Source organism: Chelmon rostratus, chromosome 8 (genome assembly GCF_017976325.1).
Source record: "Chelmon rostratus isolate fCheRos1 chromosome 8, fCheRos1.pri, whole genome shotgun sequence".
In the NCBI taxonomy this organism is placed as follows: Eukaryota; Metazoa; Chordata; class Actinopteri; order Chaetodontiformes; family Chaetodontidae; genus Chelmon; species Chelmon rostratus.
This window is the reverse complement of record NC_055665.1, coordinates 6,979,068-7,100,963: the sequence shown is the minus strand read 5'-3', so window position 1 is coordinate 7,100,963 and position 121,896 is coordinate 6,979,068. Positions and strand designations below refer to the sequence as shown.

The window sequence follows — 121,896 nt, the reverse complement described above, 5'->3', positions numbered from 1 at the left end:
CCACGCTGAGTTGAGGGCGCTGAGGTTTTGGAAGGGGAGTGACGTGGTTGTGTGTTTTATGCAATGACTCAATGGCTCCTGGATAAATGCATATTCTTTTAGTTCACAGTGATGGGTTCGTAATTAAAGAATTTCATTTCCTCCTTCCTTTCCGTAGAGGGGAAGAGAGACAGGGAGGGGGAGGGCGGGGCTTTCGGGGACGTTCAGGGACAATTCCGGGTGGAGCTCGACCTTTACACCTTCAGGAGAAGAAAAGCGGAGAGGGAAACCCAAACGCATGCGCTGACACTCATCCCTGGGTGTAAAGCGGTCCCTCGCCCCTGTATGGCCCCCGGTCCTGCAAGAAAACAGAATGACCACAAGAAGAGGGGAGGGAGGAGGAGAAGGAGAAACGGTTAGACACACACAGGAAGCAATTAACACTGCTGGAAGTAAGGGGTCTGTTTGTGGCAGCTTGTATACATTTCAGAACATATTACAATTAATTAACCAAATTAATTCTGAAACCTTGGCTTAATTACTGCAAACAAGACATAGTCTGTGTTTCACAATTGTGTTCTGGTGTTTTTCTGAATTACAACTACATTTCCTATATTCCCACAGCTTCACTCTCATTGCACCATCTGAAGCCTTGTTTCTTTGTTATATGATGATCATATGATGATGAATGAGCATCTGGACCCCATTTAAGATCACTGTGTACTCAAAATGAACAAATATGGAAGGCTGTGACACGTGTCCAAGTCATTATGTAGTTACCATGTTATAGAGCTTCCTACTTTGACTCGTCAAACGCAGGTGAAACTTATAACATTAGCAATGGCTCTGTTCCATTTAGACGTGCCTTTAAGCCAAGCTGGCAAACCCACACACACCCTGGAGCTGGAGAACCTAAATGGAATGCACCTGCGATTGACAAGTCAAACTAAACACATTTCTTAATCCAGTAACATGTTAACATGGTTAAACTCACAATGACAAAGCTGTGAAATGCTGGTGTTAACATGTTGTGGACCTTCAGGGCCAAACTAACAACATTTATGATGGCTGTGCTCCATTTACATGTGTGAGAAATCTACATCAGTGAGCCGGCATGGACAATACGGGCACCCCAGAACTGGACCACCGACATGGAATACAACCCATTCGATTGTTTTCAGTGACGGGATGTCAGTTGAACGTCTCATGCAAACCAAATTGGCCGACAAAATCAAAACATTTCCACTTAGAGAAACGTGCTGCAGCTTCAGAAACAATTCCCGCTCAAAAGCACATGCGAAAATCCAAAAGCAACAACGAAAATGTGCTGCAAATGAATAATGAAATGTGCGGCAGAATGCCAACACGAATACATCAAACACGCTGCAAATACAGAAACAACACACAAACTCCAAAAACAAATGCAGGGGAAAAATGCAGCATATCCAGTGTTTGTTTCTTCATTGCGGCACGTTTCCACTGCTGTATTTGTTTGGGATTTGTTTTATGTGTTTTTGGATTGGCATTGTTTCTGGAGCTGCAGCAAGTTCCTCCTAATGGAAATGTTTTGGGCACGTTCGTCCTTCTCGGCCACCGCAGAAGGGCATTGCTATTTCAAGGAAATGTTCAGTAACTCGCTGCTGAAAACTCTCTCAGAAAACTTCAAATTGTACAGTATTTTTGTATAATGTGTGCGAGCTGCACGAACAACCCATCCATCCATCCATTATCTATACACCGCTGAATCCTTTGCAGGGTCACGGGGGGGCTGGAGCCTATCCCAGCCATCTCTCGGGCGAAGGCAGGGGACACCCTGGGCAGGTCGCCAGCCTACCACAGGGCTACGCACGAACAACCATCCTGGCTAACTGCAGAGGCTAAATTGAAATCAACTGAAGTCATGGGTGTAGTACGAAGTTATTTCTGTTGCTTTATTAATGACGACCCCAGGAGGACTAATAACCACTCTGTGGAAGCTAATAATAAATAAATGAAGAATAAACCTGTTTGACAAGTCTCAACGTCCAAGTCGAAGTCTATTAAATGATGTAATTCAGTATGTTAACTTGGCTAATCTCAAGTTTAACAAAGTCATTAAATGCTGTCGTGATAACCAGAGAATTGTTCAAGAAAGCAAAAAAAAAAAGCATGCTATTCAATATAACATTAAGAATATTGTATTTGGGACACAAAATGACACCATGATTGAAAGGACAATTGCAAGAAACCCTTATATACCCTCTCTCTCTCTCTCTGTCTCTCTCTCTCTCTCTCTCTCTTTTTTCCTGTTTATGTGCCATTAGGCAGTGTAGTAGGTTTCCAAACTCTAACCTGGTGGCTTATAATGTGACAATGTGGAGTGGAAGCTAGCACACGCTGCCAGTGGTCTCAGTAATTACCCTCATTGCTTTGGGGTAATTGCGGTAATGTGCCAATTTTGATGTGATAGTGGGTTGTTGATATTAAAATGCTACATGTAGCACCTTTAAAATGGTGAACAAAGAGGTACAAAAGCAGGGAAACAAAGTCATGGGAGGCAATGACGGCGAGGGACAGCCTATCAATGGAAATGCCACAAAAGTATCCGATTATGGTCCGATTTTCCGTGCCTGGTCCAGAACAAAAAGGGGTTTGTTGTGTTCTAATGATGGCAGGAGGAGATTAGGCAGGAAAGAGGAGGCAGAAGGACAAATGATGGAGAGATAGGCTGACAGAAGAGGCAGCGGTGTTGGAAAAAGAGAGCAGGAAGATGTATGCGTCTGACGGGGGAGTGAGTCATTGAAGGGAGACTGGCCGAGATAATGGGTAAAGGAATGAAAGAAGAAAGGGGATAGATGAAGGACTCACTTAAGATGGTAATGCCGAATGCACTAAAGGGGAGGAGGGAGGGTGACGGGAAATGGAAGGGTAGGAAATCGCTCATTGGGGACAGTTAATGTGAATTGGGCTTGGAGTGAAATGACAACTTCTTGCGTAACGGGACGGAGCGGAGCGACAGCCTGTGTGTGTGTGTGTGCGTGCAGGAGTGTGTACGAACGAGAGATGGAGGGTGAGAGCGTGAGCCAATGAGAGAGAGAGAGACGGTAATATAGGCAAGCAAAGCTTTAATGGGGCGGAGAATAACGAAAATGGGGAGAAGGAGGGAGGAGAGGGCTGAGAAAACGCTGCGCTTTGTGCAGAGTGGAAATGAGACGGGGCCGAGAGGGAAAACCAGTGCGTCAACGCATATGTGTCGTTTTGTGGAAGTGTGTCACGTCTGTTCATACTGCACGCTGATTGATAGTCGCATGAGATCGACGGGAGCGTGCCTTAGCATCCGTGAAAGCTCGGGTTTGCACACGTGTGCACGCTGTGCCACCGTGTGCGTGCACCTGCGTGTAGCTCCGTGCGATGACTTACGAAACAGCAGCATGCTGGCGTTGGAAGCCCCCAGACGGTTCGAGGCGAAGCAGGTGTAGTTGCCAAAGTGTTTCTCTGTCACGTTGGTGAACAGCAACAGCGAGCGCGTCTTCTCGTTCTTGATCCTCAGGGTGTTGTCACTCTCTACCGGCCTGGGTGGTGGTGGTGGTGGTGGCGTGGGGGAGCAAAAGCGAAGGAGGGAAGGAAGCAGAAAAGAGAAAAAGAGTGTGACAGAGAAGGAGAGATAACACAACATAACATCACACCTAGTGACGCATCCCGGCTGAGAGGCTTTTTTTCACCATCTCTCCAGAGACGAGCCTGCAACACAGTCCCCCCCTCTCCACACATCAGTTCTGTCTCACCTTGTACTAACAGTGAAATCTAACAGTCCATAAATAACAGAGACCTCCTGCTGGGGCCCATTATACTCTATTAACAGCTCTATCTGGCTGGCAAAAGCTTGTCTAAGTACTTCTGCGTCTTGCTTTGCCTGATGCCAAATCACCCTCACTCTCCTATGCTCTCTGGGACCTTTTACAAACTTGGAAGGACAGATTATGTGTAGGTAATAGAGAGCAAATAGGTTTCCAACAAGCTCATATTTCTCCAGGGACGGCGAAAAACATACATGATTATCTCAGACCAACGCCAGTGTCAGAGGTTAGGGGAATGGACGGCGGCCAAGACGTCGTCCGGAGTATGCCGGATGAATCTGAAAACGGCGTTTATGTGTGAAAATGAGCAGCTTTGTGAGGTTGTTTTTGTAAATATATCCGTCCACAATGAAATGCCAAAACAATAATCTCTATTTAGCCCTTTTTTAGTTGGCAAAAAAAAAATGATCTAAGAAGAGGGACGGATACAGCTGCTGGTAAACTGGTTAAATCTCTGTTCTGATGCCTCCATGTTTCCTGCTGTACGCTGTGTTTTAATATTTCTGAACTCGCAGATGAACTGCTCTCATTACTCAGACAACTGATTGGTATAAAGCAGTGATTTGTCTGAGGCTCATAAATGCTACATGTTAACCAGCAGCAATGTTATGCCGCCGCACTGAGACGCTGGACAATAAATGTCAACGTCACAAATCAAAAACACCAGTTAATGCCGACACCTACAGTATGTGATCGGCTTTACTGACATTTAAAATGAGCGTGCTGGAGGGGAAGTTCTTCCCTCCAGCGCTACAGCGGCCGACTGCGTCTGAGCGGGCTACGTCATTGTTTCCAAAGCTCAGTTTTCCACATCAGCACTGATATGCAAAGCCAGTGTTTTTGGATTATTCCACTCTGCAGAGCATTTTTAAAGCGTTGAGCGTTAAAAAGCATCTGTTTAGTGAGGCCCTGAGGAGAAAAACATGCAGCTTAGGTTGAGCTCGCTTACAAAACGAGCGCCAAACTCGAGCGGTCTCACCTGTGGTCGTCTCTGTACCACTCGAAGGCAGCCGGTGGGACCGCCATGGCTTCGCAGCGCAAGATGGCCGTCTTGCCCAAATGTGCTGGCATGTTCTTCATATCTGTGATCATGGGGGGGTCTGCCGGAGGAAACGAGGGAGGAAAGCATGAACAAACACAAGGCAGGAATTCAGCAATTAATATACGTCTGCCTTCAAGTCAATCGGGTCAGCCCAGGGTTGCAGACAAGGTTGAAAAACCCCCGAAGAGAGCAAAATTAAGATGTATGAATTCATACATAATAATGCATCTACAGTATCTACATATATATCATTAATACATCGGTGTGCTATAACATGGGAGGTCCAGTGTGGGTTGAATTATCACCTCTGGGCTGCTGTGTGGCGCAGGAAGCGATACTTACAGTTGACCGTGACTTTGACCTTGCGCTGATCGGGCGGAGCCACTCCATTGTTGGTGATGCATTCGTAGTCCTCGGCCTGCTGCCTCTTAATCTCCGTGATGTCCAGGAACTCCCCCTCACTCACCAACCCGTCTATCGACGTAAGGGAGAGGTCAAAGGTCACCATATATCAAATGCAAAGAGACTCGGGCTACTGATGTACGATTCAGCTGCAAATACTGACTCATGTTTGGCTTATTTTTAATCAAAATGTGCTGCTTGGGCAACAGAAAACAACAACTTAAAATGAACAAGAATACAAATACACACAAAAAAGGTGATATTGAATTATCGACAAGCCCTGATGACATAGCTGTAATCAAGAAAAACAGATTATGTTCCTCTCATTACCCAAACTGAGGGCCTGAAGCTGGTTTATTCAGTTAAATAATGTTTGTATGATGCAAAGTAAATAAACATGATTTGACAGCAGTGACACCATTACTTTTATAGTGTCAGGGGAAATCGTAAGCTTTCCTTGCAAGCGGCGGATACACCAGGGGGTGACGGCTTGTTCACTACATTACGTAGCGAGAAGAATATTTGGCTGTTATTTGATGTTGACAAACTCCCAGGTGCCCCCAAAACCAAATTAGTCAGTCTCGCGCTTTTCACTGTGTTTCCACAGGCGACAAACAGCCACAGAATCTCTTCAGAGGGGCGAGTCGAAGGGACGCGCTACGAGTTATTGCTCCTTCATGTGAGGGAATGGATGCTGGGGTTGTTATTGGATCGACGGTGGCGGCGAGAGAAAGAGAGCAGAGACGGAGGAAGAAGAATGAGAGCGAGAGCGTACCCCCCTCCTCCTCCCTGCGAGTCTTAGCAGCCAGCTGTCTCACAGCATCCAAAACCATTAGGCCCTTTTTTTTTTCCCTCCCCTTTACCCCATTAAAGAAGTCAGACAGTGGAACACGACATAATATATAATCTCACCACTAACAAGGAAATCCAGCTCTTAAATTGCAGCTCACTTTTCCCTTGCAAAGCCCCCACCCCGCACCCCCCAAACATACACACAACCACTATCAATCAGTGGACCTTTACTTCCCCTCGCAAACACATAAACGGCGCCCGAGCACGTTTGTGAGCAACACCGACACAAACACACACGCACACAAAAAAGACACTAAACGCCATGATTATTCCTGTCAGAGATTAGCGCGGCGGTTCTAATTGAAGATTATACTGGAGGATTATTAGTGCGGCTACTGAGCTGGAGACGATTATTTGCAGCTGCTGCGGCAGAGGCTGAGCAGCGAGCGACAGGCGCGGTGATGGCTGCTTGTGCCACCCGAGCGAGTGCGGGCGGGAGGACGCCGGGTGACGAGGCGGGGTGGGTGCAATGCTAGTCACTCATTCCATTAGTCTAATAAATACAGCTCTCTTGTGACATCTCTCTCGAGCAGGCAGGGCACCCAACTTTGCCAGAGGGGGGAAGCTGTGAAGGCATCGAGGGGGGGAATAGGGGGAGAAAAAGATAGTCTCAGACAACTAGCACTGGAGAAATTACACACACGCCTGTTACAGATGACTTCCAAGAAATAAAAAGGACAAAGAAAATAAAAAATGAGAGCAAGTGAGCACTAGAGAGCGCATTACAGATACAGAGAGCGGTAATTTGCGAGCAGGAGACTGAAAGAGATACACAGATATAAAGATAGAGGGAGAGGAGAGAAACAGCAACATGAAGAGAGGAACGGAGATAAGTCAAGTTCAGTTTTTGATGTGTGGTGGTTCTTTCATGGACTTTTCATCCCCAGGCGGCACCTATGTGTGATGTAATATGACAGTGCGAAGCAGCCCTCTCGCTCTGCCTTTCCTTCCCTCCTTCTTCATCCCTTGAGATCTCTGGACCGGCATCGCACACCTCTCTCCACTTTGGTGGGAGATCATATCTGACTGGAGCCGGCCCCTGGCACTCCTACAATGGCCTGTAAAATACAGCTCCATCAACCACTTACGGCTTTTGAAGGAGCCCGACTCCTGACCACCAGAGATAGTTGGATTGCACCTGAGAGGAGAGGGGGGGGGTGCATGAATAAGAGGAGGATGGGGATCAGGGGCTCTGACCTACCCCACGGTGAAACCGTGCTCTATTTTCCCGGCAGCACTTTGAGCCAGACTAGATCACCAGGGCACTTGATTTCTCAGCTCCTCTTATCCATTTCCATCACAAAAACTACCATCAAGGCTGATAGGTCTGATGTCGGGTTAAAACAGAAGAATGGACAGGCTGACAGGCTGCAAAACCTGTCATTTGGAAGAGGAAAGGGTTGAAATGTGGGTTAGTTGAGCTAAATGACGGTACAGTGGAAAAACCAGGAGGGCCACCGTGCCCTTACGATCCACACACGCTGAAAATTACTCCCTCTATCCAACCAGGTTACCCCACAGTCTTTCCTCAGATACATTTCCAGTTTCTACAATATGATCAACAAATTCCATGAAAGAAACAATGAATGGATCCTTCAAAAGCCTGATGTGTCTTAATCCTCTGAGCCACAGACCTCCATTAATATTCAAACATTATTACAACACGTCAGTGAGCCGCTCCGTTGCACCGGGTGGCACGCTCCTGCAGTACCATTACTCCTGTTTGAGTCATGTTAGGACAGTATTTAACCGATGTTTGTCAAGATTAATGTCTTCAGTTTGAGCACATGGGCTTGTGGCTGAGAGCCAGAGGGAGGGAAAACTGGAGAGACGGTCATTGGACTGATGGTTTTGTTCTTTTAAAGGGACAAAAATATAGACAATTCTCAGCCTAAATCGTTTTTTTGCTAAAGCAGCCCTTATGTTTGTTTGTTAAAGAGCTGCACACTGAGTGGGACATTTCACAGTCAAAAAATAAACTCATCAGCTCTCTGGCGACACCGTTTCTCCACCTGTTGACCGGATCCCTGCAGACTTTCCTGCCTTCTCCAATCATCCGATTTCCACACCCAACCAGCACACCTGCTATTCATTCTCTCATCCGGCCACACCTGTCCCTCATCAACCCCACTCAGTATATACACCCACACACAAACACTCGTCCTCTGCCACATTATCCGTGCTGCTGTAGTGGTCCAGCTTCTGGACCTTCCTGCTCATGTTTTCTGTTTTTTTTTTCCTGCCCGTCTCCTTATTGAGTTTGTTTTCCTCCACTGACTGCTCACCTGTGTCCAACCTCTGTCTTCCCCTTTTCAGTCCTACCTGCTCTGTTGCTTAGTTGAGCTTTTGGATCCACACAACACATACCAGTAATGTTGCACCTCCCAAACTACTGAACCAATCTCAAGAATCATAAACTGCCACATGTATGCATGCATCTCATCATATTGCTGGCTTCTTAGTGAAAAGCATGTTCCTCCTCCTCCTCCTCCTCCTCCTCCTCAGCACCACAATCATCCATTCATTCATGCACGCTTAGCCTGTGTGCCTCTGTGTGTTTTAACGGATGGGATGTCAAATGATAAGGCTCTGATGCGCTGCTGTATTTCACTGAATGAGACAGGACGCCTGTATGTCTCGGAGTGGGTCAACCGATTGGTGCCAGTGACAGTGAATGGGTGCGACAGATTGTATCTTTGCTCTGAAGATGAAGGAGGCGACGTCTGCAGACAGCAGTGCAGAGCGGCATCACTATCTGTCTGTGAGTAAGGATTCTGGTAACTATGTGGACAAGTTGCAAGGGGTCGCAGACTTTTCGCAGGTCTTTATTTCACCTCCGAAGTGGTGCACCTCTTCCTGACGCACGCACATTTTCCAACCAACCTCCATGTGCACTGTTCTCCTCACCACCACCCCCATCCCTGCAGTTTCTCTATGCAGTCTCTGAGTAATGGGGACAGATGGCTGGCAGCTTCTTGCTGTTTCTTTGGGCTCGTCCACTCCCCCTTCCTCCACCGCCCCTGGTCTCCTGCAACTGATGGCTCGGTTGCAGAGACTCCCACGGAATAGCAATGCGGCCCCTATCTCTTTCTCTCTCTCGACAAGCTGAGGGGTTATGGGGGGAGAGAGGTAGAGGAGGGGGTGGGAGGCGGTGTGAGATGGTGAGGGTGGTTAGAGAGGGAGGATTACTGCTGACAGAGGAGAAATGCTGTAGGCTTGCAAGTGAGGACAACTGCACAGAGTTTGTGATCTAAGGTTGTATGTGTGTGTTTGCTGCAGGTGTGCATCCATGCATGCTTTCCTCTTCTCCTCTCCTGCCTGTCCCTGCCTGAGGTGCTGTGCTGTGTGGGTTCACAAACACTGACTGTGCAGAGAAGGACACTGCATGCACAGCAGGCTAACCCAGGGACATACAAAGGAGAGACAAGGAGGAACAGACCTCTGAGCAAGCCCAAAGCTGTCTGTAAGTACAGCAGTACAGTATTCTGTAGGTTCTGCTTTTATTGGCCTAACAGTATAATTACATAATGTTGAGTAGCTGTTCACACTGACCTATTTATTACTGCTGTCTCTGTGCTGCATTTGATCGGTGTTGCTGCTGCTGTAGTCAAACTACAACTCAGCCAATACTATTGTGTGGAAATGCTTAAACCATGACTTTGGTGACACTGATACAATGCCAGCCTCACAAAGAGTCCATTATTTGACTTTCAAAACAATGAAGAGCATACAATAATAAACCTTGGTCTGTTAGAACTCTCAATGAAACTCATTTCCCATATTCACAAAAACATCAATCTAAGACACGTTGGCACCTTTTGGCACACACACACACGCGCGTCCTTGTCACACACAACAAACAAGATTCTGTGTTGATATTTCACCAAAGAGGTCACAGAGCTCCCGAGGTATGCGCGCAGTTCATCCCAATCAATAAACACAATGAAAACAACAGAAAGCAGATCACAGTACGCCTCCCTTATCAGCCGAAGCACCATGTCACACAGTGGAGATAATATAACCTGTCTCTGAAAACAAAGCAGCTTGCACGTCTATTCAGTGCTGATTTTTTGCTACATGCAGACTGAGTGTTGCACATGCAAAAACAAAAACAGCCAAACGCACAGGGACAACAAACCTTGTATTAGAACACTGCATAAGTCAAAAGAGACAAGCATTTTTGCTTAAACACCAACAATTACTGTAGTAAAATACACTCAGGTATACTGAGTCAGTGGTATATTCAGTGCATAGCAATTTTCTTTATGTGCCAACCAGATGACACAGTACTACCATTACAGTTCTAATAAACCATACAATCTCCAGAGGCCACGTAATGGTTATTTGCCTGACTTTGGACATTAGTGGTGACAAAAATGGGAACAGATAGGAAATAAATGCTGTGCTGATCGAATCATGTATTTGACTCCATCTATCAAGCTGTGCATCCTGACCACCCTGAACTAGTTCAGATTCCACACACCGACGGACGCTAAAAATAGCTGATTTAATGCCAAAAGTGGCTGTTAGCGTCAGCTGGCATTGTGATGCCGGTTGACAGGGTGGATGAAGACAGATGCTGATGATTACAGGTGGCGCGGTGGGGATAATTATGTATAATGTGTGGTTATTTGGGACAAAACATTGGGACATGGGGAAAATACGGGACTATGAATTTAAGATGGGGACAGACTAAACAGCTGGGTTTAAGAATGATGACACAGGAATGGGGGATAAAGAGGTGGACTTGAGATGAATGCTGATGAGCCTTTAGGATGGACGGGGAAAAAAAAAGACAGAACAGAGTTAGGGATGAATGTGAAGACGGGGAGATAAAGGTGAAGCTGTGAACGCGAGATCTCCAGATCTGAAGACAAGCAAACAAAAGGAGGCAGCTTACATTTCTGGTCTTTCCAGGTGACGGTGGGCTCGGGCCGACCCACTGCCAGACAGTACAGGTTTACATTCTCTCCTTCGTTCACCGACACGTTTTTTGAGATGTTGACGATTCTGGCCGGCACTGAAAAACAAGATCACTCTGTTAAAATATGACCTCAAAATTAATTTCATAAATTATTGATAGGGTATGGCCTTGCAGCCTATCATTAAGGTGTTGAATGTAGGATTCAAATGCCCGCACCTAAGATGGACAGGCAGTCAGTTGATTAATGATCTGTGCCTGAGTGCTTACTCAACTGTGCAACAATATGCTTGACCGGCGCTTAAAATGCACTGAATTCTAAATGGCTGCAAATGGGCATTAAAATCTCCTTCTCCTGACATCTAATCTAATTTGATCTTTAAAAAAGGACATTCATAGAGGTGGCAGTCATTATTTTCACGTCTGGTTCTGAAGTGAAGGACCACCCTCGAACATCGTTTTTGCCCCAAACTCACAAAGTGTTAGAGGACTATGCAAGTAGTTAGTTCGATAACAAGATGGCCCTTGAATTTAAATGGCCCATTATCATTGTTTTTAATGAACTTGGCCCCAAGATTGCTTTTTTTTTGTGAGAACATCTTCTGAGGATCCTATTTTTTTCTATCTTGCTGGAGTTGAATACTTGCAGCGATAAAGCACAGATTGGAGCGGCGGTGGAGCTGCTCCTGCTTGATGCACTGACTTGAGGGTGTAATTATTTTGTGTGATATCAAGCTAGGACTGAAATTGCAGGCAACTTGGAATTAGGTGTATATGGTCATCTGTGCCAAGCTTTGGACCCTGCAGACAAGAGTGTTTGTTTGGCTGCAGTGCGATGTGAAAACTCTGTTTGTAAGCGGCTAACATTGTCTCTGCCACCTGTGAGCAGAGAGCCAGGCCTTGTGTTTTCGTTCCAGCAGAATGTACCTAATATATCCTATTAAAAGTTTTCAGTTTCACCCTGCTGGTGGTGAATAACTGCAATCTGCACTCAACGCAGTCCAAAATATGCATAAAAATTAACACATGGGGGGGGGGGGTCCTACGCCAATTCATGGTGTCACTCGGGATCAGTCAGACTCTCACTCACTTAGCTGCTGACTTGATGACTGAGCCCCAGTCGTGGTCGTGGGCAGTCAGTTATTTAGCCAGCCAGCTCGGACAGCCCCCTTGTGTACCTCATCTCCTCCACAAGCATCCTCATCCATCTGATCTGCCTAACTTTCTGTTTATTAAGACAAGTAAGCCTAACTGGCCACACGGAAATGACAAATGAGCCAGGACTCTGCCTTCTTATTGCAACAGATTTCTGGTTATTTGTCACCTGCACCTTGCTGTACAAGACATACACGCACGCATGGACCAGCTGAGCTTTCAAGACGTAATCAAGCAATTACGTTTTGATCACCATAAATACCGACCGTCAATGCTCAAACATCATAAAAACATTAACTACTGAGTTGCCAATCAGAAACTTAAGCATACATTTAAGCATGACTGAATGAAAAAGGAACTTTGGAAAGTAACCATAGAAAATCTTAATCGCTTCCCCTGATGTCAAACCTCAATCACACCTAATAGACAGCACTACACTTGGGTGAATGACGAAATGCATAATTATGCCGTTTAGCAGATGTTTTTATCGAAAGCTGCCTACGGTACCATGGGTGCACAAGTATTTCTTTTGCATCCGCAGTGGCAATCAAATCTGCAGATTCTGGGTATATTAGGGAAATGAGCCAGCACTTACACCGGTTACAGTAAACACTTCAGAGTCACTTCAAGCAGATTCCTGTTCTGTCTCAACCCGTCTGCTTACCTTGAACAATGAGGTAGACGTGGGCGATGCGAGGCTTGTTATTGGCCTGGAAGGTGCAAGTGTAGGGTCCCTCGTCGGTGACTTGCACCTTGTCGATGTGGATGGAGAAGTCGCTGTTGTTGCTGTTGGCCAGCGTCACGCGCTTGTCCAGCGACCACTTGTCTGTCCCCGTGAAAAGGATGTTAGAGCGGTTCAGCCAGGCCTTGTGGGTCACCTCCTCGTCGATCCGACATCTGCGAGAGGACAGGAGGTGATCAACAGGTGAGAGGCCTGTTTGATGTTCTGTTTGGGGTGGATGCTAAACACTGCTGAGAGGTGTTGAGCGTCCATGAGCCACCAGAGGAGCTTCGGCGCAATAGATTGTACAAGTCTCTTGACCTTTATTGAAGGGAAGAGGTGCCATTCTGCCAAAAAATAGTCCCTTTTTCGGTCTTTTGACGAGTGCTGTTTAACACACACCGGACAACAATCTCCCATACATGTTCAGTAAGGTGGAAACATCTGCGTTTGTTGCCTGTCTCTACACTCAGTTATTCAGGTTTTTCATTTGTCACCAGTGGTGGACTGGCATACTGGGACAAATCCCGGCGGGCTGCCGCATCGGTGGGCCGGTGGGCCATCAAAGTTTTTACTGGCTGTCCGGCCCAGCCTCTCCTTAGCTCTGTGTGCCAGTCGGGGTGTGAAAAGCCATGTCTGAAATCAGTTGTGGAGAAGTCAGCAGCTTGGGAGCAAAGTATTGCATGACAGACAGTCGTTTATGATTATTCTCCTCTGTAGGTAAATGAATGCAGTCCAAGACACATACAATTCCAGTCCACAGGCATGTGAACTGGCTGCTCACCTAAACCCGGCTGCAAACTCATTATTAAAGTCAATGGCAATAAATGGAAAAATGTGGAAATAAGAGCAGATAGAGGAAAGTAAAATAATATAATGGTGTGGTCATTAAATCACAATTGTTCCAAAAAGATCTGACGTGCTTCAAAACAGGACCCATGTCCCCAAGGTGCTTCAGTTCTTGGCTTGGCCACTAGATGTCCTTACCCAGCTTTAACTAGCTTTGAGGACATGCCTCTGTAGTCCTCATGTTTAATTGATACGGCCTGGATAAATATCACTGTTGAGGTGGATCTTAGACCACCTGCCGAGTCAGTGGCAGTGACACCACAATGCATAAGAGCCACAGTGCAGGTAAGCTCGGAAGCCTTTAACAAATAGGCTACAAGGCCCTGGACTGACGCTCAGGTTGACACATGACCTCAGAGCCAAACCAGCAGCAGCTCAGGAAAATAAAGGAGAAGAAGAAAAAATCAATTATTTTGATTAAGATTTGTTTTGTGTGTGGTGGATTTAAATGAAGAGACAATATAGAAAGAAATCCCACCATAAAATTCATTATCTGTGTACAAACGCTCTATTAATCTATTTTTAAAATTAATCACTTCTGCACTGATGATGTTGCTACAGGACTGCAAGCCCAGAGGAAATGAGCACCATAATAGCATCAAATGTGCCTCTTCTTAATGGCCCGCATCAAAGCCAACACAACAGACTTGTCTCAAGCATAACACGAGTATTTGTGCCACTTGGGCAAAAGTGATTTTACATGAAAATGAAGTTTATTTATAAAGCTCTTTAGTCTTTTGTTTGTCAGTGTCGTGTGCAGACTAAACTTACACACACATCTGATTACAAAATATGCATCATATCTCTACTGATGAAACAATAAAGGCAGTTCTTTGCTCTGATATCCAACTTCCAGAATAACAGGAGCACTGTGGTTTAAAGCAGTCATTTCCAACCTGGGGTTGGGTCCCAAGGGGTTGCAGCAAAAACCTGCGGGGTCCTGAGATGGTTCAGGGCAAAGCAGGAAGACGTATTTTTGCCACAAGAAGGGTTTAGGAGAGGCATGCATGTAATGCAACGCCACTGCACAGCTTTACACATACCAGACTGCAATGGAATAAAAGGTGACATTGAAAGTGCAGGTTTTTGCCTCTCAGGTGCATTGAGTTTCCAGGTTTAGGTGTGAAAGTACGTAAACAAATTCGAGAAACTTGTCCACTACATCAATAAAACAGCTTCAGGCTACACGTCTTGATGACATTATAGATCAACAACCTGGTGCTTTGATTTCCAACTTTGACAGAGACTTGTTGATGTTAACAAATATCGACAGAACAGTGCTTGGCTTCTGAATAACATATTTGATTTCAGTGGAAGGCCCACTCCTCCTTCAAGGGAAAAAAGGGACTAAAAGAGGATTTTGTTCAGAGATCTGGAGAGGTGTGGGCTTAAAGGTGATGAAAATAATGTTGACTAGGATGTTTTTTTTTTTTTTTGCCCTGCTGAGCTTAGACAGCCAAGCCAGACCACATCCACACAAGGGGGGAAAAGCAAGTTGGCGTTTTTTTCTGCTTCGTTGTGGAAAGCTATGACTTCTACTTTTATCACTCACAGTTATTTAGTTGGACGCAGAGGAGGCCCCCCCACCAAACTGACCTGTGCCTCATCATTTTTACATCTAAGTAAAAGGAAAAGGTGATCCCAGACCGACTGGATGACACAAACGACATCTGGCAGGTATTATAATTCAATGAGCTATAGGTTTGCTGGAAAATATGGCACAATGTGGGAAGCGTAATTGAAGTTGTGTGACATAGAATTGGCAATTAAAATAGCATGACAGGTGGGGGGGAAAAGCAAACATGTTTTTCATGTAATTAGTAGGTGCAGGCAGGTGTAGGTTCAAGAGTTACCTCAAAGTGACGCTTTCTCCTTCCAGCACTGTAATGTTGTCCGGCAGGTGTCCGAATTCTGCTCCATGCACACTGGACCCTGCCAAGAAAAATGAGAGAAGAAACCAATGAGCATCCAGTAATGGTACCATACGCTCCGCTGGTGTTCATCAATCTCAGGTCAGGCGCTCGACGATCGACTACCTCGCCACATCAGGTTGGGCAGGGATGTGCTCTGCATCCTGCTTCCTTATTTCTGAAGGGAAAGTCGTAAATATACTAAACAAAAGAAGCACAACGTCTGCACTGACCCCCATACTTGAATAATGATTTGGTTTTACCCTGCATTCTGGTGGGGTGCGCGTTCATTGAACAGCGCTGATAATGAGCCAAGGGAAGAGGATTCACGCGGAGCTGCCGGAGCGTGAAATGAAGGGACAGCAACGGTAACAGAAGGGATGCTCATCCTGCCTACCAATACACACACACACACACACACACACTCGAAGAAGAGCACAAACACACAGAAGAACAGACACACATCCTGAGAGCCATTAGCTGAAGAGGAAATACGAACTTTGCATCTGTGCGATGTGGTTGAGATGCTCAGGCGAGAAACAAAAAAACAGTTCAGGAGTCATTTTTTGTGAACTTGCTTGGACCACAAACAAAGATAACCAAAGACCTTACACGCTGGCAGTGATATTGCCCACTGAGGCAGACCGCTCCCCACTAAGACACCTGGCTCTGTCCATCTAAACCCTTCCAAATCATAGCATGACACCAGATACCTCAGCTTGTGTCCTCCCCCTATCTCCGACAATCTCTTTCTCCCTCTGCCTGCAAGATGACCTCAATATCTCAGCCTGTGCCGTGGTCTAGCCTTGAGGTTTAATAAATGGTGACTTTATGAAACGAATCAGCTGCAGTGAGGAGCTAAGAAGCAGCCCAAGGTTTGTTAAATCGCCGCCAAAAGTCAAAGACATTTTAAGCAAGGCGAACAGGAATCGACAGATGAGACCCAAAATGACAGCAATGCACCTCTTAATGGACAGGAAGTGTGGGTTTTAAATGAGAGGAGAGTCTTTGTGGAATCATGGTTTGATTACAGGGAATAATGAGAGAGGCTTCAGAATTCTAATGAACGTCATGGATTGCTAATCAAAAGATTTTCAAACTGCATAGAGGAAAGTCCCGAGAAGTGCCAACTACACTAAATAATAATTTATCAGCTTTTAAATAAAGGCTAATTATGCCTTTTCTCCTTTTCTTTGTGTTTGTGAATGCAAGAGTGTGGTTTCTGTGTGGAATGTAGGCTATATTCCTGCTTATGTATTCATATTTTGAATGCGTGTATTATTGCATTTGTGCACCAGTGCATGTGTTGCTCGTGGCTGCGTATACAAGCAGTTACAGCATCTCGCCGTCTGTTGCTCACGGCCGTGAACGTGTACGTTTGTTTGCTGACATACCGGTGGAGAACAAGAAAAGAGGACAAACTAATGACGCCTCAAAAGAAAACTGGCCCTGAAAATCTCCCGCTAAAAGCTGTAATCGCATTAATGGGTGTTGCTGCTGCTGTGCTATCTAGGCCGGCCAAGGATCCCAGAACTGGCTCCATCTCCCTCTTTCTCTCTCTTTGAAAGCCTTGGAGGAGGGGCGTAGCACATTAGCCATTGTGTCCGATGTTCAAAAACTGTCACAAGCTTTCGTTTATCTGCGGTTTTTACCCCAGAGTAATGTTGCATAGCATCGCCGTGCTCATGCATCCTGTCTTAGACCCAGACAGTCCTCAGCTCAAGCCCTCAGCTGTTCCCTTTCAAGTGCTCTGTACTCTACACACTAGACTTTATTTAGGTTAATTCAATTCAGTTCCAGGGCTTGGGGCTTGGAGACGGGTGTGACATGCTGTCATAAATACACACTACCCCACATACGCAATTACAGACACACACGTAGAGAAAAGACGTTCCCTATCACATAATTTAACCACAGGGACACAAACGCCGCGCACACATTTTGATTGAATGAATGATGAATGCATACGCTGAATGCTCCAAACAACATTGCAAAGGTTACAAACCAGCGGGGAGCTATTCCCATTTCCCTTCTCAATTCCCATTTTCACAGCTCGATTGGCACCTCGCATTCTAAAACCTGTATCACCCTGCCTCCACTCCCAGGCGCCGCGCAACACGATAACCAGGTCAACACATTCAGCCCACACTTCCGACTCACGGGATCAATCACAGACGCCGGTTTACGCACACGTACGCAAACACGCTCATCGATGAGCCAAAACCAGCACAGATGAAGGTTTGTCTGACTTCACTGTGACAACAAACGCAGCACAGAATCACTCGGAAGACACAAATGTGACTTTATCTCGGCACACAATGTCGAAATGCACACAGAGAAACACGCACATATCTAGCATCTATGTACTCTCTGCGATTCATGCACATAAACACGACTCTGTAACTCTGACTGACCTCTGTTGCTCACTCTGAATGCTCAGTTTCCACTCAAAGTATAGCTTTGACCTTTGTGCAGGTTCACTAAAAGTGAAAACATGGTGGAAGTCAACAGGACGGGACAAGCATCTATATCTGACAGATCAGACAAAGTATGAGACAAACAGCTTTAGCTTCACACACAAAGCATGGCAAGCAATCATATTATTATTTAGATATGTATTTGCTGCTAATTGATAAGAATTGATTATCCTTTGACAGCATCATCTGATAACGATGATGAACATACGATGAATTACCTGATCTGATACAGCTGCTTTCATACTAGATGAGATTTTGAACCCAAAGTTTATGAGTATTGATATTCTGTTGTGAAAATGGCTAAATCAATCAAATTAAATAGAGTACATGGCGGTAGATGGTTGTTCTGGTTATTCTATGGGCTTCTACAGATAAAGCCATGTTAAGTGCACATCTGCTGCATCTCATTAACGGGACAGTGGGAGTGTTGGGTGTAAAATGTAAACATCATCTGGCTGAATGACAGCATGTGTCTCCCACCCTTTGATGTAATCCACATTATTTATCCCTTTCAGGCGATTAATTCAAATGTCGCCAGCCAAACACAGCAGACGTGATCAAACAGAACAATAATGAGTCCGGAGTGCAACCAGCAGCGTGCTGTTGCGTGGCCAAAGCAGAATCTTCAGCCATCACTTTATATTTCTGGGCAGCTTTTGGTTTTATTGATCCCCATCTCAAATTCTGCTTTTTCTCTGCTCCCCCCTGGGGACCAGCATGCAGGCCGAAGAACTGCACCCACCAGGAGGACTCAGGACTCTTGCCCATTGACACTCTAGAAAGAAGGGCGCTTGCCAACAGGGAAGCTTAAACCAGCGGCTACCCAGCAGACTCTAAATGCGCAAACGCACACGCATGCGAATCCCAGAAGAAAGCTTTTTGTCTGGGCTGCTTTGGTGCATTAGTAGAACAAAAATGAATTCGTTTGTGAGAGAGACAAACCCTGAGTTTATATAAAACACGGCTGGGCCGAGTATGAGCAGAGAAATGATAAATAATCATGTAGAGCAGTGCTGGTGGTGAACACTGCAGAGGCGCCTGGTGCTGGTGTGGACACGAGCATATTGAATTACCCTGCTCACTGTTGTCTGCAGCAGATACAGTCTGTCCTGGCAACTGGTATCTCTCGACCTTGCTGTGACCTGCTGTTTTGGCATGAAAACGGAACCCCCATCTCCATACCATGCATGCATACACACCCACACGCTTGCATGCTGTCGAAATACAGCCCGTCGGAGCCTTTGTCTGTGCGCCGCATTCAGCCTCGGGTCAATGACATTTTTAGGAGTATAAAAATTTATGGACATGCCTGAGGGATTACCCACAGGAAAGCACAGAGCTTGTAGACCATCAATTCACTTAAAAGCGCCCTGCAAATACAGAAATCTGTTTAGCTCATCTGTGGATAACACTTCATCCATTGCTGGCCCATAGGCAGACATTCATATAATTCCCTCCACTTGCGGACCGGTGCTTTTGTCTCTGTGCTCTTGTGCATTGTGTCTTTTGTCTGCAAAAGCGCTGCAAGCCTCTTGCTCAGTACTCACGAGACATCTATTATGTGATTTGTATTCTCTTGACTTTTACATGCGCCTGTTTGTAATTGCACTTGCTACCGGCAGACACTTGTGACTGGAGCTCTATTGAGCCGTACGACGTTAGCCTGCGTAGTCCTTGCAAGGCTGTCTTTGTACTGTTCATCTATTTCACATTGCCCTTGACGATCAAATAAACACAGAGAGGAGGGAAAGCTACTTCTGAAGGCATGATTGGCGTCAGGACGGATAACAGCAGAGGCTATAATGAAAGCCATAACAATAATCCGTTTTAACGGAGGCTGCCGCGGTTTGGAAATTGAAAGGAGAAGGAGAGAGGCATTGCACAAGGTTGGAAGGGGGAGGGGAAAAGAGATAGCCAGGGTTAGGTGAGGTCCTGGAGAGAAAAGTCATTGAGAAGGAAGAAAAGTTGTTCTGAAATATGTAATTACAGGATGTCGTGAGGAGCAGCGGTAGCATACAAGCAGTAGTACTGGGTGGTAATAACAATAGCGCTGGCGTGAACAGTAGCAGTACGAGTAGCATCAATATGAAGAGGAGAGAATGGTGTGAGGACACAGTCAGTGATGCTGGGGCAGAGAGCAAAGCAGAGGAAAGACACACCCGCATAATTAACACCGGCATGCTGCAGCCAATTAAATATTTACAGAGGCACTTCCCTCCGACACCTTGATGATGAAGAGCGGCAGCCCGAGGATTATCAGATGCCGGGTGCCTCAGGCGGGAGACAAGGGGTTGGGGGTGGGGGATTAAACATTAACCGGCACAGATATCCCTTTCTCTTCCTCGTCTGATCCCATTTACTCTGAGCGGCCCAAATCCAAGCTCATGTCCACCTCGCTCAAGCCCCATCTTCCTCCCCTTTCCCTCTTCTCCTTCACTCCGCTACTCATTCGGCCCCTCTGCTCCCTATCGATGAAATCCCCGACTCCTCCCGACCTCCCTCCACCCTCTGCACCACCTGTCAGGGACAGAGCAACAGGAGAGCAGGGTGAGAGATTGGACAAGGAGTGAGAAACCACCTGGACGCCTCGCTCAAACAGCACAACAAGATGGATATGCAGGTCGCCTGCGTCTCACAATTGCTGGTGAAGCAAAATGGATGTCAGCGGGATTCCGCTTGACAGGAAATCTAAGAAATGTCAGAGAAGTCACGGCGAATGAATTGTTTTGAGTCTGTCTGGTAATGTCATTTCCCCCCCTCTCAGGCCGAAGACGTTTTTGTCCTGTTGAGGAATGTGGTGGAATGACCACAATGAGTGTTTACATGACGGTGGCTTATAGCGACATTAGCTGCTCTGTTGAGCTCATTCGGAGGCCTCAGGAGGATTGGCTGGACTAGCTGCTCATCATTCAAGGTCATATATTTAGCTGGTCTAACCCCGTATTCCAACTATTCTGACACGCATAACTGCTAACACGGCTTGATCTCAGAGGCATGCCAAAACCATCAACATTTACAGAAAAGCAGGGCATCACCCTCGGGTGTCTACCAAAGATGTGACATCTGCCCCTTTTTATTGTACACATGCTGCATCCACAGTTCTGCCTCTGGTCGCTCTGCCCATCCCTCCCTCCCCTCCAGCATCTCTTCCTCTCCCTCCTTCCCTCCCTCCCACTCACTAATCCCTCTTCACACATCAATCAATAGAGCACTGCAGAGTGCACAGAGCCATACAGTACTCAATGCAGCAGTTGTACAACTTCAATGGGCAGCCACAGACCTTTACCATTGAATCGAGAGCGGGAGAAAAGCCGAGCGTGCTAAAACCAGGGACGAGCCCCACTCCGCTTTCTTTTACCCCCCATTTTCCTTGGACCGGAGCCTAAACCCCTTAGCACTGTTGAAATCAATACAGTAGTTAAACTGTTACTTCCTCTCCCAGTGAGTACACACACACGCCCGCCTTACACAAGGCCCTGTAGACTCCCCTAAATACACCCTGTGCACTGGTAATTTGACAGACTTGTGGGCAAGTGCTGTCACTGCTTTAAAAGCGAAGCTTTAAATACTGATTCACCCGAAGTAGCTCAGCATTTAATATCCTCTCACAATAACATTCTGTATAAGCAACAAAAACAGAAGAGAATAGGTCATCTATGAGCAGTATGGTGCCTTTCATGGCACTGAGGAAATCTGAGAGGTGAATCCACACTTTAGTGTTATATTATAGACTATGATAGATGGATGGGCTGAAATATTAGCAAAATATTATGTCTCAGTCTCATTGTATTCATGTCTATTATGCTGGACATTATATTTGAGAAAACCAGATCCCAAACACTGCTGTTACTCAGCATCACAATTTATTGGTCACACTTACGTTACGATCCCTTTTGACCATCAAAAATAAATTGTGATGATGAGCAAGAGCAGTGTGCAGGCGATTTTCTAACACACCTGCACACACACCTGAGAGAGCTGGATGTGCCAATATATCCTGCAATAAGAATCTGAATTATATCAAAGGTGGTCTGTAAAGTTTGTCATGACCCGTGCCTTGCACGCCGGTTTTTGTTTAGTTTCTCTTGTTGATTCTTGCCATTGCCTCATTTAGTTACTTTTGTCTCAGTCATGCCATGTTTTGTATTAGTCTCTATCCTTGCCATGTCTTGTTTGTATTTTGTTAAGCTTCCCATTGTGTCTTGTCTTTGCCTGGTTTTGGTTACTTCCTGTTTTATTTTGAAGGTTCATGTCATGTGTCTTTGGGTTGCTTTACTTCCTGTGTTTTCCCTCCCCTGTGATTGTCAGATTGTTTCCACCTGTGTCTCATTAGTGTTCCTCCCTAGTGTATTTAAGTCTGTGTCTTCCCTTTTGTCTTTGTCGGGTCGTCGTCAACACTACCTTGTCTATGTCTCTTGCCAAGCCCATGTATTCTTGTAGCCCATGATTCCTTGATTTAGCCCTAGCCTGTAAGTGAGTGTTCTTTGTTGTTTTTCTTCATGTCTGTGCCGTGGATTGTGTGATTGTCTCCTTGGTTTATCTCTGTCCTTTGTTTGCCACAATTCCCGTAAGTTTGTTTCTTGTCTTTGTTCCTGTTTAGGCCTTGTTTTATGTTAGTGCTCCACCATCCTTGTGTTGTCTGCGTTAGTTGAGTTTCCAACCCATAGTCCTTTCCTGATATTTGTTTGTAACCTTAATAATCTAGTTTCCATTTTCCTTTCATAGTTATAGCCTTGCCGATTTGTTTGCCTCTTGTAAGAGTGATTTTCTGTTTGACTACGTTTGTTATTTAGATTTTAGTTTCTCCATTTTCTAGGAAGATATTTTGAGTTAGTTTTTCATATCTAGTTCTTTCAGTTGGTCAGTTCCCTTTTTTTCATAGCCCTTTGTGCTTTCCTCCTTTCAGGAGCGTTTTTGGTTTTCTAGTTTTGTAGCCATAGTGTTTTAGTTTTGTCATGTTTCATGTATGTGTGTTCTTGCATTGTCTTAGTCATGCCATGTTTTATGTTAACATCAGTTGCTAGTCTCGTCTGTGTCCTAAGTGTCTTGTTCCAAGTTAGTTGTGTTTTCCCCGAGATTTGGTTTATGTTGAATTAGTTTTGTGTTTAATAAATTCATTTATTAATTGGAATCCATAGTTTACGTCCCCTTTGTTTGTCTGCATTTGGGTTCAACCCCTAGTTCCCCTCTTAGTTCCCCTCCTAGTTTCCCCTTAAGTCCCCACCTTCCTGACAAAGTTTTCATAAAAAAAGACGCAAAATGATGTTCACATGCAGTGCAATGTGTTGTGTGTATCCTTGAGGTCTAACCGGCTCATTGATTTAATTTCCTTCCACAGAGAACATTTGCAAAGACATTTATTTTATGTTTGAAGCCGGAATTGCAAAATTTCTCCTTCCCTGCCTTTTTCTGGTGCATTCCCGTGTTGCTTGCTGCCTCAGTCACTGGCTGTTGAATAGTGTAAAACCGTCTGCAGGAATGTGCATTGGGTCCACGAGCGCATATAGAAAACCACAAGATAAACACAACAGCGACCTGCTCTTCAAAACATCGCTCCATATCTCCAGCAGTGGTGGAAAAACTCCACAGGGTACCATATTTATGTCATGAATACGTATACATAACATGTGGCAATATGCAAGATCATGCAAATTGAATGAAAAGTTACAGCATTTGTAATTGACATGCTGGATCATTTGTCAGTGCCTTTAAAATCTGTTTCAGATCACTGTTATACAAATGAAACAGTTTTCTCATCTGAGACGTCTGCAAACAAAAACACTGGGAACAAACAGCAGTCTCCCGTGTCTACAACAACAACATCACCTGACTTCCTTCTTTGCACCTGATGAGCAAGAGCCATAATCCCTCAGGCCACTAGAGGGCTACGTCATTTGATGGAAACTTAATTACTTTTCAGGATTCATTGAAACGGTGCTGTCATTTTTCTTGGGGGGACTCTCACGAAATCACACATGTTGAATGTGTTGAATATAACGAACTGTGTTCTTGTGTTTTGCATGACATCAGACTCATATGCAAAACAAACACTTAATGAGGATTTGCTTGGAATCACTGCTTCGCACAACAGAGTTGATAAACCATAATACTGAACTCTTACACATCCTGATACAGTAATGTCAAAATATGTAAGTAAATAACAAAGGTGTAATAAAACCATGAATATGTTCTGGTGTTCCATATTTTTGCTGTTTGGAGCTCTGTCAGATGCTGTGAGACTGAATATTTCCAGCCATGCAGTTAGGCTTTCAGCACAGTGGTGAGGCTTACCCTATAGTTTACACTTGAGCCTCTAAGAGGCTACAATAAAAACAGCAATTACCAGGCGATAGTGACAGGAGACAAAGGAGTGTAATAGCATGGGAGCAGTTATTTTCGATAGGACCATTGGCTGTAAAGTGGAGTCAAAAAGAATGAGGCATCAAAAAGTCAGAGTGTTGGGCAGTATGTGTGTGAAATGGATGACCAGGCAATACAAGCTGCCAATGCTCATTTATGACGCACTTGAAAAGTAGGACTAATGAGAAAAACAGAGTTTGACGAGAGCTTGAGAATTACTTCCATCATTGTTAATCTGGACATTAACTTATACCGAAAGAGCTGAAATCATGCAATTTCCATTCAGCGAATTCTGAACAAAATCTCGAGTGGAGCTGAATAAAAAGATCTTATTCTGCTTTTGTTTCAATTTTTTGCACGCATAAGCCTTTACGGCACCACCACTGACTTAGCTTATTAATCCCCCCCCCCCCCCCCCCCCCCCCATTCATTTCATACTGATAATGACATGTTTCTGTGAAAAAATATGCAATATACTCAAACAGAGTAATAAGACCAGTTAATTGTGATGACTGAATGGAGGGCAATTAGCCGCTGTCTGAAGCCGCCATAGTAATGAGCAATCTAAAATAAGTCATTCTTTGTCTGTGCCTTTTGCAAACAGCAAAACAAGGGGGAACAACATTTTGGCTACAGGCGAACAGCAGCATTTTCACATCAACACACTCAATCTAAATGAATGCACAAATAAATGAGAGTACTGCTGGAACGCGGTGGTTTGAGGTGCACCTGGGTTACATCAAAGCACATGTGTGTCGACGGATTCACGCGTGTTTATATCCTGGCGCGTGTCTGAGTGAGCATTTTTAAAAGAGCGTGTTGGACCAGGCCGCATGCATGTGTGTTTGTTTATACGTGAGTGGGCTGACGTGCTGTAAAGAAACCGCTGGGCTGCCTGTCCAGGGGTCTCGCAACTTGCACCGCAGGGGGTGGTAAGAGAGTGAGGATGAAAGGAGGAGATCCATGCGGGGAGGGAAAAGAGTCGCGGGCGGGAGGAGGGAGAAGGTGAGGGCCAGAGCCCAGGAGTAAGGTGCTGTCAGGATAATTCACGGCACCAGTACTTGCTGCGAAGAACAAAACAGAACTACCTGAGGGAACAGAAACCAGCTAACACCTGCTTAGGAGGGAGCTCCTAAGGGATGAAATGGGAGAAGGAGGGGGGGGGGGGGGAAGGAGTGAGGCATAGTGCAGTGCACCAAGATGCTGGCAAGTACAGAACTGAAGTAAGCATCCGCGTGTGTGTGTGTGTGTGCGAGAGAGAGAGAATGAATGTGCATATGTGTATTTGCAAGTTTGTGCAAATCCGTTTGCTGCGTGCGAGCATGTGTGTGTGTGTGTGTGTGTGTGTGTGTGCGTGTGGGTGTTAAGTGTGTTTTCCTGCATGTGTTTGCACACTTCCGTCTGTTTGTGTGCAGTTGGATTCTGCCTGGCTGTGCCCACAGCCATCCTTACAGCTGTGGATGGGCTTCATTTGCATTCTGAATCGCGGCAGCTCTTGCCATTGTTGCTCCACTGCTGTGACTCGCCATCGCTAGCTCCTGCGCACATAGCCGCCGTGCCAGTTGTGTTTGGCTACAGCTGTGCCGGAGAGCTTGTGGCAGACATTCAAACCGCCACCGCGAGCTCGGGCCCTGGCCTGTAAGTTGGAGAAGGTTTGGTTGACGTCATTTTCTTTTGTGATCCACCTGCTTCTCTAGGCTAGGTTGTACTGTCCTTCAACAAATCTTGGAGCTCCCTTCTCTTTTCTCTCTGCATCCCTGTATCTCACCAGATGGAAGCCGGATGACATCCTGGCTAGCTTTTGGCGCCGCCGGCGTGCTGCCGCTGCTCGATTGCAGTAAAGCCCCTACCCATTCCCTCGACAGCCTGATAGTCTTGCTTACATGCTCCCTGGTTGCTCTCTTCATCTTGTGGAGCAAAGATTAAGTTAAAAATATACCCGACTTTGGACACAAGTCTCCTTTCTTTTCCACCCTCCAGCCCCTTCTTTCAGCCTGGGTGATGACATGCTTTTGGTATTTCTTTGGAGAGGCCGGTGCATTAGAAAAGAGCAATCGATAGAGAGCCCATTTAATCTTTGCAGCTGAGCAGAGCTGAGAGGAGTCTCGTGTATGACACGCTGAAAAAAATACAGAGATTCGAGAAAAGAGAGATGAGAAGAGAGGTAAAGGTGAATTAATGTGTCATAGTCTGTTTGAGGAGGAAACAAGCATGCAACCAGTTACTTGAGGCAAAGCTAAACTGTGCATTTATGTCAGCCCTAGTGGACTGAGCCACTGATGAATCTGCTGGCTCATGGTGCAGATGAAGCTGTTTTACCAAAGCCGGAGGCTATCGAGGAATATGAGGAAATCAGGGGCGTAACTAAAGCTGTGACAGAAGTAATGTGTAATTAAATACAATGCCACTGGCTAATTTGCCTTTCATTTATCTCCACACATCAGTTCCTTGTGTGTTTTCTTATTGTGTTTTCTTGCAGAAAGGATTGTATAACTCCGACTGTAGAGGTTATTAATCTTTCAGTGCACTGTTACGAACATAAACAAATTCCTAAGTCACCATAAGTTATTAGAGGGCCGTCTCCTTGGAGCTGTTTGAATTGGATTAATGCTCCTTCATGTGGAGCACTGAAAATGATCTCTGGCTCCCCTCTCCCTCATGTGTGCATGAGCTGCAAAAACAATTTTACTGCTGTGCCACAAGCACACACAAGCATGCAAAGACTGCAGACATTCCTAATGCATATGTACACACCCACCCCTAAACAGAATAGCAGGTACATACGCACATGCACATACATTCTCACTTGCTCTGTCACAAGTCATAACTGTGGATTAAAAAACAAAACAAAACAAAAAAAACCCTGCAGAATAATTTATTTTTCAAGTTTTGTACACTGCATGCAATACGCCACAGAACAAAGGGTCATCAAAACGTCGCCTCTTCCTGAGACATTAATTGAAGTATTAATAATAAAACATGCTGCAAAGATGTACTGCAAATGTCAAAGCCTGAGCAAAAATGTATGTGTGTTGCAATGAATCTTGCTCAGGTGAAGGCTTATTCTCAAATGAAAGGAATATTTCCTCCCAAAATGCTCCAAAACTGAAACTTTATGCAGTGAAAACAGAAGTATCATCCTGTTAAGCTGCGTGCTGATGTAGCAAAACAGTTTTTATCCAGTCTGTTTAGTCTAAAACACGCTAAAGACTCTCAGACAGCTTCTTTAATTTACATGTCAATCATGATTACTATTCAGCAAGTGAACAAGTGAATGTGTCATAGTGAGATCGCTTTTTAACACATCATTTCTAACCTCTTTATAAGCTGTCTCATTATCTTTACTCACTCCGTACTTCATCGGCACCGACTCCATCTGCAAATGACCCGACAAAACATTATCCAGATGTTTATTCCCTACATTTGCACAACAGTCTGGAGTAAAGGATTAAAATCAACCCCCTGAGATATAAGTTAACCTCCAGCAAGACGTGATTGTGCCTGCCTCAGTACATTCAGAGCCTGATTGAGAGGAAACTTTCTGAACAAAGACAAGATGATGGAGATGATTAGTTGAATATTTTCAAGGAAAGATCCACCCTCGGATTCTTTTACACTGTTATATAACTTATCATCAGTCTGTGATGTTCACAATGTTCCAGGAGTTATTTTGTGGCGGTGACGTGATTTACTTTTTTTTGGTTTACCCACTTTGCCTCGTCTACCTTTATCAGAGCTGACGGTTCCAACGATTGCACTGTTAGAGCAAGACAGTGAGATGTCAGATCGAGAAAATATTACGTGTGTCTTTGAAACATGACAGTTCTTACACCTGCTTTGCATTTTGTTCTACTGAGGCTACAGTCAGCTCAGGAAAATTGGCATCTCAGTCTAGTCTATGCTGATTTTTCGGCACAAAAAAAAATGTTGCACTGAAATCAAAATTACCGATTTTGCACAGTACAAAGATTAAAAAAAAAACTGCCCTGCTAACCAACTTGTGTGATGTCACATCGTCTACATTAGGCTGGTTATCTGAGCGAGTGACAAAACAAGACGATAAGAAAAGAGGCTGACGGGAAAATGAAATAAGAAAGGGAAAAGAGTCAAAGCAGTGGCTTGTTCCTGACCTCACACCTCCAGCTTAATGCTTTACCTCCTGCGGCAGTTCTCCTCTGTACTTTTATCACGGAGACTTTTTCTCAGTTTAAGCCCTTTATGCACTGAGCTGGACACATTGTCAGAATATAAATTAATCTGGATGTTTTTCTACTCTGTTTTCGCCTATGTAGCTCTCTATAATTATCCGACTGGTTCTTTTACTCTTTGTGTGCACGGCTGTCAATCTCTACGCCGTTTGGAACTGCTGCCTGTAGTATTCCTATAATATTTGGATTATATTTCTATGAACATTCAGTAGCATCTGTGTTGCAAATACACTCCCAGACCCACGGGAGTCTGGGTAACCCTAACCCTCTCAGTGGGCCATCCCCCTGTTAAAGATGAACAACGTTTCATTTGCCAAACACATCAGTTTGTCTTCCCTCTGGTTGCATTAAAAGTGAAACCACACTGTTTGAAAACATGCACAAGTATGCAAGCTGAGCAACCAAAGGGGCTTTTGTCTGATTCATTTTTACTTATCATGCAAAGACTATTTCTTCACTGCGGTACATAAACATTACTGCTTCTTCAGGATGATGACTGTTTGCATGTAGCTTAGCCTCAGCCTTTTAGCACGGTATCATATGTGGCCATCAAGTGTATAGTTACGAACCCTTTAACCAGGTTCTGAAGTCTGTTGCAGACAGTGAATTCAGTTCATGGAGCTATTAAATGCTTCATTTGATTGATGTATTCACATATAAGGACAATGCACGTTAATCAACATTTCTGTAAACGGGCCAGTGTTAGCCAGCTGGCTAATTTACAGCTGCAGTCTTTTGGCCAGATGTTTTGAAACCAGTGAGGTGATGGGTGAAATTTAAAGTTAGCCGAATTAGCTCGCCAGCTACACCTGTGCATGATTTCAGATTCGGGCCCACAGAATCAACGATCGCAGGGTCGAAATGAAGTGAATAAAAATAAAAAAACAAATCCTCATCTCAGTTCCTTCCTCCCAAATACGTTCCTCACCCTCTCTTCCCACCTGCCTCTCCATTGGCCATCGTCTTTCATCACCCTTTCCCCCTCTCCTCTCCACACCTCCCTGCTTTCTTATCTTCTCACCTCCTCGCTCCTCTCCTCTCCCCTGCCACGCCGCAGCTGATCTTCGCCACCTTCTAATTCAGCAGCTTATCTGAGCATACAAGTTCCACAAAGCTGTATGATCCCTGTCACCTTGCAGCCCTCGTGGGAATCATGAGTCAGTGCTGCGGATAGATGACAGCGTAAGAGCTGGTTGGAGGGGATGAAGGAAGGCGGGAGGTTGAGGGGGTGACAGAGGGAGAGGCGGAGGGGGAGGAAGTGCTGTCGGGGAATGTTGAGAAAGCAAGAGAATGAGGAGGAGAAAAGGAAATGCAATGAAGTGCAGAAAAGAGGGCAAAGATAATAGAAATCTGAAGGGTCACTAATGCAATAATGGCTGTGAGAGGGAAGCGAAAGATATCCTGTTAGATGGGCAGGATAAATCCATCTACCTGGTGAGTTTTCGGGTTCAGGACCTTTGCAGCGTTTAATCTGCTCTCCTACGCTTCCTGTCACCTATCACTGCAGATTATGTCAAATAAAGCAGAAATGCCGTGAAGTAATTTAAAACAGAGGCGAGAAACAAAGGTAATGGATAGAAATTTAAAAAAAAAGGATGTGAGGAAAGAGAGTGAGAGACGGAGCTTCCCAGATAAAGACGGCGACAGACAGATTGTCGCAGAGATTTAGTACAGATGTGTCACACAAATCCTGATCTTTAGTCAGACTCTGACAGGCACAAAGAACATCTTGCTGCCACACAGAGGCCCCCCGTTAGTCCTCCTCCTCCTCTTCCTCATCAGCTCCCCTCTTTTCGTGCTTGTCTATCCGTTGTCACTTCCCCTCTGCCTCCTTTCTCCATTTGCTCCACTCCATTCCTCCCGTTTTTCTCCTTTGCTCTCTGCATCATCTCTCCCTTCCCTCGTCTTCTTGACTCGAGTTCCACGCTCTCGGCCCGTCTCTTTCCTCCTGCTCCTTCCGCTACCCTTTCACATGCTTTTGAGAGAGATGTTTCATTAAAAAGCTGCCGCTCCGTCCACTACTGCCCTGTCGGTCCTCACTCATTCTCTCCCTGTGTGTCTCTCTCTTGGTGGATTCTTGCTCCTCATCCCCCTCGCTTCTCTCCACAAATGAATTTTGGGCACTTTGCAGCCGCAGATGGTGCAGCAGGCAGCCGCTGGTGGAGCGGGCCCTGGCTTAACAAAGACAGGGAGAAAGAAAGACAGAGTGCTGCAGTGATAGGCCGTCTGCCATCACCTTTTTTAAAAGGAGTGTACAGGAGAAACCCTCACATGCTGCATGGAGATACTGACATGCACACTTCAGCCATTGAGCACATCTACTCTCTTTAATGTCTTTCCCCTTGTAGCTCTTTTCTCCACCACTCTGTCACCACCCGTCCTTTTCTCTTTCTCTTTTTTTCTCAGTGGCTCTGGTTAATTGCAAATCCTTGTTTCTTTCTGGCAAGCTCGAAACCTTGCCTTTAGGCAAGGAAAACAACTTCGAGTCGTGTATTTTCCCCTCCATCCTTTCAACCAGCACCACACCCTTATCTATTTTTTCAACTCTCACACCTTGCATGATTCAATGCTTAATTAATTCTGCCCTTGGTATCTTGGAGAGCCTAAAAAGGCATCTAAGAGTGGGTGTAGGCACTATGAATGGAGGTGTGGTGGAGGTGGTGGAGGAAGGAAATACATGCAAGGTTCTTTGAATTTCCTTTTTATTAAAATGAATTGTACTTGTACAATATTGTCATGGCTGGTATTATACTTGTATTCTTCTGTAACAACTGGGACTGGCTGTCAACCTACAGGTCAGACCTCTCCACAGGGTCGCAGAAACAGTTTGGATGCACAAAATCACATATTTCTTGTTGTTTTATGTTTAGAAACTGGATGATTTCACCCTTTCAGGCCTCTTACAACTAAATTAAACACACTGAGAAGGAAAACTCAATCTTTGTTGTAACGAATGTCATGCTATAAGGGTCTGCAAGCAGACATTGCCTCATTTTAAGGGGAACGAATGTTAAAAGGAAGGGAGCCACTAATCTTAACCACATGATCTGGGGGTAAAAGTGACAGTGAGCGCGCCCAGATTCACATTTTGTGTCAGCTCTATTTCCAAATTTCAAAATCTCAGGTCTTAACTTGAGAGCAATGTTATCATTTCTGATAGGAAGAGGTGCCCAAGCTGCAGGAATGATTCCTAATAAACTAAAATGATGCTAAATGGGACATTCCCAGCAGCTTGCTGTTCAGTTCAGGTGTAATCGCCGGGTGAGCATGTTTGGTTACCTTCGCCCTGCCGGCAGCTCGAACATCATACTGTAAATACAGACAATACTGTAAATACAGGGACATCAGAGAGAAGACTGTGGACTCAGTGTATCTTGTGTGGTCGCCCATATATGGTCAGCACATCCTGAGGTACCACTGAATGATTTATGAATTCTGGGAGATTGAACAAGCTCAAATGGTACTGCTCTACATTATTCTATGCTAGCCTCTATAGGGAGCTATGTATAGTACCAATGGGTTAATTGTGCTAACTCAAGGGCGCCCCAACTGTGGTGCCTTTGAGAGATGTACCGTTATACATTTAAGGCCTAGTAATCCCAAAGCCGCCCCAAACCTTTCCTCTCCCCGTTTCTCCCTCTTTCTCATGCCTCTCTCCCCTCTGCAAACAAACTGCCTCGTCATCATCATCATCTCCCTTGACAACGCTGGCTGCTTTCAGTGCCCCAGGTGAAAGCTGTTCTCCCATGCAGAGGTCAGAAGTTCAAGTCCTCCATCTACTCCCAAACTTTTTGGGAACGTGTGCAACATCACCTTGCTGTGTTTTTGTACTCTTGACATTTTAGACAAAGTACTTGTGATGAAAAAGGGAGGGAATAAAAATGCTGGACTCAGGGGTTTTCTGGATGTTCAGAGAAATAACACAGAGTATTGATGTAGACTTGAAGTTATATCTGTTCTCCCTGGTGTTACATGATTTTCTGTGTGGCTGTTGCACTCCGTTTAAAATCACACCTTCTCTGGAGGTGTAATGGCTGGGTTGCATGCTGAAACATTAACAAAAGCATTACATAACAAGGTTTTTCATTTATTTTTTAACAGTCTTGCATGTTTTTGCACACCTTTTAGGAAAACAGAGCATTTATTGTGCTGCTCCCTTTAATCACCATTTCAAAGAAAGAAAGCAGTGGGCGACGTGGACACAATCTTCTATCAAATTATATGTCATTTTATATCATGATAGTGATACATCATGTGAAAGGAGAATGAGATGAAGGAGATAAGAGACAGAAGACAATTAAATAGGAGCAAGGAGTGTATAACCAACAAAATCAAAGCATGAAATCAAGAGCAAGTGAAAGAAATCAAATGGGCTTTAAAAGATGTGCACTGGTTTGGCTTCTTTGAGATCTACAAGACAAATGTGTGTTTTGGGCTAATCGACTGAATTAAATGCGAAAGAAATCATTTTGCGGTCTAATTTAACAAAGACAATTTTCATTATTGATCACTCTGTCATTTTCCCAAACAAAAATTAAATCATTTAGTCCATAAAATGTCAGAAAATAAATGAAAATCACAATTTCCCACAGCCCAAGGTCTTCAAAATGCTTGTTTTGTCCAACGACCCAAAAGAACCCCCAACAACATTCACTTTAGAGTCATTTTCAAACAAAGAAAGGCAGCAAATCCTCACACTGGAAAAGCTGAAACCAGAGATTTTCCTGATAAATGAGTTAAACAATTAATCAGTCAAGCTGCAACTGCACAAAAGGCACTGGTGCTCACTGATTTGCAGCATTGCTCCAAAAACAAACACTGACATTAAAGAAATAATTACTTTTCTAACCAGCTGACCAGCCTTCAACCCTTAACTTAACTTAACTCTTCTTCATCCGATTGCGAAAGCAGACGATTCTTCATCTGTGCTCATATTAAAGCATCACACTCCTCACTTGCTCACACACTCCTTGTCCTTCCTTCTATCCCTCTCCCAGAGGAATAAACAAACCACAAGACAAGTTTGCTCCAACTTCTTTTTTTTTTCAATTCATCTCATCATTGCTCTTCCCTTCCCTGTTTCTCCCTCTGTCGTTTTCTCATTCTCCATCATTCCCTGAGGTAGGCGGCAGTGCGGGGGAAACTGACAGTCATCATTGCATCGTTTGTCGGCACGGCTGCTAATCTGCATGGCGTTAATAATTGATTGAAGCCTGCAACTACAGATCTATGATGGACTCTCTCCCCCTCCGTCTCTCTCTCTCATTCGTTCCATCTTTTCTCCTCCATCTCTAAATATACTCCCACCTCACTTCCCCCATGCTATCAAAATGCATTTTTCTAGCGTTTCTCTTCATTCTCTCTCTTGATGAATCTACTGAACCATCCTAATTCTTTTCTCACACTCTCAGTCTCTCTCATACATACGCAAACACACTCTGTGCCCTCCTCAGCCTCACTGTGAAACCTTTACATCTCTGTCTCAGCTCTTCATCCACCTGTTCAGTTCTTCAGATGAGCCTTTTCAGGTTGTTCAGCTGTCTGTGCTGTGTGAGGTGGCTCTATGTATCCCTTCTCCAACAAACAACGACTGAACAATGCCGTGTCAATGCCTCGCCACCTGTCCTACTGTAGGCAGCACCACATTAGGCACACACACACACACGCACACGCACACCCACGCACACACTCATTTTTTACTTGACAACATAATCCTGCCATGCTGCTGTCTGTGATTTATGAGACCCAGTTAAAAGGATGTGAGGGTTCTCTCTTCCCTTCACCTCTCTCTCTCTCTCTTTCTCGCTCTTTCTTTATATCTACAAGGTGTGTGTGTTGTGAAGGAGGGGGTGCATCTATATGAGGCACGGGGCGAATCAAGTCACTTCAGTCCTCCTGTGATTCCTAACCACAAGCTCTTGCACCAGAGCACTGCAGTGCTCATCACTCACCTGCCCAGTATGCGTATGCACAGACATACACACCAACACAAAAGCATGTGGTCTGAAAAAAAAAATACACATGCACCTACACACGGAGATAATAATACACACGCATGCACGCATGCACACACACACACACACGTGCGCACAGGCTGGCCTGCTGTTTCTTAGATACAAAGGTTTGCTACCTACGGATGTAAGTCTGGATTACCAACCAGGCAATCTGGCCTGGAGTAACGAAGACCTCAACAGCCCGAAAGACCTCAAGTTCACCGTGTGGCAGTTACTTTGTGTAAAAACTGCATATAAATTGAATTGTGAATAGTATGAAAGTAGTGTGAAAGTATAAGGGCCTTAATGGAGCTCCTACATTTTAGTCCTTAGTATTTATTGGCCCACTAAATGAATTTTAAAACTTAAATTACTATGTAGTTTGCAGATTCAGATAATAATACAGCATTTAATGAACAAATAAAATATGACGCATTATTAAAGGTTAAGATAAGATATTGATCCCTGGGGGAAATCTGCAAACTGGCCAGCAGTATATAAAATAATTAAAATCAGCTCCACCTTTAGCAGCTGCAGCATTTTAGTGATGTGCACGGTGATGCATCAGTAGTTAGAATAACAGGAGACAATGTATGATTCTGAAATGGGCCATACTGCATAATTAGCGTTTCTACCTAAGTACACGATCTGAGTAGTTCTCGCACCGCTGTTGGCAAACACAAATAAATTTGTATGTTTTTGTTGTTGTACCGACACTCAGGTACTTAAAGGTAATGGGATGCATATTAAATGGGAGGACATATTGGGGGCTCAATAGCTCATGTGTCCCCCGGGGCCCCCTCACAGGTTTAATGTGGCCCTGGTTTAGCTTTTTGCTATGCCATACACATGCATGTTCTTTCCTGTTGCAGTATTTCACAATTGCACAATCAATCTCATCTTTCCGTGTAGATGCAGTCGACACACACAGGTTTGCTGCTCTCACAAACACATCTCTACCCTGCAGACATATAAATTTATAACGTCTTAAGGCAGCCATCCATAGCAACAGACACACATTTAGAGGAATCCATAAGCAGCACGAGACCGTGTGTGTGTGTGTGTGTGTGTGTGTGTGTGTGCATGTGTGAGTGTTGGGGGTGTTGTGTGGATGGGGGCTTGGCTGGGGCCGTGGTTTTGGCAACAGCCAATCTGCCCAGACTGTTAGTCACGACGCTGTGACACCCCTAGCTCCCAGGCACTGCACGGGTCATTAAGGAGCAGCAGCACAGCCGGAGGATGACCACACACACACACACACACATACATACACACAAAGGCACACTGACACACAAGCACAAAAACAAAAAAAATGTTGTGTTTGTGTGACACCAGGGTGGTTTAAGGGGACTGAAAGATAGATGCAGCACATGGGACACACATACATGCAAACACGAACATGCTGCTACCGCTACCTTCCACAGGGGGAGCTAGTGTGGCATGAGCCAGCCAAGTGGGAATCATCTATTCAATTACTTAATTAAATCCAGAACCCCCAAGGGCCGAGCAGACTCGGGAGGAGGCTAATTGAGAGGATGGGATCCTTGCCGCAACCCCAGTGTTGCTCTGCATCCTGACCCTTGTCACTGCATGTTACTGAGGCCAAGCGGGACAGCATGTGGACAGAGCCCGAGATATGATCTCCAGGCAGGACAGAGTCAGAGCGAGACGGGTCAGAGCTGGATGAATCAATGAGATAAGTGGATTAGAGTTGATTTCTGCTTCCATGGACTTAACTTTGAACCTGAGGTGGGGTAGCAACGGGATAGATAATCGTAAATAGTTGGTGTGGCAATAGATCTCCATTTAGACCCCCAGAGAGTGGTTGTTTACCATTTGCAAGGGGAAAAACATTTTTATGATCCCCCTTTTGGACGTTAATTGTGCTGATCTATAGGTGTAATAAAAGAAGCTGAGAAATAATCAGTGTCCCAGGGAGTGTTGAGTGGTTTCTCGGCCACCAAAGTGGGATGCTCCCCACCCGGAGGGGAAAGTTGTTTCTGTTAAGCGCAATGAAGGAGGAGGGAAAAAGTTAAATGGCTTTTAATTAAATTTTAATCAAGAGATAATTTTCGCTTCACCAAACCAGTTAGGAGGAAGGGATAGAGCTGAGTAGAAGGTGAAAGAAGGAGCGCCATGGCCATGATGGATTGGATGTTTAAGCCCTGCAGAGAGCCCATCACTGGCATCTTGTTAAAATTTAATCGATCAGTCGAGTCTCAATGAAGCTGCCAGATCTTAAAAAAGATGAAGCTGCTATGAAGGTGAAATTCTTCAGCTGGGTTGTCCCGACTCATCTCAGCCTGGTCTCTGAGACAAGAAAGTCTCAAGGGGCAAACGTGTTGCCTATATTGTCGCTTTAACATCATGTCAAAGTGAGACAGATCTTTGTAAAAATTCTTATACGCTGAAAATGAATACAATTAGTGTTTAAGTCCTCTGGAACATTATCGTTGGTAATGCCACCAACTGCTGAACAGCCACCAAAGATGACCCGACCTTTACGCAAAGCCTGGTGCTCAATACAACTTTATTACGTTATTGACTTGACTGGCTTAGCAGAGCCGGTGCTGCACAGTAGACATTTCATTCTGAATGTCAGACTGCTGATGTCATAGTTACCCAGGAAGCTGGACCCATCTTCACAAAACCATAGAGCCGTGTAATCATCTAAACCCCTCAACTCCCCCTCGCTTAGCTCCACTCTCTGCTCTTTATGAGATGCTCGGTGGCACGGGCAGCCTGCATTCTGGCCCCAGAGCCTGACCACAACATTGCATTCTCCTCCCTGACGCACTGCAATATAAAAAAACATAACCAGTAATCACATTATGATATTCACGCAGCATCTGCGTGACTTACAGGAGGAGCGGTCCGGCTGCGAGCGGGATGTTGCATTGGATTACATTTCAGATCAGTGTTTCTTGCCGTTACAGCTGGCTATTACTATTATCACTTTCCTTGCGAGGCAGGATGGGAGCACAGTGGCACATGAAGTGAAAATGTCACGGGGGTTTTAGTGGGTGGGAAGAGGTTTGGAGGGGGGAATGCGGTAAGAGGCTCTGGTGCACAGGGCAGAGTGTGTTTCTGACATGGTGTGTGACGAGGGGCATCGCGCCGACCCCTGCTCATGAATAAGACATGGGCTGAGAGGGCTGCCGGGGCGCCCGCTGTCCATTTGCCATTTGCACGCTTGGCCAAAGCCATGGAGGATGACTGGTGAGGGAGTGCTGCATGGAGTCGCTTTAGGAATACAGCCTGGAGATACAGAGTACACAGAGGAGACTGCTGCATGCAGCTGTGCCATTTGTGGATTGAGGTTTTGAGGTCTACTACACTACCATAATTAATGACTGGCTTGCCTGATTATATGGGCATGAACAGCATGTCAATTTGATTGTGTTTTTAACGGAAAGCATGTGGGATTTTGATTTGTACATCTTTGGGTCTCCACATCACTCTCCTCCTGTATTGGCATCATATAGGAAAACAATGGCAAATGCTTCCTATTTCTGTTCAGTGCGTGTCAAGCATATGACACGAGTCTCAGAGACACATAATAAAAGCAGAGAAATGGCTGCAGGGGGAGATTTAGCAATGCAGTGCAGTACATCTTCAGTGCTTACTTTGGACACAGATATTTGCCTTTATCATTTCCGAAGTTGGCCTCGAGCTCACAAATTGATGTCCTTTAACGATTTCCAATAACAACCACCATCTCATGGTCACAGCATTTGCAAGTTTAATATAAAGGAAGACCGCTGAAAATTGCATGGAAATCTGAATGTTGAGGTTGCTTTCTGAATTAAATAGAAACCAAATCATTATCGCTATTTTGTTCCTTAAGCTCGGTCTGGCAAACAAGAAATGGTTAACGACTTTCATCCGAAATGCATCCGACCCATCCCCCCATGGGAGGTCAAGCTAACATCGATCCACCACCGTCCTCCCCGTCTTTCTTCTTTTTCTTCTCCTTTTCCACCCGACCAAGGCAGATGGGAATCAATAGAAAATCAAGGAAACCGCTGGAAAATAAGTTGGTCGTGAAATGCTCCAGACTGAACTTTTACTTCAAAAGGAACTTCTGAAACAGGGAGAGAGACAGAGGCACCAGTTGTGAGAACTTTGAAGCCCGGGCCTTGTGGATGTGAAGCAGCAAATTGAGGTGAAGAGTCAGAGGGAGGATGCTGGCTGCTCAGATAGAGGATAAGAGGTCAAAAACACCAGAGATGAATGGGACAAATAAGTGTTGTGCTGTTAACACAAGCTGACACCTGTACAAAGAGGCTAAGCCTTGTTCAACATGGCTGCTTTTGACTACACTCTGGACAAAGGCTTGTCAATGGGGTCTGAGGCTTGTCAGCTGGCTGTTTGGACAAGAGAATAATAACTCCAAACACAGCACTCGTTATGCCTCTTCAGTCTTTTTCTTGGTGCTCTGATTGGAGTCTGTTCAATCCTCCTGTATAACAGCGTGAAACCTGCCCGCTCTCCTCAAGGCTTGCTCAAATGTAAACAACTCTAACTGGCTGACACAGCCTTTAACCTCCAAGCCCATGGGTCTCCTCAAGCTTTTAATATACCTTTCAATTGAGAAATGTGTATTTCAGGAGGCAGCAGGATAGTGCACAGGAGCTGTTAACCACTGACCTTGTGGCTCACAGTGCCTGTTAGCAGAGTGGCATGTCTAAACCAACTACACTAGGCCAAACAAATTAGGCAATAAACAAGGCAAAGGACTGGAGGCACCCAGCTGAAAGCTCCAGCCACAACAGCTTCAGTTGGGCATTCAATTTTCCATCGCTACCACGCCCACACCCCAGCGGAGAGGCTCGAAAAGCAGCTGGGTCCCCATACTAAAATATCTCTTATGTAATGAAGTGAAATAGAGGGGAAGACTATTTGTAGGGAAGCCCAGGATTGATTGGGACTGTCTAGACAAACCTGTGGAAAAGAACTACCACAGTCTACAATCAAACAGCCAGCTTTTTAACCCATATACACGAAGAAGAAAAACAAGTTCAGCTCAGTGTGTAAACAGCTAAGCAAAAAAAAAAAAAAAGCAACTTCAGTCTAGATATGGGAAATACTGCTCTTGCGTACAATAGGAAGACATGACTAAATGACAGAGATATCCATTAGCAAGCAGTAGGCATTCATTATGCAACACGTATTTAATGAGATCACACTACATGGCTGATGCACGCTCGAGGAAGAGGATTCAGAGTAGAAGAAAATGGGTGTTCATATCAGAGAGACTTTAATTAGAGCTGAAGTGTAAAACATCTATAAGACCAGGAACCTCGTTCAGCGGGGACTTGGGTTGGACAGGCTCCGTAGCGGAGGAAAGAAACGAAAAAACATCAACAAACAATGAGGTGGGAAAAGAAGAAACTCGGGTGATTATTGCCAACAAGTTGGAGAAGGGTAAACAGTTGTTGGAGGATTGATGGAGTAGGTGGAGGTGTAAGACAATAAAGGGTACTAGCCCTGTAGGAGGGAGAACTTTGGCACAGTGGGTAATTAAAGCTGATAAAAGCAGACTTGTCTTTCCTCTTGTGCGGGACATAATGGAAGGAGGAAGTGGACGTGAATAGATTGAGGCGCGGAGGCACTCAGGTGGGGTGTGGGGACAGGTGGCAGGGTTGGTGATGTGGTGTGGTAATTGGTTGGCAGGCAGCTACGCTGAGCCAATTTCTGCGCTCTGTGGCAGTTTGGCGCATGTGTGAGTGTGTGAGTGTGCTGCAAAGGAGAGAGAGAATTGATCATCAGATTTGTTCATTCCTGTGGAAAGGCTGGAGGCAGGACAGGGTACCAGGGGTCAGAGGAAGTGGGCTCGTCTAAGTCCAATCAAGGGAGAACAAAGGTAAACAAGGGAGACATGGAGCAGGAGAGAGAGAAAACGTGGAAGAGGGAGTGTGGAGATGAAACACAGGGAGGGAAACAAGCCAAAAGAACATAGAGGGAAAGCAAAACACTGACTCATGGGAGGATTAGGAGCCGAACGCAGTGGAGGAAAAATAAGAAAAACTCATTTACACAAGCCGGTCGGAGGCATCTTCAAAGTTTTGGAGTCGATCACAGAATTTCAAGTTAGTCAGCCAGATTCCAGCTAACTCACTCCAAATACTGGTCCACCGAGAGCAAGACATCTCTTTCCATTCAGGGGGCTCAGACAACGGAGGTGCCTGACGCAGTTGCGAAAATTGTACGTCCAAGTACAATTCACTCCAATCTCTCCTGTCCGAATGATAACTCTAAATAGCGCAGGGCTGCTTTGATATTTTTCACGGGAATGGCAGGAAGGTTGTCGAGATTTTTTCCCTCCTCCCAGAAGGGCTGAGGAATTGTAGTGCTGTAGCAGAGCTTGCTGCGTGATGAAGATTGAAGTGTAAGTCCATGATGAAAAAAGCTTTTCTCCCTCCTAACCCTGGCCACATGTCTCTGCAGTCCTCGCTCAATCTGCAATGCTTACATAAACTGTCAGAGAGAAGCACTATCAAGTATCCCAAATGTCTACCTTTGTTGCAAGTGCAATGTTTGAGTTCAACCTTCATAAATATCGTCACTTCCCACCTACACACTCAACACTTCAGCTGAATGATAAGTGTGCGAGCCTGCAAACCCATCGGGATCAAGTGGGAGGGAAATTCTGTGAATGAAGTGTCTTTAAACATATGTGCATGTCTTGCTTTAATGTAAAAACTGCATTTTTGAAAGTCATGTGTGCTATGGGATTGCACTTGGATACGTCAATCACAGTCATTTTGAAGTGCGGGCTGAAAGAGAGCCGGAGAAAGAACGACACCACGATAGAAGTGAGGGTAAGGAGATGACAATGAGCGGAGAAAGGAACAAAAAGAGAGGAAGGTGAAAGAAAAAGACAATGTGAGTGCAAGGCAAAGCAACCAAGAGCAATGAAATGATAGAAAAGGAAAAGCTTAGATGTTTGTCGCAGTCACATTGCAAATCTCCTCAGAGAGGAAGTGAGGTGAAGGGAGAGGAGTGAATGGCGATGAAGAGCGATATTAATATTGCACTAAGTCAAGCAAGACTTAGGTGTGAGAATGGCCTCCAGTTTGTTCGCCAGCACTACTGCCAAGCTATCAGCCTGTCCCCATTGGGCAAATTCTCCACAACACAAACAGACACTCATATTCAGGGAAAGAAAAAAAAAAAACTTTTCTTGCGGCAGATAATCAAGCTGCAGTTGCATGGTGCTGCATTTGTAATATGCTTTTACATGCTTAGGGTTATAATTCCAGACTGAAGGATTCTCAAGCACTTACATGGCCTTGGTCACTCCGCTGTCAAGATTATAGGTGAGACATCGATAAATCTTCCATGAAACCAGCTCAAAAGTGAGCAGAGTGATTCGAAAAGGCCCGAGGGAGGAGGGAAAAGGACTTGCTGAGGAATTTCAATGGGAGAGAAACACAGAAAACAGACGCACGAAGAAATGAGCAGCAAGTCGTCTGTATCCAGGCACCCTTGACCTACATGTCAGGCCTTGAGGCTGAGCCACAAAGCCTTCGCCCCATTTGCATGGCAATGCATTTTGGCAGCAGATGCTCTGATGTCCATCAGGTCCCTCGATGAATTTAAACAAACTCGTTAAGCTGAATGAGGGGCACCAGCCAGCAAGCCGGCTAAACAGGCAGCACAAGAGAGATGGAATTTAAGGCTTGAAGGAAAGGAAGGGGGAATAATTGGCCACTGTTGAGACTGTACATTGAACTGGCAGGCAACTTCATTCCCGAATCCTCCCCCCACCCTGCAGCCGCCCTCTTGAACTCCAACTCTTCAACACCCCTACCCCTCCCATGACCACCAAGCCAGTCCTCCAACCATCCCCCCTGCCCGCCCCCCAGAGGCCGCTCATACTTCCTGTAAGTTTCCACTTTTCAGTGCCAGAAACTGGAGCCTGTTGCCATAGAAACAGCCTTGTATAGGAGGGGAAGGGGGGGGATCTCTGCCGCATTGCTTGACTTGGATGAGTGTTTTGTATGTGTGCGTGCGTGTGTCCATGTGTGTGTTTGTCTGATAGAGACCTTATGAATGAGTGTGTAATCAGACACTTGTGGAGAAAGGATGCTTTGTGTGTATGTGTGTGTGTGTGTGTGTGTGTGTGTGTGTGTGTACATGAGAGACAGAGACAGGAAGACGGACGGGAAGAGCAACAGAGTGCGCTTATTAATTATGATTCAATGTTCAATGTAAAGTCAAACCTCAACCGTCCATCATCCTACTTCACATGCTCTGTACGTCTGCGTGGTCATGTGCATTTATGGACATGCAAATGAGTCCTACCGATCCAATTTCCTGCCCATTAATGTATATCATTAATGTAAATGAGACATGTTTGATTGGTGATATCACTTACATTTGCTGCGTGCACGGCAGGCTCATTATGCACCGCAGTCTCTTGGCCGATCCCACAATTGCTGTGGTGGAACTGAATCGGTTGATTCCGAAGACCTTAACAGCCTTTACTGCTGGCAAGCCCCTTCCCCCCACTTCTCCGGCTCAGCCCCTCTGGTGACTGAGGTGACATATTGTATTAGACCATCAGAGGAAGGTTATGGAGTCTTGGTCTGCGCCCCCCATTCTCATTCAGGCCCAGCCTCGGCCTCCCTCGCCTCTCCAGCCGCTCAGGAGCCTGGCAGCCCCCATCCTCTATTGATCCCACAATCTCATCAAGCACGTTTCCTTGAAGATGCAATTTCCACCACATCAACACACAGGGCCGGAGCACTTTGTTCTAGCCGCGCCCGCCGTGTCATTGATCTAGTTCATCGCTTGCTCGCTGGCTCCCCGTCCTCTCCTCCCCGTTCCGCCATCATTGCACTGCTGCCAGCGTCACCTCCAGCTGCCAGCCTCCGCCCCACACACAAACAGACGCTCCCCACCCTCGGACGCCCCGCGAAACACACCTCTCCACCCTCCCTCCACCTCAGCGTACGTCCACCCGCTGTTCACTTTCCATCGCTGCCCGTGCTTTTGACTGAATGAGGTTCAGAGGAGCGGTGAACCATAGTGCACCCGCCGGCACGCACACACAACGCTTATAACCACACACAAAGCGCACATGCAAACACACACAGAGGCGCGCGCACAAAGCCAAGGCATATGCCCCCCATCAAAGCTGTGGCAGCCAGGCCATGAGGGACTCAATGGCGAGGTTGATGGTATCCTCATTCTGGACTCACACAGTGAAGTCACACTCAATCAAAGCTTTGAACACACACACACACACACACACACACACACACACACACATACACACCACTATGTATTTATACTGTACAGTAGACAGAACCACCAACATAAGCAGTCGTATGTATATTTGCTTTATATTTCACCCTCATTCCCTCTCATCACTCTTTGTTCACACACACTCTTTAGCACATAAAAATGTGCACAAAAATATCCACATACACACAAATACACACCTCATCTGCCGGGCTTCAGCGGTGAGGTCATGGCGGCCTAAATCTACACCTCGGGGCCTCCGAGACCGCATCCAATTCCTGCCTCCTCCTACTTCTCCTTTTTCTCCTCCCCCGCCCCCCTCTCGCTCCTCTGTAATCCGCTTCTATTTTTCTTTATGTAATCTTGTCGCAAAAGCGTTTCAGATATGACTAACACATCCTCCCGTCCATTCCCCTTTCCCTTTCTTCCACTCGTTTCTCGCCTTCTTTCTTTAATTACCGAGGCAATCATATTTACCAATTCCCTCCACTTGTTTATCCCTCCCCGCAACTGTTTGAATATTGAAATTGCAATATTTATTTGTCTTCTCTACTTACTTTCTTGGAGAAAAGGGAGAATGTAAGACTGAATCGTGGGGGATTTTAATTGAGTGGGTCAATGGCTTTAGGATGAATTATTAAATAAGCAGCAAACATCACTGCCATGCAGGCGGTGGCACTGGCAAAACTGTGATTAAAAACACCACATGCTTGTTCTGTCTCCTCCCTCTGCTCCTCGCCTTCCCTCCCTCCTACTTCTTCTCACCTCATCCCCCATATTGGATGTCAGAACTGTCTGTCACGCTTCTTTTTAGCAGGCAGACAAGACACAGACTTTGCTGCAAGTGGCCTTTGCGGCACTAATGTCAGGGTTTATTTTCCGGTGCCCACAATTATGCTGCTCGACATTTGATGACAGTGTCACCTTGAGTGATGCCGTGAAAACAGGGTGGGACAAACATGAAAGCAGGTGAGAACTCAAACAAACGCTGAATATTTTTAGGTACGCGCAAGACGTTTGGGTGCATTGCATGTCGTCCTGATTTACCTGCTGGCATCGGATGCCTCCTAACTGATGGCGCAAAACTCCGAACTAGACAACAGTGATCTAGCTTTTCCAACGCTCACATATCTACAGCTCTTATCGGCTCTGACAGTGTTTTTCCTGCAGAAACAAGTACAACGGGATCAATTATCACATCACTGTTTATGCACAGGAGGAATGGCAGTACAGTGAGAAATGCCTGCTGTGGTTTGAAAGACTGTGTACAGTGCATAAACTGGAAAATGGTCCATTTAAAGGGTAAATAAGATGACTGTTGCTTTGATGAACTGGAGTCACGGAGCAACAAGCTGTGTGAGAATCATCCGCCATGACGCACGCTACTAAGACCATCTTCAAAGACTGTCACCGTTGGCACATTTCGCAATCAGCACAGAACCCCTCCGCAAGCCGGCCTGATTACCCAGCAGGGGGTAATGACATTTCTGAGTGTAATTAATCACATGTCAACCGCCACTTTCCCTGTCGGACGGGAATCATGTGAGACATACGTACTAAGACCATTTCAAAAAAAGACACCTATTGACTGCTTTTCCCAGCTTGTGTCCCATTTACATCCAATTACCTGGTGGTGAAAATGACACACACAAGTGGGCTTTGTTTCCAGGAATTCATTGACCTTGTTTCTCCTTGCTTACGAAACAGAAATTAGAAAGCCTCCACTGTCTGACCAATCCCTCCAAGTGTCTGGTTGCTGTGCTCCTCTTGGTTTTAATCAGTAAAAGGATGGGACTTGCTGGCCTGTCTGAGGTAATCAACATCAGGGGCCATAAAGCGATGCTAATTGAATGGTCTCCTCATTGTAATGCACAGGGGGTATCTCTCCTCACTCCTTTCTCTCCCAATCCTCCTCTTTCGGATCTGACTATCCCATCCCTTTTTCCTCTTGTATGCCTCTCATACAAGTCCCTTGGAGACCCGCTATTGGCGCTGGCTTTTCCCACCGACAGCTCTAAGAAAACAGGCCTTGTTTGAAGTGGATGGAGGCGCTGCTGAGAGAGTTTAGCCCCTGTTTGGTTCCAAATTTAAGGGGAGGGGGGAGCTGAGGAGAGGGGAGGAATCGGAGAAAATGGCTTAAACATTCCGAGGAGCTCGACACAGGAAGCGAGGTGAATATGCTCATGTCAGTCGTTATGTATCAGACGTAAAGTTTTCCATGTGGTGGGTGAAAGAGACACAGCTTACTCAAGAGCTTGTATTGAATTTCACTTTTATTTGAAAGATTTATGAGCACGTCGGTTGCAGAGGTTGGTCACGTGAGGAATTCCACTTTGGCTTTGCTGGAACTACTAAAACTATTGACTGTTTTAAGTGTTCTTCCTTTGCAGCGGCCCCTCAGTCAGACCCACACTGTGAATACCCATAGCAACAAGCCAGGACCGTGACCGAGCACGTTGGCTAGAACAAAAGGCCACTGATTTTATATCCAGCTCTGCAGATGAAAGGAATTAGGGTTACATCACGTACCAGGGTATGATGGCACATCAGTGACTCACATCGAAGCAAATGTTGTGGGAGGATATGTTTTTTGTTCCAGACATCCTTCGACAAATTCATGCGGTTGCATAACAACTCCGCTTAACCTGAACAAATGGCGTTGCTCACACTTAGATCGCTGCCTCTTCCCCATATGGAGGCGATCCCCCATCGAGGCTCCTCCAGGCTGCCATGGCAGAGCGATGTCACATGGGAAGGCATGCATGCCACTTCCAGAACCAGAGGCGGCGTTCCCCAGCGACGGCTCCACAAAGCTGAACCATCGACACAGCACCTCCGGCGACAGAGCGGAAACCACACAGCAGAGAGACTGCCTGTGTGTGTGTGTGTGTGTGTGTGTGTGTGTGTCGCAGAGCGGCTCAGCAGGCACACCATAGCATGCTGCCGACAATTGATTTTCTTTAGTGTGTGCCCATTTTCACCTGGAAATGCAACAGAACTGTAATCATCCCCACGCTCCTCAACAACCCCTCCCTCCTCTTCCCCCGCTCACCACCACCACCCACCCTCCCGCCCCCCAGGCAGCTGCTGCTCAGGCTGCCATCTGGAGAGAGGCTGACCACCGCTTATCAGCCCCTGGCTCATCACACAGCTGGCACAGTGGCACAGAGAGAGAGAGGGAGAGAGAGGGAGAGCGGGCACAGAGACGAAAGAGAGGAGGAGTTAATGAAAGAGGGAAGGATGGTGACAGAGATGTGGAGAGACAAAGAAGGGAGAGGGGAAGATAAAGAGCAACAGATGAAGACAACAAACAACATAAAAATGGCACTAGGAGATAGAGGAGTGGTCAGACAATGTGACTGCCAAATCGGGAGATAAGCAAAGAGAGCGCGGGCCAAATGACAATGAGGGAAAATCGGAGGTGAAAGTGTGGGAAAGGGTAAAAAATAGAATAAAAGAGAATCAGACAGAGGAATCTCAGGGGTTTGGGGTGGGCAGTTGGAGCTGAACCAGTGTGCCTGTCCTTTATGCCTCATAAATTGTCTTTCAGGGCATCATTGTAGGGGTTATTGATCTGAAAAAGACAAACACACCCCCTCAGGTCTGGAGAGACGGTCGCTTCTTGCCTCCATTGATGATGTCGCCGTTCACTCAATCTTTCATTGCGATCCATTCGCCTCTCACCCAGAGAAGAGCGATCTTTACACACAGCCTGCACTGTTGGCCCCTTAGCGTCCTGGCCTACGCCCCCAGAAGTGCAAGGAGGGTGGGAGGCGCCAGGAAAAGCCTCATGGGTCTCCTCCTCTCCCCTACCTGTAATGAGACTTTGTGTTGCTGTGAGTCACTGTGTCAGTCAGCTAACCCGGTTGAGGCAGCGTGTCTGTCAGACAGCTACTGTGAATCAGGGAGTGTGTCATGTGGGTTAAATGGTACACAGTCCACTGTATATCTCCCCATCAGCTGTCACAAAGTGCCTGACATTGACGAAGATTAAATCAAAGCCCCCTGCTTTGCTTTTTTCCGCCTACATACCCCGGCCTTGTTTATGAATCTGAGGGCCTCTCTCTGTCGGAGGGTGGACGACGCTCGGAGCTGTGATTTCCCCGGTGGCTGGAAAACCTGCCTCCTGTTTGGCTCTGTTGTGTTCCTCCTCCTTGTTACCCAACACGTATTTACATCAAGGCGCTGTTGGAGTGCTTGCATAGCACATTGAGACCCAGTTTCTCTCCTGCAGGATTTCATGATGAGATCAGTGAGTAGGACTGGCGAGAAATTATGTGTTTCATATGCTCAGCCAGTCTTATTTCCATGATTCAATCGTCCAAGTTGGCTCTAAATTGGCCCTCTAGTGCCGGGATCTCCTACAGGGCCTGCAGCTGTGGGAGCATGTGGAGGCTCCGTGGGCGAGGGCATCTCATAGGAGAAGGTTAGCCAGCACCAGGTGTGGTCCGACTGCCTCCTGAGAGTGCAACTGGCTTGCTTATTTCCTCTGCACTCCCAGCCTTAATTACCAAATTCAACTGGTCATTTGGATAATAACTCACACTGGCTGTTTCTTTTAGTTTTTAAGACTTGAAGACATGTCCTAATGAGCCGATGATTAAACAGTACCTGAACTTGCATGCTCCCCAGAGAAGTGACATTATCTCTTCTCTTCGTTACACTAGATCAGCGAGATGCTGGTTGTCGCCGCCGGAGCTCGCTCCTGTCTTGGAGGCAGGGATAAAACCCACTTGGTGAGAGACAGGCATAGCAACCTGATTAAATCAGCAGATTTATTTTTCTGTGTTGGTCCCTGTTGTCTCTTTGTTCCAGTTTGCTTCCTTTCCAGAATGCTTCTGATGGAGAAGGGGGGGAACAAAAGGAGCGGCAGCAGTAGCTTTCTTCTTCTTCCCTCTAAAGAGATTATAAGTGCTTGTGAAATGACTTCAAGGAAAATCGCATGGAATTGTCTTTTTTCATTTCATATCAGCCCGCAACCATGAGCTTGAGACGGCTTCCGGGGAGACGAAATGGCTTCAGACTTCTTGCCACACGCAGAGTTGCAGCAGACAATGGACCAGCCTTGTTTTAAGCCTGTTCCCCCAGCCACCGTAACCATCTGGATGGTCTAATAGCTTGTTAGCCTGAATCCAGTGGACCAGTCAGCGGGCTGGTGTAGTGAGCAGAGTTGGCTGGCAAAGGCTAAAGGTCAGAATGTTGGATGGGGCTGATCCGCCAGGCATCCACAGAGATGATTTATAGTGATCCCTTTAATTAGTCCATTCAAGCGTGTTACCAAAGCTGCCATGCAGGGCATAGCTGACTTATCACACATGCGCTGGACAGGCAACACCAATCAACTGCAGGCCTGGATTTAGATATGTAAGGGTGCTGTCGTGCTTCATTGTGATTCCTTTCTTTAACGCTGTTTGTGCCCTCATTTTCTCCTTGCAGTCAAATATGGCTGGGGACAGGCGGCGCCCTGTTGCCAGAAGCTAGCATTAGCCTGGGTCTAAAGCTCATCCATCAAAGCTGGTGTTTCGTGATGCTCCCTGCCTCTGAGGCTACCTGCTTCCCGGCCGATCAGTCCGCTAAGCCCCCACCGCCATCCAAACGCTCTCCCCTTGTGAATTGCTTCTTCAATCCAAAGTGACTGATCCAATTCCACATGTGATAAAAATTCTGGTTCTGTATCGATGTGTGGGCTGTACTTGCTCAAATCTTTGAAAGTCAATTGTATCGCTTACTCCCCATTCCCTTTGTCCCGCGACACTCATTTCTGCTCGGTGGAAGTTCTAATGAGTTTTTGGCACAGCTCGGGCTGATGCAGGAGGCGCTGATATTGGAGGAGACTTTGATGCCAGGTGGTGAATTGCTCTGCGGAAAAAAAATACTTGGATATAGTTGTCCTCAGTAGAATGCTATCCAGCTGCATCAACAAATGAAATTTAATGACTTACTGTCTATTTTAGGGTTTTAATTAATCTAGCCTGCGAAATAGCTCAAACATAAGGTTGTGTGCGCCATTAAAAGAATAGCATTTGAGTTGTGTCCAGGTGATTCCTTTCGTATGAAATGACAAGAAAAGGCATTTTTTGGTTTGATCCGGGAATCGTAGCAAAATATTTCGTGACCTCATTTAAGAAGGATGGCAAACAGTTTGAAGATTAAATGATCAGATCAAGCAAATTAGCAATGGCGCATTTTTTGAGGACTGGCATCGGGAAAAATCATTTCATTGTGTTAATTTTTTGCAGAAAAAGAGCAGAATGTAGACATGTGTTTCATTAATTCAGTAATCATGAATCAAAGTTATTGATACTGTGATATTGGTGACTATTACAGAGGATAATTACCACTTGTGTGTAATTATTAGCCAATTTGTATGAAAATGAATGAACACTGTTGCTCTGATAAGCTCCGCCATAGTTATATGGATAATGGGGATTTCCTGTGCTGCAAAGAAATACATTAGCTTGGACATAAATCTTTGCACAACAATCCTTTTTGTGTGCAGATGAACTCTTGTCAGAATGAGGAAAAAGGGGATATTGCTAATTATAGTTATTAAATGCATGCCTGTGAGTATCAGCTTGCTAGGAGGCAACCGTGATGGGTTTAGTGACTTATATAGAGGAACCACTTGATTTGCTAATTATCTGAACAGCAAGGGCCACTTGTACCGCTTCCTGAAAACACAAGTGCTGCGGTTGTGTTCGTCACTGTGGAAAGAGGTCCTGAGCTGGCTTTTAGTGTCGGGTCAAGTCACACTTGTAAACTTTTTAATGTCATTCAGATGGGTATATCAACCCTCATTTCCATTTGATTGAGGCATAAAAATGCATGGTGGCCTGCCGCTCAGTGTGAGGATATGAAAAAAAAATAAAAAATACTGTCAACATGAGCGACAGCCGGCAAGCCTGAGCCGACGCATGATTGCACTCCACAAATCACCTTCTGGGGAAAGGGTCAAATGAGACTGAAATCCTGACAGGATTCTTGAAGTCGACGGGCTCGTAACTCATAACTAAGTATAATTTAAGGAAGACAACAAGGGCTGCAGCTGAAAATAGCAGCTAATGAAACAGGCCCTGGAGTTGTGTTGCAGAGGGAGTGACAAAGTGATGTTAACGTGATGGTACATTTGATGGGACGAGAGTTAAAACAGAAAGCAAGTAGGAGGAAAATGCCACTCACGTTCCGTGCCTTTCTCTCTCTGTCTTACTGTCTTTCTCACACACACGCACGCACACAAACACACTGGCACACACACCACAAACACATATTGTCCAAGTCAAGCAAAGCAGTCCCAGTGTTGCCCTGGGTGCCGCCCATCAGGGACAATTAAACCCAGTGATCTGTGACCTCCTTGCCACTCCACGTCACTGGTTGCCTTTTCAGAGATACACAGAGACTCTCGGGCTCCCTGACTTTCACTGGGGGCTAGAGTCAAGTCAAGTGAAGAAATCATAAATATCTGCTCTGGCTCATGCGGTGTGTTTTCTTCCTCTAGCTTTCTCACTCATTGTCTCTTCACCTTCCCCCTCATAGCCTTGCAAATGAATTTCAATGTCAAAACTGTTCACCTCTTTTAGTGCAAGAACATAATTTAAAATGCAGCAGGACAAAAAAAAAAAAAAGAGTGATTTTTATGAGCATGTATCTCTGTAATTGGAAGTCCGGGCAGAAATGAGCATGAGAGCTGCTGAGCAGAACGTGGAGAAGAGGAGCAGTGATTCTGGGTGACAGTGATGAAGAAATGTTGCTGCCATTAGATCATCTAACAGTAGTGGATGTTTTTCTGTTGTTCTTTTTCTGCTGTCCATCATTCCCACCGTCACCCTAAATGCAGCACCCCGACATGCATGCGAATTGGCTAATTTGTTGCCGGTTCTTTTTTCCCCCCAGACTCATTTGTAAGGCCTGGCGTCTGCCGAACACGAGCTGGATGCACACCAGCAGGTTCACAGTCAATTAAACAAAACACAATGCTACGGTGATGAATAGAAAGCAAATGGATTTGACGATAATTTGTGCCCTTGTAACACCATTTGTGAAACTTTGCTTCTGAAGAGACCTACTATGATGCTGTTATCACCACGGAGAGAGAGAGAGAGAGGCGGAAAGAGAAAGGAAAGGACAGATCCCATGGTGCTGCTAGCATCAGCATTCAACTTGTATAACAGCCAGCTAGTTATGAAAAGCCTGGGCGTGTGTGGGTGTTCTGCTTTTAGTCAAGTGCAAACATTTTAGCCTTAAGAGGGAGTCCACTGCCAATATGAATGCACCATCAACACCCACGCCATTTCCACTAACTCAAGCACACACCTCATGCACATGAAGAGTGCAAACACGCACACAAAACAAGCCGTCCGCATGCATTTACTCATGCGTAAACTCCCCTACGCCGTCACATTCATTCTCACATGTCTCTGCGTTGTACCAACATGCAAACGTACCAATACGCCCATCAGGGTAACTAGTGTGTTACGTCACAGCTTACAGTGCAGAGCATAGACGGAAACATAAATTATGGAATAATGGATAAATAAATCATTTTTCACCACTGAGGCCCATTTCATCACCACAAACCAGACAAACCTTGCATCAGACCATGTTGTTTGAAAATCGATGCTCGATTTCTAAAACTTTTCAGTTCAGAATTAAAAAAAAAAAAGAAACCTCTCGTACCATATGAGCCAAGTGTGATTAATAAAGGGCTAAATGTAACTGCTGCACTACTTGGTTGAGGTTAAGAGAAGACAGGTTGCCATTTGAACAAACGACCAGTTGTTTTTCTGACGAGGACGGTCTTGACACCCTGGCAGGTCTGAGGGGCCTAACATGCCTGGCGGTCCTTGGGCATTCATCATTTTTAAGTCAGCTTCTTTGGATTATAAAAAAAAAAAAAGAAATGTTGAGCTTAACCCGAAATATAACCTCTGAGATTTTTAATAAACTCTCCTGCTCCGAGAGTCTTCTCGAGTCCTTCCCAGTCACCGCTCCAGGAGGCTCCGTCAATCAACATAAATCTCCTTCAATCAGAAATGTTTGCAGCTCTCTGCCGGCCCAGTTATATGAGCAACAAGGAAAATATTCTGCAGCTTGTGCCTTTCTCATTCAGCCAAGAACATGTAAATCTTTTATCTTTTTTTTTTTTTTGGGGGGGGGGGGGGGGGGGGCACCATGTGATAAATGTAATTCACAAATTTGATGAGTCAATTTAAACGCAGAGGACAGGATGGAAGCGTTGTTTCACGCTCCAAACTGTGTAGCTGACAACGGCATCATGCACAGGTCACTTGCAATATGTACGACAACGAAAGAAATTTCTAGCATATTGCTCGGTAATGAGGGTGATAGTGATTCTGGGCTGTCATGTGTGCACTCCGCGGGTCCCCATCTGTAGCAGGGAAGGTCACCGCGACATGGCGGCAGAAGCGGCAAAACCTCTCACCCCGTCTCAGTGATGAGGGGGCGATGCGCCTGCTTCCCATTACAGATCACCTCCTCACTGATTAATTAGGCTCATTCTGCTAATTGAAAGTCACCCCTCACCCACTGTTCTGCTGTGAGATTGAGGGCAGGCTGAGAGATTGCGATTGTCCCACTCTGGAATGGCGAGCCACTGAACTGCCACACTTTATTAAATCAACCAGCGACCGCCGCATTTTTCTCACGGCGCTCCCGCCTGTTACCTCCCCTGCGTGTCTGTCATTGGTCCGGACGACTCCCCCTCTTTTACCGTTCGTAGAGGCCTCCGATGAATGACAGCCAACCCACACCGGCTGCCCTGGGAGCAATGGGCGTAATAAGCCAATTAACTAATTAAGACCTCGTTTGGAGGCCTAACGAGGAACACGGACACTCATTTGTGTAAATAAACAGGGATTTTTTTTTGACTGCATTTGGAGAGCTCAAATGCGTGTGTTCTTGCGCAGAGGTCAATAAATAAAAAACAAAATAACAGACAGTGTACACAGGTTCCTGCCAATAGACGCCTCCTCTTGTATGCATGAAGCGAAGAAGCAGAGACAGTGCAATATGGTGATTCATTTATTCTAATGATACTGCTGACATCAGCCAAGCAAAGGAGCGGATCAGATCTGTCTTATCACAGTAGGGAGAAGGGAAGCTCTTAGCCTTCTGACTGTCAACTCATTGGCAGCCGCTGCATCGTAATAGCGTGGCTGCATACCAAACTGTAAACAGACGCGAGCCGAATGGTTACTGATTCTCCTGTCGTCCAGTATCAATCTACATCAGAAGACATGACACCCATTAATCTTGCAGCTTGGCGCAGGCTTTGATGAAAAGGCTCTATAAATTAGGACTCTATGATGGAAAACTGAATGTGTAATGTGCTCCCGCCTTGTTTAGTGGACAGTGAATATGCAGTAGATTAAATCAGAGGGCCTTTATATTAATGCTCAAAAACAGGCTAGGGCAGCCATCATCAGGGTCATTGAGAATCCTGTTACAAAATCCAATACAATTACTGATGGCTGAAAAATGAAGTATATTGACTAGCCAATCAGCAAAATTAGTAAGTCCCTTCAGAAATGCATATATCACACCTTCCCTCTAGCCGAGAGATAAAACGTTAGGGCACATGTGCACACAGTGTGCACAGCAGTAGGTTAGCTCCCGCTGTATCTTTCATGAAAAAGAAATTTTGCGCTTTCTCTTTGAAATCCTTGATCTGTTAATATTTGAAGAGTTCTATTCCAAAGCGTTATCCATTTTGAATGAGCAAATAATTATCTGAAACCTATTATTAAATCTCTCCAAAATAAAAAGGGTACAGTGTTTTTAAGGTGTTTTCGTCTTCAAAAGGACCTTGATTTGTTTCAACAAATATATGAGGTGAGGTCTTTTTCTCCTAATGACAGATGTCGCTTTTGTAGCGAGCATGTTAACTGATTTTATGAACTTGAGTATTTTTGTAACTGACTTGAATGATGTGACGCCTGGAAGGCACCGGGTGATGAGAGAAGATGGGATAAGGTAATTGGCACATGACACGACTTATTCAGGCTGAAATATTTCATTGGTGGTGCAGAAACAGCGTGTGGTGTGCAGGCCTCTAATTGCAGAAAAAAAAAGGAGAGACTCATTTGAAGACAGGCACACAATGAGCAGTCCAGCCTGCCCCATAAAGCTGAAATACAGACATCAGGCTCAAGACCCCAACATGTGTGTTATTAAGTGTCTGGTGTAAATCTTAATGCCACAGATTCAACCTTGGCAACCACAGAGACTCTGATCAAGTCTGTGGCTAATCCCCTATGACTGAGCCTCCAATATGGGCTGCAAACAGCGTGGGGTGGGGGGGGGCGACAGAGAGAAATGGATGTGTGTGTGTGTGTTTGTGTACGCAGAGCAATAGACGTGCAGATGCAAAGAGGAGAGGGTGGAAGATAGATGGGGTGGGAGGTAGAAATATGAGAGATGGGGAGGGGATTGGAAAATTGGATCCTGGGATAAAAAAAAAATGCTGAACAGGGGAGCAAACACGGGCGAAAGTCACATCTCATGTAGGGGAAGTGCTGAAGGGTGAGCTGGAAAACAGCAGGTATGATGGCGAGGAAGGAAGAGGGACCAAAGAGTGAAGGAGTGACCTGTGTTGTTGATGGCTGTGATAACTGAGGGGTGGAGAGCGACAAAAAGAGCTGAGGGTTGACTTTTTTTTTTGTCTCCCTTTATTTTCTGCCGGGAGTCAGCAGGTTTGGGTGTGGACTGCGGGCGAGCAGATCGATGTGAGTTTCTATAGCCAGAATACTCTCCTCCATCTCTGACAAACGCCATGATGGCGTGAAAGACCAATGGGATGGAGGAGAAGGAGAGCAAATGAGTGATGAAGCGCTCCACATAAAACCCCTTACAACCAGGATGAATAGACACTATAATATTCATTTGATGATATTTAAAAGGCCAGCTAGCATCTGTTTTTTATTCCATGCCCTGCGCCTTATAGATTTATCTCACACGGGCTGCTTAATTCACACACACATAGCTGCATAAGTAAATCATAACTATTATGCAATCGTGATCACTGAACGTAAAGCGAGGTCTGGTCTTGGACTGCCATCCTATAAGTTAACAAGCTGCATTAAAGGAGCAAGGGAGGAGGGTCTCTGCACAAGGTTGGACATGCTCGTCAGGGCTGAACACGCTCATAAACACACACAAATAAAGGCACCCCACAATTCATTATCTCCGTCCTGCCAGCTACTGTATATGTGGTGTTAATGTTAAGCCACAACTCTGTCGTTTACTAGATAGCATTATGCTCTGGCTTAGGTAGCCACTGAGAGATTTATGTTTGTTTTTATTTCCAGTACCACCTCACTCTGGGCCTTTCCTCTCATGCAGTGTGATATACTGTCCGGTCAATAAAGGAGAAAAAAAAAAACGACATGAAAACAAAAGGCTGTATTTTGGACTAGAATCAGGCCATTGAAGCCTGCAAATGGGTTTTGAGCCACCTATTGAGGAGCCCCCAGCATGAAGTAGTCCTTGCATCCACTCCACACTGGGGAGGGGGGAGAGAGACTAAAACAAAGTATATAAGACAGCGGATAAGTCCAGAGATGAGGGAGTGTGTAACGGTGACAATGCCCTTCAGGAAGGTCCTTAACCTGGCCCACTCAAGCAGTACTAACTCGCTAATGTGCACTGTATGAAAAATGTAAGTGGCTTAAATTGCATTAGATTAAGGCAGCCATGAAGCGAATAAGTGACAGAATAAAACAATAAGTCTCAATGGGAGTAGCACCAGCAGGGAAAAAAAAGCATGTGGCATGTCGCTTTAGTCCCCCCGGCCTGCTGCTGCCGGCAGCACGCTACCGACAGCCAGTTGGACACGCGCCACAGCCAGGTGGATTTTATGCTTGTTACCTTGTCCTCTGTGTGAATACTGAGTTAAATTACAATCCTATAACCTCAAATGTGGTCGAGCGACTTTGTTTTTTATTTATTTACTGTACCGCCACGGCAATTTATATCACAGGAGCGCCATGTGGCCGCAACACACCTGAAAATGGATCAAAGTGCTGCATTGCACTTTTCTTCCCACCGCTTTTAGTTTTCTGCAGTGCCAGGTAGAACTGTGCTTCGCATGTATATAACACAGCAAATCAAAGCCAACTCAGTTTTCTTTGTCCCCAGCTGTGTCCCTTAATCCCAAACTGCCATGCACCAAGTTTCACAGCAAAGAACCTTGAGGGTGAGCGCAGGATTTGATTCCCAGCGCATTTGAGCTTCTTTATACGCCCCTCATAGCCCCTGCAGCCCTCACCTCAGGGTTACAGCAACAGCAAGTACTTCCATCAGATTAATAATTAGAAATGATATCAGTTTTTGTGCACTCTTTCAGAGCTGGGCTGGAGCTTGTCTGGGTGACACTGGTATAAGCACACAGATTTTGTTCATGTGTGTCAGTGACTAATGTCTGCACGAGCACTTTGTCTATGTGCATGTTCTATAGAACAAGGACACGAACAGGAGAGACTACAGGACAAACTCCGCGATGCATAAATACATGACATTGTCTCAGCTGCAGATGGCATACAGTGAGACTTCATTAGTGCGATGTAGCGTGAGAAAGTTTTAAATAAGATCAAAGAAACAGAAGGAGGATTTGTGTGTATCACGCTGTTACATAATGTGTGCACACATTTTCGCTAATGAAAGACAACTCTACAGATCCACAACTGTATATTTCATCAATATACTGTTTAATAAGTCTAAAAATGTAAATGATCTCTGAGTTGCAGGAAATAAATAAACATGTTTCTGTGACAGCTTTCGGTGGTCTATAACTGACAAAAAGTAATAAAGTCAATTCTCAAACGAGAGACTAGTGCGCTAGCTAATTAGAGCAGAGACCCAAAAGTGTAATTTACCCAGCAGATGAAATATCACTGATCTCAGTCTCTTCGTTTGACTCAAGAAAGAAGCGTTTTTACGCGATAGTCTAACATGTGTTTTTGCAGCAGCTCATTTATTCAAAAGACAATGAAATCTGGCAATATTTCGGTCTTTATTGTCTTTAAGAGCTACACACGATGCATTAAGACATGCCACCACAGCTTTAAACATCAGTGACACTGAAACATAATGGTGTAAAGAATACACCGGGACAAATTCTGATGATGTGATGAGACGGGAACAGAAACGTTGGCGAGAGCAGCAGAAGAACAAGGAAAGTTCAGCTAAGTAGGTCAAGTATGGATGCTCCCACTCACCTTGGGGCTCAGTGTGTTCGATGGAAGCTTGTAAAACTGTGCATCGGAAGCCCCGGGCCTGCCAAAGATCCCCTATCTTCAAAAACAGAAACACAGTTCTGCAGTCTTGATGCTTATGTAACACGTAAATAGCGAGGTAGCAGGATAATGAGCGGTAGCCTGCACATATACAGTTAGTACAGTATGCTGTGCAAAAATGCAGACAGTGATATTAAATTCTGAATAAACTATTGAAAAATGTAACTAAAAGTGAACAATGCAATTATCATTATCATGTTCCCATTGGAAAGCAGCTGCAGAGGTTGTTATTATCCTGCTTTATCTCAATATTTACTTTACTGATAACATTCTCTAAATATATGATTACAGAGTGAAAATAATTGAATCTAATCAGTCAATATTAAGACAGAAAGTCGCACATCCTCCCGTTCATCGAACACTCCAAAAGGTCCTGCCTCTAGAATATGACAACACAATCAGCAAATTAGACAGAACACAATGAAACAGAATCGAGTGTGGAGCAGCGTCGGCTTGGTTCATTGGCCGGTTCCCCTTGATGATCTGATGGTCTGCAATGATCCTTTCCAAATGATCCCCTCATAATGATCTGAAAGGCAAAACTAGCTAGATATTGCGTTCTGTAGTCTGTGTTCAGGGTTGCCAGAAAGTTTAGACTTATACCAACTTCCCAGAAAAAGGAAATTCACATCCTCTATTGTCACGAGGACAAGCTGTCTGTTGGCTGAATCCAAATGTCCTGACTTAGCTGCACTCGCAGACTTAACAGGCGCGTTCCCCGGAAGTCCGCAAGTGCTGAGGGCCAAATCCACAATTCTTTAAGTCCATAAGAGGCCTAAAGTGGACTTTCTGTGGATGTCCAGAAAGTCCACTTGTGCTGCAGAGTTCACCCGACTCTGCCCAGAAAGTTAACCATAATAATAACAATAGTAACAATGATTTGTTTGCCTGCCATTTTATTTTTAGAGACAGTTTCTTTTCCTTTTTTCTTTTATTATGTTGTAAGTTTTCTGATGAAGAGAGGTTTGATGATGCAGAGGCCGAATAATTTGGATTTGCTTGTTGTATCCTAATCAAAAAAATTAGACATGCAAAGTTTGGTTTTCATCCATCTGTGGTGTGAAGATCCTCAATCTGATGTGGATGTTATATCAGCCGAGTTTAGCAAAGGGAACGTTTCACTGTGCATTCTGAGCGTATCTGTCATAGCTGCTATATACAGCAGGAGACCCTGCAAATGCATGAGAAAGATGCTTTGAAATGAGTCACAGGGTTAGGAATTTAAATTCATCATGAGGTCTTGCATCCCGTCTCATAGCACATTTTATCCCCCTGTGGTTCAGCACCCTCACAGACTTGATGCGATGGCGGTGAATGTGTCACGGTACGTGTGACCAAAGTCTGCTAGGGCTCAGTCCGGAGGGTGGACATTTGGATTCAGCCTGTCTCTCTGTCCCTCCCTTAAGCCTCAGACCTCCATACTTCTTCCAGGCCCTTTATTAATGGAACTTTACAGTCCCTGCTGGCTGTAACGGTTTATGTATTTGTGCCGAACTGTCACGGTATGGGGGTCACCGTCTAGTGCACACAGCTGCATCCAGACTACACGGTATGTAGATCGAAGTAATGTGGAACCAAAATTCACGAGCACAAGCTCTACAACTGTACGCCGTTAGCAACATGTGCCGGGGTTGCTGTGACTAGCTGATTGGCGTGTCAGTGAGTCACGCTGTGGCGAGCACATATGAAAAGCTGGAGCTGGGAGACGCGCCTGCATCCTTAAAAAAACAGTTGTTGGTGAATAATTCCTGTTCGTGGTCATTTACGGAGCAAGTTCAGACCTGGACGGTGTGACGGTGTGGATGCATCGTTGTGCAGCACATACTGTCACTGTCTGACGGTTCAGATCAGCGCTCATCCCGCTGAAAGGGACCAAGCGTTTGCCGTCAGGGCTCCTCGGTTGTGGAACGACCTGTATCTTCTTTTAAATCACTTTTTAAGACGTATTTCTATTGAGTCTTTTGAGTTACGTTGCACTTAAGTCCCCACCGCTCTATTTTCCTCGTTACAACATTACTGTGTATTTTATTGCTGTGTTTATGTGTTTGTTGTGAAGCACTTTGTAGCACCAGTTTTGATAAGTGCCATCCAATTAAATTTTATTATTGTTATTAATGCAGGAATGTTTAAAATGGTCCTTGAAAATAGTATATCAAAGTTGCCAGTGGGCAAAATGCTACCTCAGTCCCCAGCAAGATGTGCTGTCTGTCTTTGGCACTACTGACGTTTATGCATGTGTTCGTTTTTTCCTCACTGCACCGAGTGTGACTCCTAAACTGGGGTGCGAACCGAACCGTGACCTCTGTGCACACCCCTTGTCCTTGCTATTCTCCACCCGTCCACCAAACGCTCTCAGCCCTCCCCAGTCACATGATCTCCACTCCCACCTGCACACCTGCTTCTCTTTCCATCACCGAGCCACACCTGTCTCTCATCAGCTCCACTCAGTATATATACCTGCCCCTGAACACCGGTCCTCTGCTGCTTTTCCTTTTATGCCACGGTTGCCAGGTTTGCTTGTTTGCCTGCATCTCTTTCGGGACTCGTTTGAACCGCGCTGACTGTCTGCCTGTTGCTGACCTGTTTTCTGAATATTGACCAAGCACACCTCATTCTGACCTTACCTGCTCTGCTTCTGAGCTTTGCTCGTGATTCTGCACTGGCCCCACCAGAACTGTTACCCTCTACGAAAAGACTGCGGGCGTCTAGGGCTGGGCATCAAAGCTCAGAGTATCGACTGAAATGTGTCTGAAGCACTGAGTTTGGAAAATTATCATGTATTGAAAGTTGGGATCAATTCTTAGCCAGATTCTTAACCCTACTTATTTCTTTGATCACATGAAAGCCGATACATCAGCCACTCTGTCAAAATAGCTCTTCAGTGGTCGCCCGTGTGAAGATGACGTCAAACGCTGATGCTTTTTTAAGGTTGCCACATATTGTTCAACAAAAGGTCTTTGTAGTACAACCTCTCAGTTTAAGGCATTGAAAGCGTTGTTTTCGTGCTGGCACTGAAACTCAGGTACTGTTGGCAATGACATAGAAAAATTTCAAACATTGAGCCATCCCCACCCGAGCCCATTTTTCAGGCAAAACAGCTCTGGCAACAAGCATTAAAGTGTAAAAAGCAGACCAAAAAATATATAAAAATTGAAGTAAAATATTTCCTCTCCTACGAAATCAGAGCAGCTGTGCTAAGTCAACTCAGGTGCAAATGTTACCATCAGCTGCCCTGTGTATTACAACCTTTAAGCCATGTCTAAAAACACGTCACTCTCTTCACACTTTCACAAGCTGAGAACATCTCTCAGCACTCATCTAATTATGGGGGTCAGTCAGCACTGCAGAAGGAAGAGGAAAACTTGACAGATTTGCATTCATGTCATGAGTGGAGTTCAGATCATTTGCAAAGCCATCAACTGGATGTCCTTTCATATCCTAAGTCTCTGCTGTCCTATCACTCCTACACGCTGGGGATCTTAATGATGGCTCTCTTATTTGCAGTTATTTCAGGAAATTCAATGACTTACTTGCCAGGGTCATGAGCAAAATGAACAAGACAAGCATCTTTGAAGATTATGATAATGGAAACGGAGGGCAAAATTGGAATTGTTTTAAAATTCACCCGCACGTTCCACATCTTATTATCCCTCCACTTGGCAGCCACCCATTTTCAAAGGCGTGATAAAAATACACATTAGATACATTCACTGCCGCTGCTATGTAGCAGAGAATTTTATGGCCTGTAAAGTTTGGCATTTTAGGATGAGAAAAATAAACACTCTTCACAGCAATGACTGAAAGAGACGAATCAGAGATCTACAGGGAAGACAGATGTTAGTCCATCCACAAAGTAGTCATTAGCATTTATTCAGCACAGCAGATGAAATGCAGTCCTACATCATGTAATTTACTCTGGTTTTTTGACGCTCAATGCTACAGACGCCCAGAGTGAGAAGAAAATTGAAACCTTCCATTCTTGGTGGGAGAATGACTATTCAGTGCTTGATACAGCACTGAACTAAGGACCAGATGGTGCAGACTAAAACATACTTTAAGAGGGAGGATGTTGTTTCAAAAGGCAAACTCATGCAAATCAGGTCCACAGTGAAGCTGTTGACTCATGCAATTTCACAGTGTTTACCAATAACAAATTGGAATGGAACATTAAAAGTGCTGTCTGAGGAAAAAGCCCGGATAAGGCTAAATGTTCAGAGAAATGTGTTATTACGGCTGACCTCAGAACCAAAGCGCTACATTAGCGAATTATGAAAGGTTTAGTAGGTGCCCTGCATAAAACGACTGGTGGGAAGAGGACACCCTGACCTCAGGAAATACACAGACATTAAGAAAATGCCGGCTATGGCCTTTGATCTTCGGGAGCTAAACAAGTAGTGACTAAAGCATATGCAATTACATCAGCCGGGCAGCCTCTGAGGCCACATGCTCAATAGTGTCACAGGCAGTCTGCCTCACCGCAACATTATTCATCTCATCCTGAATCTGCTGCTCCTGTGGTTCATTCTTCCAGCCACTAATCAGAATGACACAGAATGCAGAGTTTGCATACTTCTGACATTGTTTTATTAGGAAACAGACTTCCTTGTACGTTGGAATAATTTTAACGAGGCACAAGGGGCTGTTGTGTTAAATCCGATCAAGTCTTGCAGCATGCGCCTCTATGACTGGACTATTTTTAAAGTTTTAAAGAAGCACGCCCCTCCTCTATCCTGTTTGCCGTGGTGGACATCTGGGGTGCAGCAGCAGCTAAAGGAGTTTGGAAGGACACAGCAGACTGCAGGGAAAGACAGGTAGGTGTACAGCATGCGGGGGCGTGAGGCAACCAGGTGCTGTGAAGTGTGAGGCTCTGCCCTCCCAGCTGATGATCAAAGACAGGCATAACCGCCGCTGATGACCATGGCTGCCGGCCAGACCAAATGCACAATGTGGACTACGATGTCAGCAGAGATGAGCCGGATCAAGGCGATGCCAGCTAGAAAAATATTATTGTTCCTGGCACCACGAGAACACACTGGATCCATGCAGAAACAAAAGCCAAATAATGTCTCATCAATTATCTATGAAATCCTTTTGTCTGCCTTTACTAACCTTGAGTTCCCTCATTTAGTCGGTAATGACCGCTCTTTGGTTGCACGTTTTAAAGAGGGTTTCGTGACTGGGGATTACTCAAGATGATGCGGAGGAATTAGAGAGAGAATACGTCCCTCCAGTCAGTTAGCCAAGATAATGTTAATGATGTCTTGTGGGATCCTCCAATAGAAGGGCTCTTGATCTAGATCCAGAGGGATCCACTGCGACTTCTGGCACCACTCTCGAGCTGACGATAGCTCATGCTATTAATTCCCCTTTAATAGAGTTAAACTCTTGATAAAAAACCTTTCCATAGGACGATTATCTATCATGTCAAATTATGTGAGCATAGGTCCTCTTGGTGATACAGAGGGGGAACTTTTCCCAGTTGGCAGCGACTAAGAGACCTTTGTCAGAGGGATCGTACAGAGGAAGAATAAAACAGTTTGACTGAATGGGAGATAGCTGCCATGGTGTTCCAGTGCTCTGTTGTGAGAGAGCGGCCCTGTGGACCACATAAGAAAAGACCATTCATTGAATCAGTGTCCTGGGTATGATCCGTCCTGCTACCCACGTTCACATAAAGGAACAAACTACATCATGCCATGGTACAAAACCAGAACTGCCTTGTAAGACAAGGCCGAGTGTTTCAAATACAATAAATACAGTACAGCACATGGTTTATCAGGGCTCCAGTTTAAACAGTACGTTTAAACATTATTAAGTTAATACTCTGACATACCGCCATGTTTTAGAGCAAGCTCTAGTTGTCACATCTGTTTAATGACCAAATCACACATCCTGTTGTACAAATGGCCCACCAGCGGCGCCCTCCAGAGCTGAAGAATGAAGCCAACGCACAAGTGCCAAAAACGGCAGTTCCTCTAATGGCCACTTGAGGCCAATCAATCCCCATAGACCCCCATATTTAATGCCCAACTTTACAGCAGAAATAAACACGTTTACAGCCTGGTATAAAAGACAGTTTTGGTCTCTATAGCTAATTTTCCTCGTTCAGAAAATAGCAGTTACCTCGTGAGGGTCCGCCTGACCCCGTTGTCTGTTCCGTGGATTCAGTAGATTCTTAAACACCTCAATGTTTTTTTTTTTGTGTGTGAAGGAATAATAATGGGCTAAAACGTGCACATGATAATAAAGGAAGAAAAAACAAAGCAAATCTTCTTTTCCAGTAAAAAACGCAAAAACACTATTGTTTTAACGCTATTTAAACATAGCTTAAACTTTTTTAATTGATGTTTTTTATAATAAAACTTGCACCTGATTTTAAAAAGTCATGGAAAATGAGTTGCTCTTAAAGCAGTACGCTCTGACTTTTCCCTTGTAAAGTAAAACAGCACATTTCTGTAAATTTATTAACAAAGTACTGATAAGGTAAGACAGTTAACGAAAATGCGAATGTGTTGCATTGCACGTCGATTTAAATGGTGCTCTGCACAGTAGGGTGCACCAGTGATACTCGTGGAAAAAGTCAGTCTGGAGCTCTTCTTGTGCTGAAATACAGTTAATGTATTTAATGTATTTTTTATAATGCCAATGCTGCATATAAAATTCAAATGATGGAAACAAATGAATTAAAACGATGGGAACAGGTAAATTAAGAGAAGGCATTTCAGGATGTAAGAAGGATAATGGTCTGCTTAAGAGTGCTTAATTCAGTCAAGGGCAGAGGAGAACATTAATTCTCTAAACCTTGTTAGAAGTATTTCATTGTGAAGCCAGTGAAAGGATGTATTTTACTCCAAAACCACAGAAATGTACAGCAAAATCTCACCTAAAACCCAGTAAAGAGACCGGGGAATAGCTGCAGTGCTGGAAGTTAAAGAGTACTGTGCATTATGCTTGATCATTAAATTCCAATCGTAAAGTCAGCATTTCAGGCAGGATACACTTGACATGAAGATGTATTGACATCAATGCTGTAGCCTATATTCCATACGCCTCCACTTTTGTATGTGGCTACAATGCACCATGTCTTATAGCCATGCCTGGGTGTATTCCATTGTCACGCTTGACATTCCCTATAGTAAAAGCACGGACAGATCAATGCATGCAGGGGCAGCACCTGTGCTGCCTGGAGCCCCACTAAAAGCCTCTGCGTCTCATCTAAAGATGGAGCTGGCATCCCCAGGGACTTGCCTTACAGCAGAAAGAGGGAAACCCGCCCCCCACCCCACCCCCACACACCATCATAGCTGTGGAAGCTTCATCGTACAGTCATCCGCTGCTGGGAAATCAACGCGACTCAAAGTATCTACCCTGTCTTTTCTCTCTCTCTCTCTCTCTTTTTTTCACTTGTGTGGTTCGAGGAGGCCTAATTAACTTTCTGCAACAAAGGGCTCTACCGCCGTTGCTCCACAGCCTTATTGGGCGAGCTTGCGGCATGATAGTACGAGCTGAAAGTCACGCTCTCCTTGGGCCGATCAATCCAGGCGATCAGATATCAGACACCTGAGGGATGGCTCGAGCCACGGATCACTCACGCGCCGACTCACGCACACGGCCGGCTGTCGGGCACGTCGCACGCCCGCACACAATCGCAGAGAATCTGCGCGGACGCGCGCTAAACGGCCGCCGGGGCCAAGGGCGAGAGCTCGTCCGCAGACAGACGTGCTGAGCCGAAAGCTTTGCTTCCCAAACATTTTGTCTTTCTCCCATTTCAGCCATATTATTATCTGCATGTCAGCTTGATGAGATGACTCCCACGCTGATAAGACTCCCTGTTCAATGCAATTGCTGCACTTGTCACATGCTCACTGACTGAAAATTGCGTACCTTGCTCAAGGTCACAGACAGTGGTTTCCCCCCGGGGTGGGGGGGAGAGGGAGCCAGACGTGCATCTCCCTCCGTTCGCATGTCTAAGTATATGCCTGATTTCTAATTGACTCTGTGAGAGGTTGTAGCCTGTGGGGGGAGCGCGGTACAGACAACAACAACCATTTTGTATTTGCCTGTATTAGTCATTCAAAAAACAATCAGCGATGGTAAACACAGAGTTTGCCTTCCCTGGGAGCGCTGATGACAATCATTCTGTTAGTAGATCATCTGCCTCTAACCTAGAGGGATAACAACGACTCCCTTATGTAAACCTATGAAGGGGTGTCATTTACAAAGTTAGGATGAACTATATAAGCTCCTCTGAACGCTCGCTAGGATCTGGGGTGCTGTGCACTGTGGAGAATGAACACTTCATTCGTCTGTATAACGCCGCTGTCATCCTCCCATCCATCAGTACTCGGTTTCAAGACAGTCGGTAGTTCTCTTTTTTTCTGCCCCCCCAGCTCAATCAATATGGTCAGCAATAATACATGAGTCGAGCTTGCTTCTGTATCTGTCTCTCACCTTTTCTTCGTCTCCCTCTCTGACTTTTTCTCATCCATCTTTTCAACCCCGATCACATCATTATCCCCCGATCCCTTCTTCCCCCCCTAACTCTCATTTGCACAACTCTCCACCAAGGCTAACAATACTCTTCAGTGTTTCCATCATCAGCGAAGTGTTTTCCCTTGACACTGCCATGACTTCTCGTCTCCATTGCAACAAAAGCTCCTATTATTCTCCCTCTGTCTTTCTTTCTTCCTTCCTCCCCATTTTCCGCTCTCTCTTTCACCCACAAAGTTTTGTTCCTAATAAAATGTTGGGGAGGCGGCATGCCCCGCCGTTCTCCGTGGCACGTCCACGACCCCTCTTAGCAGCAAAGGAACAGTGGACAGGCTTCGGTCTGCCACTGAGCTGCAGCGCTAATCCGCCTGGGGGATCACATCAAATAGAACTGCCCTTATGTGTCATTTGTATGAGGAAAAAACAGAAGCATGACTAATAGCCCTTGCAGATGTACTTCCAGCAAGAGATTCACCATCATTAAATGGTGTAGCCGACTGCAACTACAATTTCTCTGCGAATTCCACCACGAGTCACCACAGATGACGCATTTGTTGGACGGTGCTGCGCAAACACTCAGTCGAGCTCTTAATTTGCTTGGGTTTTCAGGATAATTTGGCGGCCAGGGGAACACTGGTGAGTAACCAGCGCTCCAGTGACGCGGGCTGCCAAATCAATCCCGGTCTGAGCATGCCCACTTACTCTGTTCTCTCTGCCAAAACATTGAGCAGGCATCTTCCTGCGTACTGGAGTAATCCAATCAAAATGCATCATGGGGATACCATTATGTGCTCATTTGTACAGCAGCAAAGCATTCCTTTCAAGGAAATATGTAGAAATCAATAACTCAAAAACCCTCAGCTCATCCTTTTTTAAAAGAAAATTAGGTTTGCAGAAGAAATCAAGTGAAAGTTTTGTTTTTACTCTCACAGCTGAGAAAAAAAAGGCTCCTTGCTTATCTTAAGTGAATAAGAAGGTCATATCATTCAATCTCAGTTTGGGATTTTGTTACACAGTTAGACTGGGAGGAGAATGAAAAGGCAGAAGATAGTCTTGGAGCGCCGGGGAGATGCATCATTTTTGCTTCCTCTCATTCCCTTTCTGAAGGGAAATGGGCTTAGGAATTCAATCAGCTTTGGAGAGCCAAAGCTGTATGTGATCCAGCTCCGCCTTGGTGTCTGTGTCCTGCGTGCAGGAGTGAAAAGAAAGCAAACAAACAAACAAAAGAAGAAGATATTCAACCAAACGGCAGCAGAGCGTAAACATAATGCAGTGTCGTTTCAAAAAAAAAGCCAAGGATGTCCTGGCTGCGTGCTCCTAAATGACTCTTTCAGGAAGTGGAAACAAAATTAAACCCACAAAACTTTTTTTTTTTCCTTTACAAGTGCATGTCTTCTTGCCATCTGGCTCAAGCGTTTCAATCTCTGTTACACCTTTATGCTGTTGGCTGAACACAAGCGAGTGCTGCGGTATTGATCCAGCCGTACACCCCTTTTATTATCTCTTCTCCCATCCAAAGGCAGCTTTCCGCTTTGATAGCACCACTGTTGTAGAAAAGCATAAATTCTCAAGCCCATTTGCTGTGAGGGGGCGGATAAATGGATGTGAAATCGAGCCATGAAAAGCCAACATGGCATGGTGGGGAATTTTATCCTGAGCTCATTAGCAAAAGCATGTTTCCTTATTTGTGCACCGTAATGTTGCACAATATGCTGATAGAATTTTTTTTTCCTCTCTGGCTCCTACATTTTCATGAATGCTTTTTTAATTGTGAATGTTTGTTTGGGCTTTTGTTAGGCGGATATTCTTTGGCACGCTAGCCGTGGGAGAAATCAAGCCTGGCTTCAGCTTGTCAAACTAACAGTGGGCCATAGAGGAGGTGAGGAAGAGAGTCCTGAGGCCTCTCCGTGCTTTGTGACAATAGGGCAGCTGTGTGTCAGTGAGACCGGAGTAAATAGGGCTGTGTGGAGTCACAAAGCTGCCCTGATCAAAGGCGTCTAACTCAGTTTGTTGTCGCAGTTTCTAACGTCCTCTCTGTTGCTTCTCCGCCCAGCCTGCCTGCCTGGCTGACTGACTGGCGGAGTTACTGGACTAATGTGAACAGAGGATGGCCCCAAAGGAAAAATCTGAAGACACTGCCTGCAACACGCTATTATATGCAATCAGCTTGTGTGTGAATCTGGAGGTGCAGCGGGTTGGAATTCACAAACCCTGCTACCCCTGCCTTTGAGATCCACTGTTGACTTTTAAGTTCAGAGAAAAAGCTGCACAACTAAGAGATGGTCCAGCGGGGGAACAGCACCTGTTGTTTTCTTTCAATGTACCTCCGCACATGCTCGCCCACCTCTATCTCCTTCCTCCTCTGTGTCTGAGAAAGCTGCACACGTGAAAACAGGCCCTGGGGTGCGCTGTTCCAACAGGTATGCTAATAAGATTCACTGGAAGGAGGAATTTCTCTCTTAGCTTTCTTTCCTCATGGATGTGCCACACCGCAGGGGACTGCTATGCATATATTACATTACTGCTCATGGATTAGCATGAGTTTGTGGAAGGATATGTATGTGTGTGTGCTTTTGCATCCGTGCGTTTGTGCAGGAGCTCTGTGTTGCATCCCCTCAGAGGAACATATGCATGCAAAAGATGCTCTGAGGTCTTGATCTACCTGCCCGTGTTTCCCCCCCCCCTGCTTCTTCTCTGTTTACTGTATATTTTACCAGAGCTGCGGGCCATCTCCAATTAGGGGAGCTCCACTGCTCCACCACAGCATCTTGGGCCCAGTGTGCATATCTCCCCCTCTTTCCCACATGGTGGGATCGCAGTGAGGTGATGCGTGACTGCTCATGATTGAGCCCTCTTTAGCTAACAGGTGCTATCATCTCTGCAAACCTTTGCCAGTGCCTCACACTCACAGTCCTCACAAAAGGTTTAAAAGAAGAACAAATGTATAAATTATCTGATCACAAAGAGAGGCGCAGCATGAAATTCCAGACTGAATGATAATTGAAAGTGGGCTCTTGGACTTTAGGATAAGAGCGAAAGAAAAAGCGATGAATTTCAGAGGCGGAGGGGGTTCCCGGGGTTTATGCAGGCAAACCCTGGTGATTTCCGGCTCTGTTGGCCCGGACTGAATCAGTTTTAAGACGTGAAATTGACACTGCATTTTGATGAATGAAGTAGTCCAGCTTTTAAAAGCAGCTCTCCTTGAATTCGGACGGGTATTGGGAGTGTTTGCTCCGGACAGGCTCTGTAAAAAGCCCAGAGATAACACAGAACACTCTTCATTTACCTGGATGACACGTAACTATTGGCTTGTAAATTTTGGGGTGGGGGGTGCTCAATAAATCTTACAAGATAGCTGGTGAGAGTCTGGCTCTGCTACCTGGACAAGGTTTAAGAGCTTCCTCTCTCCATGTCCTCCTCCTTATCCCTCTCTCTACTTCGCTACAGCATCCTCCTCCAGGTTTTGCCTCCACTCCCCTTCCTCCAAATCACAGTCTTTGCACCTGTAACCCCTGGGTGAGAGATGATTACACCTTCTGAAGCAGAAATTGAACTGAAAGCTTGGCCCTGACCTCGCACGCCACCACCTCCACCCACCTTGACTAACGACGCGTGGAAATGCCTAAACAGCAACCATTAAACATTGCACCTCCAGAATTAAAAGGTAGAGTCAATAGGATGAACATTTGCTGCATGAAGTACATATCCATTAAGTATCATGTCGATACATCTTAAAAGGCATGTGCCTGCCCTTGGTTCATTGATGAGAACATGTGTTGCATGTTCCCCCAACTTCCACCACCCGAAGCTGTTTGGTGCAGAGGACCAAAGGCTGTAATTTCTAATTCACTAAGCCCTGGGGCTAAATGACGGTAGTCGATGTCCTGTTTCCCTGCATGTTACATCTCCCACGGAGTCAGTAACAAACTCATTTTCCTCACTAGAAAGAATCACAAAGACTTTGTTGAAGAACTGAGAGAGCGGAGACGGAGAAAGAGAGAAGAAGGTATAAACAGCAAGGGGAGATTGAGGTTGAGGGCGAGAAGGAAAAAAATGGGGGAGAGATGCGATGGAATGAAAAGAAGGGGAATGGCGGTTTGAAGTAAGATGAGATAGCGTCAAGGTGGGGGGAGAAAGGGGGAGAGAGAATGAGGGGAAGGAGGGATGGGGGACACTGAGAAAGCGACACACTTTCCGGGCTTATTTACACGTAGCTGCCAGTATGACAGGTAATTTGGGCAAATTCTCCACAGAGCCTGCAGCAGACGGCGGGGGGATAAAGACGAAAGGAGAGAGCAATAAGAGAGAAAAAAGGGAAGGGAGGCGAGAGGGGGGAGGACGAGGGGCGAAGCACTGAGGGGGACGTGCGCAGACTACCTGACACGGCCTGGGTCTGAGAGCAAGACAGCAAATGGGTTTCCAGATTCCAATCAGAGGAGAGGGGTGGGAAAGGAGGAGGGGGCGCAGAGATGGAAGGAGGAGGGTGAAACAGGGGCGGAAGCCATCCTGTTGACAGAGTGTGATCATTTTATTTATCTGCAGCAAGGAAGCGATATCAAAAGCACTTTTTAATTCAATTTCTCTTTTTCTTTTGAGGCTGGAAGATCAAGCAGAAGGCAGGAGCGGATGAGGCAAAAGAAAAGGGGGGGAAAAAAAATACATATCCAGATCTCCCGATTCATTCAGGCTCTGATTTATTCACTTGTTTGTCTAACTTGTGCTTTGTGTGTGTGCATGTGTGTGTGAAGACAGGTGTGCGTTCCTCTCAGTACACTTCACGTCACGGCGAAGCAAGCCAGTTAGGCTGTATTTATAGAAAGCTCTTGTTCTTGTTCAGCTGTCTGTCAGTGCTCAGAGCCAATTAGAAAACACTTGTTAATGGAGCAAGTGCTCCCCTTCCCGCTACCTATTGTGTGTGTGTGTGTGTGTGTGCGTGTGCGTGTGTGTGTGTGTGGGTGTGATGACTTTATTCTCCCTCGCAGTGACAGCAACGGAGGTGCGGACGACAGCAACAGAGATAACGATGAAGGAGATAACGAGGTGTTTGTCCCTGTGGGTGGAGGTCCCCTCAGGGGGTGCGGGGTGCACACTGAACCGGACCCTCCGCTGGCTTCCACTTCCTGTGGTGACTCATGCTTTATAGGGGGAGCAGCGCTTACCCTGCGCTGACCTTTTAACCCTGCCTCCTTCTGCGCTCAAAGCCTCAGGCATCACAGACGTGATCCGTACTTTTCTTGTCTCACACACAAACACACACACACACACACGTGCCAGTGCAGCTATGAACACATGCTGCACACACACATATGAATGCTCAACCTCAGCTCTCCTGATATCAGTCCTTCTTTAACCGTTCTGGATTCACTGAGATTCACACTGAGAATAGGCCTGGTTAACAAAATGTGCACATCCATACACGCACATACAAACGTGTGCAAGCACGTGCATGCACATACAAACTGTACCCCTCCGGCGCAAGTGCTCGAACTCCTGTTACACGCCCCAAAAGCTCCATGCAGAGCGCTACGCCTGGTGCTACACAGCAATCTCACAGTTTAAGACACAGTGAGAGTGGAAGAGCAACAGAGGTCCAGCACATGAGAATGAAGAGATGGGGCAAGCTGAACGGAAAAGAAATGTGGAGCAGATGGGTTGAGAGAGGAACACCCAAAGGCAGAGAGAGAGAGAGAGAGAGAGACTTCACAAGCGAAAGCGAGGAAGTGAAATGAGGAAACAGGTTTTAAAGAAGACATGCACCGACGTAGATGAAGAGCAGAACAGCAAAAAAAGAGGTCGGGACAGATGTCCACATCTGGAGGTGGCTGCATATTTCAGAAGAGGGTGGCGGGGCGGAGGGGAGTTGCCAGGTTGGGCTGGCGGGTGGTGCGTTGAAGAATGAGTGCAATGAAATATAATCAAAGACACTGAGAGAAAGGATTACCTCCTTTGCTTCAGTGGAGTATGTAATTGTGGTAAAAAAAAAAAAAAAGCCCACAGTGACTCGCTATGACAACAAAACACAATTGTGCCACAGAGAGCCGAGTGTGATGCTGGGAATTAGCAGCAGTGATAAAGATGGAGATAACAGCGAGAAGATGGGGAGGAAAGATTCGGCTGATTATCAGTGTTGATGATAACAGTGTTGGTGGTTATCATAATGAAGGTGGTGAGGATCAAACGTGGCATAATGTCTTGATGATATGACAAAAAAAAAAAGATGACTTGATTAAAATTGCTACTGATGCCAGTGATGATAGTGGTATTTTGTTGGCACAATTTTAATCACAGAGATTCCAGATATTCTGCCATCATTCAGTATAGCAGGAAGGCTGTTTTGCATCACATAATTCCCTTTGGTTTTTTTTGCATTTTAGAACGAAATCCCCCCATATGACTTCATGAATATTCAACCACCAACACTGCCCTGGGGTATCAACACTGGTGTCACTCACTTGCTTTTATTTTAAATCTAGTATGACTGCTAACCCTAAAAATTAAATCACAGCTACATGGCCATTTATACCTACAGAAGCGTATTATCTTTAATTTAATTAACTTCAAGCTTTTAAGCTTGTCCACCCTCTTTCCCATCAGTCGGTGAAGGTCCCACCCCAACTCCTGTCATCCATACCAATGAGCTGTCCACCATCTAGCCTGAGGCTGAGGCAACCAGCATCCATAAAGGCCAGCGCACGTGTGAAAGAAAAGGGAAAGCGAAAATCAATAGAGAAATAATTTCATGTTTATTAAACAGTTCTATCTGCGTATGCTGAGCACAGGAAATTTTTTTTAACTAAACGCCATCTAGTGGTCAGATCCAGAAGAACTCCAGTGTGAGAGTTGACAGGAGGGTCGTTACTATATTTTGTCTGTTAACATTGGAGTCATATTGTATGAATATTTAATCCTCATACATGTGTAAAATCAAATTATGCTGTATATTCAGCCTGGTTTCATTCCCAGGCCGTCAAATGCCGACGCACAAGGTATCTATCAGTGTCTGCATAAGGCACGCCAGGCTTTCAACTGACTAAACATTACACGCTCAGAGCAAAATGTAGTACAAAGAGCAAGAGAGTCCGCAGATGGAGGATGGACGGTGGGGTTGATGGATGGATCAAACAAACACGGCTTTCACCCAGGAGACTCTGTGGATGTAGTTTTGCTGCAACACTTAAGCAACCAACCATTTGACAACATTAACCACGTGCTAGAGAGGCAGGAAGGCAGGGAGGCTTTTTTACGCCGCTGGGATGAGAATGACAGCGAGAGGGTATGTAAACCAAACTGGAGTTACACCAAGGTAAGGGGGGACTGATGCAGACAACATTAAAAGAAGTCAACATGAGAAATAATTAAGTTTTGAAACAGGATCTGGAGGGAATCACATGACAGCTCAGGGTGCCAAAACAACAGAACCCAAAGAAATGAAGCTCGAGCGAACACTCAGTGAGTAAGGCAATTCTTTTGGATGTTTAGGCCTGCAGTTAAGCACTCACTCCTCTATGTCAAATGAGATGTCAGCTGTTCTCATCAGCCGGTCACGTCCATCCAATCATCATCGTTAGCCGATCATCATGCCTTCTTGAATACGTTTCTCTCTCTCTGCTTCAGGACATTCATGCTGCTGCTATGCCCCTCTACCTCCCCATCACTGCCCAGTCTTTGCAGATTCATCAGCGTCATCAATTCATCAGCCACCAGCGCCATCGCCACCAGTGTCTGGACTCCACGGGAGGTTTTATCCAGCTGCTGCTGGGGGCAGACACATCGACAATAAAAAGCATCTCCCTGCAGAGTCCTAGCACCAAAGGCTTCTGACTAATTTCACCTATCATCAGTTTAATAAACAATTATCTTTCCTTCATTAATAAATGACCAAAAACACAATATACTGACTTTAAAACGTATTATCATGAAATGTTTGCTAAAATTTACCTCGCCAAAAATATTAATTGTTATTAATTTACTTAATTTTCTGCTTTGTTTTTCATGTATCTACTTTTTAAATCTGTATTTTCCCTATTTTTGTTGTAACTGTGCTGCATGAAAAAGTTGTATTACAATCATTAATTATTAACCACCACATCCACTATGTTTTCAACAGCACAAAATTGAAAATGTGCACATGGATAAGCAGGATCAGAAACAGACTGATGAGGTATGACAATTCTTTTGTGCTATTTTAATGTCAAAATTTGCATAGTGTAGGTTTCGGATACACGTGTACCAATCTGATTATGTTGTCCTGCTGTCTCTAACTGGAAGCTCAGTATGGTACCGCACTTGCGTAAACAAAGCTTTGATTAACTGGTCTTTACCCTGACCCCAATCTTAGAAAAACCCAGATATGCACTAGCTCTGCGTGGCTTTACACAGGTAATGTATGGCAAGGTCATCCGTCAACCCTGTGTAATTAACTGGGTGGCCTGTAAATGCGCCTTTAGGATACCATTAACCCGTGCTAGCCTAACAAGGCTGAGCAAACACTGGCTAAATACACCAGCAAACACACATCTGTGGCTGGAGTGAGTGGGAGAGCAGAGAGGAAAATCCATTTCATGAATATTGGATTTCATTATGAGGGTGAAAAACAGCTTTACTGTGGATCATTCTTTAATGACCCAAAGTCCACATGCATGAATCTTTTAGTAGTGGCTGTCTGTTTGATATGGGAGAAGGAATAAGAGGAAAAAGGAGAGGGGAGAGCTGTTTCCCTCGTGGGTTTTGACGGACCATGAGACGAGACTGGGGTTGAGCACCTGGATCATGGACTCAGACAATCTTTTGGACAGGTAGGTCATCCTGTTCCAGACACAGAGAGAAGCCAAGAGGGGATTCAGTTCTCAGACACACTTGTTGCTGTTTTTCTCATTTATGGGGACCTGCAATGGAGAAACAGCAGATTCTGGATCCAGATTTAATGTTGTGTCAAATCTTGCGCCGCGACTTATTTTATGGATGCTTGCGGCCGGGTTTATTTCTTTGTTCAGGGTTTGTTTTCTGCAGCCGCGAGCCTCCCCTCGCCTCCAAACTGATCCTCACTGATTGGCCGAGAGGTCAGACTCCTCGTTTTACTCCTCGACTGTATTGAGCCACCAGACTCCACGCCACCTTTCAGTGTGGTTCGTCGCTAGCAGTTTACAAAGCGGTCTCCTTCCTGGCCAGGGCCGTATTTGCATTGACCCAAGAAAGTGTTACGACAGATGTGTAAGTCTGATCTGTACTCCAACACCGGGATATTTTCTTTGTTTTATCTTGGAAATGGAGCGCTGTCATATTCAATATATTTAGTCCTAAAATATTTTTATCTTCACTCCAACAAATTCTCCTGCGATCCATCAGTGACTCAGAGGTGATTGACATCACGATGAGTAACTGCAAGGAACGCTGGTGAGTAATGGCAATAAAGCTAACATGCCAGGGAACATGATGTAATATCAGTCAGTGCAGCACTGCTGAGCTGATTTGTCATGTTTAGTTATGTTGTGACTCCTCTGCTGCTCAAATCACGATTTCATGGTTATATCAAAGTGCATCTGTATTCAATGATACAAGCCAGAATATCTGAAAAGAGAATATATCAGAGATCAAAAGGCAAGTGGCTGCACAAGATCAAAAGTTTAGCGCTAGTACGGAGGAATGTAACATATCATTAATCGCATGTTGTTACAACACACACCACATTGCTGTTGCTTTATTATTATTTTTTTCTGCAGCTTGAAGCGAAGCAAGTGCCCCCCGATTATGGAGCTACTTAAAATCCGCAGCCTCAACCGAAGATGCAGGTGGGGTAACACAGGCATGAAATGAATGTGGCAACCAACCTGGCAGAGCTAATAAATAAAACAACCAACCACAGCGAGACACAGCCCCCCATATGGCGCGCTTCTGTCTCAACCAACACTATCGGGCTCATCCATCCTTTGTGCAAAGCCCATCCCAGGAGTGGCCTTACCCTTTCCGGGCCAGCCAATTAACTCCTGTAATGCAGCATTCTTCTCACCCACCACTTCCTTACATGCAGGAGCCGTTGCTGTGCTTCCTCCTCTTGACCTTCTTTCAAAGAGGATTCATCAGCTCTCCAGGACCCATTCAGTGTCACCCTGACGGCAGCGGTTCATAACGCGTGGTCCAGGGTTACTGTAGTCTAAGAAACTGTTCTACACCACTTTGCAAATGCAAAATTAAAAATATTATTTCCGCAGGTTTTTGGAATGCAAACTGTGGCTATTGGATATTGTCATCTGTGCACAAGTGTGGCACAAAGTAAGGTATTAATATCTGCGCTTTTTCCCATTAAACTTGCTGCAACGGGAGTATGTTACAGGGGGCACCACAGCAGGGGAGACACAGCTTTTATTACAAGTTGTGGAGTTCCCCACTTAATCAGGGCAGGCGCAGAAGGTTGACAACTTTGATGGTACTTTTTTTTATCACATTATATCCATAACCCTGTAGGCACCAAGTTGCCCCAGAAAAAGCAGACAGATGGCCTTAGGTTTTGCGCTTGTGTCTTTAAGTGTGAGCTGAGAGCAGGAAGTAGCGTAGCAGTAACGGGTGAGTGGGCACAGTCGGAAGGCCTGGGGGTCCCCGGGGCAGAGCACCAAAGCATAACTTATGGAACACAAACTGGCTGGGTTTTACATTATAATAAATGCAGCGCTACTGTAATGCAATTCTCTCCACTTCCATTTTTGACTGTGTAATTGCTGTCCTCTGAATTGAAATGTTGCCGTTTCAAAGACACAGTTTTTCAAAGCCATTCAGCCTATATGGGTCGACAAGTTGTGTTGTGCCATCTTCGCTTTCAGCCTGTGCAGCACACTTGTATAAAAGAGAATCTCTGCTCATTTAGAAGTCCCTGCTTTAAGGAGAAAAATCACTGCGCTACATCAAACTGCACTGTCAAAATGCTGACAACGGACATCTATATACTTGAGAATAAAAGCCTCGGCATGATGAAGGGAGCAGAAATGAGGCATTAAATGGCGAGCTTTGGCTGAAGAGTTTCTTATTCTGTGCATGATATCAAACATATTTGCGCAAGTGCATCATATTCAGCCCCTTGTACCAATTTTTAGAGACAAAACACATTTTAATCAAGTGCAAGCCGCTGCACATATGATATCATTGCTTCAACTGTGTGAAATAATTGAACCTTAAGGAAGGTCTTTTCCTGCCATCGTAACTCTTCACATTAATTCAACACACAAAACTAGGCTGGCAAAAAAAAAAATCTAATTAAAGGAAAATCAATAGCACCAGCAGAATTCCTACCAACATGCTTGGATTCATAAATGCTCTATAGGGCTGAAATGAAATGCGCTTTTTTGCTGCAACTTTCTGCACCGTAGTCGAGCAGCTGCTATCTTTCTTTTCTATACCCCTCTAAAAAAAAAAAAAAAAAAACCTTAATAGAAGCCCAGTGTCAATAAGGCTTGATCATGATGGATTCAAGAGAGGATCAATCATGTCGGTCTGATTGAGAAAACACCTGCACTGTCTGCCCCACATTTGTCATGTCTGATTTGGCTGCCTCCCTGCAGTATACAGATCAATTCTGATTACAGCTGTCAAACAGACAAAGGTAAGTGCAGGTTTGATAACGCAGATATTTATGATAAATAGGCCAACATGATGCTTAATAACAAGTGTTGAATTGGGTTGTTTTTCTCCTGTGGTTTAGATACCATCTGATTTAAATCTTCGATATTGTGGGTCCTGCTCTGACATCACCCTGATACGGGTTCTGTTTTGCTGTTCTGCAGAAGTCCCAACATTTTTATCTTCAACCTTCCCCCCGTTTCATTTCGCATTGGTGGCCTCTCATCACATCATCATTCAGTCTGTGACTCGATTTTTCATTTCATAGCTCTGTTTAAAGGCAGACTAAAGGAGGGGTCTATGAGCACAACAGTCGTTGTCAGGTATAGATATTGACTTGTCAGCAAAAATATGTTGTATTACAGTACTGTTGCCCAACATTAAGCAGCTAATTGCCCTTTTCTGACACCTTCATTATTTCTTAATGGAAGTGGAGGTCTGCTGGCCAGAGAAAGGTCACATCGATACAGTCGGTAGCCCCGTGATGGGGAGAGAGTGTGATGTTTGCCGCCGTGACAAAATGATCTCACAGAGCCGTTTCTAAAAGGAGATTTGCTAAAATGTTTGCTCGTGTTTTTATGTGCTAAACCCTTTTTGACACTTCCAGCATTATATGAAGAGTTCATTTGCAAAAACAGATATCTCCGTTTTGATTTATTCCCCTAAAAATCATGTTTTTTGGGTTTTTTTGGGCACTCAAGGGAATATCAGTCAGAGTGGTTTTGGTTTATTCGCTTTAAGAATGGCTTTTATCTGCTTTTGCAAATGAACTCTTCATATTTGATCAGTGTATCAAACACAGCATTAACCCAGAGCGGCTATGGATCGTTGGGCTCTGGCGATCATTTTTATTGATACACTTCCATGTGCTCTAGTAGCGCACGACTGCTGCATCTGGGAGTAAACAGCAGCTCAGCAAGGACAGAATGAAGAGGGATTTTAATTGGAAGTTTGACTTGTATCTCAGGAATTACATGCATTTTAATGAGTGCAATTTGGCCAAATCCCTTCATGTTCAGTGCTCTAACATGCGAGGAGAGAAGAAAATAATTGACATGTGTCTTTTAAAGCCTTGAAATGTGTAAAGACAAATATTTTTGACCAGTATTTGAAAATCACTCTGGTACCCCAGGAATGATATTACAATACAAATTGGATAGCACTATTCACCCACATCCCTCAGTGAGTAATGCACTGAAATGTGGTGGAAGCACAACATAACCCCATTCCCTGGAAATGTCTTAAATAACGTCTGAGTCGAAAACTGTGTGCACAACCACCCCCATGCAGGTCCAAGCACTAATGGAATTTCACTCACTGCTTCACAAAACTGGGAAGGCTTTTAGCGTTATCCAACCACACATCTAATTAGTGAAAAATCATAATACAATAACACGGCAGCGTCTTCTCCCAAACCCAATTAATGGTCTATTGCGGCACAAATGTTTGATGAAATCTCACCTAACATCCCAATTACCACAACAGCACCGCAAATACGATATTTTGTTCAGAAAATATTCCTGTGATCTTATGCTTCAAAACGTGCGAGGCTGTTTTTTGTCGTCCAATACCCCAGAGGACGTGGAAAATCCAAAGCTTTCAAGACACTGGAACATTTCCTGTAAGTCCATCTATGGGCTGTCACAGACAAATCCTTAGTGAAATTCTCCTTAACTGAGTCTTACTGTCAAGATGTCGCGCTAATATGGACACTTTATTACAAGAAAATCCCGCCGGCACCTTCGCAGCTGGAGCTGGAGCCACGTGGCAGCCGGGAACCACAGGAGAATTGTGGCATATCTCTAAATCACAGCATAAGCTCTGAGCGCGGGGCAACGACTACGTCAAGCACCGACTACCACCAGGCAGCGGCTCGGTTTGTTTTCCTAATTATGCAGCTTTTCAAATAGCAACCGACACAGGTAATGTTAGTGTTTGATTGCTGTTTATCCTGGCGATTTAAAAGAGTGTCTAAGTATAATATTTTGTGTGACCTGTTGATTCTTGACAAGCTCCAAACCACTTATTATGATGTGGGCACACTGCATGAGCGTCTTATTAGAGGTGTGCTGCCTCGCCGGAATAACTCCCTAACCAGTGGCATATCACATTAGCACCAGCTCCTTAATGCCGCAATATCAGAAAACAAGTGACCCTGAAACAATTTTACTACTCCCACTCATAGCAATAGCACCCAAACACAGTTTTCATTGGCAGGATAAACCTGCCATGTTTTTTATTCCACCTAATCATCTGCCTGCAAAATCAATCCATCTCGATCACTGCCTGTTGCGGGTCTTTGAATCCCTCCTCCCCCTCTTCCCTCGTACCATCTGTCTCTCTTCCCTTGCTTCCTCCCAGCAGCCCTCCTTCAATCATTTTTTCATAACTCCTCCATCTCTCCAGCCTGTCCACCCTCATAAGCTCCCCTCTGCCCCCCCCCCCACCCCCCCACCACCACCACCAACGCTGCTTCTCGCTCTCTGCTTTAAATCTACATGCTACCGCACCGCACACGCACACTGCATGTAATGCGCTTTTTTTGTGTGTGTGCGTGTGTGCAAATTTCATGCCAGTGTGAGAGCACGCCGGCTAATGACTGGAGAAAGGTGGCGTGGACACTGGGCGGACTTGATTCACAGCAACACGTTAGCCGTCTCAGCTGCTGACCGGCTCATTATCATTTAGAACTGCTCTCTGCACAAACTACACACCCACACGGTCTGTCTCCAACTCCTGACAGGAATTAGAATTATGTGAAAGTCAGGACGAGAGAGATTCTTACAGTTACTATTATGTAGTGCCAAAGTCCGGGGACCCAGCCTCTCATATGCCTCTTTTTGCTCCCATAGGAGACAATGTTGGTATGTGGTGCTCATTAGTGCACCCTGTGTCGCTTCTCCACCCCTCGCTCACGCCTTCTCTCTCTCTGTCTATTAAAGTCTGGGACACAATTATCCCTATTCTCTGTCTCTCTCTTTCACCCTCCATCTCTCTCGCTCACTGTGAATGAGAGTCTGGAACACAATTACCCCTGTTCTCTCCCTCTTTCTTGCACTTTATCCATCCCTCCCTCTCTCTAGCTCTCTCTCTCCACCTCTTATGGCTTCAGGAGAAGTCTGTGAAGGGAGCAGCTGCTGAAATATTTATTGATCTGTTTTCCTCAGTTTTATTTATTTCCCTCTCTTCCCTCTTGCCCTCCCTTCCCCTCCGCACAGACCCAGAAACACCTCCAGCGCCTTGAGATGTCAGAGGCGGCGGAGGGGCTGAAAATCCACAACATGAAACCATTATTTAGCATTTGCTGCACCTGGTAGTTTTACCTGTGTAAACAAAGCAAAAGGCGTGAGTGTGGGATGAAGGCAAATGTGAGAACAACAACGGCATCAGCTACAGCGAGGACAGATGCGGCACAGATTGAGCCGTGAGACAGGTGGATTGTTCGCCATATTTTGATGCCGGCATCCGCTTCAGGGGGTTGTTGACAGGAGACACCAAGGTGCTGTTCTTTTTTTTTTTTTTTTGTCAGAGTAAAGGAAGTTGTACACAACTGCAGGCTATTGAAGTAGTAGTAGTCATGGCAACAATGCCCTGAGCAATTATAATTACAATGGTAACAGTGTTAGTCCTGGACAAAATGGATTCAGTGATGAATCTGACGTTATCTCAGCATAATTAAAAGGCTTCCACGCGATCGTATGTCCCCATGGTAAATATCGGCACAGTTAACCGGGAGTTTTGAGGTTACCCCAACGGCGAGCAATTCAGCAGTCGTTCGAAACTAATGTTTTTCTCCAGCATTCTGTCGTAGCACAAATGATTAAACTTACACACACTCACACACACACACACACAAGGGAAAGATCAGACACATAAACACATGAACACACTGAGACACAAAAAAATCACACACACAAAGCTAAGTCCCATCACCAGGCATGGCCTGCATTAGTGCCTAAGCCTTTTCCATTGATTTGCCGGCGAGCTCCTTGTCTTTTGGTAATGAGGACAGGGAGAGAAGCGGGACCCTCGTCCCTCCCGGCTCCCCTAGGACAATCCGCCTGCACTAATCTGAATTGTGTTTCCAATGATGCTAACTCCCTGGCACAAAAAAGACTAGAAGGAAGAGGAATAGAGAGAAGAAAATCACACAGCGCTCGCCCTCCCCCTCTAACAGTATTCATTCCTCTTAAATGTGTAACATCTGCACATCACCAAACAAGAAAACATCTCTTTTTCTCACTCCCTCTTTTTCCCTGCAGACAGCTCAATCTGCAGTGTGGACTGAAGCCTTGAAAACCAAAGAGAAGAAATTTGCACTGTGCTGAGACTTATTTGATTTTCTCTGTATGAGCACTATTGGACAGAGATCAATGAGAGTTATTAATATCCACCATGATGTATATGTGTGTGTATGTATATCTACACACACACACACATATACTGTACATATATATAAGATGTCCCCTGGTCTCCCTAATGGCTGGGGCCATTGGCTTTCTATTGATTTACCGTTCACATCTTTGGTGGGAGAATTGTTGAAAATCATCTCCCCGGCGGTCCAAGCAGAGGAGCTATTCCACAGTGTATACATGCATATGGTTATTTCTCTGCAAGTGTGTGTTTTTCTGTATATGTCCGTGTGTGTTTCTGTGTGTGTGCATGCGTGGGCAGTGGTTGATGTGCGTACACGAGCCACCACTTATTCCCGCTTCTACAGCCACTCTGCTCCCTCTTGAATGATCCTTCCCCTGCACTAAATAAAACATAGCCCTCTTTCATTTGTTACAGTGAGAACCCACGGCTAATGTTCATATTCGCACCCGGACCGACGCAGGTCTTTAAGCTGGGACTGGGGAGGACGAGGGGAGGTTGTAACGAAGCAAATTACTACAGTAATTAAACACAGTATAACTACCTGTCCCGAGCTGAAAGCGGCCCTGCTTCCTTTCCATTACACTGAACTCCATATATTATAACTGTAATTATAATTGCAAACAAGCCTTGCTGTAATCATTATTTATGACACTGACACTATGTGTAATTGCCAACCCCCCGAACCAATATGTGAAGCCCAGTGAAGTGTTTATCAAAACCGACAGGAGAAATCTCAAGGGCAGTGAGGTGGTGCCGCACCGGCCCTATCGTCCACAGCAACACTGTGACTAACCATCCTCACTGGATTTGAACCTGTGACCTCTCTGGCCAGATAGCTGCCAACGCTACGAGACGCAGAGTTCAGCTTCAGCCCGGCAGGTCGCGGGGTCACCAGCTCAGGGGTTATTCATCTCTGTCTAGCCTGTAATTGGAAATGCTGCAAAACCCACGTAGTGAGGGCGTGATAATGAGTACAACTCAACATTCCTCTCTGTTCTGGTCACTGATACCCGCCACCCCCTTAAATACAGCGTTTGAGTTGCCTCCTTCAGGGCGGAGGTAAAGACTCCCCAGAGCCAGGTGCAATAGATTTGAACATATCTTTTTAGTGTGTGCAATAAGATCGCTTAATTCACAACCTTTGTAGCTGCCAACAAGAGTCGCTGTCTTATTGTCCCACTGTCATATTGTTTTTTTCATTTCTTCTGGTCTTCCTTGTCTCATTTATGTTTACAATTTTATGTTGACTGACTGTTTTCTTACAGTTTTTATGGTTATTGTGCGTTCATCCTTAAAAATCATATTATACTGATGAATGAGTCTGCTTTGGTGTGTCTGCTTTTGCAATTCTGCAAGCCAGATTTCCCATGTGAGACAATAAAACTGGACTGAACCGGTTGTATTTTACAGTCCTCGATGTGGATTGCTAACACCTTGAAATCCAATACAAATACTATCGTGGTTGCTAGGTATGACATGATTTTTTGCAGTGTATTCCGGGGATAAAGTCATGCAATTTCTGTTTCACTCCAAAAGTTATTATCCTGAATCATCAGTGGGTGGTTTTTGACTCTTTTTAATCACTTTTAGTGCGTTTTCAAAATGCTTCTGCTGCTTTCTGATGCCTTTACCGTAACAGCACTTCCTAACACACAACAACAGCAGATATATATCGATAATACATCAAAATCAATTAGAAGTATGGCTGCATTTGGAGTTCTGGCCCTTTTAGACTCAGGAGCAGGAAGCAGCTCAGTGGGCCAAAATCAAAGCGGAGAGCAACGAGTGGCTTTCGGGCTCACAAAGATGAGCAAAGTCACTTCGGCTAGTTTCATTTTGTTTAAACGCGGAGTGGGACCAACTTAACACTCTTGTTTCATCATCACGAAGCCTGCAGCACTCAAAGTTCCGCCATTTGTCAGATTTGAACGAAACTCGGCGGGGATGTTCAGGAGATGGCGTGGGATGTCTCCTGCGACTTTAATCAGGATTGCTCACAGGCATCTTGAGTTATGAGTAAATATGTGATTGTCCACGCCCACTCACAGTTATCAATATGGCACTTCAGATTCTGTTTAATACTAGCCCCAAGAGCATGTACACGTAATTTGGTAAAGTTCTGTCCTCTGGGCTTTGAGGTGCACATTTTTGTTCCCTCTCTGGTGCCCCCTATGGGTCGCACTCAAAATGCTTCAGTAGGCCTGTTTCCAATCACAGCCTAAAGATATGTACCAGGATTTATGATGACTGGACAAATCGTTAACGAGCTCTGGCCCCGCTCCTTGCAAACTTTTTAGGTTCATAGCGGTCATATTTTTCAACCGCTCTTGCTTATTTATAGCAGAAATCTCATGGCTGCTGCTGATGCTGTATCCACAATTTGGTGTTGATACAGTAAATATACAACAAGTCCTACTCATATCAGTGACTTCAACAAATTCAGCATGGTGGAAAATCCATCATGATTTTTTAATGATCCGAGAGGCTTTTTTGTAGAACACATTGAGCTGGATTTTGTGGTTCCAGGTCCAAGTCAATTGGCCTGAGGAGAGGGGCCTGAATTACAGCGCCACCATCTGGCTGATTGGGCTCATATATCTCAAGAGGCACTTGCACATCATTTCCTGTTATTGGGCTGAGTTTTGTGTTTCTAGGTCATGCCAGCTCATGGCAATTTGAGCCATTATGGAAATGATAATTTTAATAATACTAATAATGATTAACCAGCACAAACACTATAGGTTGTGCACGTTCTAGCCTTGAACCCTGATTATAACACATCTCACAACTCCTCTCCAGTACACCATACTTTATCAGACTTGCAACGTTTTTTAATGTTGATGCATCAATTCTTAACCATCAATTAGAAGTAAGTTTCCGCACAACATCAAACTCACCTATTTGTTTTTCATCACAGCAGCTGTCACTGCCAGTCCTAGGTCAAAACACAGCAGGAGACGAGGTAGTTCTTAAAGTACTATCTTGACTGCAGTAGGTGTGAGGGATAGATTCGGCAGAGGATGTGGGATTCACAGCATCATAGGCCACCACAGAGCAGTGAGAGAAATAGTGAAGTGAAACCTAAGGGGAAAACATTCAGACCTCAGACCCACTCCAGGCTGGTTAAACCTCCAACCCATGTCCCCGAGGCTCTTGAGACCAAATCCAGGCCCTCTCACTCCAACACTTGCAGATAAATAAAACCTGCCAAAATGGCAGAGCATTTCTAAGCCAAACATGGAGAACAACAGCACACAGACACCATGGATTTCAAAGGGAGGGAGAAAAGGCAGAGGCCCCTCCAGAATAGGAGCGCAAGGCATCTGTTGATGCTGGCATCTCCCTTCTCTTCATGTCCAAGCCAAGACTGACGATCCAGTCGAGTGCATGTGAGTGTGTGTGTGTGCATGTGCGTGTGCGTGTGCGTGTGCGTGTGTGTGTGTGTGTGTGTGTGAGGGGGCACGCACGAAGGGTGGCTACGTGCTAACATGTGCAATGCGCATTGACCCCACTTGGCCCCCATATGTTGCTGAGACAAGAAGGATGGTGGACTACAAAGCAACCCTGCTTGTTTTCACCTGTGTTCCTGCCCTGTACACTTCCTCTTACCAGAACCTCCATCACAGCAGTGCATACTGGTGGGAAGACCCATCTGTTGGACTGCTTGAACAGCAGGACATATATGTAAGGCGTACAGTACAGTGTGAATGTGAGATTTCCCGCAATAATCGCATTAATGGATATCTGCACGGCAGAGATCTGTTTCTAAAACATCTCAATATAATATCAAAATAATAGCCTTTGATATATAACCTTAAACGTCCTCTGCTGTGACCTAATGTACCACCGTAAGCAGAAGCAATTTCTCTTGTCATCTTCGCTTTTCACTGAATCAATGACGGCATTATTCTCATTATCAGATCTTGCAGGTTTCTGTCATAACAGAATCCTTTGAGCGGAGGGTAAATTGTTTAATTTCGTGTGGAGGTGTGTGTGTGTGTGGATACATTCTCAGGCTTAATGTTTCATCATCGGGAAATCAGCAAAGCCTCACAGTGTCTGGTCTCATAGATGAAACAGGTTTTTGATTAATTGCAGACTGCTTGTGTGCCAGAAATATGCAGATATTTTACTGTATGTGTGAGTGGGCGCCTGGCCATCCACCCTTTCTAGAGTTATGGTTCTCAGACATTTTAAGTGAAGAAAAGGGAGAATCACTGAGGAAGGGAAAGGCGTGATGGCATGCCAGGAGCTGGCCATCACACCCATGGAGTGGCTTGTGCATTCACATGCCAAGCCAGTAGGGAAGCTTTGAATCACCTAATTGTGTTTTGCAGCATAGAAAAGGCCCTTTTTCAACCTGGTTGGCAGGCCATTGTACAGGTCTGAAACACATTTTACTGTCTGTTTCTGAGGGTAGGAGAGATAAAATAGCGCTCTCTCTTAATAAATATTTGTCGTGCACAATGTGAGGTGGCTAAATGAGTGATAATTTCTGTCAAGAGCGAGAAATATCTTCAGATGAATAAAATTATGTACAGTCGTTCAGAGGAATTTGTCTTATACATCATTAACCTAGCAATAATAACTCACGCACAATCTGCTTAACAGTGGTGGTGAAGCATTTAAGCATCCACACTGGCCCGACTCGAAGGGGCACAGATAAGAAGGATTATTCCACTGCTGCATGATTTATCAAGCAGCGGACAGTACCTCTTTAACAGTCATGTTCTTCCTTTATAATGCATGCTTTCTACCTTAAAAGACGGACGTGTTGTGGACCTACAGCAACTCAGAGCAGCAGGCGGGATCCCTTTCCGAGATGAGCCTGCTTCACATGTGCTGCAATGTGCACAACTCACATCAATATCCAGTCATTCCTCCACTGTGGCTTACACGATTGGCCACACCTTCACATCCCCAAAAAGCCCCTCAGGTGACAAATCCAGAGGGCCGAACGCTGAAATGGGACTCGGTGTGGTTGTAGGGCTGGTTCCTGTGATGCTGAAGCCCATTGTGTTTGTGTGCTGTGTGCGTCCTGCAGGGCTGTCCGTCTGCTCTCAGCCTGGTGTGGAGAAGGGGCTTGCTGTGGCAAGCCAACCATGACCAGCTGGGCTCTCCTGCCCACAAGGAGCTCAGGAGCAGGAGGCTTTAGCCCGTCTGCATCTGCAGGTTGTTAACCTCACATCTTATTGCACTGACACATCAATTATTGTTATTAAGGGCCGGAGTAATTTATTTATATACTGATTTCCCACAGGATGAAGGCAGGACTAATTGAGCCAGGTGTGAGTCTTTGTGTGTGTGTGTGTGTGTTTGTGCTAGACAGGCAGGGGGAAATTAGAGTACATGGCGAGAATGCCTTGCACAACTAATATATGATGGGACATCCCATGGCATGGTGAGAATATTAGCGGCTGGTGAAAAATGAAAAAGTATTCCCCGGCTGGCGTTCCCTGTGGACAGCCCCAACACAACAGCACTGTTTGTGTTATTCATAATGAAGCAACGTTAACGTGGCGCCTGAATCCTCTGGTTGTGCGAGTAGCCTAAGCACAGTGAAAGATCTGGACTGCAGGAATTTTAGTGCAGATGAATGAAGTGCGTCTGCTGAGCTGTGGAGAAGATGTTTCAAGTCTGTGATAAAAGAAGAAATTTACGCTTGACTGCCTGCTGCATGTTTGACCCCCTCAGCGGCCCCGATTGTCCATCCTTCCCCATTTATTCCTCTTTGTCTCTCTCGACCTTGGGTTTGAAGACACAGAACAAAACACTGTCTTCCTCTCCCGAGTCTCTCTGCATTGCTTTACCCGCACTTATGTTACACCCCCCCCACCACCACCACCACCCCCTCCCCCCTGCACTGGTGGTGCGTCATGTGCGTGGGATACCAGGCCATTCATGTCACGTAAAGGAATGTTCACAGAAAACTGGGGATGGGTGTCTGCTTTTTTCATAGTAAGCATCTTAACATGCATCACTCGTTGCTTACACTGAACCACGAGGTTGGCTTGGAGATGAACCTGGCGCTGCGCTCACACGCACGCGCTCGCACGCACAGACGCACACGCACGCACACACACACACACACAGCATGCCTCTCTCTACATTTGAATATATCTCCGTGTGAGCAAATGGAAAGCTGGAGCGCAGTGCCACAGCAGACACGCGTGATTCGCAGGCAGGTACACCCCCCCTCCTCGTCATTAGTATTCACCTCCACAGCCGTTTTCAGAAAATGAAAGGCGAAGATACGCGGAGGTGCAGCAGCACGGAACCGTCAGCACGCCGCTAAAGTAGCTCGTGAGAACTTACCTTTCGACAGCAGAACCAGGATCAGACCAGCAAACGCGTTCCGCAAGAGGGGGCAGCCCATGATGGAGTTCTGATTGATTTCTGCTTGTTTTTGTAGCCAAAATGCCTCCGTATTCCTCCTGTAAGGTGCCGTTGCGGGGAACCTGTGTGTATATTTATATATAAAAAAACGGCCCGAGAATGACTGTCAACAGAAATAGTCCGACGCTTCTACGTGAGACTGGATGAAAACATCAGTCTTGTCCACTTGACTTTTCCTTTTGATGTCTGAGAGAGAGACGGAGAGGGCTGTTTGTCTTCTCCCGTGAAAAACAATCTGTCAACCAGAAAAATATCAGAGCAAAAAAAAAAAAAAACAAATATCCCAGACACTTTGTTTGGCTCTCAGTGCCTTGAAGGAAAGAGAGAATATTTAAGAAAATGCATGGGAAGAAAAGGTAGCATTCAGACTGTCCAATGACTTGATATAAATATGTCTTTTTTTGCTAGAGAACAGGATGGAGTCTGTGCGTCCTGACCAGTTGCAAGAGCCTTAATTAGCCTGGTCCCGTATGTCTCTGTTGGTATGCAGCGCGTCTCGTCGCTCCGCACTCAGCGCGTCGCAGGGAGCAGCACTGAATGCGAGGCGCACAAGAAGGAGCATGATTGACAGTTCAAGGAGAACCCCTCTCCCAATCACCGGCCCCAAGGAAGGAGGCGGGATTTACGATTGCACCGATGTCCCGCTCGGAGAGGCCGGCCAAGGAGCCGCACCGGCCAATCGCAGGCGCGCACTGGGCGGGCAGAGCGGCTAGGCGACGCGCGGCGCGGCGATAATGCAATGTGATTTATAGCCAGTTCGGTGTTGCTGCAGTACTCAGAGAAAACAGTCCACAGGGGGACAGGCAGGCATGATAACTACAGGGACAGAGGTGGGAGGGGGCGAGTGAGGGGCAGGTGGAGCCATATGGACTCCGGTGCGCGGGGTTTTTGGAGACGGTGAAGGTAAAGAGGACGTTGTGTTGCTGATGAGCAGATGTTACTTAATTGCTGAAAATGAGTATTGTCAGGCCAGAGGAGGAGAAGCATGGATGCATAAATGCAAACAAGTTGGGTGAGGGTGGACTGGGTGGATTGGGTGGAGATTGTTACAGCACTGCAGAAAACACATCTGACTCAATCACAGTGCTGACATAATGGCAGGCGACATAAACCCCACGTAGGAAGACACTTTATTTTTGTGCAGAAGTACTAATGAGCCATTTACAAGCACGTTAGGCTCTGTGCAGTGTTCGGTGCTAAAAGTAGGAGAGGAAGTTGCCTTTAGTGAAGATCTCATTTTGTTGAAAAGGCCATTCACATGGTGAGCGGATCATCTTGCACGAGACGCCGGCTACTAGACAGGAAGCTGCGAAGCTCCCGGAAAACCAAAATTTATGCATACTTCCTGAACATTTGGCAGTTCATTACAGTCACATTGCATCATATCAGCAGACCTCCTTGGTCAGAAACAACACACAGCTGGTGCAGTGCCCCTTGGCTGCATTTTTTTTTTTCATATTATTTACTGTAGGCCAGAGATTATTATACCCATGTTAGTGGACTTATTGTTCCATTTTTGACTGATACTCTCGTTTCTTTATTCCCTGAATAACCAATTAATGCTTTATTACTGCTGAGTGCATAAGCAACAAAGTGCTGCATGCTGATTTATGGTATTCGGACCGAATTACAATAAATGCAGTTGGGGATTAGCTGACTGCATGTCTGTCTCAGATGAAAGATGGAGAAAGATGAATGGGCAAGCACTAAGAAAACCCAGGACTGATTAATGAGTCAGCTAATCAAAGCCCAGCATTAGTTACTTACAGTGTGTGATTTGTTTGTAAATACTTATTATTCACCATTAATTAAATTTGACACAGTGGAATGAATCAGGATCCAGTCGTGTTTATAATGTTAACCACAGGCTCATTAGGACGTTATTTGTGAATGCTACTTTCCGATTTTTAGCTAACTGATGCAAAATTAATGATTTATGATGTAAAGACAGTGCAGATGATATGACAGAGATAGATAGATCAGCAAAGTTGCATGCACAAACAGTGAGGAAGACAAAATGCAATTAATTGAATATAGCTCTAGTCTTTGGCCTGAAGGAAATCCCAATTCAACATGGCTTATACACCCTTAACCATATACTGTTGTTTGTACAAAACAATTAAGCCTCCATAGTGTGGTATGCTGTTCCTCTAATCAGCATGTCCTCCTCCTCCTCTTCGTTTGGACATACAGCATTTGCACTGAAATGCTGCAGGATAGTTATTGTACAGCTTCCACATTAGCATAGAAACATTTCCTCTGCGTGATACTAAAAAGCTCTGGTCCAAACAAGACATACTGTATATTCAGTTGCAAAGCTTCATTAATGGTATTCATGACTGCAGTCAGTAATTCAGTTGGATTTCTGTGTACACATAGATATTATTTATAGACCTGTCACAAGTTGCAGTTTGTTTGTACTCTCTTGTTCCAAGTTATTCAATAAAAGTACAAACACCTGCAAAAACGGTGACATGAAGTTTCATTCTGTCTCAGATTTCACAAAGCCAATTACCCTCAGACCTTGTCAGCTCGCCATCACACCGTTAGACATCCTGAGCGCCGTGAAGGCGTGCAGAGACAGAGAGGAATCATTCTTCATTTAGGAAAAAGGCTGACATGCATCAGCATAGGGAAATAGTGCTGCGTTTTGCATTGTGATCAAAGGCAAAAAACTCATTTACAGGCGCAACAGTAACATGCTCACGTGTTCATACATTGTTATCATGCATTTGGACGTGTGTGTGTGCATGTGCATGTTTGTGCGTGTGTGTTCCTGTGTCCATGTGTTTATCTGTCTGCAGGTAATGTGCTCACTGACCTCTCACGCTTGCAGTCATCTACATTTTTCGCAAAACCTATATTATTGACTGCTCTGTGTTATTCTGCCACTGACTGCTGACTCTTCGCTCCTGTTAACCAGCCAGCAGTAGCCACAAGTGATCAACAACTGCTTCATCCACCTGTCACCAGACACACCTGGTGGAGATCTGCACTCTACTGAATGCACGTCTGCTAAAGACACTTACTCTCTTCTATGCTTAAACCCTGCAGATGGGTGGATGGAAAAGAACTGGGTGCAACTGTACGTGAAGACAACAGGTCACCTCTTTCTTGAGCCCGTTATTTATACTTTATATCTTCGGACGGCTCAGGGTAGAGTCATCTTGGCTATTGAATCTGGTGCGATGTTTTCGAATTTTCATCGATTTCGTGTATTAATTACATTTTTTGATCTAAAAGCGTTATTGTCTCAGTGTCTGATTTCGTCCCTGAGGGCATCTCTGCCAAGAAGAACATGAATGATCATATTAGTCCTGCATCAGCGTGCAGCATTAATATGAGCAATGAGCCGGACTTCAGAGCTCCTGGAGAGCTGAAGGGCCCGCAGAGACTCTCTGAAAGACGACTTACAGAGACTGATAGTGGACCCTCATTTCAGGCAGGAGGAAGGGTGGAATGGGCAAATAGTGAAAGGGGAAAAAACACTTAAAACGAATGAAAAATGCAAAGATAGAAAGTAAAGGTGAGTCAACAATACAGAATACGTTTAAGGTTAGAAATTAATGTGTACATGCTTGCTCAGTAATTTCAAATGTTAGCTGACGGCAAAGTAATGGCAAAGTGGCTTCGTGCAGGGGGGAATGTTTAAAGAGGATGTAATGCAATGGACAGGACAGCTTTTTAAGTCTCTTTAAAGAAAATGGTACAATAATATTTTGTATGATGAGCCAGAGAAAACTTAGCTCAGAGCTCTTTCAGGGCTTCTCCCAGGCCCTCGTACTCACAGAAGAGCAGGAGACTTTTTTTCTGAAGAGGAGGGACCTCATCTTCTTCGGAGGTAACACTAATTAGAGGAGTCATCTTAGAGCTCTGACCTTTTGTAGATTTTCTGTTTTTACCCTTCAGTCTTTAATTTCTTCCTAAGTGAAGGTTCTTACCACTGCAGCAACCACTTATTGTAATGTCTGACTTATAATCCCAATAATTTATACCAAAATGTTAAACTCTCATTATCTGCGTTAATCATGATTTCGGTGAGTGACCATTGTCTCGCAGCCCCTCTCGTACTGAGCTGTCATGGTGAAGTTATAGCAAAACAGAGTGATTATTTAATTCCTTTGGCTTCCCTGAGGCGGAAACTTAGAGCCGCAGTGATCAGGGTTGTCTGATGTATGACGGGGTCATGATGCTTTCTAGAGTGTGATTGACTGACCACAGCGCCACTGAGTGCATCATCACTCATCAGCGGGAGGAGCAGAGAGCTTAGTGTGATGGAGTGTGAATTAACCACACTTTGCAGCAAGCTGTTTAAAACCTCACATGCATTGTAGCATACGTGTGCATATGTTTGTCTGTGTAGGCTTACACTGAATGTGCAGTGGGGGGTATATGCCTGAGCCTATGTACCTGCAGTCAGAGACACCTTGAGTGCCGAGGTTGAAATGACAGTAATTTCACACCCAATTAATAGAGTATAAAGCAGATCCGTACTATAATGTCAGATGTTGGCACCTTGACTGTAAGGACAAACACAGAAGGACACCTCGCCGAGCTTGTTTGAAGAGCGGGGCAGTTTATGCAAACATGTCTGACTTGGAGTGCGTCCGGCTGGGGGAACCTGTCCCTGAAGTGTCTGCTTTAAAGCTACCAGTTGGACTGAGACGCCCCTCCAGCCTGTTTAGTATGGTAATGTATGGAGATGCGGGCACGGGCACTTTTTCCCGCTTTCCCCTCGCTCTGTTTTTAAGCCCCCCACATTAATTGGCATGGCAGAGGCGGCAGCCACTTGGTTGTAATCACTGTCCCCACTGAGAGGGATTGAAGGAGAGAGGGACGGAGGGAGCCTTCGGTCTCGAAGGGAATGTCCTCCGAGTTACGTTATCCCAAGAGGTGCAAGGAAGCAGAAAAGCAGGGAAACGCAGGAGGGGAAGAGATGGAGCAAGGAGGGAAATAAAAGCTCCCCAGCTCCGGAGAAACGAAGGCCTTCAGATGGGAGGAGAGGAGAACTGGATGGGTGATTCATGTGGGGGGATTATGGATAGAGATTGATAGTTGGATCAGTGGGAAAATGGGGTAGGGGGATGGGGGTTAGGATGTTTGATTGACATGAAGAAGATGAAAAGGAAAACGGAGGGAGTGGTGGGTCAGAAGACAACGAAAGGGGTCAATTGACATTAAATCTCCACTTGTTATAATTTAATTGGTTTTCATCCTCGGTAAACTTTCCAAACGGAGAGAATGAAAGTCAGGAAGGAACAGGATTCACATTTCTAATTCAGGGAAATTGATTTATTAACCATAACCTATTAATTTGGCTCATTTCCACCGCTGATGCAGCTCTTGCTGTTATCGCCTCACAAGTTGATGTTGTTACATCCACTTTAAGCACACAATTGTTTTCACCGCTGATTGCTGCTGCCGCAACACGCCACGCTTGTAAAGTACCTTGAAATTGAGGGACTGCATCTGAATCTGAAGGGGAGATGACAAAGAGAGCCTGCCAAGGATGGAAGAAATGAAGAGAAGTGGAAGAAAAGGGAGAGAAGCGAAGGAAAAAAAATCTAAATACAGAAACGAAAGCGAAGGTTTCTCCTTTCGAGGGTCAAAGCGGAGATGTTGTACTCCATCTCGGTCAAGGCTGCTAATTGCTTTAACCAAAGGATGAGTGCGTGGTAAGTGCAGGTGGGCGTACGCAGGCAAAGTATACAAGGATGTGTTTCCCCATAGGTGGAGACTGATGGATCGTAAATGAATGATGAAACACAGCGCAGGGAGAGTCACCTTTTAAGAAGCGAATGGAGGCTGAGCGCGTCAGAGAGTGCGGCCTTGAAGCCAGATCAAAGCCACGAGCCGAGCTGTAATAGATGATGGAATTTAATCATGTCTGCTGCCTAACTCTCTCTCTCTCACTGTTTTATGGCTTTTAAAATGCAACTACCATTTTCCGTTCATTTTAATTCGCCACTCCATCAAATGTTTCCATCACTGCAGCGCTCTGACTCTCTGGATGCAAGTCACTGAAATGGGCTATTGAAGTACAATGACGCACACAAGAAAAAACATCAGTATAATTACTTTATTAGCGCGGACCGATGTCGGATCGGCCCTGTTTCATGTCACATCAGTGCCTTAGTTAGCTGGTTGCCTTCTGGCCATGAGGAGGCCTTTGCTGCTGAGCTCTGTCGTTTTTCCCTCAGTCCGGGAATAAGTGCTGCGGCTCACCCCGCGAACCATCCCCTACTAATTAAAAAATTCTTAATGATAGTACTTCAAGAGCATTCCTTACGCCATTAATCATCCGCATATCCCACAGATCTCGCAACAAATGGGCAGCAAAAAAAAAAAAACTTTTCAGTGGTGGAAAGAAAAAAACGGTGCTCTTCATTATCATCAAGAGTACTTTTGCATCCATTTGTATCCATAACTGTTGCACTTTAAGCAGCAACTCATTAATCAGTGATACATTTGTAGGGATTATTGAACTCAGCCAGCAGCAGCAGAAGGGTCCACAAAAGCAGTTTGGTTGAGATTATTCCAGTCAGAATCCTTAGAAAAGACGAGAGAAGCAGCCTGAATTGGTAGTCTCGCAGCCAACAGAAATGTGGCATTGATGAATAACTGGTAGCTGAAGGTAGATATCTATCATGGATAACCATGCCAAGTGCCATAGTTTGAAGCTTTGAGCGAGTCTGCTTATGACTGGCTCACACATCATCTTAGCCACTCCCGATGTTCCCTAATGGATTCTCTGTCCCTGTCGTCTGTCTCTTTTGTCCTTTCATTTAACCACACTAAAGCGAACCACTCCTTTTCTCTGCCTTCCTTTGATTTTTTTTTGTTTCCATTTGTTGTCTCCCTCCTCTTTTTACTTCCCTCTCTGTCACCCATTACGACGGTCCTCCCTCCACAGCCGCCCGTTCCTCTATCCCCCATCTTACTCTCTCTGCTTCCCAGCTCCAATTTCCGTCTCCCCAGCTTGATTCAGCAGTAATGAGAGCAGCTTAAGGTGGGGCTGGCCTGAGGTGAGCTGGAGAGAGGCAGGGAGGTTAATGAGGATAGCAACCTCGCTTTTTGCCTGAGGTTTAAAAAGAGAGCAAATAGATGAGTGAAGGAGAGAGGGAGCAAGGGCCGGGGAGGCAGACAGACAAAACGACACACAGCACCAGCGTTTGCAAGAATGAAATTAGCTGATGCACGAATGCACTCATGTTGGACCGTCAGCTGAGTTCAGAAAGTACGGTGGTGGGTTTGTGTCAGAAACAGAAATAGAAATAAGAAATATAAATAAGGACTTGTTTTAGAGAAATGTATGAGCACAGCATGTAAAGATTCATAATATTCTGTAAGTCAGCAGTTATTATATTCGATCATAATTTGTAGTGTATTTACAATTTCCCTATGATAAACTACTTAGCCATCTGGGATCTCCGGAGCGATTCTATTAATTGCCTCGCCGAGGTTCCCACAGTTGGGAAAATTAAAAATCAAACAAGGACCCACAGTGTCAAATAATGTGAAGCAGCCCACACAGTCCAGCAGCTGTGCCAAGAGGAGGTGAGTGGATGCTGCGGCCACCTCTTCTGTGGACTTTCTCATTCATCCCAACAACCACCGGGGACAGAAAATCTTACTGCGAGTTGGTAAGTAAGGAAGGAAATGGACAGATGAGTGAAGAAACACTTCAACAATGATTTAATAAGTGATGGGAGCGCTTCCGAGTTCAAAATATGAGCTCGACTAATGCAGATAAAATCAACTTCGGCTGAAACTGAACTTAAATGGGAAAAAATGATGAGAGTGAAAAATAAACTTTGGATAAAGCTTTAGTGCAATATCCCTGATTGACATGTTAAATGTCTGCACATACAGAACAGCTTTAGTCCTCTTCTACAAATTTGACAGTCTGTCACTTCCAGTCACCTATAAGTGATATCTCTTTTCTGTCATCTTTCCATTTTTCCCTCCTCCCCGTTCCCTCCTTCCTCCTATACCTGCCCTTGTCACAGTTTTCTTTGTTTCACTCACAAATCAATCTTTCTCATTTCGTCCAGAATTGATTTCGCCATCTCTTATCGTCGACGCAATCCTGCAATCCTCTCTCGCCACCTCATCCAGTCCTATCTTGCTCTTTTTCTCCTCTATCTCGTTCTCCATCGCTCGCGCTCTGCATCCCACTGTGACTCATTACAAATGGGGCTCCTTTGCTCTGTCCTCTTACTCGGTAACCTCCGCAGAGGTGTGGAACAATGTCTTGATTGGATGTGGCCGGCATTGCTAAGCATTCTGTGCTGCAGAATTGGTGCCGTGCATAAGATATTATGTTGGCAGCAAGCTGCGCATTATCACCACAGCACTGATGTACAGTAGTGTGCAGATTACCAATCAATCAGGATGGCTGTGTCAAGATAGGCCGATGCATTTCAGTTTCTCACCTACAGATTGTTCAGCATTCACATCGATCATAAAAGTAAATATTTGAGCTCTTTCTACTTTAACACCTGCAAGGCTGTAATTACATCTCTAAACCACATATGTTTGTTGAAGGTAGCAGCAATGTTTATTAGCTCTCACAGCTTCACTAACATGTGTACAGAAGGCCTTCATATACCACGGATTGCAATTTTAGTTGTACAAACACTCCCAGAGACAGAGCTGCATAGCAGAATATTTACATTCGTCGACGGGGCAGAGCCAAAGAAGCATAGCCCCGGGGGCAGAGCTGCACTGTGGTCATTTCAGCAGAGTGGGCAAATTCGCAAGGTGCACATGCCGGGCTCTGAGGCCCGAAGACCTTTCGTGCCATGAAATGGTTTCATACGAAAGAAACAGCTGTGAAACAACAATGACAACTGTATCCTAGACCACATGTTCCAACACAACTTTTTTTATAAGCCACCAAGGGCAACAAGTTTTTTTTTTGTTCGGTTTTTGAGAAATATCCAAATATCCTGACTTCTATCAAAGAATATGGCATGTCATATAATTGTTTATTTTCTGAGGCTGGCTTCCTCTGTATAACTTCAACGCTGGAAATGAATTATTGTGAACATAATTGAGCTCGCATTTGTAGCAATAGCAGCAGAACATCACAGAGCCAGCAAATGTTTCACATCCAATTTTCTGCAGCTAGAGTGAAATCGTGGCTGAAACAACGCTCTAGCAACGTGTGTGCGTATTTCTAACCTGTGTCCAGTTCGCTCCTGTGTTATGTGTGGCGGGGTGTGTGTGAAAGTGTGTCCGTGCTCCTGTTCCTGCAGGGATCTTCTATAGATATATTCTGAACATGACACTGAAAAGCTTAAATATATGAGAAAAGTCATCAATATTGGGCCTAAAATAGAACCCTGACTAAGTAACTATCAAAAAATCACCCACAAAGTGCAAGTAATGCCTTTTTATCAACTGTAATCATGATTTTTCATCACTCTGACCTTAATCATAGGGTAGTGGCCAAATGCAGATATTGTAGAAAGCAACTTTGCCATTGGAAATACAAAAACTGTGACTGAATCTAATCTGGGGTTTCACATATTTTTGTCTTTGTCTGGCGATAAGGTTGGAACTACAGAACCAATCCACCTGTGAAGAATATATAAGAGGAAATATCAACTCTATCAACAGTCTGAGTTAAAGCGAAATTGGAAAAATAAGTTAGAAACCTTAGAATTCCTATCTCTAAATGAAAGACTTAACTCAACTACTGGAATAAACCTTAACCTAATTGATATCTATAATGGAAAGTTAGCCAGACATCTTAAGTATACGTATACATTAGATTGAATATTAGGAGACTGAGGCCCTACATGTGTTGCAGCAAAGGTTTCAGATCCGATGCAGCAAACAAGGTTGCAAAAATACTGGGAAAAAAAAAAATCCTTGAACGTCAGAATAAAAGATGCACGAGTGGAGAGGAAGGATGAATCTATCATCCAGCCAAGTTCTTAGCAGCAACACATGGAGCGAGTTTCAAAGGAGAAGGACAAGTTTCTCAAGTACCATTTTGACTTCTGTTACCGTAAATCTCCGTCTTCCGACCACAAATGCTGAAGTATTCCGACGTAGGCCGTGTGTGACTGCCTCTTGGGGCCTTAGAAAAACGTGAAAGCCAACATTTTTTTTAAAAAACAAATGTTGCTTTGCTCTGTTTAATCCAACCAAAGAGATGGTTTTTGGCACTGGAAAACTCCCCAAACTCCAATCTGAAAGCTCGCAACACTACAAAGGCGCGCCAAACATGCGCTCACTTGTTTTGTGCCATTGAGTTCAGTGTTGCTTCACTGTATAACAAACAGCCATACAAGTACAAGACAGGGCACCTATTGATCCCTTCGAGTTAACCTTCAAACTCCGTTAGAGCAACTAAGCAACTAAATGGCCCCTGCGCACGAATGAGTTGTGATTTCGCTCCGTCTCTTTGATAGTTGTCTCTGTAAGCCGTTACAGCAGTTGCTTGGAAACATTTTTCCCCCCTGAAGAAGCGCTGCAGCGCCGGATGTCTGATTGATGGAAAAAAGAAAGAGACTTGATAAGCACCATTTGGATTGACAGCCAGACATATATACAGAAGCATATCCACACATCACCACATTTAAACTCCCCGTCAGTTTGTGGACTTAAAAAAAAAACGTTTCATTATGTAATTCAGATTTTCACAAAAGGTACAGTCAGCTGTTTGCGCAGAGCAATCAGACGAGCATATGCTGGTAGATTTATCCATTTCCCCTCAGCGCTCAGCAACATCCGCACATTGTGGCGCGCCTACGATGTATTAGCAGGGACCTATAATCAATCTGTGCCATGTTGTATTTTCTCAGGTTTCCTCTGCGTTTGGAAAGCTTGGAGAGGAAAGTAAGAGAGGAAAATAAGCGATGGAATTTAGAGGTGAAGTGAGATACAGAGAGGGAGCCTCAGAAAGGCAATCATTTTTGTGCACAGTTGAAGTATTAAGGGGTTCAACGTGATGGTGATAAGTCTACAGCGCATTAAATTTATCCAAAAACAGATTCTGCACTCCCGAGACTGAACGCACTGGCTTTTAAAATTGATTACTTTCAGACAACCGGGTTTGTAAGTGGAATGGAATGTACAATTAAATGTTTGATTGTTTATGGAGCTGCCATTCAATTCGTCGGCTGTCTCTCAACCCATTTGCCACGGTCCATCAATACGCATTTAAAGAGGCGCGCACCGGACACGCTATGCTGTAAACGTCACGGTCCTGGCGCATTTGCTTTACACTTGGACTGATTCCCGGTAAAATCATTAATCAACGTTGGACTGTCATCAACATCTCTGTGTGATAATCACACACTTCCGTAATTAATGTATTGATTGTAGACACTGCCAAGCTTCTTGACAGTTTGCGTAAAAGAGTCACATTTTTGCCCGTCGCCTCTGCCCTGCCCCTGCTTAATCCTCTTAACATACACCCCTTGTTTTGCTCATTAATTAAACACATCCTCCCCTTCTCAAGCACGAGGGAACATTTGTCAATACGCTTTGAATCGAAGTCCTCAGTGCTGATGTGGAATCAGTCCTGGCTCTATCAGCGTGCCAATCAATGACACATCACCCGGCTTCTCGACTTGTCCGTCCCTGTTGCTCTGCATCTCAATCACTCGGCTGATATCATCTTTCTCTCAGTCCCTCCAGCCGTTTTCTTCCATCTGTTTTGACCTCCCTCAGTGTCTCTCTGCTCGATGCACATTGATCATATTTAATCAGATTTCTGAGTTTTAGATTGTCCTTTTTAGGCTGTACGATCATGACTCAAATGATACGACCCCGTTCGGAGCAATACGGACGCTGGGACTGGACGCTTTGTCTTGTTTGGTCGAGTCGTGACGGCAAGTCAGCAGCTGTTAAAACGTTCTTCACTCACATTTTTGAAGCAAACTGATTTGAAACTCAGTGTGAATCTCATTATCGGGCGTTTGCAAACTTGCATCACCTTTAAGGATAATCCTGTTTGGCATCAGGATCATGGCAGTGTGCCACCTATTAAGAGAAAAATGCCACCTTCTCTGGAAAACAATGTTTTTTTCTTGATGAAATCATTGAAAAAAGGGGTTATGGTGGAGTTATCATTCCATTTTCCTTATTGGGAACAAATCCCATGAAGGTCCAACTTCCCAACCCCACTGTGTCACTCAGCCCAAAGCTCGTTCATTTTTGATGAGGATGTAAATCTCTAAAAATTGCTCTTAAATATATAGTTTAATTTAAAAAGGGGTGTTGTTTAGAGTGTTTATGCAATGCATAAATCAGTTAATCAGCTGGTTGGCTCAAACTGAAACATCTCAACGACGATTGGATGGATTGCTGTGAACGTTTTTACACACATTCATGGCTCCCAGAGGATGAATCCTAGTGTATTTTATGCTCAAATGACTTTTCTTCTGGCGCCACTGTGACGTGGTTTGGAGTGAAATGTCCACAGACAAATATCGGATGGATTGGCATAAAATGTGGTTCATGTTCCCACAAAATGGATTTAATAAATGTGGTGATGCCCTGACTGTTCATCCAGCGCCATCGTCACATCAAGATTTTAACATGTCCTCTGAAAAATGAATGACATTCCCATCAGCCTCTGCTGTAGTTTGTCTTTAATGCTAATTAGCAAATTAGCATGCTGACACATAAAACTAAGATTGTGAACTATTATACCTGCTAAACATCAGCATCAACACTGTCACTGTGAGCATGTTAGCATGTTGACAGTAGCATTTATCTCAAAGCACCACTGTGCCTAATTATAATCTGTAGCGTGGCTGCAGGCACTTAGCCTTGGTAGCAAACCTCCTTGAAAGAAGTGCATTTATTGGGAGCTATCGTCAGCTGTGAATTAATACATGTTCAATTCACAAGTATTTACAGCAGGAGCAGCAGCAGCACTGTGTTTGTGAGCTTGACTCATTGAATAAAAATGACTGTGCCATGTTCATTGTAATGAAGTAACACATCACCCAGTGCAACACTGTGGCTTATCAATGTGTTTTTAATCATTTTGGAGGTCTATGGCAGAGGAATAAGCTGTATGAGGCTTTGGTTACACGGGCAACGCTAGCCGGCTCAGTTCATTGTTATTTTTAGTCTTTTCATGGGGTTTGGGGACAATAAGAAAATACAAAGGCAGGCTTATTCTTTAATATAGTATCTGCTGTTGAGTTCCCCTAGTCATTTTGTTTCATATACCAGGAAGAATTGAACTTTGTTGTCGTCACTCACCACCTGTTTTGCACAATTTCCATATTCATGGGCTTGTGTGAGTGTTATGTATGTATTCAGCTGACTGTGGTACACATGAAAGTCTAATATCCATCATCCCGGGTAAACAAGTGCAGGTATGCAGAGGTAAAAGAAAAAAAAAAAAAGACACACAGGTGCCTCCCCAAGCAGAACAGAGGGTGAAACCTGATTGAGTCATCAGAGTAATTATTTACTTTACCCCAACTAAACTAGTGAACATTGATATATTAATTAGACAAATAGCTCCGCAACATTGAAACAGACTGACTGAATACATGTCAAGCAGAATTTATCTTCCCTCTTTATTTATTTATTTTGTCAGTGCTTTCAAGTGACCGCTGGGATTCACAGCCTGATTCTTTGTGAAATGTGCCGTGCTTTGATCTACATCAAATGCAAACTAAACTTGGGGAGGGAAAACCAAACAGCACAAAGGGAGAGGTCAGGAAAAAGCTTCTGCCGCAGCTATTGTTGCCACTGCGTTCATACGAGAAGGGGGCTTTTAGATTTTTCTTGATGTTGGATTCAGTCCGTGGTTGATTTATGGCGGAGTTTCTGGGCAAAACTCCTGGTGCATAAACAAGTGTGGAGAGTGCTGATCAATGTAAATTGGTGTGTGAATGGGCGCTGTGACCTTTGGAAAACTCCTCCCTGGGAAAGTAGAGGCTGCTCACTGATCTTGTTCCGTGTCCCCTTCCCCCCCCCCCCGGTGCTTTCAGAAAACTCCTGCCACAGCAGAAACGCTCCGCAGCACTGTCTTCTGAGTGACTGAATAATAGCGCAGAATCTGACTTCTCCAGGACTTCTCTGGGCCTTTGTCTTTGAAGCAACACGACACAGGGCCTTGACACTCTAAAAACACTGCTTAGAATTTGACACGGTACCCTAAAGAGTATGGTGAAAAGTGGCTCTGGCAGAAGGCGTCAGTGAATGATGGCCCTCATGCTCAGTCCCGAGCACTTAACGCTTGCTGTGAAAAGCTCCTCAAAGTGAAGGCAGGCGATGAAAAAGCTGCCTTGAAAGAATTTCGCTCAAGGTTCTGCAGTTACACGCGTTCTTTTGAAGGTATTGAGTTCATCAAAGTGCTATGCTGATTGCATTGTGACAAAAATCTCAACACTGAAATGCTTATACAGTATATACTTCTAGGGTGGACTAAAGTGAATTGCTCCTCATAAAATAAGAGAAAAGTGGCAGCACTGTTGAGTGATTGAGAAATATTTTTTGAAATATCTAATTATTAGCTCCAAAGAACTGTACTGTGTGTCAAATGACATGTACCACTCCCTACAGTCCACCAGATAACTCCTGATATCCATTTGCCCTTACGCCTGGAAGATGGTCTGAGCTGCTAAATAATACCCCGAAGGGACAACATGCACCTGTAACCAAAGACTGCAGCAGGTGTCGGATGCTGAGTCTGCTTAAGGAGGCCAAGCGCCCATTTCAGCACTGTTAAGATTGACTGTGAGAGTGGAGCCGTATAATTCTAGCTTCAGGCGCCACTTCTGGGTGGCTGCTTCCAAAAGCTTAGCTTCAAGATGCACTGCTGGTCCTCCATCCAAGTGGGATGCATTTCTCTGTTATATCCAGTTCCCTGGCAATTCTTCTTTTCATGCAGAGTGTGCAGCCTCACTTTTCTCAGAGATAGACGACGAGTGATCCAGCGTTCAATTTTTCCTTTTTTTTAGATTTGGCTGTAAATCATATGTTTAACCAGTTTTGAGACACGCTGTTAACTTTCATGGTGCAATACTGACTGTACAGCCTCCAAAGACCGATCGTTTTTATTCCTTTTTCAGCAAACCCACATTATGTTGGTTATTTAACCATTTCAGACTAAAGTTGTAAAATTCAACTTTTGGGAGGAGCCATCATGCTGTTAAGTCTGTATTCCACTTGATAAATAGAGGCTAGCTCACTCATGTTAGCACTGGTTACCACTAGACACTAGATTAGCTCCTGCACAGTCAGTGCAGTGTTTATCCGATGCAATATAGAGGAGGGGTCTCGTTAGCATTAGCTGCTTCTCCTTCATTGATCCAGATGTGGCGACAGCAAACGACCAGACTGTCAAAGCCCACAGCAGGAAGTGGTCCCGGATGTTCAGGGCTTCATTTGTCAACAGCGTTGAGCCTCCAGCTGATTAACTGCCTGTGTATGGAAACCTTAACGAGCAAACACAAATAATGTTCTGATTTCTCAGCAATGATTTTAATGTTGCTGTGTTAATAGAGAAATAATTTCAGTTTGACTTTCAGGCACCAAGAAAGTGGATTTCTGATTAGTGACCAGTGCCACAAGTCCCAAGCAAAAGCAATTTAAATTTGCTGTGTTGTTAGATTATCTCTGAACGTAGCACATCAAATCCAGAGAGATAATTTCAAAGCACAACAGGAGAGCTCTGGGGAAGGTGGAAAGCAGAGCAAGTAATTTTGGAATAAGCGATCAGCTCATCTGGCTATTGGCAGACTGATTTATCTTAAGCTCAGGAGATTTGACTAAAGTTCAACAGTGACAACGCAGGTGACACATATTAACACCTGTGCAGAATATTTCGCCTTGATCTCAGCTTGATCATGAATAAAAGTGACCTGCAAGGCCATTGTGCATTCACACTTACACGTCACACCCTGTCGGCAATACCTGCTCTGCGCGATGGCACGCTGTGTCTCGTGGCAAAAGAGGAGTTAAATGGAAAAATAGGCAGACAGACATGAGAAGCAGAAGAGGCCTCTGTACTTGGAACAAAATGTCTCAGCGTGCAGTGATGGAGGTGAAGAAAGGTCTTCACAAAGCTGAGTTTAAATAGCATCTTTGATTGACCAAACTCCCTGAACGGTTACATAATGTGGATAAGAAGTGACTCATTGGTCCGAACACATTTTTTTAACTAAAAAAAATCACGGTTGCTTTCTGTTTTGATGCATTTGAGGCTAATTGGGAATTTTATTGGACAAAAATAATCAGAATGAGTGTTACAATGGAAAAACAAAGCTTTTCATTCTGGAGTCCACCTTTAAGAGCTCCTGCATAGATACAGCCCCAACACAGATGCCACGATAAAAATGCATTAATGCCTCTATGCATGTTGCTCTGACTTTGAGCTGGGATTGGTTTCAGTAAATCACTGCTGAGCCGTCTCCTTTTTACCTTGATTACAAAAGGAAGAAAGGGATCATGATGGGTTGTAAGTCCCTCAACTTCTATTCATTCTGCCGCTGGATAATAAATTGGAACTCAAGAGGGGGTTATAAGGTGCTATGGGCTGAAAAAGACTGTGTCATGTAAGGACCGAGCTTTGCAGCTTGTCATCAGAAAAGGAAAAGAATAAAGGAAGGGACAAATAAAATGGGAAGTCACTTGCATTACTTGAATGATAAAAGCTAGTACCCCTGTGCTCGAGTGTGTGTGATTTCTTGATGCTTCTGCTCTGCTGAATGCACTTTTTCTTTATGTTAGCCGGCTTTATTTCACCTCCTGAAAGGGAAGCTTTTGCTGATGACAGGATAACGCAGATTTAGTGGCACTGGCCTTTGTCGGACTAGTAACCTTGTGAACATCGAGTAGGTGAAGGTGTTGCTACCGAATGGGTATGAAATAATACTTATATAGTAATACAACTTAACACTGTGGCATATACGTGCTTTGACAAAATCATCCTAGAACATCAACCCAAGTTTTAAAACCTGCAATTACTGATTTTTTTTGAGTCTCCACCACATCCAGAGGGAACTATTTGGCTCTTTAGCCGATAAAAGCTAGTTTCTAGCTCTGTCTGTCTGCTGGTTGGTGCTGGAGAGGTAGCATACAGTGGCTTTTAGAGCTTTTTCCCTGGAAACAGCACCACGAGCGCTCAGATCGAACCACAGGAGTAAAGTTATGGGCCGGAAAACCAAAACAATGAGCTGAAAGACACTGTAGGGCTCCGCTGAGCCGAGGGAAAACTCTCTGTGGCTTTGTCAATACGAGCGACCACTCTCACATTACACATAGTCATTTAATCCATTGTTGTTAGAAAAATATTGATTATAGCTGCTTTAGTGTTTATTACACTTTCTGCAAAGTGCTTCCTAGAGAGTGAGTGAGGGAGGAGAGGATGGGCCGGGGGAGAAGCACCCTAACGTCACACAGTGGGTCTGGGCAACAGTATGATATGCATAATTGATGACACTTTGGCAGCTAAAAAGCAAGATCTAAGTGCAAAAGCTGGATATCGATGAGCAGGTTTTCATATAACCGCTTCACTTCAAATTTACGTTCTTCTTGAATTCTGCTCACCTGTTTGGAAGCATCAATTATTCCAGCTCCTGAGTACAGTGAGTGATGTGTCTCCCTGTTTAGTCTCTGCCGGGTTTCTGCCCTCTACTCTGCCGTCTTCCTTCTCCCTCATCTTCCTCTCTCTCCTTACCCTGCTGAGCACCTACACACACACACACACACACACACACACACACACACACACAAACATGCATGCACCAGCACGCACATGCTTCACCATGGTGACAGATGACACTGAAGGCAGGGGGTCTACCGTGCCAGTCTCACCCCTCCAGCTTGGCGTATGCCAGCCTCTGCACCACTGCAGCACTCACCTGCTCGACTCTCCATTAATGGGCCAGGCAGACAGAGCTCTAACTACTCTGCGCTAAACTGTTTGACTTTCACTTGGCGTCCCAGGGCTGTCCATTTCAGGGATTCAGTCGGCAGCCTCCGTCTTTGTATCTGTCTGAGCGCATTTAGGGGAAGCAAGGAAGACACTTCCATTGATACGGCCTGCTAGCACATCGCCATCCGTCAGGCAATTCTGTCACACATCAGTGCCTCCTCTCAGTGCTGTATGGCATTAAAGTGCATGGGCACACTCATGTGCATATAGTCCAGGGCTGCAATGTGGACGTCAGCGGCAAAGACTTGGACCAATGTGAGACTGCCCCTGTATTACACATAGACATGCTAAAGGAAGATTTGCACATGGACTGTATGTGTGTAATATCTTCCAATTGCTGTGTTTTGTCAAAACCTTCATATTGGAAAATGAAATTAAAACTATGAACTGTCAGTTTATCACAAGGCTCATGTGTTAGCAAACAAACATTACTTACATCTCCAGAAGAAAACAGAGCAACATAGACGTTCGGTTCGAGCTCTCTTTCTCGCCACCTGTTGAACGAAGTCCAATATTCACTGGCGCTTTCTCCACAGTTTTGTCGGCCAGCTCCTGAGAAAAACATGTGGCTCTCTGGCTTCCTGGATGTTTTCGACATCGCTCACCAGCCACTCAGCGACTCTGGCTCGCCACCATTTCACGCTGGGCAGGAAGCCGGCAGTCAGCTTGTGTGTGCATGAGAGCTGCGAGAGGCTGCCCACGGTTTAATATGCCGGGGTCGGTGAGGCCGGAGTGACTCAACAACGCGGAGCAGCGAACCAAAACAGTGCGCTGAAAGGGACCAAGGCTACCTGCTGCTGCAGATGTTACACATTATCTGTAGGAGTAGTTACTGTCGTAGTGTAGTTCAAACCCCGGTTTCACATTACAGAGTCAGCTGATTTCGTTTCCATATCAAAATTAACTGTAAGACTTTGTGATTTGAATATTTCAGAGTTTGTATGATTTTTTTGTTTGTTTGTTATATCCTGATTCAGCAAAGCGATGTCTGAAGTTTCCGGGTGAAAAAAGCCATCCTGCATTGACTCCACCGCTGGCAGCCTCCATTTTTCCTCACTCAGGGAAGATTGGCACAGTAAATGTGGAAGCGAATGCGGATTCCCTGTGGATGAAAACCACCATCAAGCACCGCAATTATTACAAATCACTTGTAACCGTGACTAAAATCACTCCAATGTGAGTGTGACTTTTTGCCTCTTTTGATCTCTCCTTGTTATAGATGTCAATTTCTATCATTGTGCCTTCTTTATTACAATAATAACTCAGTTTGGAGCGTGTGCTGGTTGTTGGGCCTGTTGTGTTTGTGTACCTCTGCAGTGAGTCACTTTTATTTTTCTGTCAGTGCTTTAAACAGTAAATTCTTGGGATCAATTTTAAACAATAATCTGTGACGATTTTAACGAAAATGAAATGTTTTGACCAACTCTTTGCAGCCAATTTGTTTCACACATCACTGATTCTACCTTTAAGCAGCTCATGGACACTTTTAGATGATGTGTTGTAGCAGCTGGAGCTGGGTGAGGTCTTTTCCTGACAACACTGTCTGATGCAAAGTTGCAGCTGTATCGAATAAATGGAAAAACAGGCAAATAAAACAGGAGCCCATGCAGAAAGTCTAGCTTAATTAATATAAATTGTGGTTAAAAAAAACAGCAATGAGCTCAATGTTTAAAGTAGCAATCTGTGATCGCAAGGAAAGGGACACCTCTTAAGCAAAACTGACAACACAAGATTGGAGCTCTAATTGTTTTTTAAATGCTTTATTCATCTTAAGACGTTGGGGAATTTTCTCAAACCGTGAAGGAACTCAAACAGACCTATACTTTCAATTTTTTTTTTTAATCTATCGATCAAACCCCAGCTTTGTAAATAAACTATGGTGAACAGAAATTTGAGATCAGGTCTTTAAACTGATGTAAGTACAGTGCAAAACGGTCCAGCTAATCACCAAAACTGACAGCACATAAATCAGAAAAACTGAGGATTTTGCCTCTTGAAACATCCTCCTACCCCTCTCCCATCAGCGCAGATCCGAAGTGCTGCCCCTCCCTGGGTGATCCTGGTTAGCTACTATCGCTGAGTTAATGGGCCTTATCCGTCTCTCCTCTTTTCCTTCAGCTGGCTCTATAGACCCTGCCCGCAACCATCCTCGTTCCCACAGCCCACTCCTCTCCCTGACCCAGTCGCACATATCCCTAGGTCACACTCCAGTGGGCCCCCCTGGCTCTATTCATTTCATGCCCTTCACTCCGCAGGCCACAAATCTCTCTCTTTCATTCTTTTGCCACCTCTCCCTGTGTACACTATCTCGATCTGCTTGATGCACGCTGTCCCATTTGCCGTACCTGTGATGTCAATGTCTGTGTGTCGGTGCTTTGTTTGTCTCTCCTCCTCCCGCTCCACCCTCTCATATCGGTACCTTTCTTCTTTCTTTCCTGTTCCTCCCTCTCTCATCTTTCATCTCTTCCTCCCCTCTTTCCTGCACAAACCCGCCGTCGGTTTACCCTTCCTCTTTCTGTCCAAATCCACCAATGTGCTTTATTGGTGCGGTGTGCAATTCACCGCCAACACATTTCTCACGGCCGAGGTGTAGCACCACATTCAAATATAATATAGAATCTGTCATGCGGAAACATTACAGGACATAAATATTTATTCTCTCCTCTTCATTGCTGCTGCCTCCATCTTCATCTGTTCCTCTCCAGGACCCTCCCCCCCAGCCACCCACCCACTCTATCTCCCTCCCCTCGCTCTGTTTTCTCCATAATTTCTTTGACTGCTCCTGTTCCAACCTGCGCTGGGTTCGGTCCAAGCCTCTGCCTGTGTTCACCCGGCGAGGAAAAGGCCCTTGTTTATCAAAGAAAAACACTTCTGAAAAATTGATCCACCATATCAAAGACCTCACCTCTTAATGAAAAGCAAAATCCATTCCGGTGGTGCAAGACAGGCCAAACACCCATAAAGCTGATATGTTTTTGGCAGTCCCTGCGGGACTGGTAGAAACAGTACATTTAAGCAGATAAAAAAATAACACCGTGCAGGGTAAGAAATGATGAAACACTGGGAGAATGCAATCATCCCTTTACCTGTATTATTTCACATATCTCTTTAATTATCTCTCCTATTTCATCGTGGCCTTTGAGGGACGGCACCCCTCGCGGAGGATCTCAATGAAAATATAAATTACGTTCACAAACAATAAGACAGAATTGCTCTCCTTGATTACGTTTGCCCACTCACTTCAGTTTTTTTCCCAAGGAAAGATGAAAACACTTCATCGCTCAAACTAAACTAAAATTCAGTATTGAGATAATTTGCTCATTAAGCCAGAATCCCACAAACAAAGCGACCTGAACAATTATAACAGAGTCCCACCAGCAAAAGGCTTTGTGTAGCCTGTGTAATTAGAATGCTTATACTTTATCTCGCTCTCTTTGTGTTAATGTTAAAGTAATTGCCTTTTTATGATTTACCTGTTCTTTGATCCTATCTGTTATACCCTGTAAATCTCTCATTTCCCCCCCTCTCACTCTCAATTATCACAATCACAAGTTTTGACAATTATTCCACATGAATTCCTCGGCCTTCAGCAGCATCAAAAACCTTTTCTCTTAAGCACGCGCCACCCTTTGACCCTGTAAATCTGAGTCCAGCTGGTCGACACCGTGTGCAGTCACAGCAGGGTCCTGCTGACAGGAAGGGAAGGGTCCAGCTTCTGTGAACCAATGAGGTCTGAGCATGAATGGTGGGGTTTCATTGTATGAAATAGGTTACGCAAACTTATTTCACCTCAGCAGGCCACTGACAACTGTTTCTGAGCTTATCTGAGGCGAGAAATAAGCAATCCAGACCTGGATCCCAGGTCTAAAAGTAGTATATTTTAGTGTATTAGAAATGTTATTTAAGTATGTAAGTCATAAGTATGTTTATATGTGCTTTTAAAAAGTGTGCTTCTAACTAGATAGATAGAATTTATTTAAAATTAATATAATAATTATGCAATACTAAAAGTGGTATTTCAAAGTACTTATAAAAGTGTACTTTATTGCAAATGTATTATAAATTGTACTTAAGTGTGCCTTTACAAAGTGTACTAAATTACAAATACTTTTAATGGTAATGAAGTGTCCTTATGAAAAATATGCTTTTTCTCAAGTCCTTCGTAATACACTGTCAGCATGCTTTATTAAAGTGTGCTGTAATTTTACTTCGTTTTAACTTAACTCGTATATTTCCAGCACATTGGTGATATAATACAATTGTACTGCAGGTGTGTTTTGAATAGGGATTTTCACTGGTGGACTTCAGTTCACTTAAAGTTTGGAAAAAGTTGTGCCAATTCAGCAACTGTTTACACTCGAGTATAACAAGTATACTCAAGTATTAATAATGTGGTACTCAAGTATACTTGAAGGTGACAAAAGTGGCACAAAGTGTACTTAGTACATTCTTCAAAAAGTATAATTTCAGTGCAATATTTTTTCACCTGGAGATATTCACTCATATTAGATCTAATTTGAAAGTTTGTTCCAACGGCGTTCCTGAAAAGTGCATTGCAGTTTAAAGAGTGACTGTGTTAGCTGGTGACTTCTGGCCCAATGCATCCATGGCTGCCATGGATGTGCACTAACAGCAGCTGGTGAAAACATGAACAGAGCCCTCGAACTGAATGTTCAATGTATACATGTCTGGTCCTTTGTGTCTTTAAATTATGTAAATGAAACAGCTAAATTAAATCAAACAGTGTCGCCAAGAAGGCGCATTCACCGTTCTTAAAGTTACTTTGTTTGTGGAGGGAAAAATATGGATTAGCAGAGCAGCTAGCATCTAATGAGGAATTTAACACTATTGTACGGGTGAATTAGTTGACGGCCACTTTCAGATTGATTTGAAAAAAACTCGAGGCTGCAGTTTGTGTCCCACATTATAAGAATGTTCCGAGAGGTGAGCGCGTCTTGCTGAGTCCAATTTAACTCACGTAATTGTTTAGCGAAGATATTAAACACAGATGAGTATGCATTTAAAATTGATTAAAGTGAAGTTAAAGGCTTTGGGGAGGACAGGTACGTGTTCTGCTTGTAGTTTCAACAGCTCCTGTCGCTACGAGCAACCAAGCAGGGAGGTCTGAAGTGCTGCAATACATCCTCTGACCAAAGGGGATGATGATACCTGCACAAGAAGGGCCTGAGGAGGGAGGTCTGAGGCGCTGCAGTTGGACCCTCGAGGACCGGAAGGCACTACCAGGTAGGACTGAAGACTAGCCAAGTGGAGAGCTGGTTCCCACAATGCCCGGAGCACTGAATCAGCACAGGGATGAGCGAGACAGGGCATCAATCACAGTGCTAGTCTGTGTCAGCCTTTTCCTCTCTGCAGGATCAGTGCAGGTCCCACAAATGAATCAGTGGAGCAATAAAAGCTGAACGACAATACAGTTTTTTGGTTGCAAATATGCAGAAATATGATTTATGAAGATGTACTGCATGCGTGTTCATGGACTCTATGCATGATGCTGGGTTTGACTGTTTATATATGCTAATGCATTTGTGGTGTTTGCACACAAGAGTGACTGATTTCTTCTCCTATAAATACTGTATGTGCAGCAGAGTTTTCCCTTTCTACACTGTCACATACATTTAGGGCCCATCCACGTCAGCAGGATGTACGAGCGTGAGAATGGCAGGGTTTTTATGATATTGCTCGATGTATGTGTGCGAGCACGAGAGTGAGCGCATCAGGATTAAGGAGGTCTTCGCTCGGATGCATCCGTGTTCGTCGGGGCGTTTCTCTTCTACCTGTCCTTGTTACATGACTGCTGCCTGTAGCTGGCACCACCTACAAGCCTGCGGTAATTAAAGTGTTTGATCTCCTTTCCCTCCCCGCCGAGACACACATTTCCAGACCGGCAAACACTGCGCTGTTGCCACCGTGATCAATGACTGAAGGAGAAGCGAGAGCCACAAACTGACAGTGCAGAGATTGAACAAGGGGGTGCAGGGAGGCGAGGGAAGGTGGCAGGGTGGAGAGGAGAGGCAGAGCAAGTTAGTTAATAGGAAGAGCGAACGGGGCAGGGGCGAGGTGAAAGCAGATGAAATAAGCTGAGGAATGTACAGGCTTCATGTTGGGTTGTGCGTTTGAAAAAACGTGCGAATCTCATTATTTGACGCGGCAATCTTTATATGACAGGAGGCTACATTTCCCCAGTTGTTTCACACGGCTCCCTAAACAACAGAACCACTTCCTCCGCTGCACAATCTCCTTCTCAACACAAATCAGGTGTCATGACAATCACATTTTGATTAAAGCAGCTCCCAGGCAGTTGCATGCTAAAAAAAAAAATAAAATAAATGTTGTGTGAGTGTAGAAAGAGCTGCATCCACAAGTATTGCAATTTTTATATAAACTCCAGTATTCAGCAAAAAAAATACCACATGATTTGCAGGCCAAGCTTTAAGCCTAAAGCTTAGCTAACACATTTTGAAATAAAAAAAAAAATGTTATGTGGTTTTTATGTTATCCTTATGGGGCACAAAATTGATTTTTCTGAGCTATACTTACTCAGCCGCATCCACAAAGAGATGATCTAGTGACATTTATACAGTACACTCATGAGGCCCACATACACACACTGACACTCGAGTACACACACACACGCCTCACAAACACAGATACTACACCCAGATACTACACACGCACAAACACACACCTAAACATGTGGGTGTAGAGAGTAACAGCGGTAGCCGAAAGCAAGTTTACCACAATCCAGAACAAAAGATTCGATGTCAGGTGTCAGAGGAAAACAAAGACGCCACCACACATCAGAAATGGCCCCCATACAAAGCAGCTGCATTGGATTTTAGTTCAGTACTTCGTTTAAAATGTTATACTTTCTTCCTCCGTGGCTAGAAAGAAGCCCTGGCTCTTTGATTCCGAACAAAAGCCAAAGCCTCGTCAGGCAGACATGTGTCCCACGTCTCTCACGCTGCGCTTCACATCTGGTCCTCCTCCCCCAGCCGGAGGAATAAGGTGCCTCGGAGCACAAAGCGGAAAGTCTAATCATGGTTTTAGAGGATGATCTGAGGGGGCTGTTTAAGCCACAGGTGAAGAGAGAGCGAGTGAAAGAGAGAATAACAATGGCAGCGACCGAGTGAGGCGGCATCTGATTAAAAGTTCTAAATTGTTTTAAAGCTTTGGGTGTTTCCTTTAACTCCAGATCTAAGTCCTAACTTTTACCATCCTAAACCGAATCCGCGCTCACGCCGCGGCAGCTTGCGACAGCCCGATATCACACGGAATTACTTTGGTGAATTTTTATGTTGCATGTTGAGTCAAAGTCATGTTTTTTTGTCAGCCTCAAACACAATCTCCCCCCGACATTAAGCACCTGTAGTTGCCATAATGATATGTTATTCATAGAGCGCCTCAAAGATCCTAAAACACACTGGAGAAACCACTAAAAGCACGAGACAGCGCAGGATATTAAATCAAACATTAAAAGGGGTTCTGAAAAGATGAGTTCTTGAATATTGATGTGAAAAAGACTCTGATCAATCTTCACTTTGATGACTTGGAGAATAAAAACTCCCTCAGCTCAAGTCGCCTTCACTTGAATGTGTGAGTATCTGACGTCAGAGAATAAATTAGTACAGCACGTCTGCCTTTACATCCGCTCGGCTTAACGTAGCATGTCCTGCGTCACAAAGAATCAGGTTTCGTCACAGCTCCAAACAGGAGGAGGACAATGTGTGTGTGTTGCTTTAGGTTAAATCCCTTCCATAATCAGGGGAGTCAAGACCATCAACAAGGTCATGCTACCTCCAGACACCCACAGTCTGCTCACAAACAGTAAGTATGCCTACAGTGAGGAACAGTGAGGTCCTCTCAGGTCAGCATTAAACATTTCCTGCAAATATAGACGGATTGGTGCAGTCAAATGTCCACTTTTAGCAATTAAATCTTAATTAATGTTTTCATGAGTGGGCACTGGCACCTGGTTCAGGTTGGGGAAAGACTGTGGTCTTCGTTTAATACAAAGTCAGACTCTGAACCTTGATCTTCAGTGTCAAAGTCACTCTGTACACCCACCATCCACCCTGATGACGGCCTTATGACCTGCATGTGGCACAAATGGGTTGTGCTTCCTTTGCTAGAAAGCACTGCAGCTGAGCATAATCGAGGCATCAGTTACATTTCCCTCAAAATGTATTTTGGCAAAACAAATTAGTGGTGTTTAAACATCATTTATAGACAACACTCAACACGATCTTGGCTGAGTCGTGCAATATCGGCATTCTGTCTGGCAATAGAGTTGGCTTGGAAAAAAATGTCTCCATGATGTTTAAAAATCAAACCTGCTCTCAGAATGGTAGAAGCAGAAGAACACATATGCACACAGATAAAAACTCGCAGTGAATGGTAGATCTCTCCCTCGAAGCGATCCAGGGTCGGGAAGGATTCGGCTTCTGACGGGAGAGCCGGGTAAACGCGTGAAGTTGGGACCTGGTTTGGCTCCAACGCACTTAACTGCAGGTGAGCCAAGCAAGCTGCATGTTGGCAGGCTCCATCTCTGCAGCGTGCTGATGACGTCTGATGTATTTCTGTCATCTCTTGTTTCTCGCCGCACACAAAAACACACAGAAAAAACACACATAGGACACACAGAGGGCACAGGCAGACCTGCTCAGACCCAAGTCATGTACCTTGCTCGTAGACTCCCTGACATCTGTCTTCTCTCTCTCTCTTTCTTCCCACCCTCTCCTCCAGCCAAACAGCCCTCCCAAGCCCACATTCCCATTCTCCCCAACTCTGTGGCTGGCTGACCTTGGAGCGGCGAGGACGGATCAGAGACAGACAGGCCGGTGAGAAGGAGCCGCTATTCATCTTATGTCGGCACGCCGGCCTGGCCAAACAAGCTTGGGGAAACAATCCCGGGCATGGGAGAGCTGCAAGCATCACCGGCCTGAGTGGCGCGATCCGTCAAATTACCTGAGCTCTCTGGACTGTGGCCCGGCCGCACATTGAGAGGCCTGCTGCGGGCTTATGGCTGAGCACACACACACGCACACACACACACACACACACACACAGATGTAAGACTCCCCCACAGCAACATGGGATCACAGTCTCTTCCGTGACATTTATCTTTGGCAGCGCTGCTCCTGTGTTGTTGCCGCCGTTCTGCCTTCGACCTCGCCTCACCCCGGCGTACCTACGCGCCTCGTTTATGGAGTCTTCCTTCGTCACACTACACATTCAAAAATCTCACATTGTGTTCGGTTTGTACTTTTTTGGAGGGCGAGGCTCTCTCTTCCTTCCTCCATCCCCCCCTTTTTTTTGTCAGCTTGTCTGAAAGCAGCTTACCACATCTTCTGTCACTCCCCATCTTGTGGGATGCACCATCACAATCAGTGCTATTGTAGCCTTCCCCCCCCCCTTCTGTCCTTTTCCTCCTCGCCCTCCACCCTCTCTTTTTCCTCTCCGCTTCCTCTGCTGCCTCTTCTGCCCACTTTGTGTTATTTGCTTCGTTTTTAGAAGGAAAAAAAAATCCCTGACACCTCTTCAGATCCACTGCAGTGTGTTTTTTTTTTTTTCTTACATGGTAATCAGTTTGCAAATCAGTGCAGTGTCAGGGAGAGTGTTGCCAAGTTGTTTGGATCACTCTGCCTTAATCTGCGAGGCGGCGGAATCGTTGCGGACTGCGGAGCACGCTAGTCTGGAGTGGATTTATGTTTTAAGGGAGGCTCAGAAGGCGGAGAAGAAAGAGATATTACATTTGAGAAATGAAGTTCTCTATAAAAATACCCCAAGCACCCAGGATGCGACAGAATAAAGAGGCTCAGAGTCATAATAGTGTTCTTTATGATTCATTGATGAATTATGTTTAAAGAAAAAAATAGCTGGATGGTTAGGAATACATTCACTGCTGTCCCACGCTGGCTGACATTTCTCGATTTTTAAAAAATGGCAAAACTTCCTCAGGTTTAAAAGGGAAAGCTGGGATGAAAGTAACGGGTGGTATTCTCGGCATTCTAATTAAACATAACTATGTATGAAACCATTTGGTGTTACTAATGCATATTTTATGATTCTGTTGTAGCATCCACCAGAAGTAAATAGTCACTGGTAAATTGTCAGTGGCTTTGCTTTGTCTTGCCATGATAGTCTACAGAAAAACAGCTAAAGGTCATAATGGTTTACAAGCTAAGAAGTCGATACTTTATCAGCCCTGCTAGAATAATGGAGAGCATAAAACAGGAGGAGCAGGAAGTGAGCTTTTGTACAAGTTCCCCCGAGGGACCTTATGTTACCACAAACCGTTTCTAGAGAAGATGACAAAACGAAAAGGCTCTCTGACCGTTTTTCCTCAGAGTTAATCAGTGGTTCAGTTTCGGCCTCTGTGTAACCCGGGATCAGGGGCGGTTTTAAGAAGAAGAAGGGGCTCCATGTTTGCAAAATGAGTGCAAATGTGTTAAAGCTTGCCCTGCACATGATTCACAGCTTCATCATTTATTTGGTGTAATGAAAGAATTCCAAAACAACCTAAAATATTCTAATTAGAAATAAATAGCTGCTAGCTCCTAATAGCCCAGAGATGTGCACAACAGGCCATGACAGGCCATGTAGAAGCCCCCCACACCACCCAATAAACATAAGAGCAAGACAAAACGACTGAAAATGACTACAAATGACATGGACGTGTCTTTGGGTTTGTGTTTCTTTAATGTATTTTTGTAATGTATTATTAATGTATGTAGTTTTGTGTCTTTTTGTGGCTATTTTGCGTCTCTTTTTTGGTCACTGAGCATCTTTTTGGGTCATTTGAACGACTTTCCAGTCAGTTTATATGGAGGCTCTACCTGGTGGCTGTTAAGTAGTCCAGCCATGATACTAACAAGCCAACTGCCTCTGACCCTCTGACCCTATAGGGGCGATGGGGACCAAGGCTGACCAGGCAGATTCCAGCAGTCCCACCCCAGGCCAAACTCGGATGTCCGTAATTGGCTGGAAGAGAAGTAATCCAGGATGTGGAGTGAGCTACGGTGGATGGGCACTCGGAGGATAGGTGTGATGGCAGTGGATTAACAGGGCAAAATAACCAGAGCCATGATTGGCACAACTCCTGCGACTGGGGGGAACAGCTGGGTGTATCTCTGCTCCCCTTCCCAAAACTCTGTTCCTCTCCATTTAGCTCGCCACACAGCGGCAAGCACAGACGGGATGTTTTTTCGAGGGGAAGTCACATTCGAGGACCAGGGGGACTCCGCAGCTGTGCCGCGAGGTAACCGTTTGGCTCCGGGAGCGCAGTGCACGCCTGGGTGTGGGTGGGGTGTTTGATTGCAACCAAGGGCAGGCGCATTCTGCACCCCCTCAGAGAGCCAGGAGCATGGATGGATGGATGGATGTTTGGGGAATGAAGCCCGGGTTTGCTGATTTATGCTCCGGAGCGCCACAAGAGAGCTGAATCAGCACGATGGGGAGATGCTGTGTGTGTGTGTCTAATAAATAACTCCTCTTCAAGTCAGTGTCTTCACCCGATTTCTACCCAGAGGAGAGAAGAGGAACCTTTTAGAGGCCTTTGCCCCCCGTGTGGAGGCTGTGTGATCGGTTTTTGATGAGAGCCTTCCCCCTCAGGCCTGGGGATGACAAGACAGCTGTTCTAACAAGTTTATTGATCACTGTAATTGTTATAGAAGTGCTGAGTCATCACACACACACATGCACGCACACACACACTCACAATGCATACAACAAAGGTTGCATTAAGCTACAGTAGCTGCTCAGGGAACAAACAGGAACACCTTCCTTGAAATCCCTCCGAGGTGACATGAAAAACAAATAATGTCGCGTTGTTATCATTAACGTGTTGCTTTCAAGAGGCGCTTAGAAAATCCCTCTAAGGCCTTCTCTCAGGGATCACATCAGAATTACATAAGAGGATGTAAGGAATTTGGGAGGCGTATGCATACGAGAGCACAGCGCAGACACCAGACAAGGGCTTTCTTAATTAAGGATGATTTTCCTCCAGCGGTAGCTTCAAATGCACTTTCCTCCTCTCTGCTCGGTCTGGAGCATCCTTGGAGAGTCTGCACCGGGAGAGATGAGTAACGCAGATATTCCGCTGGCCACAAGTCAGCACATGTACTATTTACCAAAATATATTCATGCGTTTTCTTGTTGTTTACTGACCTATTTTCAGATAAAAGAATTTCCCTTTTTTTTTTTTTGACGCTTTTGCTGCTTTTGAGAGAAACTCGCCATCGTGTTTTGTTTTTCTTTCTTCAGTACCCATCCAGACTTTCTTGGCGCTATCTGAATTGAACTTGAAATGAAATTGCGTTTTCACCGAAAGAAAATAACACGGGGCAGTTTATGTAACAGGAAGGCAAGCTGAAGAATATGGAGTGGAGTGCCTTGAGAGAGGGGCCTTGCCAACAGTGGGGGAGGAGGAACGCAGGATCGATGGATGGTGCAACTCAAACCTCATTTTTAAGCCCGGGAGGAAGCTATTTGCGCAAGAGCCGTGGCGTTGGAGACAGTGGCGCAGTAGACACGTGCGCACATTTGCCTATGGATGTGATGGTGTCAGCAGGAAACGTAGCTCTCCCGGGACTTCAAAATGGCCTGCTAATATCTGTTCTCACTGTACCGCCACACGAGACCTTACAAATCACCAGCCTCACAGCGCTCAACTCGCCGTGCCTCTGACAAGCATACACAGAGGCGGCTAATCGGAACCATCCATTATATGAGGGCAGGCTTGTTTCAGGCCACCGGCCATTCATGGTGATGGATGCGAAAGAAGGCTGAGGGAGAGGCACAGACAGAGAAAGACCTTTGGAGAGTAAGAACAGATTAAGGAAGTCATCTAAGGCATTACAGAATTACATGGAAATGCACTGATGCATGATCACAGAGCAATACTGAATACTCCATGTATTAGTTTGCTACATAAATCCAGGACTAATTTGACAACTCAAGTCTGGACACGCAGTTTTGCAATATGATCTTTTGCTACAGGTATGATCCTTTACAATAGGTGTATTAACATGCACCAATTCACAAAGCATCTCTTTGGGTTAGGGCAGAGAAAAGAACCTCATTATCTTTCTTTTTTTTATCTTTCACACTGATCTGCAACAGTTACATTTATGCAACGACACTAAACGACATCCTCTTCTACGTCTCAGTGCTCATTGGCTGGAAGGTGATGGAACGTGCGCGAAAGCTGGAATGACAAATCCATGCTGTATGATTTTGTAGCACCGTTACATTGACTAGAGGCACACAGGGGAGCATATACAGCTCTGTAGTAGAGTGTGAGGCAGTAAAACAATGACAAGCCCTATCTATCCACCCCAGGGTGGCTCCTCCGAAGTCTGCCGTATTAAACTGAGCCCTGAGATAAAGCAGCTTCTTGCACAGTTCCGCCGTGGGGGGAGTTGCGCCCACTCTCCTTATGTATTCCAGTCATGTTGCATATTGTTTGATATAATCAGCGTGGACCAGGGGGTACTGCGCAGCTCTCAAACACATAGCCCTCCCAAGGGTAATATAAGTCTGACTAACCCTGACATGATTTATGCAGATTTCAACACGTGGCTATGTGCAATATTGCAGGTGAGGGGACACAATTTTCTACAGGTTTTGGAACGCACTGAGATATTTAAAAGACGCTGTGTGATGTAAGAGTGTGAACTGTGCACCTGCTGGTGTGTGTACAGTCTGTACATGGTCAGTATTTTGTATTGTCGCAATCATTCTGTATCAACTTTTAGAGCTTCTATATGCTTTAATGTACTTTCATAAGTTGGTATTGTACATGGTCTGCATATGTATATGGGGTAAGCTACAAGGTTCCAAAGGCTTATTGGGACCCAGGACCTCAACATGTGGTAGAACTCACATCTGGTTTTACGTTTGGTAAATGATGTAGCTTTGTGGTATTGCACAGCTGTACAGACATATGGGTCACACACACACACACACACACACACACACAAGCATGTAAAAAAATATCGACTTGCTGCTTGATTTCAACTTCCTCACCCTTTCACAAACCAAGAGAAATATGACAGGAGCTGGCCCAGTGGCTATGCTTCACCTCAGATGCATTACTTTATACTTTACTTTTTGGAAATGGGAGCATACAATAGTTTTTGCAATGCACTTGTACACTGTATACATTTCGACAGTTCGGCTGGGACTCAAGAAGCCTTGGAAAATGAAAAAAGTTCCACATGTCTGAACCAAGATAGGACTTTACATACCAATGGGACTGCCAGAGTGTTACAGGTTTCCAAAACACTGGACTTATTTTTCAGAAATAAGTCTGTCAAAAGCGCCACAGAGGCCCCCCATCCGCTCAGTTTGGCATGCATGCATTGTGAGGACGAGGTAGAGCCTAAGCTATTCCGGTAGGCTGGAGTGCCGTGTTGCGCATTTGACAGAAAGGGACTGGAAGATTTGATAGGTAATGTAAATCATGGAATATGCCTCAGTGGAGAGGGGGGAGCGGGGGGGCCGGAGCAGAGCGGAGCGATTCTATCAGCAACCAAATCCTCTAAATGCAGCTTTGAATAAGAATGAAACAGATAAAGCTTGGAGGAGCCATCAGAGGAACTGTAATATTAGACAAACAGGAGATTTGCAATACTGTTTTCTGAAATATCACAAGACATTATCAGTGCCTACTGGCTAATCTCATGCTTTTGCCTGAATTTAGCGGACAGTGCACTTGCTTTTCCCCTACTTCAGCTAACAAGGCGTCTGTGCAGTGTGTGGGTGGAGTGTCAGGCCAGTGTAGGTGACTGCAGGTCTTATCAGTGTTGAGAGCAGGGTTA

At 45.0% G+C, this 121,896-nt stretch overlaps 1 protein-coding gene across 1 annotated transcript; it reads right to left on the bottom strand.

Moving 5' to 3' along the window:
* Nucleotides 1-233: 233 nt before the first annotated feature.
* iglon5 (IgLON family member 5) lies at nucleotides 234-89,116 on the bottom strand. Its single transcript, XM_041942830.1, has 8 exons — nucleotides 89,056-89,116; nucleotides 15,611-15,689; nucleotides 12,852-13,084; nucleotides 11,012-11,131; nucleotides 5,200-5,331; nucleotides 4,795-4,915; nucleotides 3,379-3,530; nucleotides 234-337 (listed from the first exon to the last, which is right to left on the bottom strand). Exons 1-8 carry the CDS (start codon nucleotides 89,114-89,116, stop codon nucleotides 234-236), a joined length of 1,002 nt encoding a protein of 333 aa, XP_041798764.1.
* Between the last annotated feature and the right edge of the window lie 32,780 nt (nucleotides 89,117-121,896).

Excerpts from the sequence above, each read along its gene's own strand:
- iglon5 (XM_041942830.1), bottom strand. The coding sequence starts at position 89,116 with ATGGGCTGCCCCCTCTTGCGGAACGCGTTTGCTGGTCTGATCCTGGTT. Across the intron at positions 13,085-15,610 it reads GGAGAAAGCGTCACTTTGAG|ATGTCGGATCGACGAGGAGG; the intron begins GTAACTCTTGAA and ends GTCCTCTCGCAG. Across the intron at positions 338-3,378 it reads CGCCAGCATGCTGCTGTTTC|GACCGGGGGCCATACAGGGG; the intron begins GTAAGTCATCGC and ends GTTTTCTTGCAG.